General features: G+C 44.7%; 4 protein-coding genes across 4 annotated transcripts; 1 reads left to right on the plus strand and 3 right to left on the minus strand.

Moving 5' to 3' along the window:
* Nucleotides 1–6,690: 6,690 nt before the first annotated feature.
* LOC138082667 (pregnancy-associated glycoprotein 2-like) lies at nucleotides 6,691–17,140 on the plus strand. Its single transcript, XM_068975892.1, has 9 exons — nucleotides 6,691–6,779; nucleotides 9,137–9,278; nucleotides 10,247–10,364; nucleotides 10,496–10,614; nucleotides 12,004–12,197; nucleotides 13,116–13,232; nucleotides 14,952–15,093; nucleotides 15,179–15,277; nucleotides 16,994–17,140. Exons 1-9 carry the CDS (start codon nucleotides 6,727–6,729, stop codon nucleotides 17,138–17,140), a joined length of 1,131 nt encoding a protein of 376 aa, XP_068831993.1. The 5' UTR covers nucleotides 6,691–6,726.
* A 13,858-nt stretch (nucleotides 17,141–30,998) lies between these two features.
* LOC138082894 (pregnancy-associated glycoprotein 2-like) lies at nucleotides 30,999–39,721 on the minus strand. The gene is made up of 9 exons (XM_068976358.1): nucleotides 39,669–39,721; nucleotides 38,437–38,587; nucleotides 37,356–37,473; nucleotides 37,134–37,252; nucleotides 35,727–35,920; nucleotides 34,500–34,616; nucleotides 32,779–32,920; nucleotides 32,599–32,694; nucleotides 30,999–31,151 (listed from the first exon to the last, which is right to left on the minus strand). The coding sequence occupies exons 1-9, from the start codon at nucleotides 39,719–39,721 to the stop codon at nucleotides 30,999–31,001; spliced, it is 1,143 nt and encodes a 380-aa protein (XP_068832459.1).
* Nucleotides 39,722–58,067: 18,346 nt separating this feature from the next.
* On the minus strand, nucleotides 58,068–82,450 carry LOC138083451 (pregnancy-associated glycoprotein-like). Its single transcript, XM_068977323.1, has 7 exons — nucleotides 82,397–82,450; nucleotides 82,140–82,151; nucleotides 64,643–64,748; nucleotides 64,418–64,536; nucleotides 62,953–63,184; nucleotides 60,075–60,154; nucleotides 58,068–58,220 (listed from the first exon to the last, which is right to left on the minus strand). Exons 1-7 carry the CDS (start codon nucleotides 82,448–82,450, stop codon nucleotides 58,068–58,070), a joined length of 756 nt encoding a protein of 251 aa, XP_068833424.1.
* A 2,376-nt stretch (nucleotides 82,451–84,826) lies between these two features.
* Nucleotides 84,827–93,399, minus strand: LOC138083233 (pregnancy-associated glycoprotein 2-like). The gene is made up of 9 exons (XM_068976988.1): nucleotides 93,347–93,399; nucleotides 92,117–92,267; nucleotides 91,172–91,289; nucleotides 90,956–91,074; nucleotides 89,160–89,359; nucleotides 88,265–88,381; nucleotides 86,633–86,777; nucleotides 86,447–86,545; nucleotides 84,827–84,979 (listed from the first exon to the last, which is right to left on the minus strand). Exons 1-9 carry the CDS (start codon nucleotides 93,397–93,399, stop codon nucleotides 84,827–84,829), a joined length of 1,155 nt encoding a protein of 384 aa, XP_068833089.1.
* Between the last annotated feature and the right edge of the window lie 24,236 nt (nucleotides 93,400–117,635).

A 117,635-nucleotide genomic window follows, 5' to 3' on the forward strand; every position in this document is an offset into this window, starting at 1 on the left:
GGGAACAAGTCCCTTGATTATAGGCTTGTCTCAATCCAAACCTCGCTCAGGCAGGGGTTCCCTGAGGAAAGAGTAAGACACTGCGTCTAAGTTCTCAGAGGGCCGAACATGGAATGCTCCTCACTGTGAATGCAGGTCCATGTGACCCAGTGTCTCAAGGGTCTGTGTTGTGTAAATAAAGAGCAGAAGCTCTGGGCCTGCTGAGCTGGAAGTGAGTCAGGCACCATCTGCATGACTGCTTCCTGGGGACACTCCAGCTGGGGCTCCCCCACTGTGCCTGGAACCTCACAGAACCTGCTGCTACAAGAAAGCAGGTCTTCTGATGGAATCGCAGCCAGACTTGAGGGACAATGGGAAAGGAACTTCCAGTCTGGTGCCTGCAGACCTCTGAGAGCTGCCTAGCAGTAGATGCAATTGAGCTTTCTCTCATCTTTCCGTTTCTCTCATCTTTCCTTTTCTCTCATCGTTCCCTTTCTCTCATCTTTCCCTTCCTGAAGGTCTCCTAGCCTGGGAACCTCTGGTTCCCAGGTCTTCACTAACTTACCTGCAGCCTTAGAGTGAGTCATACACCCCAGGGTTCAGTTTCCCATCTCTTGGATGAGGGAGACTGGACTTGCCCCAGAACACGTGTTCCAGACTGAAGCTCAGCGTCAATCAGTGGACAAGTGGCTCAGAGGTACGTGTTGCCAAGGATGCTGAGGCTGCCTCTAGTGAGCAGGGGGCCATGCCTGGTGATATCCATGGATCCTGGGCTCAGAACTGGGAGTGGAAGACCATTTAGCATACAGCTGCTGTGAGATGGAGGACCTTAGAGGCCTTGCCCACTGGAACTTACCACCATTTGGGTTCTGCGGGATAGGATCAGGTAGCTAAAAGTCAGAAGTTACCAACTGGGAAGGTTGTAGTTTCCTCTGCAGAAACTCGATTTGTGATGATGAATTAACTCTCTAAAAGGAACTCTGGACACAAGACCCGCCAGGATGGTTAGAAAATTAGGAAGTATTTTAAATGCTTGGATGACCAGCTTGAGATGATGCCCATAGTTATAGTGGAATCAAAGGGCCCCTGGGGGAAGCTGTCCCTCTTGCCGTGACTCATTAATAGTGAATACAGCTCTATCCCCTTTATGTCCAGCCCAGGAATTGCAGCAAGAAGAACATGACCTCCAGCAAGGTTAACTAGAAGACTTGGGTGGATTTGGCCCTCTGGTTGGCACCATTCTTTTCCCAGTGCTTCTTCCTTCCTTCTTGGATCCTCAGCAATCTGTCCACGTCTTGGTTCCTGAGTTATGAACTCCTCCTCCCTTTCCTTCCAAATGTCCCCAGAGCCCCACTAGTGGCTCCTTCCATACCCAGGCCCTCTCCCTTACCTGCAGATGACACCATAGAAGAGAAAACCAGGGATGGGGCTGCCCAGTTCATTCTTTCTAAAAATGTCCCCATTCCTTCTACCTCCAGGCTCTGACCTGGCTCATTACAGTCTCCACTTGGATGAACAAGCAAGTTAGCAGGGGGGCTGCAAATGGGGGTGAGGGTGGGGTCCTTGGGTGTGGGGGGATGGTGATCAGATGACAGAAGAGCTGGACAGAGACCAAAAGGGTCTCCAACCACTCAGTCTTTGGGGTGCCTGCCTGAATCTGTTTTTCTTGGGCCTCACAGGGTACCACTAAGACAGAGCCTTCAAAATGCACCTTTTGGAAACTTATTACAAAATGATGTCAAACATAACACAAATAAGAAGGAATAGTATCATGAACCCTGTATTTCAACATTCGGCATCAATAACTACAAAACTACCCTCTTAGTCCCATAGGTTGTCATAAAGCAGAGACTAGAAGTACAAGTCAAGGTAGTGGACAATCGGGTTCCTGGTGAAGACAATCTTCTTGACTTGCCTCAGCTCTCTTTCTATGTCCTCATGTGTGGTCGGGGAGGAGATGGAGGAAGAGGCGAAATAAGAGAGAAAGAGAGGGGAAGAGTTTAATCTCATCATGAGGGCCCCACCATCAAAAACCCATATCAACTTAATTTCCTTCCAAAGACCCTACCTCTGAATACCATCACATCGGGAGTTAAGGATTCAACGTCTGAACTGCAGGGAACAAAATTCAATCTATGGCAGCTATGCAGATCTATTTTCAAATCAAGACAGAGCCTCATTTAATTTCTATTTTCTTTTACTGTTTATTCATCTCTGCTGAAGTATTTTAAGGAAAAGTTACCATCTCACAAAATATAGTAACCACAGTGTATTTTGTTCCAAATAAAATTAACATCTAATATCCAGTCCATGTTCAAATTTCCCTGATTCTCTAAAAACCGATGTCTTTTCACAGTTTATTGAAAGAATGTACTCATATGTTTCACTTTTAAGTTGTTCTCTTTTAAGACTAAATAACTGTCTCTCTCCCGATTTTAAAGCCATTTATTTGTTCAAAAACTGGGAGGAAGTGGCATGATTTGTCTTATAGAATGTCCCAAGTATTGGGTTAGAGCAGGGATCCACAGCACTGGCACCAGGACCAATACCATTCCTTGGTCTATTGAGAACCAGGTTGCAGAGCAGGAGGTGAGCAGCAGGCCAGTGAGTGAGGCTTCATCTGTATTTACAGCTGCTCCCCATCGCTCTCCCATCACCCAGAGATGGGACAGTCTCGTTTTAGGAAAACAAGATCTGGGCTCCCACAGATTCTGCATTATGATGATCTGTATAATTATTTCATTACATGTCCCAGTGTAATAATAAAAGAAATAAAGTGCACAATAAGCGAAATATCCTTCAATCATCCCGAAATCATCTCCCTACAAATTTTTCTAGCCCCTTGTGACAAAAGGTGGGGGAGTGTAGGTTTAGAGGATTGCTTCTCTGTAGCTTTATCTGTGTTTTTCCCTGGAGACTGGCAGGTAGATCTATACTTGAGTTCAAAATTTTTTATTGGAATATTTCATATGCAGATATATATTTCTTATGGTGCTACTTAGAGTCTCACTATTTCTAGTTGCCTCACTTTGAGAGATGCTGAAATGCAGTGCAGTCTGATGTTGCCAGCTTCATGCATCCATTATATATGCCCCTTTCTACCTTTCACTTATGGTTTCAGCATCCATTGATGACCTTTGCCCAGATCCATTGTTTCATGGGGATGCTGCAAAATAGTGCTTTCCTGTTTCTACCACTCCTTCTGTTTTAATTTCTGGAATTCTTCAATAAAAATAAGATTCTTTTAACTGTTTGTAGTTACATGGAATCTGCTACATACCAATAAAAAGGTGTAAATATTGATGACTATTTTCCTTTCTCAGCTCTCAGAATGGTGTTAGTGCCCTAGCAATCTGTCACAGTGACAAATGAGATGTTGTCTATTAGTGTTTTGAATTTCTGACTTTTTATAATTCAATTTGTTCTAGTTAATGGATGTAATGCTAAAATTATCCCAATTTTGGCTTCTTTATATGGATTCCTACACTTTCTGTCCAGCCCCCACTGGTCTTTGAAGTCCCTCAACTTTCTGGTTATTCAGGATTCCCAACATTATATTGTGCATTTCTTCATCCAGTCCTGAAATCAGCCATCTGTTTAAGAATCCATGGATCCTCTGGTGGGAAATGCATTTAGAGGCTACATGTTAGACTTCAAGATAGTCATTGTTATCAAGCTGTCGTTGCTTCTAAGCTTTTCAGTTGTCAGAGCAGGAAGTATAGACATTTTTTATTTAAAAAAAAAAAGGAATGCAATTGATGGTACAAACTTATTCTTTCAACTCAGGTTTTAAGATTGCAGGGTTTTGCTTATGCTTCTTTATTTTATGCAAGACTCTTTTTTCTAACCACTGAAATTTTTACCTCAGAACAACATCAGCATTAATTACTGACTCACTTTAACCTGTAACAAATATATGATACTTTCACAATGACAGAAGCAATATCACCAACAATACGTGGTTGAATATAGTTTAGATTTCTTTGCATTTTTGCTTCTGTTTTTCTTTTTGTTTTGTTTTATATGGGACAGTAGTTTTGTTTGTCTTTGTCCTTAGAAGATATTCCACTCTGAATGTAGAGTCATAATCCTGAATTTTATAGGAACTCAAGCAACGTTTTGATATGTGAAGCTAGTCACCAACTTGTTACAATTAGACTTATTAGTCTTTGTTCTCAATTTTGACACACGTGATTATTTTTTGATTCTCTCACACATTTTTCTGGCTGCAAGTCAAAGTATAAAACAAGAAAAATCTCACTTCCCTGCTCCTCATCAATAAATTACATTTTAGAAGTTTTTGGCTAATTCTTTTACTGTTTCTAAATGAAAATAGACATACATGTGTATCAGTTCAGTTCAGTTAAGTCACTCAGTCATGTCCGACTCTTTGCGTCCCCATGAATCGCAGCACGCCAGGCCTCTCTGTCCATCACCAACTCCTGGAGTTCACTCAGATTCACGTCCATCGAGTCAGTGAAGCCATCCAGCCATCTCATCCTCTGTCTTCCCCTTCTCCTCCTGCCCCTAATCCCTCCCAGCATCAAAGTCTTTTCCACTGAGTCAACTCTTCACATGAGGTGGCCAAAGTACTGGAGTTTCATTCCTTCCCAAGAAATCCCAGGGTTGATCTCCTTCAGAATGGACTGGTTGAATCTCCTTGCAGTCCAAGGGACCCTCAAGAGTCTTCTCCAACACCACAGTTCAAAAGCATCAATTCTTCGGCACTCAGCCTTCTTCACAGTCCAACTCTCACATCCATACATGACCACTGGAAAAACCATAGCCTTGACTAGACAGACCTTAGTCGGCAAAGTAATGTGTCTGCTTTTGAAAATGTGTATAAGAAGCAACAAACTCTAATAACTTTTTTGGACCCTCTTTGTTAAAAAAGCTAAATACACAGTTGACAATACCACCCATTCCACTACTCCTTCATCCACATTATACCCCGGTGTGGGGATGCCCTGCGCCTAACTGTAGATTCCCCCATGGATGGTCACTTCAGGTATGTTGCTGACATTTTAAAAACAATGTGCAGTAGATAGCTTGTGCATATGGCTTTTTATATTTTCACCAGTGTGTCATTGGGTAGATCCCTAGGTATAGAATTGCTGAGTTAAAGAGAAAATGTGTGTGTCATTGTTAGATGCTCTCATATTCCCTCTTTAGAGACTGAACCACCAAAACTGGATTTAAACAATTTGCAAAAATGAGGGTTAAGACATTGTGCCCCATCTATACACACCTGGTGTCCAGACCAGGCCCCTGTTGTTGTATCCAAGGGACAGGCCAGGATAGATCTCATGCAGGAATAGGCCCTGGGAGTCCTGGAAGAGCCAGGAAACACTATCATCTTTCCTTTGGCTGCAGTAACAGTTTAACAGATAGCCCTGTTCATGTCAGTCTGGCGTAGTTTTCTTTGCCTTCTTTGATTGATAAGACACTTCAAAATTATTTTTTCTGTGTTTTGTTCGGCAGTCAAAATTTTTCATGGCATGGACCCTACTGGAGACTTACATCAGACATATATCCATTTATCAGCAAATTGTCATTATTAAGGTCATTGATTGATATGTCCCTGGTGATCTTTCTTTGTAAATAGAAAACTAACATGTTTAATATACATTCAGTCTCATTTAAATCAACCAACTTGAATTAAATCCCTCTCTGTCCCCACTGCACTCCTACTTCTAGGCCAGAAATAAAACCTGCATAGACTGAAGGCTGAATCCAGCCCACTATGGTGGAGACTTGGCTCCCACTATGTTTGAGGGGGATAAAAATTAGTTGCTAACATTAAAATCATGAACTTGCACATAAATAACCAGACTTCTGACTTCTCTTGAAAACATGGTCAACTGACCCACTTTCCAGCATGGCTGAAGTGGAGGAGAGGCTGCTCCCAGTGGAAAGGCATGTGCTGCCCAATGTTGAGTATGGCTGCCTAGGCTTTGTATCATTCCTCTTGCCTCCTGAACCATGAGTTTGTGAAAACTAGACTGATAGCTCTATTAAGATAAAGACTAGTTGTGTCTTGATCAACTTTGACTTTCCACCATCTAACTTAGACACAAGCACATATGTCTTCCTTGTAGGTTTGTTGGATGATATAAAATATCTTGTGGATGCCTATGGCACTTCTTTCAATACTGAAATCATGCAACTGAAATACTGCTCTGCCCTAAATCTTTGATGCACACTGGCATCATAGGTGTCCCTGATCTCTGCCATTAGACCCACTACCTAAAACCACTCATATGTCCCTGGGCTGCCTCTCAAGTCTTCACTTCTCCATTTGACCACTTTTCCTCCTAGCAATCAGCTCTCCAAGGAGGACAGCAAACCATATCTCATGAAGTGGCTAGGCAGACCACATGAGATCATGAAAGTCTCGCATGGCCCCTAGTATTCATTTTTATGGTGTTCTTAGCAGTTATTTTCTCCAAGTTGGCAAGTTTCTCCATGCCTTAGATGTCCATGCACTTCACTTTGGTTTTCCAGCCAAGCCTCAAGGAAGAGATCACAGTAGAATTCTCTGAACTCTGAGAATTTTCTAAGACCATTCCCCAAGCTCAGGGATGGAGATAAAAATTTTATCGAGAGCTTTGTATTTTTATCAGATCCATTAGTGCCCTAAAGAGGACAATTAGGGCAAGTTAGAGCACATATAACTAGAAGCTCCTGGTCACCACTGCATGCTAAAGGACTAAAGCTTCCCTGAGTACTTGGAGCCAGGAAAGAAGCATGAAGTGGCTTGTGCTCCTCAGGCTGGTGGCCCTCTCAGAGTGCATAGTCATGTAAGTATGGGGACTGTAAGTGGCATCATCTTCCTTTCTGGGTTAGAAAGAAATGGAATATTTCCCTGATAATCTTAAAGTTCAACTCTTACTTATTGATAAGTACCTTGCTATAGGTACTCATCCTTGCTTCTTAGCCTTGGGCTTCCCAGGTGGTGCTAGTGGTAAAGGACCCACATGCAAATATAGGAGATGTAAGAGATGCGGGTTTGATCCCTGGGCTGGGAAGATCCCCTGGAGAAGGACATGGCAACCCACTCCAATATTTTTGCCTGGAGAATCCCACGGGCAGAGGAGCCTGGCAGGCTGTGGTCCATAGGGTCATATAGAGTTGGACATGACTGAAAGGGCTTAGCACGCATGCATGCACTTTGCTATAGAAACTGTGGGTCCCTGGGTCAAGGTGTAGGTTTGCATGGTTGCACAACTCTTGGGACCCCATCATGTGGTGACCTGCTGAAAATGGAACTCCTTGCAATTGTTTAGTGCACAACCTGTACAAATGTATGTGTGGCCCTGTGGAATAAAATTTTTCTACATTTTATTCTAGGTGGCCTCTCTGTTCTCCCTCTACTTCAGTGTGTATATGCTAGGTCTGCATCTCTGCATCTCTCTCATTTATCTCTCCATCTCTTTGGAAGTCTTTGTGAGTGCAGATCTGAGAGGATATAGCCAGGAAGGCCAGGGATCTCCAAACGGAGGAAATAGCCTGCAAGTGTCAGACATTTTTATCTCTCTTAAGCGGCTGCTGCTGCTAAGTCGCTTCAGTCGTGTCCGACTCTGTGCGACCCCACAGACAGCAGCCCACCAGGCTCCCCAGTCCCTGGGATTCTCCAGGCAAGAACACTGGAGTGGGTTGCCATTTCCTTCTCCAGTGCATGAAAGTGAAAAGTGAAAGTGAAGTCGCTCAGTCGTGTCTGACTGTTCGCGACCCCATGGACTGCAGCCAACCAGGCTCCCCCGTCCATGGGATTTTCCCGGCAAGAGTACTGGAGTGGGGTGCCATTGCCTTCTCTGCTCTTAAGCTGCAGGAGGAAACAAATTAATGATATGTTTTTCCTTCTCTATACAAATTTAAAAGGAGATTTCTCTTAAAATACCGTGTTGCCATAATGACACCTGGTTTCACCTGAAGTTAACTATTCTCAAACATTGAGATAACCAACGCATTTTTCTTATGGAAATGTTTGACGTAAGCTATGCTAATGTGCTATGCATTTACCCCAAACTCTGTCTTCAAGTTGGTTCCACCTCATGGCTCAGAACCTACTTGACAAACTAGCATGTTATACTCAGATATTGTTCTCCTAATCTATGTAAACAAAACTATTTGTATGGTAATCTGTCCTTCTACAAGATTCAAGTTAATCATTTTATGGCCCAGGATGAACATTTGATGCCAAGATTATCCCAAAATGCATCTTACGGGTGAGGGGCCTGGTGCCATTCCGAGTTTTAAGACATTCCTTTCTTTCATTAACAGACTGCTAGTGACTATATAACATCCAGCTGAAGACTAGCAGGGGCGTACTCTTTCTGCCCCCTTCTAATGCCTATGTCAGAAGCTTTCTCTATCTCGTTTATACTTTAATAAAACTTTGTTACACAAAGCTCTAAGTGATCAAGCCTCATATCTGGCTCCAGATTGAATACTTCTCCTTCGGAGGCCAAGAATCCCTGCCGTCTTTTCATTCAGCAACAACCTTTCAGATCTCTCCGTGTTGTTTTTTCTTCTTTTAATTTTTCAATTTTTACTCATCTTTGCTTCTTTAGCCTCTTAATTTCTCTAATTTGTTTCCTATCTCCCGGATTCTTCTCTCAATTCTCTGTTCCATTTCTATTGGAGGAAGATAGGGAGAGCTACTTCTTCGTTGTTTTACATCTCACAGGCAGTGCGACCACATCCAAGTGACAAACTACTTGAATTTCAGATTTCTTCCCTGTACAAATAAGATAATGGTTCTTTTCTAGAACCTTCCTCCCTGAGCTTTCTTGAGAAGGATATAGTGGGATGGCAATGGCAATACTAACGGCTGTCATTGTTGAGATTTAAGATATATCAGATACATTATATCCATCACTTCACTTATCTCCTGAATTTTCTATATGGGGGGGTGGGGATCATTAAATTCTACCTTTTTACCCAGGGGTAAGCTGAGAATCCAAACGATCCTACCCAATGTTACACAAAAGAACCTGTATTCAAACCCATGTTCTTGCCATGGTATTTGCATGGCATTCCAATAATGATAAAAATGCTTGGAAAAATACACAGTGCCATTACAATGACAGTTATATCTTAACAAGGATAGCTAATTGTATCTTCTCTGTTTCCTTTTCCTAATCCTCAGTGAAAGTTTGCCTCTAAGCAAAATGAAGACCTTGCAAGAAACCCTGAGGGAAAAAAACTTGCTGAACAATTTCCTGGAGGAACAAGCTTACAGACTGTCCAAGAGAGACTCCAAAATAGCTACTCATCCCTTGAGGAACTATCTGGATGTGAGTTTGTTGGGAGGATGGCTCTTCACAGGGCCCCCTGGTGCTCTGGCCTAGCACTGTGGTTCTTCTGGAAGTAGCAGGTGGGATGTTGGGGCTGAGGCTCCTGCAGGAGTCAGAAACACTGAGGCACAGGGACCCCGTTCCACAGGAGAAGGCATGCTCATCCTCAACTCTTGGTCTGTGGTGACTGGGCCCAGCAATGACCAGGGAACAGGTAAACGTCCATTTCTGTGTCAAAGATGTGTCATTAGGTTGAGCGAGATTGTTCCTTCTGAACTAAGTGAGCCACTCCATTACAGATGAAGGGTGAGCCATCTCCAGTCAAAAGATAAAGCCAACTGCAAAGCAAGTGTGAATCCCCAGGCAGAGGAATTCAGCTTCCACAGATGCAAGAATCACAGCAGTAAAAAGTTACTGAATCCCTATTCCGCATAAGGCCATAAGAATCTAACACTGTGGTTATTGTTATTAGATCAGAAAAAAAGGGCACGTTTTGTCTTCAAGATTGTGCAGGCTAGCCTGAGAGAAAGGCAAAGAGTAAATATATGTCAAATGAAAGGACCACCTGTGTGGTGTTGATTGGATGTGGTCTGAGTTTAGAGGGAGTGGTTGGGGTTGATCAAGAAGGAACTCTTGGAGAAGGGGGTGCTCAGACTGGGTTTGAAGAGACTAGAGAGCTTTTCAATTGAAGGCACCAGGACTTCCTTGGAGGTCCAGTGCTTATGACTCTGGGCTTCGAATGCAGGAGGTACTTTTTCAATCCCTGGTCATAGAGTGAATATCCCGCATATCATGTAGCGCAGGAAAAAGTATCAAATGCAGGCACCTCTGAGAACAAAGACTGTGAGAACAAAGGCATGGTGATCCGAAAGTGATTTTAGGAGACATGTGACACCCAGAGGGAGGCGGCAGTGTGGAAATCGAGTGGAGCCAGATCTGTACTAACCCACCCCTCCTGGTCCCCATAGATGGCCTACGTGGGTAACATCACCATTGGAACACCCCCTCAGGAGTTCCAGGTCATCTTTGACACAGGCTCAGCTGACTTGTGGGTGCCTTCCATCAGCTGTGTCAGTCCAGCCTGTTGTGAGTACAAACACCCCCCAATCCACCCATCTTTTACTTGCCCTCTCCACCCTTATCCACTCTTCTCTCCACCCTGACTCTCCCTTCTCCACCCTTGGCACCTGACTGACACTCATCTCCTGTGTCTGCAGATACACACAAAACCTTCAATCTTCACAATTCCTCCAGCTTCAGGCAAACACGCCAGCCTATTAACACCTTCTATGGACCTGGGACAATTCAGGGATTTCTTGGCTCTGACACCGTTCGGGTAATGTGGAAACAAAAGCTGAGTCAGGACTGACTATGGATTGACCACTGCTTACAAAACAGATACAGGACAAGCTGGCAGGACCATCCTACCCTACCTCCCATAGACATTGGCCTCTTATGCACAGGCCCTGTCCCTGGAGAGACAGTCTCCATAGTGACACACAAACAAATGGATTAGCTAACCCAGAGAGGGGCTTGGGCTGTGGACTTGCAGCTCCTCTGCCCATGAGCAGCTCAGGGTTCATTTTTCTGGGAGCCAGAAGAGGGGGAAAAAAGCACCAACTTTTATATTCTCAGACTGTGCCAGGCACTTTCATAGTAATAACTTGTTTAAACCTGCAACAACCCCACACAGCAGGTGCGTTGACTAGCTAATGATACAGATGAGGAAACTGAGATGCAGACAGCAAGGGTTTGTTGAGGTCACATGTGTGGTAAGCGGTGGAGCTGGGCTGGCTTGTCAGGACCGAAGCTGTTGGTGGGCATTTGGGGAAAGGATGAAACTCATCTGGGGACCCTGGGTGCAGTCAAGCACTTCAGTTATGCAGGGTGGATAAGCAGGAGGCCAGAGATGTAGGTGGGCCTAAGTGTGTTCTCAACGTATGAGGCTTTTGGGAGTCTAATAAAACCTATAGCCTCCCTCCCCCTAGGGCCTGAGTAGTTCGCCTCACTCTTTCTCTCTCTCTCACTCTCTCTCTCTCTCCTATACACACTCACACAAACACACACATACCCCCAAAAGGGTATTTCCCAGGCAGTAATTTCATAAGACTGCCAGAAACATTGTATAATGGACTTCTGTCTTTCTGGGCAGATGCAGAATCCAAAATACACTTCCATCAATTCACTCCATTTCTGTCATCAGTTCAGAGAGACGCCAGAAAAGGCTCTCCTGCTCTTTACTCATTTTGTCCACAAGGGGACACCGCTCAGTCCTGGCCTGACTCTTGGGTGCCCCACCCGTACAAGAAGGCATGAGGCCAATTTGACTCATGCAGGTGTTTTTCACAGGAGCAGATATTTTTTTTAATTGATTTATTTTAATTGGAGGCTAATTACTTTACAGTATTGTAGTGGTTTTTGCCATACCTTGACATCAGTCAGTCATGGGTGTTCCTGTGTTCCCCAACCTGAGACCCTCTCCCAGTTCCTTCCCCATCCCATCCCTCAGAATCGTGCCAGTGCACCAGCCCTGAGCACCCTGTCTAAATCCACAGACCACATAAATGGAACCCCAATTCCCCTCCAGGCTCGGTCTAAAAATCTGAGGTCTACCGAGGACACACAAAGACCTCAGATCTCTGCAATGCTAATGGCATCTCTTCCTCAACCCAATCCTAGACCCACTTAACAAAATTTTATGTGGGAACACTCTTCTTGCCCACAGATCGGGAAACTTGTTAGCCTTAAACAGTCGTTTGGCCTAAGCCTGGAGGAATATGGGTTTGATGGTGCACCCTTTGATGGCGTCCTGGGCTTGGCCTACCCCTCCATCGGCATTAAAGGTGCCATCCCCATCTTTGACAACTTGTGGTTGCAAGGTGCCTTTTCTGAGCCTGTCCTTGCCTTCTACTTGAACAAGTAAGTCTGAGCTAGACAGTCCCTCTCCAAATTAGTTGTAAGATGCTTTCAGTTGCATGAAAATTATGCAACAATTGATACAGAAGTATGCTGAGAGATGATCTAACCCAGGATAACTATGGCCCCAGGCCCCACCTGGCTTTACCACTGGCTTTTATAAACAAAGTTTTATTGGTACACAACCAGGCTCCTGGACGCAAGACCTAGGGCTTGGAGTAGGGGGTGAGCAAAAAGGAAAACTAATGCAAGGTGTCAGGATACGAGTTGTAAGAAAAGGCAACAGGATTTGCTGATAAAGTTGACATGGAAGGAAAGAGAGGAATGGTGGAAATCTTTCCTTCCTCACTAACATTTCACTGGGCACCCAGGACCAGCTAAACAATTTGCAGGAGCCAGTGCAAAATGAAAGAGTGGGACTCAAAACAAAAGTGTGGAATTTCTTTTTCAACAACTATTGGAAATTTCAAGACAGGGAGAGCAGAGGTGAGGCCCTGCTGAGTGTGGGGCCCAATGGACAGCATAGGTCACAGGCCAGTGAAGCCAACCCTGAATGACTTGAAGCAACACCCTAGTGCTTCAGGCCTTGGTTTTTCTGAAAAAATACAGACTGGACAAGGGGGAAGCCAAAAGCCTTCAGCACACTGTCCTCTGAGAGATCTGACCACTCAGGTCGCAGGAGGTCCAGGGCCTCTTCTGAAGACTGAGTGGATAGAGACCTGCCAGGTGGCCCAGGTTCTAACCTCCTCTGTGCCACTCATTAGCCAACGACCAAGCTCAGTCTGGTTCTCAATCGCTCCTAGACTCGATTTTTGCATCTGTACATGGGGACCTTATCAGGGCCTTGGTGGGTGGACAAGCACACCTCTCAGACAGTGCTGTTGTTACTGTCCTCCAAGGATCCCTGCCCCCTCTCTGTAGATGCAAGCCGGAGGGCAGTGTGGTGATGTTTGGTGGGGTGGACCACCGCTACTACAAGGGAGAGCTCAACTGGATACCACTGTCCCCAACTCGCTACTGGCAGATAAGCATGAACCGGTAAGCCTCTCCCTCTAAGGATCACCCCAAGTGATGCTCCCACATCTGTACGTGGACACAGACACACAAATGCACTACCAGACACAGTCAACAGACATACACACCAACCACAACGACACAGACAGACACACAGGCACACATACAAAGACACTAGTAGGCACATATAAACGTGCATGACCAGCCAGAGACACACAAGTACACACACAGAGCCACATATGAATACACAGAGAAACACAGAAACACACAGATACACAAATCACCCATGGGTTCATAATCACTCCCAGGCCTCCTGACCAGGGCTCTGAACAGGGTCCATCACACGGTCCAGAGAGGCCTGTGCAGCTGCGGGAGGACCGCACCCGAGTGTGAGGTGGGAAGCACGGTTATAGGACTTTACAGTGTGGTGAAAAGAGGATCAGGGAGAATTTGCTCAGCCTGAAAAGAGCTGTGATAACATGACCCACTGTGGAGGGCTACACGGGGCCAAGGAAGTTCTCAGTACAGATAAAGCGAAGTGAAGTTGCTCAGTCGTGTCCGACTCTCTGGGACCCCATGGACTGTAGCCTACCAGGCTCCTCTGTCCATGGGATTTTCCAGGCAATAGTACTGGAGTGGAGGCCATTTCCTTCCCCAGGAGATCTTCCCGACCCAGGGCTCGAACCCGGGTCTCCCACATTGTAGACAGACGCTTTACTGCCTGAGCCACCAGGGAAGTACAGATAAATGTCAGGTTAAAAACAGGGAAAGTCCTGAAGAAATGGGGAAAACTGGCCTCCTTAGGGAGAAGCTAGCCAGCAGTGGAGAGAGGTTGAGCACAGTCTTGGGACCCAAAAGCGACTCATAAAAAGAGATACCCCACGTCCCTGGGCTCACAGTGGGGCAGGGAATATGACAGAGAATCGGGAAGGTGGGAACCAGGAGTGGCTTGAGAAGGAGAGGCAATAATTGATGAGATTCTGTGTTCGACCCTCAGATAAAAGCTTACCTGTCCATTGAGGTTCTGTGTCTAATCAGGTATCACCTGGTCAGGGTCTCAGGGTCTGAGCCCATTGAGGAGGTGCTACTCAGAGACACCCCCTCCCAGGGCAGCCGGTCTCCTCCACCCCTATGAGAATCTGCTGCCACAGGGACCTCCATCTTCACAGTGTGTTTATCCCATTGTTGGTGAGACATCAGATATACCTCTCTGGACAGTCTTCATTATTTTCACAGCCTTCATTCACTCATTCAATAGACAAGCATTGTGCATCTACTGTGTGCCAAGCTATTTAGGGAGGCAATGAGAATAAAACTCGCCCTCACATCTAAGAAGGCAAATGTACAAGAAATGACACACACACAGAGTGAACTGTCACTTTGGTACATGCTAGACCTGAGGAAGGGTCTACAGAGAGTGACCAAGACAGGAGACTGATATACACCAGGGGAAAGATATCCCTGAAACCGTGACAGTTAAGCTGGGATCTGGAAGATGAGGAGAAATTAGCTAGTCAGAGGGGAGGGGGCTCTTCTAGGAAGGAAGACCAGCATGGTGCAAGGTATTAAGGAGCCTGGTGTATTCAAGTACTGCATTCACACATGTCAAGGAACGTGCTGTGATCAGAGCAAAGGAAAGGTCAGGGCAAGAGATGAAGCTCTGTCCAGGAGACAGCCAGGGAGGGGCAGCTGTGAGGGGGCCTTCCACATGACCCTGAGGCCCGCTTTGTCCTACTGTCTCAGCATCAGCATGAACGACAATGTTGCTGCTTATTCTCGTGGGTGTCAGGCCCTTTTAGACACTGGGACATCAGTGATCCATGGCCCAACAAGACTGGTCACCAACATCCACAAACTCATGAACGCCAGGCAGAAGGGTTCTGAGGTAAAGGGTCATGCCACAGGGTCACTCCCAGTCTCCCCACATAATAAGGATTATCTGGGCCAACCACTCTCCTTCTCTCTAACAGTATGCGGTTTCATGTGATGCTGTCAAGACCCTGCCTCCTGTCATCTTCAACATCAATGGCATCGACTATCCAGTGCCCCCTCAAGCCTACATCATCAAGGTGAGGGGCCATCCCTGAGGGTTGCATCTCTAAATTGGGGTGTGCAGGAACCCTTGGGCTACTGCTGGGAGGAGGGCACCCTCTGCAGGCCAAGCCACAACTTGCAGATGCTGCTGAACCCCTATGGCTGGGCCAGCACCTCCCACAAAATCAACCACTTGAGAGCAGAGGACAGTCTGGGACATCCATCCTCCTGAAATAAATGTGGAGACACCACTCCGCGATGACATGGTGGGAGTCACAAGGAGAGGGGAAACACTAAGGGCCTCTGCCCTCATAGGTCTTCAGTTCAACTGGAGCCCTCAGATGCAGGAACTCGGAAAATCAGTTCTAGGGATCCCTAAAATAGGACATGTGACAAGGGGGGTTGGCTGGTGGCAGTCCCTGTGTGTGCTCCCACCATAATGATTAACAGTCTCCCTTTCCTTCTTGAAACTGTCCCGGTTACAATAAATTACATGGCTACCATGGACCTTGACTGCAACTTCCCCTTGCTAAGTCCCAATTCCCGCTCTGTGAGTCAGGCTACCCGACCCCTCTGTGGGGAGGTTGGATGCTAAGGTGACTAAAGGCTGCACAGTCACTGCTCAGCCCTGACACAGGGTGGAGGCTTCACGTCAGGTCCCTGTGGGAGTTCAGAGCAGGCTGTTGGGCACAAAGAAGGCTTTGACAAAGAGAGGGAATTGCAGTAATTCTAAAACCCCTGACTCATGGTGCCATAGGGAGGCCTGCTTGGGTCTAGGCAAATCTGCCCTGGGTTCCATGCAAATGGCACCCCGAGGTGCTCTGCAAAGGAACCCTGGGGACTTATTAGGGGTGTTGAGGGCTATGGACTGACCGGTGGGGATGGAGACCAGAATAAGTCACCCAGCCAAGCCTGGAGTGGCCAAAGGCTGAGTGTGGGTCCAAATAGGCTTCTCAGAGGGCCTGAGCAAAGGCTTAAAGAACGTGTTGTGAGCACTGATTTGAATGTATTTAACATGCATAACCAACAGCGAGCTACTGTATAGCACAGGGAACACTGCTCGATCTAAGGTGGCAGCCTGGATGGGAGGGGTGTCTCTGGGACAAGGACATGTATATGTATGACTGAGTCCCTTTACTGTCCACCTGAAACTCAGAATATTGTTAATCAACTATACTCCAAAACAAAATTAAAAGTTAAAAAGAACCGGTTTGGGGGACGCAGGAGAAGAGCAGGCATTCTCTGCAGAGAAAACAAGGAGCAGGAGTCAGAAGGAGAGAAACAGAGAGGGTGAGGAGAACTAGGAGGCACTCTTGTTCTTTTCTTTAAACATGTATTGCAGTAGAGCTGATCTCCAGCCTTGCCTTAAGTTCTGCTGCACCGCGAAGTGACTTAGCTGTACATAGACAAATATATATATTCTTTTTCATTAGTCAATAAATACTGAATACAGTTCCTTGCTCTAGAAGTAGGACTTTGTTGCTTATCATTCCTCTGTATATTACTTTGCATCTGATCATTCCAAACTCCCAATCCTATCCTCCCCTCCCCACATTCCTGCCATATTGCAACCACATGTCATAGCCCTTTTTGGTTTTGGATGAACCCTCATATCCCCAACTGCTGAGAAAATCACCTGATGCTTACCAAAAGAGGGAAATAAAACCAAGAAGTATGCCAGGTCTGGATATTGAGGAGGGAGTCACAGGTAAGTACACAGGCTGACGGGTGTGTCTCTCTAACTCCCCAAGGCTCAAAACTTCTGCCTTAGCATCTTCCATGGCGGCACAGAAACTAGCTCTCCAGAGACCTGGATCCTGGGTGATGTCTTCCTGAGACAGTACTTCTCAGTTTTTGATCGAAGAAATGACAGAATTGGCCTGGCTCCGGCAGTGTAAATGCTTGGATTGGTTCAGGAATCAATCAGGCTGCTCCTAACACACACTCACTCACTCTAGGGCACTCCTGCCCAGCGATGCTGGTGAACTGTGTTTGGTGCCCTGCAAACTCTATTCTCAGTAAAGAATAAAATGTTTCACTCTTAATAGTGCTAAAACAAATGGGTGCCTCTTTTGGGGTCTGGCAGGTGTGTCATAATCAGGGAGGCTCTAGAACCAAGTCTGAACCACAAGTGAGAGGAACTCAACTCCAGCTGGTTTCAAGGAAAGGGGAGACTTTTCAGAAGAACACTGGAGATCCTGTACATAGGAACCAGAGCAGATAGAAAGATCTCAGTGACTGGACCCAAGAAATCAGAAGTCATCAGTTCTCTCTTTCTGACCCTCGCTCTTTCCCCTCTCTCTTCTTTGATGGTCTTAGCCTAATAACCTTCTTCCTTAAGGCTTCTACACCTAGTGAGGGAGTCCAAAGCTACCTGCCCCAGGGTTTTTATATTCCCAAGGCATCTTAACTCATAAGGAAAGAAGCTCAGAGACATCAGGGTCCAAGGGAGTGCTCTGAATGGCCCAACTAAGATCACATGTCCAACCCTGGATAAACCATCATGGCAGGGTCATAGGGTCCTATGAGTGGCTTTACATGGTCATCTGGCCCTGACCCAGCAGCAAACATGATTGACAGTTTCCTCCAGAACTTAATAACTGGAGCTGGCAGGAGGCAGCCCTGAGGATAGTGGTTGGGGGATGGTCTAGATCAGGGAAGAGTTTATGATGATGCCAACTCCACTGCCTCCTCATTCAGAGGGATTATGAGGGGTAATGAAAATATTCTATTCATCACATCTTAGATGAACATTGGCAGTGGGGTTCTGCTCCAGGGGGTTCTGGGTGAGGCCCCTCACACTGAGATGGCTCTCCTTTGTCCCGCCACCTCAGTTACCAGCTCACTGCCACCCATACCTGCTGTGACCTTTCCAGTCCCATTTCCCATGTGACAGCCCCTGTGGATCCCTGAGCCATCCCCCTCCTCCAGGGTCCAGCACATCCCTTCCTTGGCCTCCAGTGCTGTAGGGAAAAGGTGTCACTCATGTAACGGTGGACCAGGGTGCACAGAGTGTTCAGCCTCTCTGAGCTTCCTCCAGGGCCAGAGTTACAAACTATTTGGTTGTGAGCTGCCATGGACTGGCACCTTGGGAGTAGAAGTATCACTTCTTTCTACCTGGAGACCCTAGGTAGAGGACAGTAGGGGTGAGAGATGCGGGGAGACTCAGGTAATGGAAGAAAATGAAAAGAAGGGATAAAGTAGAAAACATACCTGCCGGGGGCCAGCGTGAGGAATTCCGCCCATGGCAAAGGTCATGAGGAAGGAGGCTTGGCATACGCAAAGGCGTGATCAAGCCTCAGGAAACCCCCTGTTCCCGAGCATCTAACCCCAAAGCCAGAGTCTGTTTTACGCTCTCACCTACACCTCTGACTTTACGGGGGGCTCTCCCCCATAACCGTTTCTCTCGGAGATGCACCTCCAAGGCAATAAAAATTCCTGGGCGTGACAAGAGTGTTTCAGCTTACGGACTCCTCTGAAGGTTATCTAGCCCACCTGTATAGGTTCGTCCGGCCACATGTGATTGTTTATAGCCTCCCAATCTGAGAGGCACGAGATGTTTTAGACTTACTAAAGGCAATTTCTCTTGTGGAGTTAGAAATTATTAGTATGATGGGTTGGTTAGGAATTATATTGGTGAAGGTTTTTTCATTTGTTGTGTCAATAATTGCTGCTAATTCCCTGCTCTGGGTGGGACAAGGATGTCTCAGGTCAAACCTCTCTGCTGACAGACTAGCTTGTGTGACAGGATTATCCATACTCCTGCCACATGATTGTTTACTACCTCTCAACCATAAACAGCACAGAGAGTTTTGGAGTATTTTGAGTCTTAATTAGCATAGGGCTTTTTCTTCTTGTTGAGTCAATGATTGCCGCCAGGCCTCTGTATCCTTAGGCACCTGGGAATATATTAATCAATGTATTTTGAATATAGCAAAAGAAATATAGTAGTTTTTGATGTTAGCAATACTAGACTTTTTGAGTTAATGGATTTTCTCTTTTGTAATAGATCACTGTACTTTGTTATATATCACTGTGTCCTTGCTATGGAAAAATGTAACTTTATCATATCTTAAGACTAAACAGATCTTAAGGGGAGCATTGGTGAAAGGATTTTCATTTGTTGAGCTGATGTTTGCTGCTAAATCTCCATGTCCCCTACCCTTATAATGAATATAACTAACATATATGAAAAATAAGTATTAACCTTTATGCATATAGAAGAAATAAGTATTAACCTTTAACATTAATCCTGTTAACCTTGGGTTAAATAAATTCCTTTCTTGATTGTAACTCACTACACCCTCACCCTATAGGAATGTAACTTTATTTGGAGGGTGGTGCCTGGTTTAAGAAAAAACACCCTTGGAAGAAACAAGTTTTTTGGCTATCAGAAAGAAAGGATCATAAAATGTCAGCAGGTCTCACTCATGGCCAGAAGATGATGTACCTTTTCTATACATTTATGTGAAGCACCTGATTTTGATAAAGGTCAGGACTGCTGACCCCCGCGTGACTCTGTATTCATCCCTATGTGTAACAAAAGGTATATAAGCAAACCCCAAAATAAAGAAATCGGATCAGTTTCTGGAAAGACTGATTCCCCCATGTCGCTTCTTTCTTGCTCCCGTTTTTCTGGCTGAATTCCCATCTGGAGCATGGATGCAATTCCACGTAATCTAAGTTATTCAGCCTCTTTTTCTCCACTGATCTTCCTACTACACTATCCATTTCTAATCTCTCTTTATCTGTGATTAAATATGTATTTTTCCAAAGACGCCGACTCCGTCCCCACCTTCGAATCACCCTGGATCCACCGGGGCTGGACCCCGGCACATACCCCAAGACAATGCATAGTAGGCGTCTTTACTCAGGCAAGAGAAACGTCAGTGAAAGAACTGTCCCCCTGCCTTTCTTCATTTTTTTATTCAGTACAAATAATTACAGAGGAGAGACTATGGGCTTTCCTGAGGGCTCAGCCGGTAAAGAATCTGCCTGCAATGCAGGAGACATAGGAGATGCAGGTTAGATCCCTGGGTCAGAAAGATCCCCTGGAGAAGGAAATGGCAACCTGTGCCAGTATTCTTGCCTAGAAAACCCCATGGACAGAGGAACCTGGTGGGCCACAGTCCAAGGGTCAGAAAGTCAGACACAAATAAGCACGCATGCATTTTGCACCAGGTGCTGTAGTTGACCCCAGGGATAGAGGGATGGGTGACAAACCCACCACAAAGTCGTGGAAACAGATAAAGAGACAACCTGCAATGGGGAGGGCCAGATGGAGAAAACAGCAGAGGTGTGGCTGGGAGGCCAAGAGGAGTGAGGGGCTTCCTCTTCAGGGAGGCAGGGAAAGGCTGGCATAGGTCGAGGTGAAAGGCATTGACTTCAAGTTTGTCACCCCACCCTGAATCACACCCCTAAACCTTGCAGTTTCCATCTGTGTGCAGAACGGCCACATGTTTATAGTTACCTGTGCCTCGTCCCTTTGGGATGGCACTGGATTATGATCACCTTGAGGGGAGTGAAAGAGGACCAACAGCAGAGCTTACAAAGGGGAGAAATGTGAGAACAGAATCAGTTATTTTGCTTTAACAGTAAATATCAGTAACTGGGCTTAAAGGTGATACAAGTGAACAGTTTGTGAAACTCATTGTCCAAGTGTTCTTTAGAGAACCATAAGGAATGATTCTCTAGATGAGAAATCAACAATAAAAGTAGGAATAACAGCTTGAGTTCATTACTTATGCTATCTATCTCACTGTCTCCCCAAGATCCCTTGCAAGGTGTGACTCCCACCCCCTGCACTGTACAAGTGAAAGAAGTCTCCTTGGATCTTCTGGCTCTAGCACTGGTGTCAGACATCTAGTAGGCCCTCAAGAAATATATGTTGACTAAAAAATAAATGAGTTAATAGATGCTTCCACTAGATGACACAACCGCATCCAGGTCAGAAGGCATGCATGGTGTCAGCACGACTACCGCCATGATGTTGGCGCTGTTCAGTCACTAAATTGTGTCCGATTCTTTGCCTTTCCATGACCTGCAACATGCTAGGGTTACTTGTCCTTCATTATCTCCTGAGTTTGCTCAAATTCTTGCCTGTTGAGATGGTGATGCTATCTAAACTTCTCATCCTCTGCCGCCCCTTTGGCCTTCAATCTTTCCAAGCATCGGGGTCTTTTCCAATGAGTCAGCTCTTCACATCAGGTGGCCTAAGTCTTGGAGCTTCAGTGTCAGCATCAGTCCTTCCAATGAATATACAGGTTTGATTTCCTTTAGGACTGACTGGTTTGATCTCCTTGCTGTCCAAAGGACTCTCTAGAGTCTTCTCCAGCACCACAGTTCAAAAGCATTAATTCTCTGGCACTCAGCCTTCTTTATGGTCCAATGCTCACATCTGAACATGACTACTGGAAAAATCATAGCTTTAACTATATGGATCTTTGTCAGCAAAGTGATGTCTTTGCCTTTTAATATTCTGTCTAGGTTTGTCATAGCTTTCCTTCCAAAGAGCAAGTGTCTTTTAATTTCATGGCTTCAATCAACATCTGCAGTGATTTTGGAGCCCAAGAAAATAAAATCTGTCAGTGCTTCCACTTTTTCTCCTTCTCTCTATTTGCCATGAAGTGATGGGACCATATGCCATGATCCTCAATTTTTTGAATGTTGAGATTTAAGTCAGCTTTTTCACTCTCTTTCATCTTCATCAAGAGGCTCTTCAGTTTCACTTTACTTTCTGCGATTAGAGTAGTATCATCTGCATATCTAAGGTTATTGATATTTCTCCTGGCAATCTTGATTCCAGTTTGTGATTCATCCAGCCCAGCAATTTCACATGATGTACTCTGCATATAAGTTAAATAAGCAGGATGTTAATACACAGCCTTTATGCACTGTTTTCCCAACTTTGAATCAGTCAGTTGTTCAATGTAAATTTCTAACTGTTGCTTCTTGACCTGCATACAGATTTCTCAGGAGATGGGTAAGGTCAACTGGTATTCCCATCACATTAAGAATTTTCTGAAGTTTGTTGTAATCCACACAGTTAAAGGCATTCACACAATCAATGAAGCAGATGTTTTTCTGGAATTCCCTTTCTCTATGATCTCTGGTTTCTCTGCCTTTTCTAAATCCAGCTTGTACATGTGTAAATTCTCAGTTCACATACTGCTGAAGCCTACCTTGAAGGACTTGAGCATAACCTTACTAGCATGCGAAATGAGCACAATTGTTAGGTAGTCTGAACATTCTTAGCATTGGCCTTTCTTTGGGATGGGAATGAAAAGTCACATTTTCCAGTGCTGTGGATACTGCTTTGTTGTTGTTCAGTCGTTCAGTCAAGTCTGACTCTTTGCAACCCCATAGACTGCAGCATGCCAGGCTTTCTGGCCTCTCACCATCTCCCATAGCTTGCTCAAACTCATGCCCATTGAGTTGGTGATGCCATCCAATCATCTCATCCTCATCATGTCATCCCCTTCTCCTCCTGCCTTCAATCTTTCCCAGCTGCAGGGTCTTTTCCAATGCATTGGCTCTTCGCATCAGGTAGCCAAAGTGTTAAAGCTTTAGCCTCAGCATCAGTCCCTCCAATGAATATTCAGGGTTGATCTCCTTTAGGATTGACTGGTTGGATCTCCTTGCAGTGCAAGGGACTCTCAAGAATCTTCTCCAACACCACAGTTCAAAAGCATCAATTCTTCGGTGCTCAGGCTTCTTTATGGTCCAACTCTCAGATTCATGCACAACTACTGGAAAAACTAGAGCTTTGACTAGATGGACCTTTGTTGGCAATGTCATGTCTTTGGTTTTTAATATGCTGTGTAGGTTTGTCATAGCTTTTCTTCCAAGGAGCAAGCGTCTTTTAATTTCATGGCTGAAGTCACCATCTGCAATGATTTTGGAGCCCAAAAAATTAAAATCTGTCTCTGTTTCCATTGCTTCCCCGTCTATTTGCCATGAAGTGATGGGACCAGATGCCATGATCTTGGTTTTTTGAATGTTGAGTTTTAAGTCAGCTTTTTCACTCTCCTGTTTCACTTTCATCAAGAGGCTCTTTAGTTCCTCTTCACTTTCTGCCATAAAGGTGGTGTCATTTGCATATCTGAGGTTATTGATATTTCTCCTGGCAATCTTGATTCCAGCTTGTGCTTCTTCAAACCTGGCATTTTTCATGATGTACTCTGCATATAAGTTAAATAAGCAGGGTGACATCATACAGCCTTGATGTACTCCTTTCCCAATTTTAAACCAGTCAGTTGTTTGATGTAAGTTTTTCCTTCCTGACCTGCATAGAGGTTTCTCAGAAGTCAGATAAGGTGGTCTGCTATTCCCATCTCTTGAAGAATTTTCCACAGTTTGTGGTAATCCACACAGTCAAAGAATTTAGCGTAGTCAATGTAGCAGATGTCTTTCGGGAATTCCCTTGCTTTTTTCTATTTGTAGTTGAGTTTGACAATCCCAGGGTAGATCCTCATTGAGCAGGATTTCATTGTTCCCCAACCCCGCCCCCCACTGACCTCAGATCTGAATGACTGTCCTGAGCCATCCACCAGTATCCCTTCCCACCAGGACACTTTGCAGCCTCCTGCATGGGGAGTGGTGACCAAGGGCGCCACTCTGACCTCCATCCCCTGGAGGTAGTTTAATTGCCTCTGGGCCTCACTATCTTCCACCAGATGGAATTCCCTGTGTTCAAGTTATGTGAGCTGGATTTCATCGAGATAGAAAGAAGTGGAAAGATGTTGAGGGTAAGAATGCAAGCAGCAGGGGCCAGTGCCCAGAGACTCTGCATCCCCGCCCCATGGTGTGGGCCTTAGCAAGGCCCAAGATCAAAACTAGGAAACTGCCTCCTTGTTTCCGACTGGTACTTCTCCAGGTTTGTCAGCCCCAATACAGGGCTCTGTGACAAAAGGTGGGCTCCAGGACACCTGAGAAATGTCGATCTCCCCACCCCCTCCCCCCTTCCTCCCGTAGACTCTGCCCTCCTTACACGTGTTTCTCATGGAGGGACGTCAGTTGTTGATGTCAGGTGACAAACCACAGCTCAGCCCGTGATTGCTACAACTTTGAACTGGTTACTGAAATTTAAAAATGGGGAGATGTCACAGCAATGTGGGTTTCTAGCCTCCTTTGGAGACCAGGCAGGTCTGGTCTCACTGTGCCTGCCCTCCTACCTGTACTAGGTGCCCGAATTGGGATGGAGCTTTCAGGGGACAGGGTCTCTGACACGTCTGCCTGGCCTGTGTTGGCATCTGGGTTTGAGAGTTCTGTGAGGGTGAAAGATCAGAGAAGACATCAAAGCAGTGGAGGGAAGGAAAGAATGAGTGAACGAGAAAAGAAAGAAGGAAAGAAAAGAAGTTTCTTCTAATCCAATTCTGAGAATATAAAGAAATATTATGTTGTTTAAAAAAGGCAGGAAATTAATGTGATGCAGTATTATTAACTGAAGCTTGGATTTTGTTCAAATCACAAAATTTTATGCTGCTACTGCTGCTGCTGCTAAGTCACTTCAGTCGTGTCCGACTCTGTGTGACCCCATAGACAGCAGCCCACCAGGCACCCCCCTTCCCTGGGATTCTCCAAGCAAGAACACTGAAGTGGGTTACCATTTCCTTCTCTAATGTATGAAAGTGAAAACTGAAAGGGAAGTCACTCAGTTGTGTCTGACTCTTTGAGACCCCATGGACTGCAGCTTACCAGGCTCCTCCGTCCATGGGATTTTCCAGGCAAGAGTACTGGAGTGGGGTGCCATCACTTTCTCCAAATTTTATGCTAGTGTCCATTATTTGTTCCCATCTCTTATTCAAGATTCCACATTATATTTAATTGCATTGAGTAGCTTCAGGTGCATGTAACAAATTCTGCTAAATTCTCTTTTCATTTTTATTCTATTACATATATTTTCTAATTTTCCTTGTTATGGCTCTGATTTAAAAGTGGATGTTTAATTTCCAAATATGTGGGATTTTAAAAGTATTTTTGATGTTAATTTCTCATTTAAATGTTTTCTTCTCTGCAATCACCCTCTGGGTTTATTCAATCTTCTAACTTTATTGAGGCTTTCAGTGGCTAAGTCAAAGATCTCTCTTGGTAAATGTCACACTGCACTTGAGAATATGTGGGTTATTCTCAAATATTTTTTGATATTGATCTCTAACATAATTCCACAGTAATAAGAGAACAGACTATATGTTTTTGGTACCTTTAGACCATTAAATTTCAGCAGCTGGTCTATTGTCTCTGGATATGTTCCAGTGTCTGCTAGTTAATACTCTATGGGAACTTGAATAGAATTTGTGTCTTACCATTTTGTGAAAATTGTATAAATCTTAATTATGTCAAACTGGCTCATGATGCTTCTCAGGTCTACTATATTCTCCTACTTCTCTGTATATTCATGCAATAAATTTCGAGAGTTTGATATTGAAACTCCAACTAAAAATCTTAATCTGTCTACTTCAGTTCAGTTCAGTCACTCAGCTGTGTCCAAATCTTTGCAACCCCATAGACTGCAGCACACCATTCCTCCCTGTCCATCACCAACTCCTGGAGTTTACTCAAACTCATTTCCATTGAGTCGGTGGTCGGTGATGCCATCCAACCATCTCATCCTCTTTTGTCCCCGTCTCCTGCCCTCAATCTTTCCCAACATCAGGGTCTTTTCAAATGAGTCAGTTCTTCACATCAGGTGGCCAAAGTGTTGGAGCTTCAGCTTCAACATCAGTCCTTCCAATGAATATTCAGGACTTATTTCCTTTAGGATTGACTGGTTGGATCTCCATGCAGTCCAACGGACTCTCAAAAGTCTTCTCCAACACCACAGTTCAAAAGCATCAATTCTTTGGTGCTCAGCTTTCTTTATAGTCTAACTCTCACATTCATACATGACTACTGGAAAAACCAAAGCCTTGACTAAATGAATCTTTCTTGCCAAAGTAATGTCTCTGCCTTTTAATATGCTGTCTAGGTTGGTCATAATTTGTCTTCCATGTAGCAAGTGTCTTTTAATTTCATGGCTGCAATCACCATCTGCAGTGATTTTGGAGCCCCCAAAATAAAGTCTGACACTGTTTCCACTGTTTCCCCATCTATTTCCCATGAAGTGATAGGACCAGATGCCATGATGTTAGTTTTCAGAATGTTGAGCTTTAAGCCAACTGTTTCACTCTCCTCTTTCACTTTCATCAAGAGGCTTTTTAGTTCCTCTTCACTTTCTGCCATAAGGGTGGTGTCATCTGCATATCTGAAGTTATTGACATTTCTGCCAGCAATCTTGATTCCAGCTTGTGCTGCTTCCAGCCCAGCGTTTCTCATGATGTACTCTGCATGTAAGTTAAATAAGCAGGATAACAATATACAGCCTTGACATACTCCTTTTCCTATTTGGAACCAGTCTGTTGTTCCATGTCCACTTCTAACCATTGCTTCCTGACCTGCATATAGGTTTCTCAAGAGGTAGGTCAGGTGGTCTGATATTCCCATCTCTTTCAGAATTTTCCAAAGTTTGTAGTGATCCCACAGTCAAAGGCTTTGGCGTAATCAATGAAGTAAAAATAGATGTTTTTCTGGAACTCTCTCGCTTTTTCGATGGTCCAACAGATGTTGGCAATTTGATCTCTGGTTCCTCTGCCTTTTCTAAATCCAGCTTGAACATCTGAAAGTTCATGGTTCACATACTGTTGGAGCCTGGCTTGGAGAATTTTGATCATTACTTTGCTAGTGTGTGAGATGAGTGCAATTGTGTGAGAGTTTGAGCATTCTTTGGCATTGCCTTTCTTTGGGATTGGAATGAAAACTGACCTTTTCCAGTCCTGTGGCCACTGCTGAGTTTTCCAAATTTGCTGGCATACTGAGTGCAGCACTTTCACAGCATCATCTTTTAGGGTTGGAAATAGCTCAACTGTAATGCCATCACCTCTACTAGCTTTGTTCATAGTGATGCTTCCTAAGGCCCACTTGACTTCACATTCCAAGATGTCTCTGGGTGAGTGATCATACCATCATGATTATCTGAGTCATGAAGATCTTTTTTGTATATTTCTTCTGTGTATTCTTGCTACCTCTTCTTAATATCCTCTGTTTCTGTTAGGTCCATACCATTTCTGTCCTTTATTGAGCCCATCTTTACATGAAATGTTTCCTTGGTATCTCTAATTTTCCTGAAGAGATCTCTAGTCTTTCCCATTCTATTGTTTTCCTCTATTTCTTTGCATTGATCACTGAGGGAGACTTTCTTATCTCTCCTTGCTGTTCCGTGAAACTCTGCATTCAAATGGGTATCTCTTTCTTTTTCTTCTTCGCTTTTGCTTCTCTTCTTTTCACAGCTATTTGTAAGGCCTATCTACTTAAAAGGAAAATTTGTGATGTATAGTAGAACGCTCTGTTTTTGCTCTGCACTTTCCAAATCTCCTGTAAATGTGTTATCATATTTTCATAACTTACAAGTTGCATTAATAAATAAATAAATCTCCATTAAGTCCAGTTCATGATATTTTCCATTAAAAGGATAAACAATGAGTTCTATTCTCTATTTTCCTCCCTTTATCAGCTCTGTAACCAGTCCCCTTTCACTCCTCTCAAGCCAATTATAGTCCAGTGCCATCCCAATGGAGACAGGCACATGAAAGGGTGGACATATGGCTGAACTGCACACAGATGGTAATTGCAGGGTTTAAGGGTGTGTTTCAGGCTGGGATGGCAAGATTGACATCCATGACCCCCTTACTACTGTTATCCAGCCTTTCCCTGTCTCTCTGCAAAGGAAGATCTTCACTCCTCTGGCCTCCTACCCACATCTCTGTTGTTTTCTCCATCTGCCCTCCCCTTCAAGAACTGTTTATCTGCCTCCATGACTTGGTGCTGGATTTCTAACCCAGCTCTCTATCCCTGGGATCCACCACAACATCTGGTCATAGCATGTACTTAGTAAATTTGTACTGAAGGAAATGATGAGGAAGAGAGGGAGACATTCCTTTTGCTGATGCTCCTCTTGCCCATACTAAACATTGTGTTTTCCACCTTATTTCTTCCTTCCATTTTCTTCTTTCATCTGGGTCTCTCTCCAGCTCTGACCCCTGCTATCCCCAGCCTGGGTCTCTGCCTAGAGTCTCCAGATGGAGAGAACTGATGCTTCCACTCCCAAAGTGCCAAACCATGGCAGCTCCAACCAAAGGATTTGTGGCTCTGCCCCTAGAGGCAGCTTAGAAAGGAAGAAGGTTTTGTGTACCCTAGGTCCCCGATTACATGCTTAGCATCCTCCCCAACAGTACTAGAGGTCAAGGGAAGGGGCAATGCTGAGCCCTGGAGGAGGCGGGTGGCTCTCAGGGATCCAAATGGGCCTGTCACCTGGGAAGTGGGACTGGAAAGGACACAACAGTGGGGGTGCCAGTGAGTTGGGGACTGGGGTTGGGGGGACAGAAGGGAAATATGTCGTCCTGAGGAGCCTCACCCACATGCCCCCTGGAGAAGAAGGCCACTGCCAGAGGTCTTCTGAGAAGGGAAGAATAGAATCTATTTTTGTTACCCCTTACCATCCTTCTGTGGCCACAGGACTGGAAGAGGTCACTTTTCATCCCAATTCCAAAGAAGGGCAGAAGGGCTAGAGAATGTTCAAACTACCTGATAATTGCACTCACTTCTCATGCTAGTAAAGTTATGCTCAAAATCCTTCAAGCGAGGCTTCAGCAGTGCTTGGATTGAGAACCTCCAGATGAACAAACTGGGTTTAGAAAAGTCAGAGGAACCAGAGATCAAATTGCCAACATCCGGTGGATCGTAGATAAAGCAAGGGAATTCCAGGAAAACATCTAGTTCTGGTACACTGACTACATGAAAGCCTTTGACTGTGTGGATCACAACAAACTGTGGAAAATTCTTAAAAGAGATAGGAATACCAGACCATCTTACCTGTCTCCTGAGAAACTTGTAAGCAGGTCAAGAAGCAATAGTTAGATCCTTACACGAACAACTGACTGGTTTAAAACTGGGAAAGGCATGTGACAAGGCTTTATATTGTCTCCTTGCTTATTTAACTTATATGCAGATCACATCATGTGAAATGCCAGGCTGGATGAGTTACAAGCTGGAATCAAGTTTGCCAGGAGAAATATCAACAACCTCAGATATGCAGATGATACCACTCTAATGGCAGAAAGCAGAGAGGAACCAAAGAGCTCTTGATGAGAGTGAAGGAAGAACATGAAAAAGCTGGTTTAAAACTCAACATTAAAAAAACTAAGATCATTGCTTCTCAGCCTTTTGGTTAAGATCAAGTGAAAAAAAACTAAGATCAACACATCCAGTTCCATTACTTCATGACAAACAGAAGGGGAAAAGTAGCAGCAGTATCAGACTTTATTTTCTTGGGCTCCAAAATCACTGTGACAGTGAGTACAGCCATGAAATTGAAAGATGCTTGCTCCTTGGAAGGAAGGCTATGAGAAACCTAGACAGCTTATTAAAAAGTAAAGACATCACTTTGCCAACAAAAGTCCATATAGTCAAAGATGTGGTCTTTCCAGTAGTCATGTATGGACCTGAGAGTTGGATCATAAAGAAGGCTGAGTGCTGAAGAATTGGCGTGTTTGAATTGTGGTACTGGAGAAGACTCTTGAGAGTTCTTTGGATAACGAGGAGATCAAACCAATCAATTCTAAGAGAAATCAGCTATGAATATTCACTGGAATAATGGATACTGAATCTGAAGCTCCCATACTTTGGCCACTTGATGTGAAGAGCCAACTCATTGGAAAAGACCCTGACACTGGGAAAGATTGAAAGCCAAAGGAGAAGAGGGCAGCAGAAGATGAGATGGTAGGAGGACATCATCGATTCAATGGACATTAACTTGGGCAAACTCGAGGAGACAAGGAGGGACCGGGAGGCCTGGCATGCTATACTCTGTGAGGTCACAAAGAGTCAGACACTACTTAGCAACTGAACAATAATAACAGACATTCTTCTAAATGAGGAGCAGATGGAGTTGTTTGGGCAGTCATAAACACTTTCATGGTTTAGAACATCCGCCTGACACTTCTTTGATGGTGCCTCACTCCAACTCCAGTCACCTGGTTCTGGGGGAAGCTGTCGATCATGTTTGCTGGGGAGCAGGGTCACTCGCTTAAGTAAAGCTAATCATAGTACCACCTGCTCCCATCAGGATGGTTGGTCCAGGGCTAAACTTATGATCTGAGGTAGACCAGTCCGTTATATCCCTTCCTGGTAAAGTGATGTTTTCTGAGCTTCTTTCCTTCTGGGCTATATACTTTAGGGATATAAAACCTTGAGACAGGCAACTTCAGAGTCCTTCACTAAGTGTAGAAGCCTGAGGGAAGAAGGCTTTCAGGCTTAAAGAATCAAAGATGTGTAAAGGGAAGGAGCAGAGGAGGCAAAGAGTGAGCCAATGGCTTCTAAATCAGTGCAGGCACAGAGATCTTTGGCTCTGCTCTGGTTCGTGTGTCCAGATCCCCAGTATCCTTCCAATAAGTCTCCCCTTTTCTTCAAGCCAGCTGGAGTTGGGCTCCTCTCACTTGTGCTTCAGGCTTGATTCTAGATGCTTCCCAAATGTGACGCAGCTCCCTGACCCAAAGAGAGGCACCCATTCATATGACCACCATGAGATGAAATCCTTCATTCTTTATAGAGACTAGGGCTTTGCAGAGCAACAAACACAGTTCACCAGCATCCCTGGCCCCACCCAGGTGCCCTCACATGAATGTGTGTGTGGAGTGGGCCTGATTGAGTCCTGTAGCCCAGCATTTACACTGCGGGAGCCAGGCCGATCCTGTTGTTTCCTCGATCGAAAACCGAGAAATACAGCCTCAGGAAGACCTCACCCAGGACCCAGGTCTCCGACTCGTTCACACGCGGTGGGCGCACGAGAAAGTTGCTGAAGCAGTAGCCCGACAAACTCTGGGGAAACAAAAATACATACTAGTCAGCCTGAGCCCTTACCTGCCTCCCTCATCAATATCCAGAGTTGGCAAATTTCCTGGTTTTACTTCCTCCCTTTGATAAGAATCAAGTGACTCTCTCAGCAGTGGTGGAATGAGGGGCTATTCCAACAACTAGAAGAGCCAAGACATGTGGTTGCCATTAGGGAGGAAAAGGGGCAGACAAGCAGGGATTATAAGATGCAAATATATAGGGGATGGATAAACAACAAAGTCATACTGTATAATACAGGGAACCATGTTCAACATCCCATGATAAATAGTAATGGAAAATAATATGAAAAAATATATACATATATACACATATATAATTGAGTCTCTTTGCTTTATGGCAGGAATAAATAGATCATTGTAAATCAATTATAATTAAATAAAATTTTTAAAAAGAGAACAAGAATGGCCCTTAATTCCTTGCTGTTCCTTGCTCCGTCTTTTCTCTGCAGAAAATGCTGTTTCTTCTTCTTCCCCACAACCCTTTTCCTTAAAACTGTGCTCAAGCCCTCTACAAAGCCTTCCTTGACCCACTCTCACTCTCCCTGGTCACTCCAGGCTGGGTTGGTGATTTTCCCTGGTGCCCCTAAGTCTGTAGCCCTCATCACCCCTAACCTGCCCCCAGAACCCCTTTGCCCAGCCCCCAGGGGTGCCATTTGCATGGAATCCAGTTTAGATTTGCATTGACCAAGAAGTGTTCCTCAGGTCTCCATGAGTCTAGGGTTTTAGAATTAATGAAATTCCCTGTCTTCCTCAAAAGCTTCTTTGAGCCCATTAGCCTGCTCTGAACTCCCATAGAGAACTGACATTAAACCTCAACCGTGTGCAAGAGTTGTGCAGTCTCTGTGCACCCTTTACTCATATGAGCACCCACCTGCGGAGTCAGGTAGCCCAACTCACAGATGGGGCACTGGGGCTTAGCAAGGGGAAGTTGCAGCCAAGAGCTAGGGAACCATGTAGTTTATGATCCCAACCTGGACACTTCCAAGAAGGGAACGAAGACTGTTAATCACTAGAGTGGGAGATAACACTGGGTCTGTCCCCAGCCAACCCTCCTTGTCACTTGGCTATTTCACAGATTGCTAGAGCTGACTTTCCATGTTCGTGCATCTGAGGGCTCTGGTTAAACTAAAGCTGTTTAAGGCAAAGGCCCTTAGTGTTCCCCTCTCCTTGTGACTCCCACCGTGCCGGCATAGGGTATTGACTCCACACTTCTTTCGGGAAGATGACTCTCCCAGACTGTCATTTACTCTCAAGTGGTTGGTTTTGTGGGAGGCACTGGCCCAGCCGCATGGGCTCAGCCACATCTGCAATGATGTGGCTGAGCCTGCAGAGGGCGCCCTCCTCCCAGCAGCAGCTTAAGGGTTCCTGCAAGTCCCAGATTTGAGAACCAGCCCCCAGGGTTATCCCCTCACTTGGGTGTAAGCTTCGGCGGGTACTGGATAGTCTATCCCATTGATAGTGAAGACAACAGGAGGCAGTGTCCCGACGGATTGGCAGGAAACTACGTGCTGTAACAGAAAGAGGGAGAGAGGTTGGCTCTGCTGATCTTTGTGTGGAGAGCCTGAGAGAGACCCCGTGGAGTGACACTTCACCTCACGACCGATGGGCCTGGCATGGATGAATTTCTGGATTTTGCTGACCGGTCCTCTTGGGCCACGCAGAAAGGCAGTCCCCGTATCCAAGAGAGCCTGGCAGCCACGTTTACAAGCAACCACTGTCCCGTTCATGGAGATGCTGAGAGAAAATGGGATAAAACAGGCACCAGCATCACTCTGGAATCTCCCCCACGACTGCCCCCTGAACATGACTGTGTGACCGTCTCCTGAACAGCCTTTCAGCCCTTGCCCTGACTCTGTTTTCCTTTGCTCTGGTCATTTCATCCTCTTTGACTTCCCTTCAGTTATTGAATGAACCAGCTCTTTCATCTCAGGGCCTTGGCATGTGCTGATCACCCTTCCTAGAAGACCACCTATCTCCTTCATCTAGATGATTTCTTCTCATCTTTTAGTTTCCAAATGTCACTTTGTCAATGAAGTCTCCCCCTAACCCAGATCAGGCTCCTGTCTTGCTCAGTCTCTGTAGACTCTTCCCCATGTCTAGCAGGTGCCGAGGTGGTAATTCACTGTGTGTAAGTCATTTCGGGTGCATCTGCCTCACTAGATGGGAGGGCAAGTTGTGTCCTCAATGCCTCCCCCAAGTCCCCAGCACACAAGGGATGCAAGTGTATGCTTGTGAATGAATGAATGAATCCATGAAAAAAAATGAATGAGGAACATCCAGATACCTTTATCTGGTGTCTGACCAATAATAAGCGTGAATATGGAGATTCCCTGAGGCAACAGGTGCTCAGAGAGTTAGTGGGAGGGAGACCCAGGCTGCCCTGGGAAAGGTTGTCTTCCTGCACCCTGCCCCTTCATCTGGCTCAGACACTGAGGCCCTCAGCCAAGCAATGCCTGAGCTAGCCCAGAGGGCCACTGAAACACAGGAAAACTTTTATCTGAGGGTATCACACAGATTCCCATCAATTATTGTCCCTTGTTTTCAGGCCACTCCTGAATCCCAGCTTCCTGATTCCTTCTGTCACAGCCCCTGCCCCACTGTGTGCCTTGGAAGAAAAGCAGGTAGTTATGGCTAGGAAGGCATCTCTCTGTTTGATTAGCTTTCAAATCTCAAGATTGCAGCCAACCTCTCTCCACTGCTGGGTAGCTTCTCCTTAAGAAGATCAATTTTACCAGTTTATTAAGGGCTTGCCCTGCTTTTAAACTGGCAGTACTGTGTACTGAGAACTTCCTCAGTCCCAGGTAGCCCTGGTCATTTGGTCATCTTATCACAACCATGTTCAGGCTGGTGAAATTCTCCCTGATCCTCTTTTCACTACACTTTAGGGTCCTCAGACATGTTCCAGACCTCACAGTGTGGTGGGTGCAGCCCTCCCCCAGCTGCACAGGCCTCTCTGGACCCCATTCTCCTGATCAGAGCCCTGATCAGGAGGCCTGGGGTGATCATCAATCCATGGGAGGTGTGTGTATCTGTGTGCTTGTATGTCTGCATGTGTCTATTTGTGTCTTGGGTGTGTGTGTGTCTATGTCTGCATATCACTGTTTCTCTATGTGTCTGTGTTTGTATTGGTATTTGTGTGCCTTTGTGTGTTTATAAGTCTGATGCTATGTGTGTTTCTATGTGCGTCTTTTGGGGTGGAGTCTGTGTCTGTGTATGTGACTGTGTAGCTGGGGTGCATTTGTGTGTGTCTGCATGAGTCCACGTGCACATGTGGGAGCCTCACTTGGGGTGGCTCTCAGAAGGAGAGGCTTACCTGTCCACATTTATATGCCAGTTGCCCACTTGGGACACTGGTACCCAGTTGAGTTCTCCCTTATAGTAGTCACGGTTCACCCCTCCAAACATCACCACGCTGCCATTCTCCTTCTGACTGTGGAGAGAAGGAAGAGAGGGTCTTGCTAGAAGAGAGTAACATCACACGCTATCTGAGGGTTGTGCTTATCCACCCATCAGAGGCACTACTACACAATCCATTTTAGAGACGCAGAAATCGAGGCTCAGAGGCATTGAGTAGTGGACCTGGGTTGGTCACAGCTAATGAGTGTCACAGAAGTCCAAAGGTAGGCAGCCAGGCTGTGCTTTGACCACAACTTTCTGAGGAGGACTTGGTCCTGTATGGCAACATAAGTGCTGAGAAATACCCTCAGAGGATACTGTGCTGGAGGAGTCTGGCTTCCTCCTTGTCTAGCCTGTCATTTTTCAAAAACATCCCAGGCTTAAGGACAATGAGGGTGAGGGTTCAGTCTCATCCAGGGATGGCTTCACGAGCCTGTGACCTGTGCTGTTCATGGGGCTCTCCCTGTCTTGAAATCCAAATACTTTTTAAACAAAGGGTCCCACATTTTTACTTTGCACTGGCTCCCACAGACTGTGTAGCTGGTCCTGGGCTCCTGGGGAAGTGTTAGTATGGAAGGAAACATTCATGCCACCCCTCTCCTTTTTTCCATATCAAATGTGTTTGTATGTGTCTGTCAGTCACACAGTCGTGGCTGACTCTGCAACCCCATGGACAATAGCCCACCAGGCTCCTCTGTCCTTGGAATTCTCCAGTCAAAAATCCTGGAGTAGATAGCCATTCCCTTCTCCAGGGGAGCTTCCTGATCTGGGGATCAAACCTGAGTCCCCTGCATTGCAGGCACATTCTTTAATATCTGAGTCACCAGGGAAGCCCTTCCATATCTAATCCATCAGCAAATCCTATTGCTTTTTCCTCCAACCTGTTTCCTGACACCTTCCATTGTTCTCCCTCTTCCCCCACCCACTGGACCAAGTCCCTGCCCATGAGCCCGTGATCATGGTTTTGATCAATAAAATTTTATTTACAAATACCAGTGGTGGGGCCAGGTAAGGCCCTGGGGCCATAGTTACCTGGGCTAGACTATCTCTCAGGAAACTTCCGGATCATATGGTCTATAATTTTTAATGCAACTGAAACCATCTTACCGCTGAATTAGAGAGGTCTGACCCACCTCAGACTTACCTGCTCAAGTAGAAGGCAAAGACAGGCTCAGAAAAGACTCCTTGTTTCATCAGGTTGTCGAAGATCGGGGAGGCCCCTGTGACAGTGGGTCGGGGGTAACCTAGTCCCAGGATGCCATCAAAGGGTACATCTTCAAACCCAAACTCCTTCAGGCTTAGGCCAAATGGCTGGGCCACACTAACAAGGTTCCCGATCTGTAGAGAGGAGAGTGTTCCCACATAAAGGATTGGGAAGTGGGGCTGGGACTGGGCTGGGGTGTAGATGTCATTAGCACTGCAGAGAAGAACTGAGGCTTGCCTATACTCTGGACTGATCTCAGTTGGTTAGACCAAGCTGGGACAGGAATTCGTGTTCCATTTTTGCGGGGCTGTGGGTTTTAACAACACCTGCTCCTCCTGCTCCATCTGAGTGAGTCAAATTGGCCATCATGCCTTCTGTACAGGTGGGGCAACCAAGAGTCAGGACAGGACCCAGTGGTGCCCCCTGAGGACAAAATGAGTAGAGAGCGGGATAGCCTGCTCTTTGGCATCACTATGATGTGATGACACAAATGAACTGAATTCAAGGCAATGCTTGTGAATTCTATGTCTGCCCAGAGAGACAGAAGCCCCGTTATTTAATGTCACTTGCAAGGACCTCCAGAAAATTCTGCCTGGGAAACATGCATTTGGGGATGTGTTTGTGTGTGCATGTGTTTGTTTGGGAAATACAGAGGAAAAGAGAGAGAAAGAGACAGGGTGGGGTGGATGCAGAAATATTCAAGCACTTTGGGGAAGTCAGGCCATTGTTTTTATTACACTGTCAAAATTCCCCTAGAGTGAGAACCTATTTATCAGTCCCCTCCCATGTGTTTGGCCCCCTGCTTTCCTTGTCTGGATACCTGAAGCTCTATGCTGCCACCAGGGACCCTGAATCAGTTTTATCCTCTTCCCAAATTCCCACACCTGCTTGAGTCCTGATTGGCTAGCCCAGCTCCACCACTTACTAGATGTGTGACCCTGGCAAGGCCCTTGCTCTCTGCACCTCAGTTCCTTCACCTGTGTCATGAAGCTAATCATAGTACCTGCTGCGTGTGATTGCTGCAGGGTCGCATGAGTTATTACCATGAAGGTGCCAGCATAGCCTGAGAATATAAATGTGGTGTTTTCTCCTCCCTCTCCCTGCTCCTAGTGAAACGAATCTTGAGCTGCTCACGGGCAAAGGAGCTGTAAGGTCCCTGCCCCGAGCCACTGTCTGGATTAGCTATTCTGGGAGTTTGTGTGTCAGCTGAGGTGCTATCTACCCAGGGACAGGGTCCTGAGGGGCAGACATCCAGTCACTAGGGGACTGCCAGCTGGTCTGGCATCTGTTTTGTAAGCAGTGGTTGCTCCCAGGGCAGCCCCAACTTAGCTTCTGTTTCCACATTACCCGAACGGTGTCATAGACAAGATATCCCTTTATCGACACAGAGCTGTAGTTGGTATTGAAGATCTTGTTGGTGGCCTTGAAGGTGGAGGAGTTACAAGGGACGAAGCTGTTATGTTTATCTGCAGACACAAGAGATGAGTGTCCCCCAGGTGCCAAGGATGGAGAAGGGAGTTGGAGGGGAAATACAAGATGGGCGAGGTGAGGAGGGGAGCAGGTACTCACAGCAGCTGGGACTCTGGCAGTATATGGAGGGCACCCACAAGCCAGATGAGCCAGTGTCAAAGAGGACCTGGAACTCCTGGGGGGGTGTTCCAATGTTGATGTTGCCGATGTAGGAAAACTACAGAGGCCAAGGTGGGGAGATTAGGGCAGACTTGGCTGCACTGGCCACCCTTGATTCGCAGACTGCTGCCACCCTTGAGGTGTCCCGTGTCTCCTGAAATCACTCTCCAACCACGCCACACAGCCTCTGCTCAGATGACTGCCTGATTTGATTCCTTTTCTTTCTGTTAGGGCTGCATGGCATGCTAGATCTTACTGTCTTGACTAAGGATGGAACCCGCCACTCCTTCAATAGAAGCACAGATTCTTAACCACTGGACCCAGAGGGAAGTCGTGGCCGCTTCATTTGAGAAGCACTCCAGTCTCCTCTTCCAGACTGAGCCCCTTCTCTTACAGATGGCCCTCCTCGATCACCCCAGGCCACTTCTTCTAAACTCAGACCATGACCTCTCAACAACAGGCAGGTGGCCAATTTATTTGACAGCTATTTACTCCCTGCCTGTCTCTCGGGATGGCCTGTGCATTCATGAAGAAGATATCAGACTTTTTTTCAAATCAAGCAACACTATAGTGTTAGATTCATATGGGCTCACATGCCATAGGGGCTCATTAACTTTTTCACTGGTATCCATGCATCTGTGGATGCTGACATACGTCTGCCGGGATTTCACAACTGATTTGCAGTTGCCTTTATCTTTTGATCGGCATGGTTTACCCTTCATCTGTAACTGAGTGGCTCACTTAGCTCAGAAAGAACAATCTCCCTCAAACTAATGATACACCTTTGGCACAGAAATGGATGTTTGTCTGCCCCCTAGTCATTGCTGGGCCCAATCACCACAGACCAAGAGTTGAAGATGAGACTGCCTTCTCCTCTGGGAATGGGTCCCTGTTCCCCCGTATTTCTGCCTCCTGCAGGAGCCCCAGCCCCAACCACCCCGCTGGCATCTCCACTTGAACCCCAGTGCAAAGCCAGAGCACCAGGGGGCGCTGTGGAGCACCATCCTTCCAACACACTCACATCCTTATGGTTCCTCAGAGGATGATAAATTATGTTTCGGTCATTAGTGGCATTCTGGGACAGGCTGTAAGGGTGTTCCTCAGAGAAATTTGTCAGCAAACTTCTTTCCCTTAGAGTTTCTCGCATGGTCTTCATTTTCATAATAGGGATTCTTTCACCAGCCATGAGGAAAAGAAAACAAAGAAGGGGCCGCCATCAGCTGTCTGTGTTATAGAGACTGTCATACCTGACGTTGGAATGGCACTGTGTATCTTCCAAGCATTTTTATGAGTGTCACCTTATTATGAGGATGCCATGCAATGACCATGGCAAAGACCTAGGTCTGAACATAGGTTCTGTTGCGTAATCTTGGGTAAGGCATATGACCATTGAAAACTCAATTTCCCCGTTGGTAAAAAGGTGCAATAAAAAAATCCCCACCAAAACCACCCCCCCACATAGAATGGCTTGGATATTAAGCGAGATGATGGATGTAGTGCACCTTATATACAGGAAGTCTCAGCAATGGCAGCCATTACCGTTGCCGTGGTCATCCCACTGTACCCTTCTCAAGGAAGCTCGGGGAGGGAGGTGGAAGGGATTCATCATCCTCTTTAAACAGGGGACGAATTTGAAATGAAGGGAGTTGGAGACTTGGCTGAGGTCACACTGCTTGTTAGAGCTAAAAGAGCACAGAAATAGTACTACTGATCTTTCTTCTGGGCTCAAGCAGAAGAGAGGAGGCCAGGAGATGGGGAATAAATTAAGGAGGTTAAGAGAAGCCAAGAAGAATGTTTTTAAAAAGGAAAAAAATCTAAGAGAGTTCTGCATGCACAGAGACATCCAAAGAGATAGATAAAATAGAGAGATAGAGTTGAAGACACAGACACATTCACACAGAAATGAAGAGAGACCAGAGAGGAGACCTAGAACCACATACAGCAGAAATGCTGTTTCTTCAGACCACACATACATTTGCACAGGTTGTGCACTGAACAACTTCAAGGAATGCAGTTTTACACAGGACATGATGTGGCTGGACCCCAAGAGCTGTGCGATCCTACAGGTTCGCCTGGAGAGCCTAGGGGCTCACAGAGTCTGTGGCAAGGTACTTATCAACAAGTGAGAGTTGACTTTAGACTGTCAGGGAGTGATTACATTCCCTTCTAACCCTGACAGGCGGAAGAATAAGAGGATGAGAATAAAAAAAACAAAAGAAAAAGGACAATGTCACTTATAGTCCCCACACTTACATGACCATGCACTCTGAGAGAGCTACCAGCCCGAGGAGTCCAAGCCACTTCATGCTTCTGTCCTCGACTGAAGTGCTCAGGACAGATTGAGTTCTGAGCATGCACTGGCAGTGAAGATTACCTAGCTATATATGCTCTAACCTGCTCTAATGTTCTCCTTTAAGCCACCTTGAGTCTGATGAGAAATATGAACCTCTAGATAAAATCTTTGCCTCCATTGGTGTCTGTGAGGAGTGGACTTGGAAAACTCTCATAATAAAGAAAATTCCACTGTAATCTCTTCCTTCGTTCTTGGGTGAAAAACTGAACTGCACAATCTAAGAGTGGGGAGACTTGTTCCAACTTGTTGGTAAAACACTGCTAATAGTGATAAAGGTAAATGTTAAGGGCCATGTTAGACATTTGTGATCTCATGGGGTCTTCCTGGCCACTTCATGAGATGTGCATTGCTGTCCTCAGTTGGAGAGGAGACTGCTAGGAGGAAAAGAGGTCAAATGGCAGAGTCGGACATGACTGAAATGACTTGCACAACACAACACAGTGTGGTGACATATGAGTGGCTTTAGGTAGTGGGACAGATGACACAGATCAGAGACACTATTGACACCAAACCGCATCGAAGTTCTATCAGTTCAGTTCAGTCACTCAGTCATGTCCGACTCTTTGCGACCCCATGAATCGCAGCACGCCAGGCCTCCCTGTCCATCACCAACTCCCAACTCCCGGAGTTCTCTTAAACCCATGTCCATCGAGTCAGTGATGCCATCCAGCCATCTCATCCTCTGTCGTCCCCTTCTCCTCCTGCCCCCAATCCCTCCCAGCATCAGACTCTTTTTCAATGAGTCAACTCTTCACATGAAGTGGCCAAAGTATTGGAGTTACAGCTTTAGCATCAGTCCTTCCAATGAACACCCAGGACTGATCTCCTTTAGGATGGACTGGTTGGATCTCCTTGCAGTCCAAGGGACTCTCAAGAGTCTTCTCCAACACCACAGTTCAAAAGCATCAATTCTTCAGTGCTCAGCTTTCTTCACAGTCCAACTCTCACATCCGTACATGACCACAGGAAAAACCATAGCCTTGACTAGACAGACCTTTGTTGGCAAAGTAATATCTCTGCTTTTCAATATGTTATCTAGGTTGATCATAACTTTCCTTCCAAGAAGTAAGTGTGTTTTAATTTCATGGCTGCAATCACCATCTGCAGTGATTTTGGAGCCCAGAAAAATAACGTCTGACACTGTTTCCACTGTTTCCCCATCTATTTCCCACGAAGTGATGGGACCAGATGCCGTGATGTTAGTTTTCTGAATGTTGAGCTTTAAGCCAACTGTTAACTCTCCTCTTTCACTTTCATCAAGAGGCTTTTGAGTTCCTCTTCACTTTCTGCCATAAGGGTGCTGTCATCTGCATATCTGAGGTTATTGATATTTCTTCTGGCAATCTTGATTCCAGCTTGTGCTTCTTCCAGCCCAGCGTTTCTCATGATGTACGCTGCATAGAAGTTAAATGAGCAGAGTGACAATATACAGCCTTGACGTACTCCTTTTCCTATTTGGAACCAGTCTGTTGTTCCATGTCCACTTCTAACCATTGCTTCCTGACCTGCATACAGGTTTCTCAAGAATACCAGGTGGTCTGGTATTCCCATCTCTTCCAGAATTTTCCACAGTTTATTGTGGTCCACACAGTCAAAGGCTTTGGCATAGTCAATAAAGCACAAATAGATGTTTTTCTGGAACTCTTTTCCTTTTTTGATGATCCAGCAGATGTTGGAAGTTCTATAGCAGTATTACAAAAGAGCAGTTTCAATACTGGAAGAAATGTGATGCTCTTTGTGTCTGACTCTTTGCGCTCCCATGGACCGTAGCCTGCCAGACTCCTCCGTCCATGGGATTCTCCAGGCAAGAACACTGGAGTGGGTTGCCATTATCTACTCCAGAGGACCTTCCCAACCCAGGCATCAAACCCATGGCTCCTGCAGTGGCAGGAGTTCTTTGCCACTAGCGCCACTTGGGAAGCTGTGATGCTATTAGGGAAATGAAAATTAAGGCAGTATTCTTCAGGCTTCAGAAGTAGGAGAGCAAGCCTCTGATCAAGTTCTGACCTTTCCTGGACTCGGCCTGGATTACATGCCTGCTGCAAGCACACCAACTGTTATCAGTGATGTCAACTAGCACCTTAGATAAGAAGAGGGAGTGAGTCTTGGAATTTCCTGAGCCCCTTGAGGTCTGGCTAGCCTCCAGGGTCTGGAGAATCTTGTAATTCACAAGGTGAAAGAAAAAAGCTTTGTAAAAAATTAAAGCCAAACTAGAGCTGCACTTTTACAGGGAAATTGATGATGATTTCAGCTTGCAGCCTGGGATTATAAGTGGAGGGCCCCAAAACTGCAATCTGTAGTCCCAGTCGTGATGTCCAAGGACCACCTAGGACTCTTTCCCAATTGGGATTCCAGATTGCCTTCTTCTGGAACTTTTCAGGGCTCTTCAGTTCTGGACAGGTTGTCTCCCAAGTTGGTGATGTACAAGCTGTTACTTCTCTCTATTGTTTCTATTTCTTTTCTTTAAGGACTGTATATTGAAATTAAGTTAAATAATTATTTTTAGAAATTGAAATTCTTTGTAAGGAGTTGTTTATTGTGTTATCAGATTCTTTGAACCTAAAATGAAATAAAACTGTCAACAAAACATCATTTGCCCCTATGAGCCAATTCATGAAAAATGTCACTCTTTAATCAAGCTTTTATCTGGATGGGAAGATTTGCCTTACTTCTTATTAGCTACTGAATGGGGCATATCCTGGATTGTGTGAGAACTGGGACTCTAAAAGCTGGCCAAAACTTTAGAAGTCACTGAGCTTTTGTAGGTCATTCCAATTGAGAAAGGATGAGAATAAGCAGTGCTGGTCCCATAAGGTTCATGAAGCCAAATTAAGATTCATTGAAGAGAGATCAAAACTGGAGAAAGAATTAAGCATTTTGCAAGAACTATTGTCTGTGTTACAATGTCAAAATCATATCTTAGCTGGCCAAGTCTCCACTTTCCAATCTGTAGCTGAAATAGCCATAGTAAAGTTTGCACAAGCTGAATATGTAAAGTGACTCTCTAAGGTAAAGTTCACCTGTCAATAGCTAAAGCAGAGGTACACTGTGACCATAATAATCCCTCCAAAATTCAGAGACCTGCCTAGAGTTTTAATTTGGGGACTATAATGGGCTAAAGGACAAAGAGAGATTTTACCTAAGGCTACACAAAAGATAATGGAGCTTAAAACTCCCCAATGAAGAGGGAGGATCAAAAATTTATAGGGCTATTTGGTCTCTGGTGACAGCATAATTTACATGTGAACCAAATATTGAGTTCCAGTCTACAAAATAGGAAACAAACTATAAAGTTCAATGCGCTGATGAGTGGTAACAGGATTCTGATGCCACTAAATGTACAATACAGCATGCTTTAGACTTATGGCCAGTACCACCCAATGACACTGAATTGCATTTATCTATAAGTGAACTGTATACTAATTGGAGCTAACAGCAAAAATAGAAAGGCAAAAGAATGGCTATGGGCTTCAAAAGTAGATTTCTAGAGGCCAGGATAAACTACACTATATTTGAAAAACAGTTATTGACTTGTCATTGGGGCTTTGATTGATATGGAAACAAATGACTGTAGATATTACTGTAATATTGAGACTCCAAGTGCCAATCATGCAGTAGGTACAAAGTTCACTGAAAACCCACAGGATTAAATATGTTGAGGAGTCCAGTCTAAGAAAATGAAAATGGTATATTAAGGACTGTTCCAAACCTGAGAAACATGGGGTTGCAGAATTAGGTGAAAAAAATTGAAATTCTCATTAAAGGCCTCCAGCAAGAGGAAAATTGGTCCATAGATAACTGAGTCACCTGTAATTTGGGAAATCTCTTTGCCTCTTTGTTGTTGTTCAGTTGCTAAGTGATGTCTAACTCTTTTTTGACCCCACGGTCTGCAGAACTCCAGGCTTTCCTGTCCTTCACTATCTCCCTTTGTTTGCTCAAACTCACATCCTGTGAGTCAGTGATGCCATCCAACCATCTCATCTTCTGTTGTCCCCTTCTCCTCCTGCCTTCAATCTTTCCCAGCATCAGGGTCTTTTCCAATGTGTTGGCACTTCACATCAGGTGGCCAAAATATTGGAGCTTCAGCTTCAGCATCAGTCCTTCCAATGAATATTCAGCTTTGATTTCCTTTAGGATTCACTGGCTTGATCTCCTTGGCAGTCCAAGGGACTCCCAAGAGCTTTCTCTAGCACCACAAAAAGTAAACATCAATTCTTGGCGCTCAGCCTTGTTTATGGTCCAACTCTCACATCTGTACACAACTACTAGATAAAAATCATAGCTTTGACTAACAGACCTTTGTTGGTAAAATGGTGTCTCTGCTTTTTAATACATCACCTATGTTTATCATAGCTTTTCTTCCAAGAAGCAAGCACCTTTTAATTTTGTGGCTGCAGTCATTGTCCACAGTGATTTTAGAGCACAAGAAAATAAAATCTGTCACTGCTTCCACTTTCCCCATCTATTTGCCATGAAGTAATGGGACTGGATGCCATGATCTTAGAGTTTTAAGTCAGCTTTTTCACACTCCTCTTTTACCCTCATTAAGAGGCTCTTTAGTTCCTCTTCACTTTCTGCCATAAAGATTGTATCATCATTATATCTGAGGTTGTTGATATTTCTCCCAGCAATGTGTCTCTATTTCTTTTTGGCATTGATGCACAGAGAGCCTAGATTTTGGTAACTTCAGTGGTTCCCTTCCAATACAAATGATCAACATGTGTTGTCATTATTGTTCAGTTGCCAAGTTGTGTTCAAGTCTTTGTGACTCCATGGACTACAGCACGCCAGGCTTCCCTGTCCTTCACCATCTCTTGGAGTTTGCCCAAGTTCATGTCCATCACATCAGTGATGCCATCCAGCCATCACATACTCTGTTGCCCTTTTCTCCTCCTGCCTTCAGTCTTTCCCAGCATCAGGGTCTTTTCCAATTAATCAGCTGTTCACACCAGATGGCCAAAGTATTGGAGCTTCAGCTCAGCATCAGTCCTTCCAATGAGCATTCAGGATTGATTTCCTTTAGGATTGACTGGTTTGATTTCCTTGATATCTAAGGGACATTCAAGAGTCTTCTCCTTTGAAAGCATCAATTCTTTGGCACTCTGCCTTATTTAAGGTCCAACTCTCACAAAAATATCTGACTAGTGGAAAGACGATAGCCTTGCTTATAGGGACCTTTGTCATTAAAGCGATGTCTGCTTTTTAATATGCTGCCTAAGTTTGTCAGGGCTTCCCAGGTGGTGCTAGTGGTAAAAAAAAAAAAAATCTGTCTGCCAATGCAGGAGAAATAAGAGATGCAGGTTCGATCCCTGGGTGGGAAATATCCCCTGGAGGAGGGATGGCAATCCATTCCAGTACCCAGTCTTGTCTGGAAAATCTCCATGGACAGAGGAGCCTGGCAGGTTACAATCCATAGGGTCACAAAGGGTCAAAAATGACTGAAGTTACTTAGCATGCAAACACAATTTTGTCACAGCTTTCCTTTCAAGGAACATGCATCTTTTAATTTCATGGCTACAGTCTTCTTCAGCGATCAATGTAAAGAAATAGAGGAAAAGAACAGAATGGGAAAGACTAGAGATTTCTTCAAGAAAATTAGAGATACCAAGGGAATATTTCATGAAAAGATGGGCTCAATAAAGGACAGAAATGGTATGGACCTAACAGAAGCAGAAGATATTAAGAAGAAGTGGCAAGAATATACAGAAGAACTGTACAAAAAAGATCTTCACGACCCAGATAATCATGATGATGTGATCACAAATCTAGAGCCAGACATCCTGGAATTTGAACTTGAGTAGGCCTTAGAAAGCATCACTACAACCAAAGCTAGTAGAGGTGATGGAATTCCAGTTGAGCTATTTCAAATCCTGAAAGATGATGCTGTGAAAGCGCTGCACTCAATATACCAGCAAACTTGGAAAACTCAGCAGTGGCCACAGGGCTGGAAAAGGTCAGTTTTCATTCCAATCCAAAAGAAAGGCAATGCCAAAGAATGCTCAAACTCTCACACAATTGCACTCATCTCACACATTAGCAAAGTAATGATCAAAATTCTCCAAGCCAGACTTCAGCAATACGTGAACCGTGAACTTCCAGATGGTCAAGCTGGTTTTAGAAAAGGCAGAGGAACCAGAGATCAAATTGCCAACATCTGCTGGATCATGGAAAAAGCAAGAGAGTTCCAGAAAGACATCTATTTGTGCTTTATTGACTATGCCAAAGCCTTTGACTGTGTGGATCACAATAAACTGTGGAAAATTCTGAGAGAGATGGGAATACCACACCACCTGACCTGCCTCTTGAGAAATCTGTATGCAGGTCAGGAAGCAACAGTTAGAACTGGACATGGAACAACAGACTGGTTCCAAATAGGAAAAGGAGTACGTCAAGGCTGTATATTGTCACCCTGCTTATTTAACTTATATGCAGAGTGCATCATGAGAAACACTGGGCTGGAAGAAGTACAAGCTGGAATCAAGATTGCTGGGAGAAATATCAATAACCTCAGATATGCAAATGACACCACCCTTATGGCAGAAAGTGAAGAGGAACTAAAAAGCCTCTTGATGAAAGTGAAAGAGGAGAGTGAAAAAGTTGGCTTGAAGCTCAACATTCAGAAAACGAAGATCATGACATCCGGTCCCATCACTTCATGGGAAATAGATGGGGAAACAGTGGAAACAGTGTCAGACTTTATTTTTCTGGGCTCCAAAATCACTGCAGATGGTGATTGCAGCCATGAAATTAAAAGATGTTTACTCCTTGGACGAAAAGTTATGACCAACCTAGGTTGTATATTCAAAAGCAGAGACATTACTTTGCCGACTAAGGTCCGTGTAGTCAAGGCTATGGTTTTTCCTGTAGTCATGTATGGATGTGAGAGTTGGACTGTGAAGAAGGCAGAGAGCCAAAGAATTGATGGTTTTGAACTGTGGTGTTGGAGAAGACTCTTGAGAGTCCCTTGGACTGCAAGGAGATCCAACCAGTCCATTCTGAAGGAGATCAACCCTGGGTGTTCTTTGGAAGGAATAACGCTAAAGCTGAAACTCCAGTACTTTGGCCACCTCACCTCATGCGAAGAGTTAACTCATTGGAAAAGACTCTGATGCTGGGAGGGATTGGGGGCAGGAGGAGAAGGGGACGACAGAGGATGAAATGGCTGGATGGCATCACTGACTTGATGGACGTGAGTCTGAGTGAACTCCGGGAGATGGTGATGGACAGGGAGGCCTGGCGTGCTGCGATTCATGGGGTCACAAAAAGTCGGACACGACTAAGCAACTGAACTGAACTGAACAGTCACAGTCCACAGCAATTTTGGAGCCCAAGAAAATAAAATCTGTCACTGCTTCCCCTTCATGGATCACAGCGTTGTCATGGGGACAGGGCTTGCTTAACTCAAAGACACTATGAGTCATGCTGGCCGAGGTCACCCATATGGGTCACAGTGAAGAGTTCTGACAAACTGTTGTCCACTGAAGGAAGAAATTACAAAACCATTCCAGTACTTTTTATGCAAGAACCCAGTGAACAGTATGAAAAGGCAAAAAGATATGATACCATAAGATGAGCCCTCCAAGTCGGAAAGTATCCAGTATGCTCCTGGGGAAGAGTGGAGAGCTCTGATTGGTCCACCTCAGATCAGAGGAGCCTGACAGGCTATAGTCCATGGAGATACCAAGAGCTGGACACAACTGAGCTATTAACACTTTTATTTTCAAAGAGTTAACAAAATTTCATTGATAAATGTAATCATATCTTGATAGAACATTCTACGGTTACTACTATTGCTGCCAATAAGTTAATGGATATATTTGATTTACAGAATCATAATTCTCATTCATGATGGGACTTTTTCTTTACTTAATCCTGTACTGCTCAAAAGTTATTTTTTCCATTGCTTAACCGTTACTTGTTTCTTTGATCACTTTATTTCTATTGACTATCTGGAATTGTTATTTGACTTATAGAATTCATAAAGCTGCTTGTGTTCTTTGTCCTTATTCTTATGCTCTTCAGTCTAAGCAAACCTAAAGTCAATTGTTAGGGAAAAAAAAATGGAGGTAGTTTTGCTCAGATTTCAGAAGTATGGGAGCAGGCCTCTGACTGCCTTCTGACCTTGCTTGGGCCTTGCCTGGAGACCATACCTGCCAAGGTTTGTATGTAGCCAACTTGCTGTACAGGTATTCAGCCTATGTATGTGGAGTGAATGTACATGTAAAGAGAGTAAGGAACTCTCTTCTCTTTCTCTCTCCATGCATGTAACAGGGGGCCACTCTGAATAGGAATGACGTTGGGTATAATTGAGGACTGTATTTCTGGGAACATAGGTGCAAGTGATATTTAAAAGAGTAGAACTGGAGCTAGGGGAAGCTGAAGAGTCAGGAGTAGAAATTATTAAGAAACAAAGTTTTACTGGTTTATGTTAAAGACTTAGCACTTAAAATGGACACTTAGCACTTACATGGTGGGCTGCCATCTATGGGGTCACACAGAGTCTGACACAGCGACTTAGCAGCAGCAGCACTTACACTTCTTGCTTGGAGTGATTTATCTGGGACTGATAAATGCAGACCTTTTGGCTAAGGATGGCCAGATAGGAGAAGTGAGGGGATGCTGAACCATGGAAATCAAACCAATAACCCAGGTCGGGTATGTCTAGCAATGAAGACACATAAGTACTGCTATTTTATCTGCTCCCTTTTAAGCAGAATTACAGGTAGTAAAAGACCAAAAATCAGCATTATGCTACTACTTTATTCCTTTCTGTCCAGTAAACATTGAATTGCAATTTAATTTCATTGTAAATAGAGAATGCACTTTGAATGACTTGAATTGTTCAAATTTACCGTTCCATATAACATTTCCAGGCGTTATGTTTTGATGAATTGACCTCTTTGTCATAAAGTGGGACTCCCCTGGTGCCTCAGTCAGGAAAGAATCCACCTGCAATGTGGGAGACCTGAGTGCAGCCCCAGGGTTGGGAAGATCCCCTGGAGAAGGGAATGGCTACCCACTCCAGTATTCTTGGCTGGAGAATCCCCAAGGACAGAGGAACCATAGAGTTGCAAAGAGTTGGACACGACTGAGCGACTAAGCACAGCACATCATAAAATGACCTTTTTAATCCCTAGTAAGATACTTTGCTCTGAAATCCATTCTGTCTTATATTTGTATAATCAATCCAACTTTTAAAAATTAGTGCTAATCAATTGATATACAGAATACTTGGAGAACTCCTATAACTCAACAGTGAAAAGATAACCCAATTAAAATGGGCAAAGGACTTGAGCAGACATCTCTTTAAAGAAGATACACCAATCACCAATAAGCACATAAGGACACTCAACATCAATAGTCATTAGGGAAATGTGAATCAAAACTAAATGAGATAGCACTTCCTATCCACTAGAATAACTATTGTTAAAAAAAAATGTGAATCATTGGCAAAGATGTGGAGGAATTTGAGCCCTTATTTATATTACTGGTACAAATGTGAAGCGTACAATTGCTATGGAAAACAGTATGACTATTCCTCAAAAAATTAAGCATAGAATTACCATTTTCCAAGTGTGTGTATGTGTTAGTGCGTGTGTGTGCTCAGTCATGCCCAACTCTTTGTTACCCCAAGTCCTCTAGCCCACCAGGCTCCTTTGTCCATAGACTTTTCCAGGAAAAAATACTGAAGTGGGTTGCCATTTCCTACTCCAGAGGATCTTCCTGACCCAGGGAATGGACATGTTGTGTCCCTTGAGTCTCCTACATTGGCAGATGGATTCTTTACCGCTACTCCACAGTCACAACTATTTTGAAATAAAAGTTTATTTATCAGTTTGCTTATTCCCATCATTACTAAAACAGATTTCAAATTATTTTTAAGCATTTCTCATAATTAAAATTCACTTTCAAAAAACAAATATGAAACACTTTTGAAGATATTGAAAAGTTTGTGGTATTGTCTTTCAATATCCAAAACAATATTTTGAATCATGATAGTAACATTTGTGTGATGAGCTAAAAAGACTGCTATCAAAAAGTCTACATTCAAGAAATGCTGAAGCTGGATTAAGAAAAAAAAGGACCGTCATTTGCTACTGGTGATATGTAACTGGTAACAGCCATTATAAGGACCAATATGGAAGTGACTTTTAAAGTTAAAAATAGAGCTGCCACATGATCTGGCAGTCCTCAGATCAGTTCAGTTCAGTCACTCAGTTGTGTCTGACTCTTTGCGACCCCATGGACTGCAGCACACCAGGCTGCCCTGTCTATCACCAACACCCGGAGTTTACTCAAGTTCATGTCAATCGAGTCAGTGATGCTATCCAACCAGTTCATCCTCTGTCAGCTCCTTCTCCTCCCACCTTCAATCTTTCCAGCATCAGGGTCTTTTCAAATGAGTCAGTTCTTCACATCAGGTGGCCAGAGTATTGGAGTTTCAGCTTCAGCATCAGTCCTTCCAATGAATATTCAGGACTGGTTTCCTTTAGGATGGACTGGTTGGATCTCCTTGCAATCCAAGGGACTCTCAAGAGTCTCCTCCAACATCACAGTTCAAAACCACCTATACGTGAGACAGCAAAAGAGACACAGATGTAAAGAACAGACTTTTGGACTCTGTGGGAGAGGGAGAGGGTGGGATGATTTGGGAGAATGGCATTGAAACATGTATACTATCATGTAAGAAATGAATCACTAGTCTAGGTTCGATACAGGATACAGGATGCTTGGGGCTGGTGCACTGGGATGACCCAGAGAGATGATATGGGGAGGGTGGTGGGAGGGGGGTTCAGGGTGGGAAACTCATGTACACCTGTGGTGGATTCAGGTCAATGTATGGCAAAACCAATACAGTATTGTAAAGTAAAAAAAATAAAATTAAATTAATAAAATTTTTAAAAAAAACCATCAAGTCTTCACCGCTCAGCTTTCTTTAGAGTCCAACTCTCACGTCCATACATGATTACTGGAAAAAACATAGCTTTGGCTAGATGGACCTTTGTTGGCAAAGTAATGTCTCTGTTTTTTAATATGCTGTCTAGTTTGCTCATAACTTTTCTTCCAAGAAGCAAGCGTCTTTTAATTTCATGGCTGCAGTCATCATCTGCCATGATTTTGGAGCACCTCCAAAGAAAGTCTGTCACTGTTTTCATTTTTTCCCCATCTATTTGTTATGAAGTGATGAAACTGGATGCCATGATCTTTGTTTTCTGAATGTTGAGTTTTAAGTCAACTTTTTCACTCTCCTCTTTCACTTTCATCAAAGGGATCTTTAGTTCTTCTTTGCTTTCTGCCATAAAGGTGGTGTCATCTGCATATCTGAGGTTATTGATATTTCTCCCAGCAATCTTGATTCCAGCTTGTGCTCCATCCATTCTGACATTTCACATAATATACTCTGCATGTAAATTAAATAAACAAGGTGACAATATACAGCCTTGATGTACTCCTTTCATGATTTGGAACCAGTCTGTTATTCCATGTCCAGTTCTAACTGTTGCTTCTTGACCTGCATGCAGATTTCTCAGGAGGCAGGTCAGGTGGTCTGGTATTCCCATCTCTTTAAGCCTGGCAGTCCTATCCCTAAGAATATATGCAGAGACATCAAAATTTTAATAACTTGTACTCCCAAAAGTGCACTGAACATCACATTTCTTTTTTTGTTTGTTTGTTTTAGTTTTATTTTGTATTAGAGTATAGTAGCTCAGCTGATAAAGAATTCACCTGCAATGCAGGAGACCCTGGTTCAATTCCTGGGTCAGGAAGTTTTCCTAGAGAAGGGATAAACTACCCACTCCAGTATTCTTGGGCTTCCCTGATGGCTTAGATCGTAAAGAATCTCCCTGCAATGTGGGAGACCTGGGTTCAGTCGCTGGGTTGGGAAGATCCCCTGGGGGAGGGTATGGCAACCCACTCCAGTGTTCTTGCTTAGTCAGAGGAGCCTGGTGGACTACAGTCCATGGACTCTCAAAGAGTCAGACTGGACTGAGCAACTTAGCACATAAGCGTAGCCAATTAACCATGTGTGATAGCCTCAGGCAGACAGCTAAGGGACTCTCATACATATACATGTATCCATTCTCCTCTAAACTCCCCTCCCAGTTTTCAGCAGGGTGTAAGAGCTCTGACTGACTATGTTCTCTGGAGATTACTGGGAATGTGGAAGAGAGCCCAAGAGAGTGAGTCAGTTAAAACCAGGTGGGCAGCTGCTGGAGAGCCTAGCTCCTGGTAGACATTCTTCACTATGAGGGAAAGAGTCCAGAGCTCACTGCAGCGCTAATACAGCTCTGCCCACTCTCACCTGTGTGATGATGGCTTCTGTAGATTCCTGCCTGAGTCATGGGTACATTTGAGTAGGCTCTTCCCTGGTTTCTCTTTAACTGTGGCCACATTGTTGCATAGGACCCTGCACCTGCAAGACCCAGAGGTTTGTAAGGTCAGACGTAGCTGGCAGAGGGTTATTACAGGGCCCAGCAAGAAGATGGGTGGCTAATATCTGAAACACTCCCAGCTCCCTGAAATCTATCAACAAACCCCTTTTCTGGGAAAAGTGAGGGAGGGGCATGGTTAGTTGTTACAAAAGTCTTGGTGTTAGATCCTTCGTTCTTGAGGTTAGGTCATGGTCAGGTAATGATGTTCCCATTGTTCCTGTAAATCCCCACCAAGCAAATGTTATTCTCTATTCTAACAAGAAAGGGCAAGGTCTCAAAGCACAATGATCCCGCTCTGAGATCAAGATCATGGCTGAAGAGGCAAATCTCAGTTGGCAGCCCCCTCTAGGTCAGCATCCCAGACCCACTTGGCCCTCAGGCTCTTCAGGTGGCCCAAATGACAGGGACCAGGTCCCACAGACTGCTCTCTGTACAGACTGCCACTGCCATTAATTCCCAGAGGCGGTGACGGGGGACAGGTTCTCCACTGCCTCAAGGCCTGGGCCAAGCCCTGTGGGTGTTCTTGGTGAGGGCTCTGGAGCCCTGCAAGACACAGCTTCCAGCCTGTTCTCTGCCCCCCCCAAATTACCTGCTGGCTTGAGGGCAGGTGACCTGGAGGTCCCCAGAGAGCAAGCCAGGATCCCCCTACTGCCTCACTGTCTGACTGAGAACCACCATTCCCTGGACCTTTTACTGAATGGGCTCACTGACAGTGGGGTGCTTGTGGAAAGGGCCCAGTGTGGCTTCGACCAATGGCTGAACAGGACCACTAATAGTCCCCTGGTAACCATTGCCTGGTTATGTGGTGAAGGGGATGGTGGTGGCAGCGGGTAATGTTTCACAGCTATGGCCAACATGCTAAGGACTGTGCTTTGGCTGTGCTCTGTTTAAAAATTACATCAGCTCAGCACACATATCCCCACTAAGTAGCAGGCTTAATGAAAAGGTTTCTAAGGCAACTGCGGGTGTTTTCGAAATGAGGGGCAGAATGGGGCCAGTTCCATATAACAAGCAGAGATTGAACTGTGCAAGTTGTCATGGTAACAGCTTCTTGCTACCTTAGGAAAATGTGGAAAACTGAGAAGAAACCAAAGGCCTTTACAACTCTCTTCATAGTGTGTTTTCAGGCTCAAAGGAGCTGGCAAGGAAAGGTTGGCTGGTAAAGCTGAGGAGGGGAGTAATTGGAGCCAGGAAAACAGAAGCATTGGCTCAGAGTTCTGCGTTATGGTTCAGAAAGAGCAGTCATTTTCTCCATTCAATATTGAGTGCTGGGCAAGTCAGAATTCACCTCTAATCAGATTGCCACCAGGAGGCAGAATAATTAAGATTTATTCTGGTTCAGAAGCTTGCAAATACCTCTCATGGCTGCTTGCTCATCCCAGTCACACACGTGATCCCCAAGGTGGGATTATCATCATGGTATCCATTTTCCAGATGAGGAAACTGAGGTTAAGGGGCATAATCAAGGTCACACAGCTAAAGACCTTAGGATCCACAGTGCAAACCCAGGACCTCAGTCCCGAAATTCTGTGTTTCTGCTCTGCTCCCAGCACAGAGAGCTGGCACTAATTGTTTATGCAGAAGCAAGGCAGGAGAGGCTCCACCAGCCAACTCTAGGGCTGCACACCCTACTCTGATCTGAGCAGCCTCATGCTTAGAACATACTGCCTTTTGCTTTCAGTCTTTACTTTTGCTTTTCCCCCTGGGTTCACTTTTTACAGGATCTGATATCAGTAGAAAGTATTTGTTTTTCGGCAGAACAGTCCCAGGATAGATCCTCGTTGAGCAAGAGCTGTCAATACCTTGCTTTTTCCACCATGGAGGTCAGATCTGGAGGGCTGCCCTGAGCTGAACCCTCACCAGCATCTCCTCCCCGCTGGAACATTCTGCAGCCTCCCCTTGGGGAATGGTGACCAAAGGCACTGGTCTGGCCTCCACCCACTGCGGGTAGTATAGTTGCCTGTGGGCCTCATTATCTTCCACTGAATCCCAAGTGAGGAAAGAGTGATACATTTTCTCCTCCGGGAGGAGGGAACACATATTAGCAGCTACCCCTTTCCTACTTTCCATGTAGTCTGATCTCCTTAGAGTGGGAGGTATCACCGACCCTCCTGAAAAGAGTTATTGTCTCCCTAGCTGTGTGTGGATGCTGTGCCACTGTCTCCCCCCGCCCTAGCCCTCCCCACCCTGTCTCTTATCTGCAGTGGCTCCCTTGGTGGCCTTGCTGTCACCTGCCCCCAACTTTCTGACTCCTGTCCTTTGACTGAACCCAGGCAGAACTGCTCCAGGGTGCACATGCCCGGCAAAGACACTGCACTGCCTTCCATGTGCTCTGCAGGCCTGGAATCATGCTGTTTTGTATTCTATTCTTTTCTCTCCATGTCCTCCTGGAAGGATTTCTGATAACATTAAATGCATTTTTAAGGCACTTGGTTGCATGTTGACCTGTCTATGGACACTTTAAGTTGAGTGGGCCTTGGGATGTCCCAGATTTTCCCTTTTGTAAGAGACTCTGAGGACTACGTCTTTGCTTATTCATGTTTGCATATCCTTCTGACAGCTTGTGTCTCCTGACATGGACGCAGCTGTGTATTCTAGTGGAATCATCTCCTCATTCATCTATTCATTTATTCACCATGTATTTCATGAGGACCTACTATGTACCTGTCATCAGTGCTGGAGCCAGAAGATCAGAAGAGACTTCTTTCACCACTACAGTGGGGGTCCTGCCTTGCCAGGGACCATGGGTAGGCAGTGAGATAGCATATGTAATTACCAAAGCTATTATTTTTACTCTTATTGGTGGTTTCTCACCAACAGGAACATTATTTATGGTTCCATGAAGACCACTTGGAAGATGAGTTTGATAAACTGTTCATTTGAGTCTCCATTTAGGTCACTTCATATTTGCTGTTAAAAAAAAAAGAGATTCTGTTCTCATCTTTCCCCACCTTATCAGCTCCACAGCCAGTACTCATTCACTCCTTTCAAGCTGATTATAATCAAGTGCCATCTCAAAGGGCCAAGCTCATGTCACCATGGACATATGGCCAATCTGCACACACGTGATCACTGTGGGGTTTAGGGATGTGTTTCAGGGTGGGGTGGCAAGACTTCCCACTATTCACCAGCCTTTCTCTGGCTCCCTGAAGAGGAAGCCCGCCACTCATCTGGACTGCCACTCACACCTCTGCTGTTTTCTCTCTCTGGCCCTCTCCTTTGTGGGTTGTTTCTTCATCTGTCTTCATGACTTGGTGGTGGGTTCCTAAACCAGCCCTCTATTCCTGGGGTCCATCATAGCACCTGGCACATAGTAGGTGCTCAGTAAATTTGCACTGAATGGAAAGTTGAGCAAGAAATGAAGGGAGACATGGCTTTCCCTGACGATTATCTTGCCTGAGCAAAGGCCCATAGTACGCATGGTGTTGGTTTGTGTTTTCCACCTTACTTATTCTTCCCTGTATTGGCTCTTGTCTGGGTCTCCCTCTGACTCTGACCCCTGATATCTCATCCTGCTGCTGCTGCTGCTAAGTCGCTTCAGTCGTGTCCGACTCTGTGCGACCCCATAGATGGCAGCCCACCAGGCTCCCCCATCCCTGGGATTCTCCAGGCAAGAACACTGGAGTGGGTTGCCATTTCCTTCTCCAATGCATGAAAGTGAAAAGTGAAAGTGAAGTGGCTCAGTCGTGCCCAACTCTCAGCGACCCCATGGATTGCAGCCTACCAGGCTCCTCCGTCCATGGGATTTTCCCGGCAAGAGTACTGGAGTGGGGTGCCATTGCCTTCTCCCGATATCTCATCCTAGGCCTCTGCATAGAGTCTGCAGTTGAGAAGAAGTGACGCTTCCACTCCCAAAGTGCCAAACCATGGCAGCTGGAACCAATTGGTTTGTAGCTCTGCCCCAGGAGGAAGCTCAGAAAGGCTGAAGGCTCTTTGCACCCTCGGTCCCCTGTTACATGCAGCATTGGATGCCAAGGGAAGGTCTGTAATGGGGCCTGTTGAAGGGGGAGAATCAGGGACCCGCAGGGGCCCAACAGTTGGGAAGTGGGACTGGAAACTACACTGCAGATGTTAGTGGCAGTATTGGTGACTGAGATGTGGGGACAAAACAGAACCAACATAGCTTCAGTGGCCTTACCCAGAAGCACCTGTAGCAGAAGGCCACTGCCAAAGATCCTCTAAGATAGGAAGTATAGAATATATTTTTTAATTAATTTATTTAATTGGAGGCTAATTCCTTTACAATATTGTGGTGGTATTTCCCATACATTGACATGAATCAGCCATGGGTGTATATGTGTCCCACATCCCAAACCCTGCTCCCACCTCCCTCCCCATCCCATCCTATCCCTCTGGGTTGTCCCAGTTTACCGGCTTTGAGTGTCCTGCTTCATGCATTGAACTTGGACTGGTCATCTATTTCACATATGGAAATATACATATTTCAATACTGTTCTCTCAAATCATTCCACACTCGCCTTCTCCCACAGAGTCCCGAAGTCTCTTCTTCATATCTGTGTCTCTTTTGCTGTCTCGCATATCGGGTAGGGTCATCATTACCACCTTTCTAAATTCCATATATATGCATTAATATACTGTATTTGGTGTTTTTCTTTCTGACTTACTTCACTCTCTATAATAGGCTCCAGTTTCATCCACTTCATTAGAATGGATTCAAATGTGTTCTTTTTAATAGCTGAGTAATATTCCATTGTGTATATGTACCACAACTTTCTTACCCATCTGTCTGCCAGTGGACATCTAGGTTGCTTCCATGTCCTAGCTATTGCAAACTGTGCTGCGTTAATGAGGAGATGGTGGAGTGGGCGGGCAGTCATAAACTTTTCATGGTCTAGAGCATCCTCCTGACACTTCCTTGGTGCTGCCTCTCCTTAGTTCCTGTTACGTGGTTCTGGAAGAAATTGTCAATCATGTTTGCTGTGGGGCCAGGGCCACATGACCAGTAAAGTCAATCATAGGAGCCCATGCCCCTGCCAGGATGATTGGTCCAGGGCTGGAAAGATATCTGAGTGGGACCAATCAGAGCCCTCCCTGGTAAACTGGTGTTTTCTTAGGTTTTTTCCTTGCTAGTTAGATGCCTTAGAGATATAAAACCCTGAGGCAGGCAGCTTCAGAATCCTTCAGTAGGGAAGAGAGAAGAAAACCATGAGACTAAGAGAATCCAAGATGACTGAAGGAAAAGGGGAAGGGAGAGAAATAATGAGCTGATAGCTTCTGATTTCTTGGGTCCAATCACTGAGATCTTTAAATCTGCTCTCGTTTCTGTGTGGAGAAGGCAATGGCACCCCACTCCAGTACTCTTGCCTGGAAAATCCAATGGATGGAGGAGCCTGGTGGGCTGCTGTCCATGGGGTCGCTGAGTCGGACACGACTGAGCGACTTCACTTTCACTTTTCACTTTCATGCGTTGGAGAAGGAAATGGCAACCCACTCCAGTATTCTTGCCTGGAGAGTCCCAGGGATGGGGGAGCCCTGTGGATGCTGTCTCTGGGACACAACTGAAGCGACTTAGCAGCAGCAGCAGCTCATTTCTGTGTACCAGATTCCCAGTATCCTTCCAATAAGTTTCCCCTTTCCTTGAGACCAGTTGGAGTTGGGCTTCTCTGAGTGTGGTTCAGATTGACTGATTCTAGATCCTTCCCAATTTTGTTGCATCTCCCAGACCCAAAGAGAGAAACTCATTTGTGCTAGTACCTTTGAGACTGAAATTGTTTATTCTTTATCTAGAATAGGGCTTTGCAGAGAACCAAACAGTTCACCAATATCCCTGGGTGGGCATTCCCTTGGTGTGAGTGAGTGTATATTTGGTGTGGGCCTGATTGATTCCTGAGGCAGACACAGCATTTACACTGTAAGAGCCAGGCCAATCCTGTCATTTTCTTGATCAAAAACTGAGAAATACAGCCTCAGGAAGACATCACCCTGGACCCAGGTCTCCAGCTCATCCATGACGTCTGTGTTCGCTTGAAATCTGCTATAGCAACAGTCCTGCCAACTCTGGGGAAAACAGAATACACTCCAGTCAGCCTGTACCTTACCTGCCTCTCCCTCCTGATTCAGAGTTAACAGGTTCTCAGTTTATTTTTTCTCAGTTTTTTTTTTTTTTTAATTTCCCTTCTTTGGTAAAAATCGGGTGCATCTCAGAACAGATGGGGAAGTGGAGGCCCATGCAAGAACAGGAAGGGCCAAGATGTGTGGTTCTTATGACGGATGGAGTTGGGGAAGAGAAGGATTGGGTATTTGGGATTATCAGATACAAACTAATATAGAGAGGATATATAAAGTCCTACTATATATACAGGAAATTATATTTAATATCCCATGATAAACTGTAATGGAAAAAATATGAAACACATACACGTGTGTGTGTGTGTGTGCATGTGTGTGTGTGTAACTGAGTCACTTTGCTGAACAGCAGAATTTAACACAACATTGTCTCCCTGATAGCTCAGTTGGTAAAAGAATCCACCTGTAATGCAGGAGACCCCGGTTCAATTCCTGGATTGGGAAGATCTGCTGGAGAAGGGATAGGCTACTCACTCCAATATTCTTGGGCTTCCCTTGTGGCTCAGGTGGTAAAGAATCCTGCTGCAATGCAGGAGACCTGGGTTCGATCCCTGAGTTGGGGAGATCCCCTGAAGAAGGGAACAGCTACCCACTCCAGTATTCTGGCCTAGAGAATTCCATGGACCGTATAGTCCATGGGTCACAAAGAATCAGACACAACTGAGTGAATTTCACTTTCACTTTGTAAATCAACTATACTTCAATGTATTTTTTAAAAGAAATGAACAATAATGGTCTATATTTCCCCACACTCTGCTCTATTTTGCCTTCTGATCTCAGCTCTCTCTTTTCTCTGCAGAGAATGCCTTCACTTCTTCCTGTTCCCTCTACACTTTTCTTTAAGACTTCCAGCCAAGCCCTCTAAGAATACTTCCTGACTTACCCTCACACTCTCTGGCCACTAGAGGCTAGGTTGCCTGACTTACCCTGGTGCCTGTCCCCACCCTCAGCCTAAAGCCCTCACCTCATCACCCCTAATCTACCCCAGGCACTTCTCCGCACAGTCCACGGGGGTGCCATTGCATGGAATCCAGTGTAGATTTGCCTGGACCCAAGCAGGCCTCCTCAGTGCCATGAGTCTGCAGGGTTAGAATTACGGCAATTCCCTCTCTTCCTCAAAGCCTTCTTTAGCCCATCAGCCTGCTCTGGGCTCCCATAGGGGGCTGACATGAAGCCTCCACCCTGTGCCAGGGCTGTGCAATCACTGTGCGCCCTTTATTAATCTTAGCGTCCAGCCTTCCCACGGAGGGGTCGGAACCCCAACTCACAGAGGGGGAACTGGGGCTTAGCAAAGGGAAGTTGCAGCCCTGGACTAAGGCAACCATTTAATTTATCATCACAACCCAGACGTTTTTGAGAAAGGATGGGAAACTACTCATTGTTATGGTGGCACAGCACACTGGGACTGTCCCCAGCCATCCTGCTTGTCACTTGATGTATTTCAGGGATTGAGAGAGCTGACTTTCCATGTTCATGCATCTGAGGGTTCTGGATGAACTGAAGCTTTTTGAGGGCTGAGGCCCTTAGAGCTCACATCTCCTTGTGCCCCTCACCAGGACAATATTGGGCTGGTGTCTTTATATTTATTTCAGGATGATGGGTATCCAGACTGTCCTTTACACTCAAGTGGTTGGTTTTGTGGGAGGCAGTGACCCAGACACAGGGGCTCAGCAGCATCTGCAACAGGGTGACCTGGCCTATCGGGGGACCCCTCCACCCAGCAGTAGCCCAAGGGTTCCCGCAAGTCCTAGATTTGAAAAACAGCCCTCAGGGTTGGCCCCTCACCTTCTGGATGTAGGCTTGAGTGGGTACAAGGTAGTCAATGCCATTGATGGTGAAGGTGAGAGGAAGCAGGGTCATGATGGCTTTACATGGAGCCAAAGACGTTAGAGAAAGAGGGGAAAAGGTTGGCCTAGGTGATCCTTGTGAGGAGAGCTCCGGAGTGACCCTGCACCTTGTCATCCTGCAAGAGACTGACTCCGATGAGACTATTGATGTTGGTGACCATACTTCTCAGGCCGCACATAGACAAGGTCCCGGTGTCCACAAGGGCCTGGCAGCTTACAAGCAGTAACTATCACATGCATGGAGATGCTGAGAGAAAATGGAAAGAACGGGCACGAGGATCACCCTGAAATCTCCCCATGACTATCCCCTCCCTGACTGCCTGTTGAACAGCCCTTCAGCTCTTTCTCTTGGCTCCATTCAAGTCACCTTCCTTGACTTCTTTTCAGTTCTTGAATGCACCAGGCTCTTTCGTGCCTCAGGGCCTGGGCACATGCTGGATGCCCTTCAAGGAAGACTCCCACCCTCTTTGTCTAGCTAATTTCCCCTCAACTTTCCGGTCTCAGTTTAATTGTTACATTTTCAGGGAATTCCACCCCCACCCCCCCCCCCACAAAGACTAGATCAGGCTCCTGTCTCGCTTGCTTACTGTAGAATCTTCCGCATGTCTAGCATGTACTAATGTGGTAATTCACTGGGTGTGTGAGTTGTCTCATGTATGTCTGCCTTACTAGATGTGAGGGCAAGTTGCATCCTCACTGTCTTCCTGAAGTGTCCAGCACACAGCAGATGCACAATGTATGTTTGTGAATGAATGAATCCATCAGTGAAAAAATGTACGGAGAACATCTAGATACCTGCATCTGGTGTCTGACCAATAATGGGTCAGCACACACAGTGAAGATGGAGGTTCCCTGGGGCAGTAGATGCTCAGAGTGGTGGGGGGGGGAGACACAGGCTGCCCCGGCAGAGGGTGTCTCCCAGCACTGCCCTCTCACGCAGCTCGGATCCTGAGGCCCCGGCCAGGGGATGCCCAAGCTAGCCCAGGGGACTCCTAAGGAGAGGTAGGCTTTTTTTTCTGAGGGTATCACACAGAATCCCATCAAATATTGCCCCTGTTCTCAGGCCACTCCTGGATTCCAGCTTCTTGATTCTCTCTGTCACAGCTCCTGATCCACTGTGTCCCCTTATAGGTAGGTGGCTGTGGGTAGGGCAAATATCTCTTTGTATGAGCTGTCTTCAGATCTCAAGACTGCAGCTACCCTCTCTCCATTGCTGGGTAGCTTCTCCTTAAGGAAACCAAGAGACCAGTTTTACCAGTTTGTTCAGGACTTTCTCTGTGTTTGAACGGGCTCTTCTATGTACCAAGAACGCCCTTCTTCCCCGGTAGCCCTGGACAGTTGGTCATCTTATCATAACTGTTCAGGCTGGTGAAATTCTCCCTGACCCTCTGTTCACCACACTGTAGGGTCCTCTAACCTTACACTAGAGGTTAGTGTGTGTGCTCCCACCTCACACTCACTGGGGCAGCCCTCCCCTAGCTGCACAGACCTCTCAGGACCCTGGTCAGAGGCCTCCTCAGGAAGCCCGGGGCGATTATGAACCCATGGGTGGTGTGTGTATCTGTGTGTTTATGGGTCTGACTGCTTGTGTTTGTATGTGTCTTTTTATGTGTGTCTGAGTGTCTTCCAGTCTCAATCTGTGTCTGTGTGTTTGTTTGCATGGGTATTTGTGTGAGTGTGTGTTTATGTCTTTTTACCTGTGTCTTGTGGGTAGAGTATGTGTCTGTGTGTGTGACTGGGTATCTAGGCATGCATTTGTGTATATCTGCATGTGTCCATATGCCCTGGTGGGAGAATCACTTGGGGTGGCCCTCAGAGGGAGTGGCTTACTGGCCCACGGCGATCTGCCAGTGGTGGGTTCAAAATACTGGTACCCAGTGAGGGTCCCCTTTGTGGTAGGTGTGGTTCACCCTGCCAAACATCACCAGGCTGCCATTCTCCCCCCAGCTGACAAGAGAAGGAAGAGGGGGTTTTTTGGAGGAGAATAATGCCAGGCAATATCTGAGAGCTATGCTTATTCACCCATCAAAGGCACTACTACTCTCCCCATTTTACAGATGTGGAAATTGAGGAACTGGAGGATTCAGTACATGACCCAGGTCACTCGCCAGCTAATTAGTGGCAGAGAAGAGGTTTGAAACCAGGCAGCCTGGCCAGACTCTGACCACCCAGCTGTGTGAGAGGATCTGGTTCTTTCCAGTGACCTGAGTACTTAGAGATACCCTCAGAGGTCACCATGCTGGAGGGGTCTGGCTTCCCCTTTGTCTAGACTATCATTTTTCCAAAAAGTCCTGGCCCAAGGGCATTATGGGCATGGATTCAAGCTCACCCAGGTTTGGCTTCATGGGCCTGTGCCTATGCTATCCATGGGGCCCATACTCAACAGGACCCCATGCCTCTACCATCCCTGTCTTGAAATTTTCAATGCTTGTGGAACAATATGTCCAGCAGTTTCATTTTTCACTGGCTCCTGCAAATTGTTTAGCTGGTCCTGGTCTCCTGGTGAAATGTCAGAGAGGAAGGAAATATTCCCGACATCCCTGTCCTTTCTTCCATATCAAATCTATCAGCAAATCCTGTTGCTTTTTCCTCCAACCTGTTACCTGACACCTTCTATTGCTTTCCATCTTCTTTCCTCCTTCCTGACCAAGCCGATCCCTTGGAGCCCATGAGCATGGTTCCAATAAAACTTTACTTATAAAAAACCAGTGGCAGTGTTGAGTGGGGCCCTGGTGCCACAGTTACCCTGGGCTAGAATAAAGGAAACTTCTGGATCAGGTGGTTTATAATTTTTCATGGAACTGAAAGCATCATACAGCTGATTTGGAGCGAGGGCTGGTCCAGCTCAGACTTTCCTGCTAAAGTAGAAGGCAAAAGCAGGCTGAGAAATGACTCCTGTTTCTTCAGATTGTCAAAGATGGGAGTAGTCCCTCCAACAGAGAGGTTTGGGTAGCCAAAGCCCAGGATGCCATCAAAGGGTACATTTTTGAACCTGTACTCTTCATAGCTTAGGCTGAGTGGCTCGGTCACACCAACAAGGTACTCGATCTGTGGGAGAATAGAGTGTTCCCCCATAAAGGTTTAGGAAGTGGGGCTGGGACTGGGCTGGGGTGCAGCTGTCATTAACACTGCAGAGAATAACTGAGGCCTAGCCGTGCCCTGCATTGACCTCAGATAGTTAGACCAAGCTGGGATTGGAATTTGGGTTCCATTTGTGTGGGACTATGTATTTTAACAACACCTGCTCTCTGACAAACACCATCTGAGTGAGTCAGATTGGCCTCATGCCTTCTGTATGGGTGCAGCAACCGAGAATCAGGACAGGACCAAATGGTTCCTACCTGAGGACAAAATGTACAATGAGCCGAGTAGTCTTCTCTTTGGCATCACTATCATCTATTGACAGAAGTGCACTGACATCAAGGCAACGCACTGTGAATTCTGCACCTGCCCAGGAAGACAGAATCCTACAATGTCACCAGCAGGGTTCTTAAGAAAGTTCTGTCTGAGAAACATGCTTTTGGGTGTGTGTGGTGCAGGGGTGGGGAGGTGTGTGTTTGAGAAAGAAAGAGAGAAGAAGAAAGAGTGAGGGGGATAGAAAATACTAAGGCACTTTGGGATGGCAGGCCATGGTTTGTATTAGATTCTTAAAGGTCCACTAGTGATAACACATTTATCAGGCCCCTCCCACATCTGTACCCCCTGCTTTCCCTGCCTGGATACCTTAAGCCCTTGGCTGCCCCCCAAGGACTCCAGATCAGTTTTATTCTCTCCCCAAATAACCTACACCTCCTTGGAGCCCTGATTGGCCAGCCTAGGTCCACCACTTACCAGATATGTGACCTTGGCAAGGCCCTTGCTCTCTGCACCTCAGTTTCATTGTCTGTGGAGCTATGATTAGCTATTATGGAGCTAATCATTGTACATACTGCATGGATTTTTCGCTGAATTAAACAAGTTATTGTCATGAAAGTGCCTGGAGCTTTCTGAAACTATAAAAGTGGGTGCCCTTTCCCCCATCCCTGTCCTAGCAAAATGAACCTGGAGCTGCTCACAGACAATGGAGCAGCAAGTCCACACTCCCAGCCACTCTCTAGATTAGCTGTTCTGGGGGTTCTTCTGTCAGCAGGGACTCTGTCTCCCCAGGGGGCCCTGACGGGCAGATGGCTGATCACTAGGAATTTTGAGAGCAATGGGCTCTGCCAACTGGTCCAGCATCTGTTTAGTAAGCAGTGGTCACTTCATGGCCAGCCCTGACTCATCCTCTGGTTTCTACATTACCTGAGCAATGCCATAGCCAAGAAATTTCTTGATCAACCAAGTACTATAGTTGACACTGAAGGGCTGACCCATGAGTATAAAGGTAGTGGACAAGTGAGGGTCAAAGCTACTGCGTTCATCTGCAGACAAAAAAGAACACTGTCAGCCAGGTGCCAAGGATGGAAAAGGGTATGGGAGGGGAAATAAAAGGTGGGCAAGGGGGCTGGCACTCTCAGCACTCAAGACTTAGGCAGTAGATGCAGGGTACCCACAAGTCAGATGAGCCTGTGTTGAATATGACCCGGAACTCCTGAAGGGGTGTCCCAATGTTGATGTTGCTGATGTAGGCCAACTACAGGGGCATGGGAGGGAGGTTAGGACAGATCTGACTACCATGTCGACCCCTGATTCCCAGAGTATTGCCTCCCTCTGTGTGTCCCATGTCCCCTGAAATCACTTTCCAACTGTCCCACCTCACAGTCACTGCTCAGACTGGTGCCTGATTTAATTTTTTTATTTTTTTCTGGGCTGCCTGGCATATGGGATTTTACTTTTCTGACTAAGAATGGAACCCTGCCTTCCTTTATTGGAAGTGTAGAATCTTCACCCCTGGGACACCAGGGAAGTCCTGGTGCCTTCATTTGAGTAGCTCTCCAGGCTCTTCTTCAAGGAGCAGCCTGAGCACCTCCTTCCCCAGGTGGCATGCCTAGATTACCCCACGCTACCTCCCCTAAACTCAAGACTCCTAACAAAACCACACAGGTGGCCCTTCCACTTGACAAGTATTTACTCTTTGACTATTGCTCTGGCTGACCTGTTCATTCTTGAAGAAGAGTCAAGATCTTCTTTCAAATCAATAAACAATAAATATAGTGTTAGACTTTTATGGCATCACACGCAACAGGGGCTCAGCAACTTTTACTGGTATCATTCTTGGATCTGCAGAGTCTGAACTTCATCTGCCTGGTTTTCAAACTCGATTTGTAGTTGGCTTTATTTTTTAATCAGGCATTCCTCACCCTTCATCTATAACTGAGGGGTTCTCTTAGTTCAGAAATTACAGTTTCTCTCAAACTAGTGATACATCTTTGGCACAGATATGGATGTTTACCTGCCACCTGGTCAGTGCTGGGCCCAGTCATCACAGACCAAGAGTTGAGGATGAGAGTGTCTTCTCCTCTGGGAGTGGAATCCTTGTTCCCCAGTGTTTCTGCCTCCTGAAGAAGCCCCAGCTCCAACAATCCACCCTAAAAGTCCAGAAGAATCGCAGTTCTAGGGAAGAACACCATCCTCTCAACACTCTCACATCCATGTAGTTCCTCGGGGGTTGAGAAGAGGGTTTCTGGTCATCAGCAGTATTCTGGGACAGGATGTAAGTGTGTTTGTTCCTCGGAGAAATTTTTCAGCAACTTTTCCCTGAGGGTTTCTCACATGGTCTTCATCTTTATTAGAAGGATTCTTTCACCAAGCATTGGGAAAATGAAACAAGGAAGCGGCAACAATCAGCTGTTCATGTTATGGTACGACTGTAATCCCTGGCATTGGAATGGCACTGTATTTTTTAAAGCATTTTTGTAAGTGTCATCTTATCATGAGACCATGTAAATACCATGGCAAAGACCTAGATTTAAATATAGGTTCTGTTGAGGTAACCTTGGATAAGCCATTTGCAATCTCAGTTTCTTTCATAGAAAAAAAGATGGAATGTAATAACCCCCACCCCCCATATAAAATATTTTGGATATTTAGTGAAGTGATGAATACAACATACTTGATACAAAAGAAGTCTCAAATATGGTAATGGTAATGGCTGTGGGCATCCCACCATATCGTTCTCAAAGAAACTCAGCAGGGGCGGTGCTAAGATGGTGGAGGAATAGGATGGGGAGACCACTTTCTCCCCCACAAATTCATCAAAAGAACAAATGCTGAATAAAGTCCACAAAACAACTTCTGAAAGCCTGCAGAGGACATCAGGCACCCAGAAAAGCAGCCCAGTGTCTTCTAAAGGAGGTAGGAAAAAATATAAAAGACCAAAAAAGGGACAAAAGAGGTAGGGATGGAGCTCCGTCCCGGGAAGGGAGTCTTAAAAAGAGAGAAGTTTCCAAACACCAGGAAACACTTTCACAGCCGAGTCTGTGGCGAGCCTTGGAAGCACAGAGGGCAACATAACAGGGAGGAAAAGTAAATAAATAATTAAAACCCACAGATTACATGCCCAACAGTAACTCCCCCAGCAGAGAAGCAGTGCAGATGCCTGCACCTGCCACTGGCAAGTGGGGGCGGGGCAGGGAGGCACGGGCTGCAATGCTTAGAGTAAGGACAGGGCCTGAATGCCCTGAGGGCAATCTGAGCGAACTAACTTGGGCTAGCAAACCAGACTGTGGGATAGCTACCACACGAAAAGTCCTAACCTAGGACACTGCCAGGCCCATGCACAGAACAAAGGACTGAACAGAACTAGCCGGCTGCAGACCATCCCCCTCTGTGACAGGCAGCTAGAGCTGGAAGGGGGCAATCACAGCCCCAGAGAGACATTATATACCAAACTGCAAGCAGGCTTCTTTGCTAACTAAGACTTCTTGGGGTTCTGGATGGTCAACATCCGCCTGAGAAGGTGTCCCGGCTGTATACCCAGAAAACCAAGTGGCAGGGATGGGGGAGGCGATCAGTCACAGCAACCATGCTCACCAAACACCTCATCACCTGAGCTGCTCAGATCTGGGAAGGGCACAAAATGCAGGCCCAACCAAGTCTGCGCCTCTGAGCCCTACCCGAGTGCCTGAAGCTGAGCAGCTTAGACCTGGGAGGTGCATGCAGCCCAGGGCCATCCTCAGACGGTTCCTGGCAGAGCAACCTACAGCCTGAGCAGTGTGGGCAGGGAAGGCACACCCACCATGAGCGGGGGCAGGCCCACTGTGGCTGAGACACTACGAGCACACACAAGTGTTATTTGTTTGCAGCGTCTCTCCCTCCCCACAGCACGACTGAACAAGTGAGCCTAAAAAAAAGTGTCCACTACCACCCCCCTTGTGTTAGGGTAGAAATCAGACACTGAAGAGACCAGCGAACAGAAGAAGCTAAAAACAGAGGGAACCACCTTGGAAGTGACAGGTGCAATAGATTAAAACCCTGTAGTTAGTACCAACTACATAGGAAGGGGCATTTAGATCTTGAGAAATATAAGCCAGACCAAGGAACTACCTGAAAGTGAACTGACCCCACACTGCCCACAACAACACCAGAGAAAGTCCTAGATATATTTTTACGATCATTCTTTTTTTTTAATTTTTAAATCCTCTATTACTCCTTTAATTTTCATTTTTATAACTTACTATTACTTTGCAAAAACAAAAAAAAGACCCTATTGTTTTAAAGCAAACTTCATATATATATTTTTTATATATAAAATTTTTGTGACTTTGTCTTGTTTTGTTTTTTCCTCCTTCTTTTCTTTAATATTGTATTTTTGAAAATCCAATCTCTACTCTAGATTTTTAATCTTTGCTTTTTGGTATTTGTTGTCAATTTTGTACCTTTAAGAACCCAATCTTCAGTACCCATTTTTACTTGGGAGCGAGATTACTGGCTCGACTGCCCTCTCCCTCTTTGGACTCTCCTTTTTCTCCACCAGGTCGCCTCTGTCTCCTCCCTCCCCCTTCTCTTTTCTACCCAACTCTGTGAATCACCAGTGTGTTCCGGATGGTGGAGAACACTTAGGGAACTGATTACTGGCTGGATCTGTCTCTCTCTTTTTGATTCCCCCTTTTTTATCCTCCTGGCCACCTCTGTCTCCTTCCTCCCTCTTCTCTTCTCTTCTCTTCTCTGTATAACTCCGTGAACATCTTTGAGCAGTCCAGACTGTGGAGCACACATAAGGAGGGGATTACTGGCTACCCTGCTCTCTCCTCTTTTGATCTCAGCTCATCTCATTTGGGTCACCTCTAACTCCCTCCTCCCTCTTTTCTTCTCCATGTAACTCTGTGAACCTCTCTGTGTGTCCCTCACTGTGGAGAAACTTTTCATCTTTAACCTAGATGTTTTATAAATGGTGCTGTATAGAAGGAGAAGCCTTGAGACTACTGTAAAAGTAAAACTGAAAACCAGAAGCAGGAGGCTTAAGTCCGAATCCTGAGAACACCAGAGAATTCCTGACTCCAGGGAACATTAATCGACAGGAGCTCATCAAACGCCTCCATACCTACACTGAAACCAAGCACCACCCAAGGGCCAACAAGTTCCAGAGCAAGACATACCATGCAAATTCTCCAGCAACACAGGAATACAGCCCTGAGCTTCAATATACAGGCTGCCCAAGGTTACTCCAAAACCGTTGACATCTCCTAACTCATTAGTGGACACTTCATTGCACTCCAGAGAGAAGAAATCCAGCTCCACCCACCAGAACACTGGCGCAAGCTTCCCTAACCAAGAAACCTTGACAAGCCACATGTACAACCCCACTCACAGTGAGGAAACTCCACAATAAAGAGAACTTCACAAACTGCCAGAATACAGAAAGGCCACCCCAAACTCAGGAATATAAACAAGTTGAAGAGACAGAGGAATACCCAGCAGGTAAAGGAACAGGGTAAATGCCCACCAAACCAAACAAAAGAGAAGAGATAGGGAATCTACATGATAAAGAATTCTGAATAGTGATAGTGAAAATGATCCAAAATCTTGAAAACAAAATGGAATCACAGATAAATAACCTGGAGACAAGGATTGAGAAGATGCAACCAAGGTTTAACAAGGATACAGAAGAAATAAAAAACAATGAATATATAATGAATAATGCAATAAATGAGATCAAAAACACTCTGGAGGCCACAAATAGTAGAATAACGGAGGCAGAAGATAGGACTGGTGAAGTAGAAGACAGAATGGTAGAAATAAATGAATCAGAGAGGAAAAAAGAAAAACGAATTAAAAGAAATGAGAACAATCTCAGAGACCTCCAGGACAATATTAAACGTTCCAACATTCAAATCATAGGAGTCCCAGAAGAAGAAGACAAAAAGAAAAACCATGAGAAAATACTTGAGGAGATAATAGTTGGAAAATTCCCTAAAATGGGGAAGGAAATAATCACCCAAGTCCAAGAAACCCAGAGAGTCCCAAACAGGGTAAACCCAAGGAGAAACACCCCAAGACACATATTAATCAAATTAACAAAGATCAAACACAAAGAACAAATATTAAAAGCAACAAGGGAAAAACAACAAATATCAACTGATCTTTCAATAGAAACTCTTCAGGCCCATGGCAAGACATACTTAAAGTGATGAAAGAAAATAACCTAAAGCCCAGATTACAGTACCCAGCAAGGATCTCATTCAAATGTGAATGAGAAATCAAAAGCTTTACAGACAAGCAACAGCTGAGATAATTCAGCACCACCAAACCAGCTCTCCAATAAATGTTAAAGGATATTCTCTAGACAGGAAACACAAAAAGGGTGTATAAACTCGAACCCAAAACAATAAAGTAAATAGCAACAGGATCATACTTATCAATAATTACCTTAAACATAAATGGGTTGAATGCCGCAACCAAAAGACAAAGACTGGGTGAATGGATACAAAAACAAGACCCCTATATATGTTGTCTTCAAGAGACCCACCTCAAAACAGGGAACACATACAGACTGAAAGGGAAGGGCTGAAAAAAGATATTCCATGCAAATAGAGACCAAAAAAAGCGGGAGTAGCAATACTCATATCAGATAAAATAGACTTTAAAACAAAGGCTGTGAAAAGAGACAAAGAAGGACACTACATGATGGTCAAAGGATCAGTCTAAGAAGAAGATATAACAATTATAAATATATATGCACCCAACATAGGAGCACCACAATATGTAAGACAAGTGCTAACAAGTATGAAAGGGGAAATTAACAATAATACAATAATAGTGGGAGACTTTAATACCACACTCACAGCTATGGGTAGATCAACAAAACAGAAAATTAACAAGGAAACACAAACTTTAAATGATACAATAGACCAGTTAGACCTAACTGATATCTATAGGACATTTCACCTCAAAACAATGAATTTCACCTTTTTCTCAAGCACACACAGAACTTTCTCCAGGATAGATCATATCCTGGCCCATAAATCTAGACTTGGTAAATTCAAAAAAACTGAAATCATTCCAAGCATCTTTTCTGACTACAATGCAGTAAGATTAGATCTCAATTACAGGAGAAAAAAAACTATTAAAAATTCCAACATATGGAGGCTGAACAACACGCTGCTGAATAACCAACAAATCACAGAAGAAATCAAGAGAAATCAAAATATGCATAGAAATAAATGAAAATGAAAACACAACGACCCAAATCCTGTGGGACACTGTAAAAGCAGTGCTAAGAGGAAAGTTCATAGCAATACAGGCATACCTCAAGAAACAAGAAAAAAGTCAAATAAATAACCTAACTCTACACCTAAAGCAACTAGAAAAGGAAGAAATGAAGAACCCCAGGGTTAGTAGAAGGAAAGAAGAGATAAGAAAGCCTTCCTCAGCGATCAATGCAAAGAAATAGAGGTAAAAAACAGAATGGGAAAGACTAGAGATCTCTTCAAGAAAATTAGAAACACCAAGGGAATATTTCATGCAAAGATGGGCTCAATAAAGGACAGAAATGGTATGGACCTAACAGAAGCAGAAGATATTAAGAAGAGGTGGCAACAATACACAGAAGAACTATACAAAAAAGATCTTCACGACCAAGATAATTACGATGGTGTGATCACTCACCTAGAACCAGACATCCTGGAATGTGAAGTCAAGTGGGCCTTATGAAGCATCACTATTAACAAAGCTAGTGGAGGTGATGGAATTACAGTTGAGCTATTTCAAATCCTGAAAGATGATGCTGTGAAAGTGCTGCACTCAATATGCCAGCAAATTTGGAAAATTCAGCAGTAGCCACAGGACTGGAAAAGGTCAGTTTTCATTCCAATCCCAAAGAAAGGCAATGCCAAAGAATGCTCAAATTACCGTACAATTGCATTAATCTCAAACGCTAGTAAATTAATGCTCAAAATTCTCCAAGCGAGGCTTCAGCAGTACATGAACCATGAACTTCTAGATGTTCAAGCTGGTTTAGAAAGAGCAGAGGAACCAGAGATCAAATTGCCACCATCTGTTGGATCATCGAAAAAGCAAGAGAGTTCCAGAAAGATCTATTTCTGCTTTATTGACTTTGCCAAAGACTTTGACTATGTGGATCACAATAAACTGTGGAAAATTCTGAAAGAGATGGGAATACCAGACCAGCTGACCTGCCTCTTGAGAAACCTATATGTAGGTCATGAAGAAACAGTTAGAACTGGACATGGAACAACAGACTGATTCCAAATAGGAAAAGGAGTACGTCAAGGCTGTATATTGTCACCCTGCTTATTTAACTTTTATGCAGAGTACATCATGAGAAACGCTGGACTGGAAGAAGCACAAGCTGGAATCAAGATTGCCGGGAGAAATATCAATAACCTCAGATATGCAGATGATACCACTCTTATGGCAGAAAGTGAAGAGGAACTAAAAAGCCTCTTGATGAAAGTGAAAGTGGAGAGTGAAAAAGTTGGCTTAAAGCTCAACATTCAGAAAACGAAGATCATGGCATCTTGTCCTATCACTTCATGGGAAATGGATGGGGAAACAGTGGAAACAGTATCAGACTTTATTTTGGGGGGCTCCAAAATCACTGCAGGTGGTGATTGCAGCCATGAAATTAAAAGATGCTTACTCCTTGGAAGAAAAGTTATGACCAACCTAGATAGCATATTGAAAGGCAGAGACATTACTTTGCCAACAAAGGTCTGTCTAGTCAAGGCTATGGTTTTTCCAGTGGTCATGTATGGATGTGAGAGTTGGACTGTGAAGAAAGCTGAGCACCGAAGAATTGATGCTTTCGAACTGTGGTGTTGGAGAAGACTCTTGAGAGTTCCTTGCACTGCAAGGAGATCCAACCAGTCCATTCTGAAGGAGATCAGCCCTGGGATTTCTTTGGAGGGAATGATGCTGAGACTGAAACTGCAGTACTTTGGCTACCTCATGCGAAGAATTGACTCACTGGAAAAGACTCTGATGCTGGGAGGGATTGGGGGCAGGAGGAGAAGGGGACGACAAAGGATGAGATGGCTGGATGGCATCACGGACTCGATGGACGTGAGTTTGAGTGAACTCCGGGAGTTGGTGATGGACAGGGAGGCCTGGTGTGCTGAAAAGAGCAAAGAGTTGGACACGACTGAGAGACTGAACTGAACTAAACTGAAGGGGAAAGTTCATAGCAATACAGGCATACCTCAAGAAACAAGAAAAAAGTCAAATAAATAACCTAACTCTACACCTAAAGCAACTAGAAAAGGAAGAAATGAAGAACCACAGGGTTAGTAGAAGGAAAGAAATCTTAAAAATTAGGGCAGAAATGAATGAAAAAGAAACAAAAGAGACCATAGCAAAAATCAACAAAGCCAAAAGCTGGTTCTTTGAAAGGATAAATAAAATTGACAAACCATTAGTCAGACTCATCAAGAAGCAAAGAGAGAAAAATCAAATCAATAAAATTAGAAATACAAATGGAAAAATCACAACAGACAACACAGAAATACTAAGGATCATAAGAGACTAGTACAGCAATTATATGCCAATAAAATGGACAACTTGGAAGAAATGGACAAGTTCTTAGAAAAGTACAACTTTCCAAAACTGAAACAGGAAGAAATAGAAAATCTTAACAGACCCATCACAAGCATGGAAATTGAAACTGTAATCAGAAATCTTCCAGCAAACAAAAGCCCAGGTCCAGATGGCTTCACAGCTGAATTCTACCAAAAATTTAGAGAAGAGCTAACACCTATCCTACTCAAACTCTTCCAGAAAATTGCAGAGGAAGGTAAACTTCCAAACGTCTATGAGGCCACCATCACCCTAATACCAACACCTGACAAAGATCCCACAAAAAAAGAAAACTACAGGCCAATATCACTGATGGACATAGATGCAAAAATTCTTAACAAAATTCTAGCAATCAGAATCCAACAACACATTAAAAAGACCATACACCATGACCAAGTGGGCTTTATCCCAGGGATGCAAGGATTCTTCAATATCTGCAAATAAATCGATGTAATACACCACATTAACAAATTGAAAAATAAAAGCCATATGATTATCTCAATAGGTGCAGAGAAAGCCTTTAAAAAAATTCAACATCCACTTATGATCAAAACTCTCCAGAAAGCAGGAATAGAAGGAATATACCTCAACATAATAAAAGCTATATATGACAAACCCACAGCAAACATTACCCTCAATGGTGAAAAATTGAAAGCATTTCCCCTAAAGTCAGGAACAAGACAAGGGTGCCCACTTTCACCACCACTATTCAACATAGTTTTGAAAGTTGTGGCCACAGCAATCAGAGCAGAAAAAGAAATAAAAGGAATCCAGATTGGAAAAGAAGAAGTGAAACTCTCACTGTTTGCAGATGACATGATCCTCTACATAGAAAACCCTAAAGACTCCATCAGAAAATTACTAGAGCTAATCAATGAATATAGTAAAGTTGCAGAATATAAAATCAACACACAGAAATCCCTTGCATTCCTATACACTAATAATGAGAAAATAGAAAGAGAAATTAAGGAAACAATTCCATTCACCATTGTAACAAAAATAATAAAATACTTAGGAATATATCTACCTAAAGAAACTAAAGACCTATACATAGAAAACTATGAAACACTGGTGAAAGAAATCAAAGAGGACACGAATATTTGGAGAAATATACCATGTTCATGGATCGGAAGAATCAATATAGTGAAAATGAGTATACTACCCAAAGCAAACTATACATTCAATGCAATCCCTATCAAGCTACCAATGGTATTTTTCACAGAGCTAGAACAAATAATTTCACAATTTGTATGGAAATACGAAAAACCTCGAATAGCCAACGCAATCTTGAGAAAGAAGAACGGAACTGGAGGAATCAACCTGCCTGACTTCAGGCTCCACTACAAAGCCACAGTCATTAAGACAGTATGGTACTGGCACAAAGACAGAAATATAGATCAATGGAACAAAATAGAAAGCCCAGAGATAAATCCACACACCTATGGACACCTTATCTTTGACAAAGGAGGCAAGAATATACAATGGATTAAAGGCAATCTCTTTAACAAGTGGTGCTGGGAAAAATGGTCAACCGCTTGTAAAAGAATGAAACTAGAACACTTTCTAACATCATTCACAAAAATAAACTCAAAATGATTAAAAATCTAAACATAAGACCAGAAACCATAAAACTTCTAGAGGAGAACATAGGCAAAACACTCTCTGACATAAATCACAGCAGAATCCTCTATAACCCACCTCCCAGAATACTGAAAATAAAAGCAAAAATAAACAAATGGGACCTAATTAAAATTAAAAGCTTCTGCACAATAAAGAAAATTATAAGCAAGGTGAAAAGACTGCCTTCGGCATGGGAGAAAATAATTGCAAAAGAAGCAACTGACAAACAACTAATCTCAAAAATATACAAGCAACTCCTGCAGCTCAATTCCAGAAAAATAAATGACCCAATCAAAAAATGGGCCAAAGAACTAAATAGACATTTCTCCAAAGAAGATAAACAGATGGCTAACAAACACATGAAAAGATGCTCAACATCACTCATGATCAGAGAAATGCAAATCAAAACCACAATGAGGTACCATTTCATGCCAGTCAGAATGGCTGCAATCCAACTGGAGCCGATTATACAGAGTGAAGTAAGCCAGAAAGAAAAACACCAATACAGTATACTAACACATATATATGGAATCTAGAAAGATGGTAATGATAACCCTGTATGCGAGACAGCAAAAGAGACACAGATGTATAGAACAGACTTTTGGACTCTGTGGGAGAGGGAGAGGGTGGGATGATTTGGGAGAATGGCACTGAAACATGTATACTATCACGTAAGAAACGATTCGCCAGTCTGGGTTCGATCCAGGATACAGGATGCTGGGGGCTTGTGCACTGGAATGACCCAGAAAGATGATATGGGGAGAGAGGTGGGAGGGGGGTTCAGGATTGGGAACTCATGTACACCCATGGCGGATTCATGTCAATGTATGGCAAAACCAATACAGTATTGTAAAGTAAAATAAAAAATTAATTAATTAATTTTAAACAAAAGTCTACAAGAATAAATGCTGGAGAGGGTGTGGAGAAAAGGGAACCCTCTTACACTGTTGGTGGGATTGCAAACTAGTACAGCCACTATGGAGAACAGTGTGGAGATTCCTTAAAAACCTGGAAATAGACCTGCCATATGACCCAGCAATCCCACTGCTGGGCATACACACCGAGGAAACCAGAATTGAAAGAGACACGTGTACCCCAGTGTTCATCACAGCACTGTTTATGATAGCCAGGACATGAAAGCAACCTAGATGCCCATTAGCAGATGAATGGATAAGAAAGTCGTGGTACATATACACAATGGAGTATTATTCAGCCATTAAAAAGAATACATTTGAATCAGTTCTAATGAGGTGGATGAAACTGCAGCCTATTATACAGAGTGAAGTAAGCCAGAAAGAAAAATACCAATACAGTATACTAACACATATATATGGAATCTAGAAAGATGGTAACGATAACCCTGTATGCAAGACAGCAAAAGAGACACAGAGGTATAGAACAGTCTTTTGGACTCTGTGGGAGAGGGAGAGGGTGGGGTGATTTGGGAGAAAGGCATTGAAACATGTATAATATCATATAAGAAACTAATCGCCAGTCCAGGTTCAATGCAGGATACAGGATGCTTGGGGCTGGTGCACTGGGATGACCCAGAGGGATGGTATGGGGAGGGAGGTGGGAGGTGGGTTCAGGATGGGGAACATGTGTACACCCATGGTGGATTCATGTTGATGTATGGCAAAACCAATACAATATTGTAATTAGCCTCAAATTAAAATAAATAAATTTAAATTAAAAAAAAAACAACAAAGAAAATGACTTGGATGAAAATATGTGGCTAAATATATCCATAGAATTTTCAAGAATCACAAATTATCTAAGCATTAATTTCTTCAGTTAAGAAATATTTTATCTCTGTCGTATCTAAATAAGCAACACCTGGCACGGTATCAAGATCCCTTAAAAACTGCACAGTATTATAAGTGATATGAAAACACAGAAGAGGGGAATGTAACCCACCCTAGATCTCAGGGTAACTCTTAAGAACAGTTTTAGCCAAGATTTCAAATAAATGGAGAAAAACAGAGTGAAACAAGAACCCTCTTCACTCAGTAACCAAATATCTCACAATTTTTAATAAAAAGTGAAGAAAGGTACCTGAAATTGAAATTCTAGACTATTGATTTACCACTGATTTGCTCTTTGAGAGAAAAATCTAAATAAATTAATGACCAAAAATACTTAAAAAAAGAAAGAAAGAAAGAAACTCAGGCAAGGAGGTAGAAGCAGAATCATTATCTTCTTTTTACGAGGGAGGAATCTCAAATGCAGGGAGTTTGTGACTTGGCTGTGGTCGCGATGCTTGTTAGATGTAAAACAGCCCAGAAGTAGTATTCCTAATCTTTCTCCCAGGGTCAAGCCGAAGAGAGTGCTCAGACAGGAAGCCAGGAGATGTGGAATGAATTAAGAAAGTTGAGACAGTAGAGAAGCAAGGAAGAACTTTTTAAAAAAGGAAAAAACCTCTGAGCATTCTGCATGCACAGAGACATCCAAAATGTGGAGGGATGAAAGAGAGATGCAGAAGTGAAAACACAGATACATACATACAGCTGTGAAGAGAGAGCAGAGAGAAGACCTAAAACCAAAAACAAAAGAAATGCTATTTCACTGGACACAACACACACTTGCACATGTTGTGCACTGAACAATTCCAAGAAGTTCCATTTTCACAGAAGTCATGATGTAACTGGAACCCCAAGAGATATGCAAACCTTCAGGCCTACCCCAAGACCCTTGGGCCCCACAGTGCCCATGAGAAAGGACTTATCGATAAGGGAGAGTTGAACTTTAAGACTATCAAGAAATGATTACATTTCCTTCTAACCCTGCTGGGTGAAAGAATAAAAGGATAACAAGAAAAGTCCCAGAAGGAGAGGTGATGCCAATTGACAGCCCCTTACTTACATGACTGTGCAGTCTGAGAGGGCCACCACCATTTCATGGTTCTTTCCTGGGTCCAAGCACTCAGGGAAGATCAAATTCTGAGTTTGCAGAAGATTACCTAGTTATATATGCTCTAATCTGCTCTAATATTCTCTTTTAAGCCACTATGGTCTGATAAGAAATACGTCCTCTTGATAAAATCTTTGCCTCCATCAGCATCTGTAGGGAGTAGACTTGGAAAATTCTCATAATACAGATAATTCTACTGTAATCATTTCTTTGGGGCTTGGCTGAAAGCCAAACTGAACCATACAACCTATCTAAGCATGGGGAGACTCTTTCCAACTTGGAGAGAAAACACAGCTAATAATATGATGAAAGTAGATGGTGGGGGCCATGGTAGACATTCCTTATCTCATGTGGTCTCCCTAGACACGTCACAAGATGTGCATTGCTGTCCTCCATTGGAGAGGAGAGGACTAGGAGGAAAAGACTCAAAAATTAAAGTGAAGACTTCAAGAGCAGTCTACCGACATTTGAGTGGCTTTAGGTAGTGGGACAGATGGTACAGATCAGAGGCCTCTATGATGTCAACCTGCATCAAAGATCTAGGCTAGAGCACTACTATAATTGCACACTTTCAGTACTGGAAGAAATGTGATGCTGTTAGGGAAGTTAAATTGGGGAGGTAGTCTTGTTTAGGTTTCAGAAGTAGAGGAGCTGCCTCTGACAGATCTAACTTTGCCTGAATCAGGCCTGGATTACATGCCTACTTGCAGGTACACAAATTACTACCAGTATGTCAAGTAGCACCTTAGATAAGAGAAGCAATTTCCTGGAATTTCCTGAGCCCCTGGAGGCCTGGCCAGCCTCCTAGGGTCTGGAAAACCTTGACTCACAAGGTGAAACAGCATTGTAAAAGTTGAAGGAAAACCAGAGTTGCATTATTCCACACCACCTGATGATAATATCAGTTTGCGGGCTGAAATTATAAGCTGAAACCCCAAAAACTGCAATTTGAAATCTCACTCATGGGGCGGACACATTGCTCGGACCCTTTACCAACTGGGACCCCAGATTGCTGTCATTTGGGCCTTCCAAGTGCTATTCAGGTCTGGATCATGTTTTTGGCCCAGTTTGGTGAAGGGCATGCTATTACTTCTCTTTATTGTTTCTATTTCTTTTCTTTTGAAAATTGTATATCAAAACAAGTCAAATAATTTATAACAAGTTAAAACTGTTTATTTGTGTGCAACAATTGATTTCTTTTGTTACTAGATTCTATCAACCTAAAATGGAAGAAAACTTTCGGGAAATCAGCAATTAGTGCTGTGATCAGGATTCATGAAACCAAATGCCACTCTTTAAACAGAAAGAGGTTAAGACTAATTAAGTTGTTATTTCCAGATGGGAAGTCTTGCTTTAATGCTTGTTAACTACTGAATGGGGTAGACCCACTGAATTGTCTGAGAACTGGGACCTCAAATTAATGCAGGCTGAACCTTTAGAATTTATTGAATATTTGTTAGATCCTGCCAACTGAGAAAGAACAAGAGTGTACCTCATTGGTTTGCAGAGGCTGGATTCTCCACTCTGCCTCCCATACGATGCATGAATCCAAATCATAATCGCTTGAAGAGAAGTGAAAACTGGAAAAAGAATTAAGCAAGTTGCAAAGATGATTTTTTGTGTTACAATAGCGAAATTATATTTTAGCTAACCAAGTCTTCACTTTCCAGCTGATACCTGAAAAAGCCACTGCAAAGTTTGCACAAGCTAAATATCACAATTGCCTCAGTAAGGTAAACAAAAAGAAAGTCCATCTGTCAATAGCCAAGGTGGACGTTGAGGGGAGATACTGGGATGATTGTGATGGGAGATTAATACCTCCAAAAATCAGGGACCTGTCCAAATTGTAAAGTATTTGGGTATACAATGGGCTAAAGGACATGGAAAGATTCTACCTAAGGTTAAACAGAAGATAATGGAAGGAAAAGGGAGGCTCAAAATATTTTAGGGCTATTTGGTTTCTGGCAAGAACATATTACACACTTGAGCCAAATATTAAGTCCATTGTGCAAAGTAATTAGAAAAAAAGTATGAATTTTACTGGGCTGACAATCAAGAATAGACTTTCAATGTTGCTAATAGTGCAATACAGCTTGCTTTAGATTTATGGCCACTACCACCTGGTGACACTGAATTACATTTGTCTGTAAGTGAATTGTATGCTAATTGGAGCTTACAGCAATAACTGCAAGGGAAAGAGTGCCTTTGGGCTTCCTTTCCAGAGGATGGGAGAATTTACTATTATGGTGACTCAGTGGCACACATCCTAAAAGATGATGCTGTTAAAGTGCTGCACTCAATATGCCAGCAACTTTGGAAAACTCAACAGTGGCCACGGGACCAGAAAAGGTCAGTTTTCATTTCAATCCCAAAGAAGGGCAATGCCAAAGAATGTTCAATCAACCACACAGTTGTAGTCTTCACAGGCTTATCAAGGTAATGCTTAAAATCCTTCAAGCTAGCCTTCAGAAGTATGTGAACAGAGAACTTCCAGATGTACAAGCTGGATTTAGAAAGGCAGAGGAACCAGAGATCAAATTGCCAACATCCACTAAATTCTTGAGAAATCAAGGGAATTCCAGAAAAACATCTACTTTTGCTTCATTGATTATGCTAAAGCCTTTGCCTGTGAGGAACACAACTGTGGAAAATTCTTAAAGTGATGGGAATATCAGACCACCTTACCTGCCTCCTGAAAAATCTGTATGCAGGTCAAGAAAAAACAGTTAGAACTGGACATGGAAAAGCAGACTGGTTCCAAACTGAGAAAGGAGTACATTAAGGCTGTATACTGTCACCCTGCTTATTTCACTTATATGCAGAATACATCATGTGGAAAGCTAGCTGGATGAAGTTCAAGCTGGAATCAAGATTGCTGGGAGAAATATCAATAAGTGTCATCAGATATCCAGATGACACCCTTATGGCAGAAAGTGAAGAGGAACTAAAATGTCTCCTGATGAGGGAGAAAGAAGAGAGTGAAAAACCTGGCTTAAACTCAACTTTCAAAAAACTAAAATGATAGCATCCAGTCCCATCATTTCATGGCAAATAGATGGGGGGAAAAAATGGAAGCAGTGAAAGACTTTATTTTCTTGGGCTCCAAAATCACTGCAGATGGTGACTGTAGTCATGAAATTAAAAGACGTTTGCTCCTTGGGAAAAAAAGCTATAACGGACCTAGACAACATGTTAAAAAACAGAGACATCACTTAGCTGACAAAGGTTCATATAGTCAAAGCTACAGTTTTTCTGGGAGTCATGTATGGATGTGAGTTTAACCATACAGAAGGCTGAGCACTGAACAACTGATACTCTTGAACTGTGGTGTTGGAGAAGGCTCTTGAGAGTCCTCAGACAGCAAGGAGATCAAACCAGTCAATCCTAAAGGAAATTGACCCTGAATACTCATTGGAAGGACTGATGCTGAGGCTAAAGCTCCAATACAATGTCCCCCTGATGCAAAGAGCTGACTCATTGGGAAAACCCTGATGCTGGGAAAGATTGAAGGCAGGAGGAGAAGGGGATGACAGAGGATGCGATTGTTGGGTGGCATCAATGACGCGATAGACATGAGTTTAAGCAAACTTCGGGAGATGGTGAAGGACAGGGAAGCCTGGCATGCTGCAGTCTATAGAGTCGCCAAAAGTTGAACATGACTGACTGACTGAACTACAACCAGCAGTAAAAAAAGTCTGCCTTCAACATAGAAGATATATGAGACGTGAGTTCCGATTCCTGGGTAGGGAAGATTCCCTCGAGGAGAAAATGGCAACCCACTCCCATATTCTTGCCTGAAAAAATCCCATGCACAGAGCCTAGAAGGCTACAATCCAAAGGGTAGCAAAGAGTTAGGCACAACTGAGCACAGTCACACAGAGAAGAATTCACGCTGCCTTTGGGAAACAGTTATTGGCTTGTTACTGGACTTTGATATGAAACAATTGACTATAGATCACATTGTAATACTGAGACAGGTAACAATCATGAGATGCATACAAAGTTTCCCCTAAAGCCACAGGACTGAACAAGCCCAGGAGTCCAGCATAATAAAATGGAAATCATATGATATATTCAGGATCTAGCCAAACCTGGGACACATGGGTTTGCTGCCTTACATGAAGAAAATTTTAAATTCCTACTAAAGGCCTTGAGAAAGAGGATAATTGCCCTGAGATAACTGAGTCACCTGTAATTGGGGAAAGCCCTTTGTCTCTTTAACAGCACAAGAAAAACAGTGTGCATGGTGATACTGATGGATCACTTAAATATATAGAATTCATTTGCTGTTGAAAAGCAGTGGCATATAATATGGTCACTATTAAATTGATGAAAAATACTGGGGAAGTTTAAAGTAGCCAATTTGCTGAGTTATATGCTGTTTTATCAGGTCATAAAGCAAGAAAATTTCACAAAATGCCATATACACAGTTGGTAGGTAGCCAATGGACTGGCCACTTGACTTTCCCTATGGGTAAAGAATAACTGTGACTTTGTCCCAGTCGTCCTCAGACATGTGTACCAGAAATTCATCCTGCACAAGACACAATGACAGATGGCGGAAAGAGCAGGCCTATGGAAGGGGGAGGTTACATACCAAAAAAACCATGTAGAGCTGAGGGCAGTGGAGGCAACATTAGGGCTTTAAAGGGGCAAGGTCATCTCACTTTCACCTGCACTTGCTCCAGCAGCCTCTGCCTGAGACACGTAAGCCTGGAAGGCAGCATGGGTTCTGTGATGCCCCTTTCTCAACCTCCCTTGCCCTCCCAGCAGCTGCACCATCTCCTGGGCCCCTGTCCCATCCAGGTCATCCAGGTAGGAAACAGCTACCATCGCCGCCACCCGCACCTGAGGCTGGAGAGAACATGAGGGAAGGGGGAAGGAGGAGTGGGCAGGGGTCAGAAGTCAGCCAGAGCTGAGACGCCAAGATGGGCAGCAATGGTGTGATTACTCACCTAGAGCCAGACACCCTGGAGTATAAAGTCAAATGGGCCTTAGGAAGCATCAAAACAAACAAAGCTAGTGGAGATGATGGAATTCCAGCTGAGCTTTTCAAATCCTAAAAGATGTTGCTGTGAAAGTGTTGCACTCAATACACCAGCAACTTTGGAAAACTCAGTAGTGGCCACAAGACTGGAAAAGGTCAGTTTTCACTCCGATCCCAGAGAAAGGCAATGCCAAAGAATGTTCAGACTACCACACAATCACACTCATCTCACACGCTAGCAAAGTAATGCTCAAAATTCTCCAAGCTAGGCTTCAATAGTGCATGAAACAAGAACCTCCAGATGTTCAAGCTGGATTTAGAAAAGGCAGAGGAACCAGAAATCCGCTAGATCACTGAAAGCGGTGGCACTAGATCGTCAAGTGCCAACATCCACTAGATCAATGAAAAAGCAACAGAATTCCAGAAAATCTTCTGCTTCATTAACTACACTAAAGCCTTTGACTGTGTGGACCACAACAAACTGTGGGAAATTCTTAAAAAGAAATAGGAATACCAGACCACCTTACCTGCCTCCTAAAAAGCCTGTATTCAGGTCAAGAAGGAAAAGTTAGAACTGAACATGGAACAATGGACTGGTTCAAAATCAAGAAAGGAGTATGTCAAGGCTGTACATTGTCACCCTGCTTATTTAACTTATGTGCAGAGTACATCATGAGAAATGCTGGGCTGGAAGAAGCACAAGCTGAAACCAAGATTACTGGAAGAAATATGAATTACCTCAGATATGCAGATGACACCACCTTATGGCAGAAAGTGAAGAGGAACAAAAGCGCCTCTTAATGAAAGTGAAAGAGGAAAGTGAAAAATCTGGCTTAAAACTCAACATTCAGAAAGCAAAGATCATGGCATCTGGTCCCATCACTTCATGGCAAATAGATGGGGAAACAATGGAGGCAGTGACAGACTTTATTTTCTTGGGCTCCAAAATCACTGCAGATGTTGACTGCAGCCATGAAATTAAAAGACATTGCTCTTAGGAAGGATAGCCATGACAAACCTAGACAGTATATTAAAAAGCAGAGACATCACTTTACTGAGAAAGTCTGTATAGTCAAAAGTATGGTTTTTCCAGTAGTCATGTATGCATGTGAGAGCTGGCCCATAAAGAAGGCTGAGTGCCTAACAATTAACACTTTTAAACTGTGGTGTTGGAGCAGACTCTTGAGAGTCCCTTGGACTGTAAGGAGTTCCAACCAGTCCATCCTAAGGACTGACTATTCATTGGAAGGACTGATGCTGAAGCTGAAGCTCCAATACTTTGACCACCTGATGTGAAGAGCTAACTCAATAGAAAAGACCCTGATGCTGGGAAAGACTAAAGGCAGGAGGAGAAAGGGATGACAGAGAATGAGATGGTTGGATGGCATCACTGACTTGATGGACATAAGTTTGAGCAAACTCCGGGAGTGGGTGGTGGACAGGGAAGCCTGGCATGCTGCAGTTCATAGGATCGCACAGAGTGGGACATGACTTCATGACTGAACAGTAATTACAGATCTTTGGATCTGCTCTGGATCCTGCATCCTGGATCCCCAGTGTCCTTCCAATAAATCTCCCCTTGCTTGAAGTCCATCTGGAGTCGGGCTCCTCTCACTTGTGGTTCAGACTTGATTTTAGGCCCTGTCTGGGTATGATGCACTGCCACCCCTTGACCCAAAGAGAGGCCCCCATTCATATCAGCACCATTGAGATGAAATCTTTATTCTTTCTTTTTTAGTAATTTTATTTGTTTACTTAGTTTATTTTTGACTGTGCTGGGTATTCTTTGCTGTTCAGGCTTCTGTTTTCTCTAACTGTGGCTAGTAGGAGCTGCTTTCTAGTTGCAGGGTGTGGACTTCTCCCTGTGATGGCTTCTCTTGTTGCAGGGCAGGCATTAGAGCACCTTTGGGCCTCAGTAGCTGTGGCATGTGGGCGCAGTGATTGTGGCTCCCAGACTCAATGGTTGTGGCGCAGGGGCATAGTTGCTCCACAGCACGTGGGAAATTCTCACATCAGGGATTGAACCCCTGTCTTCCACATTGGCAAGTGGATTCCCTACCACTGAGTCATCAAGGAAATCCCAAAATCCTTTATTCTTTCCTGAGATGAGGGCCTTGCAGAGCACCAAGCACAGTTCACCAGCATCCCTGAGCCAGAGTGCCCTACATGTGAGTGAGTGTATGTTTGATGCGAGCCTGATTGATTCCTGTAGCAGCCTGGATTTACACTGCAGGAGCCAGGCCAATCCTGTACTTTTCCCGATCATAAACTGAGAAGTACAGCCTCAGGAAGACATTCCCCAGGACCCAGGTCTCTGCCTCGTTCTTAGGCTGTTTGACATTCCAAAAGGTGCTGTAGCAGAGGCCCTGAGAACTCTGGGGGAGACGGAAATACACACCAGTCAGTCTGAGCCCCTACCTGCCTCCCCCAATCAAGATCGAGAGCTGGAAGCTTCTCAGATTCATATCCCTCCTTTGATAAGAATCAAGTGGGTCTCTTAGCAGCTGCAGGAGTCGGGGTTCACCCAAGAACAAGAAAGGCCAAGACCTGTGGTTTCTATGAAGCCTGAGGGTGAGGGAGGGGAAAATTGGGCATCTGGGATTATCAAATGCAAACTAATATGGGGAGGATGGATAAACAATCGGGTCCTGCTGTATAGCACAGGGAACTATATTCAATATCCCATGATAAACTATAACAGAAAAAATATGAAAAATACATACATGTATATGTGTAACCGCCACTTTGCTGTACAGCAGAATTTAACACATTTTAGATGAACAATGCTTCAATGAATTTTTTAAAAAAGGAAGAATGGCCCAAAGTTCCCTCACACTCTGCTGTTCCTTTCCTTCTGACCTCACCTCACTCTTTTCTCGGCGGAGAATGCCTTTTTCTCCTTGATCCTCACAACCCTTGTCTTTAAGACTTCACTCAGGCCCTCTAAGTCTTCTTGGACACACCCTCACCCTCCCTGGCCACTCCAGGCTGGGTTGGGTGACTTACCATGATGCTCCCCGAATCTGTAGCCCTCATCACCCCTAATCTTTCCCCGGTGCCCCTTTGCCCAGGCCCCAGGGGTGCCATTTGCATGGAATTTGGTATAGATTTGCCTCAACCCAAGCAGGTTTCGTCATTCCTCCATGAGGCTGAGGGTTTAGAATTACTGAAGATTTCTTTCTTCCTCAAAGCCTTCTTTGAGCCCATCAGCCTGCTCTGAACTCCCACAGGGAGATGACATGAAGCCTCCACCCTGTGCTGGGGCTGAGCAGCCACTGTGTAGCCTTTATTCATCTTAATAACCCACCTCCCCACAAAGGGGTCGGTACCCCACCTCACCAAGGGGATTCTGGAGCTTGGCAAGGGGAAGTTGCACCTAAGGAATAGGGTTACCATGTAAAATATCATCCCAACCTGGACACTTTCAAGATTGGAAGGGAAACTCTTAACCCCTATGGTGGCACAGCACACTGGGACTGTCCTCAGCCATCCTTCTTGTCACTTGGTATATTTCAGGGATTGCTAGAGCTGACTTTCCGTGTTCACGCATCTGAGGTCTCTGGTTGAACTGAAACTGAGGCCTTTCGTGTTCCCCTCTCCTTGTGACTCCCACCAGTCCAGCACGGAGTGGTGTCTCCACATTTATTTCAGGAGGATGGATGTCCCAGACTGCCCTTCACTCTCAAGTGGTTGGTTTTGTGGGAGGCACTGGCCCAGCCACAGGGGCACAGCATCTGCAATGGTTTGACTTGGCCTGCAGAGGGCGCCCTCTTCCCACCAGCAGCCCAAGGGTTCCTGCAAGTCCCAGATTTGAGAACTAGCCCTCAGGATTGGCCCCTCACCTCATAAATGTAGGCTTGAGCGGGCACTGGGTAGTCGATGCCCTTGATGGTGAAGATGAGAGGAGGCAGGGTGCTGGTGATGTTACATGGAACTGTGTGCTGTTAGAGAAAGAGGGAGAGAGGTCAGCTCAGCTGATCCTTGTTGTTTGGGGAGCCTGGGAGCGACCCTGTGGCACGACCCTTCACCTGCAGACTTCCAAAGGGCCTGACGTGGATGAGCCTCTGGATTTTGGCGATGTGTCCTCTTGGGCCAAGCAGGGATGTAGTCCCAGTATCCATAATAGCCTGGCAGCCGCGTTTACAAGCAATTACCTTCCCGTTCATGGAGATGCTGAGAGAAAGTGGGATAAAGCGGACACCACGGTCACTCTGAAGTCTCCCCCACGACTGCCCCTCCCTGACCGTCTCCTGAACAGCCCTTCAGCTCTTGCCCTTCTCTGTTTTCCTTTGCTCTGGTCATGCCCCGTACTTTGACTTGCTTTCAGTTCTTGAATGCTCCTGTCTCTTTCAGGCCTCAGGGCCTTGGCACCTGTTGGTTGCCCTTCCTAGAAGAGCCCCAACCCCTTTGTCTAGCTAATTTATCCGCATCTTCCAGGTTCCTGATTAACTGTCGCTTTGTCAGGGAAGTCTTCACCCCAGACTAGATCAGGCTCCTGTCTTGCTCGGTCTCTGTAGACTCTTCCTCGTGTCTAGCAGGCACCAAGGTGGTAATTCACTGTGTGTGTGCCTCGTTTCACGTGCATCTGCCTCACGAGATGTGAGGGCAAGCTGCATCCTCAGTGCCTCCCCCAAGTGCCCAGCACACAGGCGATGCAAGTGTACGTTTGTTGAGTGAGTGAATGAAGAACACTCAGAGACTTATATCTGGTGTCTGACCAATCAACGACGGGGTCAACCCACACGGTGAAGATGGAGGTTCCCTGGGGCCCCAGATTCTTGGAGTGGTGGTGGGGGGGACACAAGCTGCCTTGGGAGAGGTTGTCTCCCAGCACCAGCCCCTCATCTGGCTCAGACACTGAAGGCCCCAGCCAGGGAATGCTCAAGCTAACCCAGAGGGCTCCAAAGGACAGGAAAGCTTTTGTCTGAGGGTATCACACAGAATGCCATCAATTACTGCCCCTTGTTCTCAGGCCACTCCTGGATCCCAGCTCCCTGATTCTCTCTGAAACAAGCCCTGCCCCACTGTGTACCCCAGAAAGTAGGTAATAGAGGGAGTGTCTCTTTGTAAGAGATGCCCTCAGGTCTCAAGACTGCAGCCAACCTCTCTCCACTGCTAGGTAGCTTCTCTCTATGGAGACGAGTTTTCCTTGTTTGTCCAGGACGTTCCCTATTTGTAAACTAGCAGTTCTGTGCTCTAAGAACCTTCTCAGTCCCAGGCAACCCCGGACAGTTGGTCATCTGAACACAACCCTGTTCAGGCTGGTGAAATTCTTCCTGATCCTCTTTTCACCGCACAGCCAGGTCCTCTAACCATGCTGCCTGCCTCACAGTGCAGTGGGTCCAGCCTTTCCCAAGCTGCACAGGCCTCTCTGGCCCCTTTCAGGACCCTGGCCAGAGGGCTGGTCAGAAGGCCTAGGGTGTTATGGCCCCTTGGGTGGTGTGTGTGTGTCTTTTTGTGCGTGTGCCTGTGTGTCTCTGTGCTTGTGTCTGGCCACGTGTGTGTATGCTTATATGTGTGCCTGTGCGGGTGTTTCTATGTTTGTCTTTGTGGGTGGACATGTCTGTGTGTGAGACTGTGTTAAATCTGGGTGTGTCTACACGTGTCAGTGCACACATGTGGGAACACTGCTGGACTGGCCCTTGGAGGGTGAGGCTTACCGGCCCATGGTTATCTGCCAGTAGTGGGTTCGGGACACTGGTACCCAGTTGAGCTTTCCTGTATGGTAGGAGTGGTCCACCCCACCAAACATAAGCACACTGCCATTCTCCCTCCGGCTGTTGAGAGAAGTGAGAGAGGGGCTCTTTGGAGGAAAGTAACGCCAGCACTGTCTGAGGGCTGTGCTTCTCCACCATCAGAGACACTACCATGGTCCCCATTTTACAGATGTGGAGACTGAGGAACTGAGGGGTTAAGTACCTGACCCAGGTCTGTCACCATCTAATCAGAGCCACAGAAGTTTGAAGCCTGGACTGGCTCTGACCACCCAACCTTCTGAAAAGGGCCTGGTCCCCTCCCACAACCTGAGTGCTCAGAGATCCACTCAGAGGACTCCGTGCTAGAGGAGTCTGGCATCCCCCTTGCCTTGCCTTTCATTTTTCAAAACTTCCAGGCCCAAAGGCACTAACGGCATGGGATCAGGGTCACCCAGGGCTGGCATCACTGGCCTATGACCTACACTGACCATGAGGCCCCACACTCAGCAAGCCCCAAGCTCTATTACCCTCTCTTGAAATTCCTAACACTTGTTGAACAAGGGGTCATGCATTTCCATTTTCAATTGGCTCCAGCAAACTGTGTAGCTGGTCCTGGGCTCCTGGTACAATGTTAGTGAGAAAGGAAATATTCCCACCATTCCTCTCCTTCTTTCCATATCAAATTCACAGCAAATCCGGATGCCCTTCCTCCAACCTGTACCCTGACACCTTCCATTGCTCTCCCTCTTCCCCCTACCCCCTAAACCAAGCCACTGCCCTCAAGTGGTCTATAATTTTCCATGCAAGTAAAAGCATGTTTCAGCTGATTTGGAGAGGGTGTTTGTCATCTCAGACTTACCTGCTCAAGTAGAAGGCAAAGAGAGGGTAAGGAATAAGTCCAAGGTTCTTCAGGTTGTCAAAGAGTGGGGTGGTTCCTTGGATGGCGAGGCTGGGGAAGCCCAGGCCCAGGATGCCATCAAAAGGTACATTTTGAAAAAAATCTTTGGATAGCCTCTGGCTCAGGGTAAAGGTCTGGTTGAAGTGGAGAAGGTTCCCAATCTGTGGGAGCAGAGAGTAACTTTGATGCTCAGTCGTGTCTCTTTGTGACCCCAAGGACTATATGGTCCATGGAATTCTCCAGGCCAGAATCCTGGAGTGGGTAGCCTTTCCCTTCTCTAGGGGATCTTCCCAACCCAGGGATCGAACCCAGGTCTCCCACATTGCAGGCAGATTCTTTACCAGCTGAGTCATAAGGGAAGCCCAGGAGAGGAGAGTGTTCCCGCATAAAGGACCTGAGGCCTGGCTCTGCCCTGCATTGGCCTCAAACAGTTAGATCAAGCTGGGAGAGGAATTTGGGTTCCATTTGTGTGGGGCTGTGGATTTTAACAACACCTGCTTCTCCCGCAAACACCATCTGAGTGAATCAGATTGGTCTCATGCCTTTTGTACAGTTCAGGCAACCAAGACTCAGGACAGGATTGAATAGTTCCCCCTTGTGGACAAAATGAGTAGAAAGCAGGGTAGTCTTCTCTTCAATATTACTATGATCTGAGGACAGAACCAGACTGAATTCATTGCAGTGCATTGTGGATTCTGCATCTGCCCAGAAGACAGAAGCCCATTATACAATGTCACTGGCAGGGTTCTTATGAAAATTCTGCCTGGGAAACTAACTTTTGGAGATATACGTGCACACGTGTGTGGCAGGATCAGGGAGTGTGGAATACTCAGACATTTTGTGGAAGGCACGCTATAGTTTTTATTAGACTCTCAAAGACCCTCGAGAGTGAGAACCCATTTATCAGGCCCCTCTCACATCTGTGGCCTCCTGCTTTTCCTGTCTGGATACCTGAAGCCCTGGGCTGCCCCCAGAATCCCAAGCAGTTTTATCCTCTCCCCAAATACCTCACACCTGCCTGAGTCTTGACTAGCCAGCCCAGCTCACCTGCTTAGCACATGTGTGACCTTGGCAAGGACTTTGTTCTCTGAACCTCAGTTCCTTCATCTATATCATGAGTTAATTATAGTACCTGCTGTGTGGGTTTGTTTTCGGATAAAACAAGTTTCTTATTGTTCAGTGGCTAAGTCGTGTCTGACTGTTTGCGACCCCAGGAACTGCAGCACACAAGGCTTCCATGTCCTTCACTATTGCCCAGAGTTTGCTCAAACTCATGTCCATTGAGTCAGAGGTGCCATCCAACCTCTTATTCTCTGTCACCCCCTTCTCTTGCCCTCAATCTTTCCCAGCATCAGGGTCTTTTCCAATAAGTTGGCTCTTTGCAGCAGGTGACCAGAGTATGGGACTTTCATTAACACTTTCACTTTGAACAAGTTATTACCACGAAAATTCCTACTACAGTCTGAGAATATAAAAGTGGGTGTTTTTCCCCCATCTCTCTCAGCTCACACCATGATGAACCTTCGGCTCTTCACAGGCAAAGAAGCTGCAAATCCACACCCCAAGCCACGCTCTGGGTTAGCCAGGAAGAGTTTCTGTGTAGGCAGGGGCGTTGTCTCCCCAAGGATAGAGTCCTTCCAGGCAGACCTACAGCCATTAGGGGATGTTCGGAAGGATAAACACCTCCAGCTGGTCCTGCATCTGTTTTGTGAGCAGCAGTTGCTCCCAGGGCCAGCAGCTTCTGGTTTCCACATTACCTGAATGACGTCTTGGCCAAGGACTCCTTCTATCCTCCCGGAGGCATAGATGAGGTCGCTGCGGTTGTCCAGGAACTTGAAGGTGGTGGACTTGTGAGGGTTGAAGAGATTGTGTGTCACTGCAGATACAGAGATGATTGTGCTTCAGGTGCCAAAGACGGAGAGCAGGGTGGGAGGGCAAGCACAGGATGCGGGGGATGGGGAGGGGGTACTCACAGCAGCTCGGACTGTGGCAGTGGATGGAGGGCACCCACAGGTCAGAGGAGCCAGTGTCAAATATGACCGCGAACTCCTGAGGGGGCGTTCCAATGGTGATGGTGCCAATGTAGATGAACTACAGGGGCCGGGAAGGAATGGTTAGTGCAGACCTGGATGCCTGTCCACCCCCTTTCAATCCCCAATTCCTCCAGTACGGCCTCCTGCTGGATTTCCCAGGTCTCCTGAAATCACTTTCCAAGAGCCCAACCTCACAGCCTCTACTCGGACTGGTGTCTTCGTTTGAGAAGCTCTCCAGTCTCCCCTCTATGTCCAGCGTGAGCCCCTCCTTTCCTAGGACACCCCAGGCTACTGATATAATCTCAGACCATGTCTGATCAACAGCACTCAGGTGGCCCCTTACTTAGACACGTATTTACCCTCTCCCCGTCTCTCAGGATGGCCTGTGCATTCTTGAAGAAGAGACTAGACCTTTGCCAATAACCACACTATTAGATTTGCGGGGAGGGCCTCACATGCCATAGGAACTCTGTAACTTTTTACCAGTACCACTCTTGGATCTGCTGAGACTGAACTTGCTCTGCCTGGGGATTCATACTTGATTTCCGGCTGTTTTTATCTTTTGATTGGCATGGTTTACCCTTCATCTGTAACTGAGTGGCTCACTTAGCTCAGAAAGAACAATCTCCCTCAAACTAATGATACACCTTTGGCACAGAAATAGATGTTGTCTGCCCCTTGGTCATTGCTTGGCCCAGTCACCACAGACCAAGAGTTGAGGATGAGACTGCCTTCTCCTCTGGGAATGGGTCCCTGTTCCCCCGTGTTTCTGCCTCCTGCAGGAGCCCCAGCCCCAACAACCCCACTGGCATCTCCACTTGAACCCCAGTGCAAAGCCAGAGCACCAGGGGGCGCTGTGGAGCACCATCCTTCCAACACACTCACATCATGGTAGTTCCTCAGGGGATGATAAATTATGTTTTGGTCATTAGTGGCATTCTGGGACAGGCTGTAAGGGTGTTCCTCAGAGAAATTTGTCAGCAAATTTCTTTCCCTTAGGGTTTCTCGCATGCTCTTCATTTGCGTAATAGGGGTTCTTCCACCAGCCATGAGGAAAAGAAAACAAAGAAGGGGCCGCCATCAGCTGTCTGTGTTATAGAGACTGTCATACCTGACGTTGGAATGGCACTGTGTATCTTCGAAGCATTTTTATGAGTGTCACCTTATTATGAGGATGCCATGCAATGACCATGGCAAAGACCTAGGTCTGAACATAGGTTCTGTTGCGTAATCTTGGGTAAGGCATATGACCATTGAAAACTCAATTTCCCCGTTGGTAAAAAGGTGCAATAAAAAAATCCCCACCAAAACCACCCCCCCGCACATAGAATGGCTTGGATATTAAGCGAGATGATGGATGTAGTGCACCTGATATACAGGAAGTCTCAGCAGTGGCAGCCATTACCATTGCTGTGGTCATCCCACTGTACCCTTCTCAAGGAAGCTCGGGGAGGGAGGTAGAAGGGATTCATCATCCTCTTTAAACAGGGGACGAATTTGAAATGCAGGGAGTTGGAGACTTGGCTGAGGTCACACTACTTGTTAGAGCTAAAAGAGCACAGAAATAGTACTACTGATCTTTCTTCTGGGCTCAAGCAGAAGAGAGGAGGCCAGGAGATGGGGAATAAATTAAGGAGGTTAAGAGAAGCCAAGAAGAATGTTTTTAAAAAGGAAAAAATCTAACAGTTCTGCATGCACAGAGACATCCAAAGAGATAGATAAAATAGAGAGATACAGAGTTGAAGACACAGACATATTCACACAGAAATGAAGAGAGACCAGAGAGGAGACCTAGAACCACATACAGCAGAAATGTTCTTTCTTCAGACCACACATACATTTGCAAAGGTTGTGCACTGAACAGCTTCAAGGAATGCAATTTTACACAGGACATGATGTGGCTGGACCCCAAGAGTTGTACGATCCTACAGGTTTGCCTGGAGAGCCTAGGGGCTCACAGAGTCTGTGGCAAAGTTCTTATCAACAAGTGAGAGTTGACTTTAGACTGTCAGGGAGTGATTACATTCCCTTCTAACCCTGACAGGCGGAAGAATAAGAGGAAGAGAATGAAAAAAACAAAAAAAGGGATGATGTCACTTATAGTCCCGCACTTACATGACCATGCACTCTGAGAGAGCTACCAGCCCGAGGAGTCCAAGCCACTTCATGCTTCTGTCCTCACCTGAAGTGCTCAGGACAGATTGAGTTCTGAGCATGCACTGGCAGTGAAGATTACCTAGCTATATATGTTCTCCTTTAAGCCACCATGAGTCTGATGAGAAATATGAACCTCTAGATAAAATCTTTGCCTCCATTGGTGTCTGTGAGGAGTGGACTTGGAAAACTCTCATAATACAGAAAGTTCCACTGTAATCTCTTCCTTCATTCTTGGGTGAAAAACCTAACAACTTGTAGGTAAAACATTGTTAATAAAGTGATAAAGGTAAATGTTAAGGGCCATGTTAGACATTTGTGATCTCGTGGGATCTTCCTGGCCACTTCATGAGATGTGCATTGCTGTCCTCAGTTGGAGAGGAGACTGCTAGGAGGAAAAGAGGTCAAATGGCAGAGTCGGACACGATTGAAATGACTTGCACAACACAACACAGTGCAGTGACATATGAGTGGCTTTAGGTAGTGGGACAGATGGCACAGATCAGAGACACCATTGACACCAAACTGCTTCGAAGTCCTAGGCAGTTTCAATATTGGAAGAAATGTGATGCTCTTTGTGTCTGACTCTTTGAGATCCCATGGACAGTAGCCTGCCAGACTCCTCCGTCCACGGGATTCTCCAGGCACGAACACTGGGGTGGGTTGCCATTATCTACTCCAGAGGACCTTCCCAACCCAGGGATCAAACCCGTGGCTCCTGCACTGGCAGGAGTTCTTTACCACTAGCGCCACTTGGGAAGCTATGATGCTATTAGGGAAATGAAAATTGAGGCAGTATTCTTCAGGCTTCAGAAGTAGGAGAGCAGGCCTCTGATCAAATTCTGGCTCTTCCTGGACTCGGCCTGGACTACATGCCTGCTGCAAGCACACCAACTGTTATCAGTGATGTCAACTAGCACCTTAGATAAGAAGAGGGAATGAGTCTTGGAATATCCTGAGCCCTTTGAGGCCTGGCTAGCCCCCAGGGTCTAGAAAATCTTGTAATTCACAAGGTGAAAGAAAAAGCATTGTAAAAAATTAAAGTCAACCTAGAGCTGCACTTTTACAGGGAAACTGATGATGATATCAGTTTGCAGCCTGGGATTATAAGCAGAGGGCCCCAAAATCGCAATCTGTAGTCCCACGTGATGTCCAAGGACCACCTAGGACTCTTTCCCAATTGGGATTCCAGATTGCCTTCTGGAACTTTCCAGGGCTCTTCAATTCTGGACAAGTTGTCAGCCCAAGTTGGTGATGTACAAGCTGTTACTTCTCTCTGTTGATTCTATTTCTTTTCTTTAAGAACTGTATATTGAAATTAAGTCAAATAATTATTTTTAGAAATTGAAATTCTTTGTAAGGAGTTGTTTATTGTATTATCAGATTCTTTGAACCTAAAATGAAATAAAACTGTCAGCAAAACATCATTTGCCCCTATGAGCCAATTCATGAAAAATGCCACTCTTTAATCAAGCTTTTATTTCTGGATGAGAAGATTTGCCTTACTTCTTATTAGCTACTGAATGGTGCATATCCTTTGGATTGTGTGAGAACTGGGACTCTAAATTAAAGCTGGCCAAAACTTTAGAAGTCACTGAGCTTTTGTAGGTCATTCCAGTTGAGAAAGGGCAAGAATAAGTGGTGCTGGTCCCATAAGGTTCATGAAGCCAAATTAAGATTCACTGAAGAGAAATCAAAGTTGGAGAAAGAATTAAGCAATTTGCAAGAATTATTGTCTGTGTTACAATGTCAAAATTACATTTTAGCTGGCCAAGTCTCCACTTTCGGATTTGTAGCTGAAATAGCTACAAATCTGCATCTGTTTTGTGAGCAGCATTGCTCCCAGGGCCAGCAGCTTCTGGTTTCCACATTACCTGAATGACGTCTTGGCCAAGGACTCCTTCTATCCTCCCGGAGACATAGATGAGGTCGATGTGGTTGTCCAGGAGCTTGAAGGTGGTGGACTTGTGAGGGTTGAAGAGATTGTGTGTCACTGCAGATACAGAGATGATTGTGCTTCAGGTGCCAAAGACGGAGAGCAGGGTGGGAGGGCAAGCACAGGATGCGGGGGATGGGGAGGGGGTACTCACAGCAGCTCGGACTGTGGCAGTGGATGGAGGGCACCCACAGGTCAGAGGAGCCGGTGTCAAATATGACCGCGAACTCCTGAGGGGGCGTTCCAATGGCGATGGTGCCGATGTAGATGAACTACAGGGGCCGGGAAGGAATGGTTAGTGCAGACCTGGATGCCTGTCCACCCCCTTTCAATCCCCAATTCCTCCAGTACGGCCTCCTGCTGGATTTCCCAGGTCTCCTGAAATCACTTTCCAAGAGCCCAACCTCACAGCCTCTACTCAGACTGGTGTCTTTGTTTGAGAAGCTCTCCAGTCTCCCCTCTATGTCCAACGTGAGTCCCTCCCTCTCCTAGGTCACCCCAGGCTACTGACTCTAATCTCAGACCATGTCTGATCAACAGCACTCACGTGGCCCTTTATTTAGACATGTATTTACCCTCTCCCCGTCTCTCAGGATGGCCTGTGCATTCTTGAAGAAGAGCCTAGACCTTTGGCAATAACCACACTATTAGATTTGGTGGAGGGGCGTCTCACATGCCATAGAGACTCAGTAACTTTTTACCAGTACCACTCTTGGATCTGCTGAGACTGAACTTGCTCTGCCTAGGGATTCATACTTTATCTTTTGATGAGATATGGCTCACCCTTCATCTGTAACTGAGTGGCTCACTTAGCTCAGAAAGAACAATCGCCCTCAAACTAATGACATCTTTGGCACAGAAAAGGATGTTTATCTGCCACCTGGTCATTGCTTGGCCCAGTCACCACAGACCAAGAGTTGAGGATGAGACTGCCTTCTCCTCTGAGAATGGGGTCCCTGTTCCCCAGCCGCAACATCCCACCTGGCACCTCCAAATGAACTCCAGTGCAAAGCCAGAGCACCAGGGTGCGCTGTGGAGCACCATCCTCCCAACACACTCACATCTAGTTTCTCAGGGGATGAAAAGTTGCACTTGGGTCATGAGCAAAATTCTTAGACAGGCTGTAAGCTTCTTCCTCCGGGAAATTTTTCACCAAGTTTTTCCTTTTCCCCCCGAGGGTTACTTGCGTAGTCTTCATCTTTGTTAGAGGGATTCTTTCCACAAGCATGGGGTAAAGGAAGCAATGCAAGGGCAGCAATCAGCCATATGTGTTATAGTAGGACTGCCATGGCAGAAAGTGAAGAGGAGCTAAAAAGCCTCTTGATGAAAGTGAAAGAGGAGAGTGAAAAAGTTGGCTTAAAGCTCAACATTCAGAAGACGAAGATCATGGCATCCGATCCCATCACTTCATGGGAAATGGATGGGGAAACAGTGGAAACAGTGTCAGACTTTATTTTGGGGGGCTCCAAAATCACTGCAGATGGTGACTGCAGCCATGAAATTAAAAGACGCTTACTCCTTTGGAAGAAAAGTTATGACCAACCTAGATAGTATAGTCAAAAGCAGAGACATTACTTTGCCGACTAAGGTCCATCTAGTCAAGGCTATGGTTTTTCCTGTAGTCATGTATGGATGTGAGAGTTGGACTGTGAAGAAGGCTGAGTGCCGAAGAATTGATGCTTTTGAACTGTGGTGTTGGAGAAGACTCTTGAGAGTTCTTTGGACTGCAAGGAGATCCAACCAGTCCATTCTGAAGGAGATCAACACTGAGATTTCTTTGGAAGGAATGATGCTAAAGCTGAAACTCCAGTACTTTGGCCACCTCATGCAAAGAGTTGACTCATTGGAAAAGACTCTGATGATGGGAGGGATTGGGGGCAGGAGGAGAAGGGGACGACAGAGGATGAAATGGCTGGATGGCATCACTGACTCGATGGATGTGAGTCTGAGTGAACTCTGGGAGTTGGTGATGGACAGAGAGGCCTGGTGTGCTGTGATTCATGGAGTCGCAAAGAGTCAGACACGACTGAGCAACTGAACTGAACTGAACTGAGGACTGCCATAGCTGGTGTTGTTATGGCACTGTGTATTTTTTTAAGCATTTTAATGAGGGTCATCTTATTATTAGAATGCTGTGCAAAGACCATAGCAAAGACCTAGGCCTGAATACTGGTTCTGTTGTGTAATCTTGGATAAACCATAAGACCATTTGGAGTCTCCATCTTCCTGTCAGTAAAAAGGTGGAATGTAATAATCAATATCCCTCATATAGAATGTCTTGAGTATCAAGGAAGATGATGGATATACTGCACCTGATATACAGGAAGTCTCAGCAGTGGCAGCCATTACCAGTGCTGTGGTCATCCCACTGTACCCTTCTCAAGAAAGCTCGGGGAAGGAGGTGGCAGGGATTCATCATCCTCTTTAAACAGGGGACGAATTTGAAATGCAGGGAGTTGGAGACTTGGCTGAGGTCACACTGCTTGTTAGAGCTAAAAGAACAGAGAAATAGTACTACTGATCTTTCTTCTGGGCTCAAGCAGAAGAGAGGGTGAGAGAGGATGCCAGGAGACAGGGAATAAACTGGGGAAATTAAGAGGCTAGAGAAGCAGGAGAGAGTTCAAATTGAAAAAGAAAAAAAAAAGAAACTGGGAGACTTCCACATGCACGGAGATAGCCAAAGAGATGGAGAGATAAAAGACAGTGATACAGTGCTGAAGACACAGCCCATACACGCAGAAGTGGAAAGAGAGCTGAGAGAAGATCTAGAAGCAAACGCAGGAGAAATGCAACAGGACCACACCAACAGTTGCACAAGTTGTGCACTGAACAATTCCAAGGAGTGTCATTTTCATTTAGGTCATGATGTGATTGGCACCCCTAGAGATGTGCAACCCTGCAAGCCTATCCCAAAACTTTGGGCCCCAAGGTGCCCATGGCAAGGTACTTATCAATAAGTGAAAGTTGAAGTTTAAGCCTGCCAGGGAATGATTACCTTCTCTTCTAACCCTCACAGATGGAATAAGAGAGGACAACAAGAAAATTCCCAGAAAGACAGATGATGCCACTTACAGTCCCTGTACTTACATGACTATGCACTCTGAGAGGGCTACCAGACAAGGAGTCCAAGCCACTTCATGCTTTTTTCCTGGGTTCAAGTATTCACAGAACAGAACTTGCCATGGTGACAAGAGTTCCCAGATATATATGCTCTTATCTGGCCCAATTGTCCCCTTGAGGCCACTAATCTGGTAAGATCTGGTAAGATCTGGTATGATCTGATAAGAAATACATACTTCTTGATTAAATGTTTACCTCCATCAATGTCTCTGGGGAGTGGATTTAGAAAATTCTCAAAATAAAGAGAATTTTACAGATTGTAGTCTCTTCCTTGCTGCTCCTAAGTCTCTTCAGTAGTGTCCAACTCTGTGCAACCTCACCAGGCTCCACCGTCCCTGGGATTCTCCAGACAAGAACACTGGAGTGGGTTGCCATTTCCTTCTCCAATGCATGAAAGTGAAAAGTGAAAGTGAAGTCACTCAGTCATGTCCGACTCTTCCCGACCCCATGGACTGCAGCCTACCAGGCTCCTCCAGCCATGGGATTCTCCAGGCAAGAGTACTGGAGTGGGTTGCCATTGCCTTCTCTGATCTCTTCCTTGGGGGTTGGCTCAAAAAACAAACTGAAGTGCACAGACTATCGAAGGGTGGGGAGGTTCTTTCCAACTTGAAGAAAAAATACCGCTATTAACATGCTAAAAGTAAAAGATGGGGGCCATGCCAGACATTCATGACCTCATGAGGTCACAAGATGTGCAGGGCCTTCCAAGCAACTTCACAAGATGTGCATGGCTCTCGTAGTTGTTGAAGAGATTGCTAGAAGAAAAAGTGTTCAAATGGCAAAGTGAAGACTTTAGGGGCAGCCCAGTGACATATGAGTGACTTCAGGTATTGGGACAGATGGCATAGATCAGGGGCACCTTTGATGCTACTCTGTGTCATAGGTCTAGACTAAAACAGTATTACAGTTACAGAGTTTCAGTACTGTAAGAAATATGACCCAGGCATACACAAGATGCTTTATATCAGCCAACAAACATACAAAGAGAAACGTGTGTACTGGAGTCTGGGTTCACTTCAGTTCAGTTCACTCATTCAGTCATGTCGGACTCTTTGCGACCCCATGAACCACAGCACGCCACGCCTCCCTGTCCATCACCAACTCCCAGAGTCCACCCAAACCCATGTCCATCGAGTAGGTGATGTCATCCAACCATCTCATCCTCCATCGTCCCCTTCTCCGCCTACCCTCAATCTTTCCCAGCATCAAGGTCTTTTCCAATGAGTTACCTCTTTCCATCAGGTGGCCAAGGTATTGGAGTTTCAGTTTCAACATCAGTCCTTCTAATGAACACCCAGGACAGATCTCCTTTAGGATGGACTGGTTGGATCTCCTTGAGGTCCAAGGGACTCTCAAGAGTCTTCTCCAACACCACAGTTCGAAAGCATCAGGTCTTCGCCACTCAGCTTTCTTTAGAGTCCAACTCTCACATCCATACATGACCAATGGAAAAAACCATAGACTTGACGAGACAGACCTTTGTTGGCAAAGTAATGTCTCTGCTTTTCAATATGCTGCCTAGGTTGCTCATAACTTTCCTTCCAGGGTGTAAACATCTTTTAATTTCTTGGCTGCAATCACCATCTGCAGTGATTTTGGAGCCCAGAAAAATAAAGTCAGCCAATGTTTCCACTGTTTCCCGATCTGTTTCCAATGAAGTGATGAGACCGGATGCCATGATCTTCATTTTCTGAATGTTGAGCTTTAAGCCAACTTTTTACTCTTTCACTTTCATTAAGAGGCTTTTTAGTTCCTCTTCACTTTCTGCCGTAAGGGTGGTGTCATCTGCATATCAGAGGTTATTGATATTTCTCCTGGCAATCTTGATTCCAGCTTGTGTTCCTCCAGCCCAGCGTTTCTCATGATGTACTCTGCATATAAGTTAAATAAGCAGGGTGACAATATACAGCCCTGACATACTCCTTTTCCTATTTGGAACCAGTCTGTTGTTCCATGTCCAGTTCTAACTGTTGCTTTCTGACCTGCATACATGTTTCTCAAGAGGCATGTCAGGTGGTCTGATATTCCCATCTCTTTCAGAATTTTCCACAGTTTATTGTGTTCCACATAGTCAAAGGCTTTGGCATAGTCAATAAAGCAGAAATAGATGTTTTTCTGGAACTTTCTTGCTTTTTCCATGATCCAGTGGATGTTGACAATTTGATCTCTGGTTCCTCTGCTTTTTCTAAAACCAGCTTGAACATTTGGAAGATCACGGTTCATGTATTGCTGAAGTCTGGCTTGGAGAATTTTGAGCATTACTTTACTAGCATGTGAGATGAGTGCAATTGTGCGGTAGTTTGAGCATTCTTTGGCATTGTCTTTCTTTGGTATTGCAATGAAAACTGACCTTTTCCAGTCCTTTGGCCACTGCTGAGTTTTCCAAATTTGCTGGCATATTGAGTGCAGCACTATCATAGCATCATCTTTCAGGATTTGAAACAGCTCAACTGGAATTCCATCACCTCCACTAGCTTTGTTCATAGTGATGCTTCCTAAGACCCACTTGACTTCGCATTCCAGGATGTTTGGCTCTAGGTCAGTGATCACACCATCATGATTATCTTGGTCATGAAGTTCTTTTTTGTACAGTTCTTCTGTGTATTCTTGCCACCTCTTCTTAATATCTTCTGCTTCTGTTAGGTTCATACCATTTCTGTTCTTTATCGAGCCCATCTTTGCATGAAATTTTCCCTTGGTACCTCTAATTTTCTGAAGAGATCGCAAGCCCATTCTATTGTTTCCCTCTATTTCTTTGCATTGATCACTAAGGAAGGCTTTCTTATCTCTCTTTGCTATTCTTTGGAATGCTGCATTCAAATGGATATATCTTTCCTTTTCTCCTTTGCTTTTCTCTTCCCTTCTTTTCACAGCTATCTGTAAGGCCTCCTCAGACAGCTATTTTGCTTTTTTGCATTTCTTTTTCTTGGGGATGGTCTTGATTCCTGTCTCCTGTACAATGGCATGAACCTCCATCCATAGTTGATCAGGCACTCTGTCTATCAGACCTAGTCCCTTAAATCTATTTCTCATTTCCACTGTATAGTCATAAGGGGTTTGATTTAGGTCATACCTGAATGGTCTAGTGGTTTTCTCCACTTTCTTAAATTTCAGTCTGAATTTGGCAATAAGGAGTTCATGATCTGAGCCACAGTCAGCTCCCGGTCTTGTTTTTGCTGACTGTATAGAGCTTCTCCATCCTTGGCTGCAAAGAATATAATCAATCCGATTTTGGTGTTGACCATCTGGTGATGTCCATGTGTAGAGTCTTCTCTTGTGTTGTTGGAAGAAGGTGTTTGCTATGACCAGTGCGTTCTCTTGGCAGAGCTCTTTTAGTCTTTGCCCTGCTTCATTCCGCATTCCAAGGCCAAATTTGCCTGTTACTCCAGGTGTTTCTTGACTTCCTACTTTTGCATTCCAGTCCCCTATGATGAAAAGGACATCTTTTTCGGGTGTTAGTTCTAGAAGGTCTTGTAGGTCTTCATAGAACTGTTCAACTTCAGCTTCTTCAGCGTTACTGGTTGGGGCATAGAGTTGGATTACTGTGATATTGAATGGTTTGCCTTGGAAACAAACAGAGATCATTCTGTCATTTTTGAGATTGCATCCAAGTACTGCATTTTCGACTCTTTTGTTGACTATGATGGCTACTCCATTTCTTCTAAGGGATTCCTGCCCACAGTAGTAGATATAATAGTCATCTGAGTTAAATTCACCAATTCCAGTCCATCTTAGTTCACGGATTCCTAGAATGTCAATTTTCAACTCGTCATCTCCTGTTTGACCACTTTCAATTTGACTTGATTCATGTATGCCCAACCAGTAATGCTGAAGAAGCTGAAGTTGAATGGTTTTATGAAGACCTACAAGAACTTTTAGAACTAACACCCAAAAAAGATGTCCTTTTCATTATAGGGGACTGGAATGCAAAAGTAGGAAGTCAAAAAACACCTGGAGTAACAGGCAAATTTGGCCTTGGAATGCGGAATGAAGCAGGGCAAAGACTAATAGAGTTTTGCCAAGAAAATGCGCTGGTCATAGCAAACACCTTCTTCCAACAACACAAGAGAAGACTCTACACATGGACATCACCAGATGGTCAACACCAAAATCGGATTGATTATATTCTTTGCAGCCAAAGATGGAGAAGCTCTATACAGTTAACAAAAACAAGACCAGGAGCTGACTGTGGCTCCGATCATAAACTCCTTATTACCAAATTCAGACTGAAATTGAAGAAAGTAGGGAAAACCGCTAGATCATTCAGGTATGACCTAAATCAAATCCCTTATGATTATACTGTGGAAATGAGAATTCGATTTAAGGGCCTAGATCTCATAGATAGAGTGCCTGATGAACTATGGAATGAGGTTCATGACATTGTACAGAAAGCAGGGATCAAGATCATCCCCATGGAAAATAAATGCAAAAAAGCAAAATGGCTGTCTGGGGAGGCCTTACAAATAGCTGTGAAAAAAAGAGAGGCGAAAAGCAAAGGAGAAAAGGAAAGATATAAGCATCTGAATGCAGAGTTCCAGATAATAGCAAGAAGAGATAAGAAAGCCTTCTTCAGTTATCAATGCAAAGAAATAGAGGAAAAGTACAGAATGGGAAAGACTAGAGATCTCTTCAAGAAAATTAGAGATACCAGGGGAATATTTCATGCAAAGGTGGGCTCGATAAAGGACAGAAATTGTATGGACCTAACAGAAGCAGAAGATATTAAGAAGAGGTGGCAAGAATACACAGAAATGTACAAAAAAGATCTTCACGACCCAGATAATCATGATGGTGTGATCACTAATCTAGAGCCAGACATCCTGGAATGTGAAGTCAAGTGGGTCTTAGAAAGCATCACTATGAACAAAGCTAGTGGAGGTGATGGAATTCCAGTTGAGCTGTTTTAAATCCTGAAAGATGATGCTATGATAGTGCTGCACTCAATATGCCAGCAAATTTGGAAAACTCAGCAGTGGCCACAGGACTGGAAAAGATCAGTTTTCATTCCAATCCAAAAGAAAGGCAATGCCAAAGAATGCTCAAACTACCACACAATTGCACTCATCTCACATGCTTGTAAAGTAATGCTCAAAATTCTCCAAGCGAGGCTTCAGCAATACGTGAAGCATGAACTTCCTGATGTTCAAGCTGGTTTTAGAAAAAGCAGAGGAACCAGAGATCAAATTGCCAACATCCGCTGGATCATGGAAAAAGCAAGAGAGTTCCAGAAAAACATCTATTTCTGCTTTATTGACTATGCCAAAGACTTTGACTGTGCGGAACACAATAAACTGTGGAAAATTCTGAAGGAGATGGGAATATCAGACCACCTGACCTACTTCTTGAGAAATCTGTATGCATATCAGGAAGCAACAGTTAGAACTGGACATGGAACAACAGACTGGTTCCAAATAGGAAAAGGAGTATGTCAGGGCTGTATATTGTCACCCTGCTTATTTAACTTACATGCAGAATACATCATGAGAAACACTGGACTGGAAGAAACACAAGCTAGAATCAAGATTGCTGGGAGAAATATCAATAACCTCTGATATGCAGATGACACCACCCTTATGGCAGAAAATGAAGAGGAACTCAAAGCCTCTTGATGAAAGTGAAAGAGGAGAGTGAAAAACATTGGCTTAAAGCTCAACATTCAGAAACGAAAATCATGGCATCCGGTCCCATCACTTCATGGGAAATAGATGGGGAAACAGTGGAAAATGTCAGAGTGTATTTTTTTGGGCTCCAAAATCACTGCAAATGGTGATTGCAGCCATGAAATTAAAAGACACTTACTCCTTGGAAGAAAAGTTATGACCAACCTAGATAGCATATTCAAAAGCTGAGACATTATTTTGCCAACTAAGGTCCGTCTAGTCAAGGCTATGGTTTTTCCTGTGGTCATGTATGGATGTGAGAGTTGGACTGTGAAGAAGGCTGAGCACCGAAGAATTGATGGTTTTGAACTGTGGTGTTGGAGAAGACTCTTGAGAGTCCCTTGGACTGCAAGGAGATCCAACCAGTCCATTCTGAAGGAGATCAACCCTGGGTGTTCTTTGGAAGGAATGATGCTAAAGCTGAGACGCCAGTACTTTGGCCACCTCATGCAAGGAGTTGACTCATTGGAAAAGACTCTGATGCTGGGAGGGATTGGGGGCAGGCGGAGAAGGGGACGACAGAAGATGAGATGGTTGAATGGCATCACTGACTCGATGCACGTGAGTCTGAGTGAAGTCCGGGAGTTGGTGATGGACAGGGAGGCCTGGCGTGCTGCAATTCATGGGGTCGCAAAGAGTCGGACATGACTGAGCGACTGAACTGAACTGAACTGAACTGAACATTCCAGGTTCCTATGCAATATTGCTCTTTATAGCATCAAACCTTGCTTCTATCACCAGTCCCACTCACAATGGGTGTTGTCTTTGCTTTGGCTCCATCCCTTCACTCTTTCTGGAGTTATTTCTCCATTGGTCTCCAGTAGCATATTGGGCACCTACCAATCTGGGGAGTTCGTCTTTCAGTGTCCTATCTTTTTGCCTTTTCATATTGTTCACGGGGTTCTCAAGGCAAGAATACTGAAGTGGTTTGCCATTCCCTTCTCCAGTGGACCACATTCTGACAGACCTCTCCACCACGACCCATCCGTCTTGGGTGGCCCCATACAGCATGGCTTAGTTTCATTGAGTTAGACAAGGCTGTGGCCCATGTGATCAGATTGGCTAGTTGTCTGTGACTGTAGTTTCAGTTGGTCTGCCCTCTGATCCCCTCTCTCAGTGCCTACAGTCTCACTTGGGTTTCACTTACCTTGGACATGGGCTCTCTCTTCATGGCTGCTCCAGCAAAGTGCAGCCTCTGCTCCTTACCTTGGATGCAGGGTAACTCCTCTCAGCAGCCGCCCCTGAAGTCAAGTAAGATACAGGTGGTCCTTATTTTCAGGGAGTTAGCTGTGGAGGGCACTTCTCACAAACTCCTGGTCCAGGAGGCAAGAGAAATGAATGGAAGGGCTGGACAGACCTCCTGGACACTGGGCAGCACATGCCCTACCACTGGGGGCAGCCTCTCAGCTCCAAGCAGAGGCTGCCATGCTTGAAAGTGGGCTGATTGGCCCAGTTTTCAGGAGAAATCAGAATCTCAATATTTTCAAAAAATCTCTGATTTTAAATGTTAGCAACTAAGTTTCTTTTTTCAAAAAACATAGTGAAAGCTAAACTTCCATCAACTGTGTGCTTGATTCAGCCTGCAGAATGTGTGGGGTTTTATGTGTAGACTAGTGAGGGAGTCATTTCCCTGGTGGTTCAGTGGTGAAGAATCCACCTGCCAATGCAGGAGACATGGGTTCAATTCCTGGGTCAGGAAGATCCCCTGGAGGAAAAAACAGCAACCCACTCCAGTAATCTTGCCTGGGAATTCCCATGGAGAGAGGAGCCGGCAACTACAGTCCATGGGGTCTCAAAGAGACAGATATGACTTAGAACTAAACAACAATAACAACAAAGAGGTGGGTGTAGAGACAAGACAGAGAGGGGATTCAATTCATGTTGATCAACTAAATAAGAGGCTCAATGCCTATTAACCATGTTAATTTTTCTTCCATTTGTAAAAAAAAAAATAATTTACAAGGGTCATATAAACCAACAAGTTTATTAATGTCCACTTGCTGAGCAGCTGATGTAATTCCCCAATAGTGGGGTCATGCCTTGAAACATTTTGTCTGCCAAACCAAATATACAATGAACTAATTTTGAAGCATCTTATCTATCAAAGAAGACAAAAGAGACCAATCAAATCTCCATCTCAGCCTGAGATGAATAGGGCTACCTGTTAAAACTGTTATTTCAGCCAAAATAAGCACCTGGAATTTTATGGCTCCTTCGCAGACTCCCTGGTCCTGGGTGTTCCTGCCTGGTATCTATCCAAGCCTGTCCCTTTCATAAAACAACAGGAGGGTGTTAGTCACCAGGTCAGTGATAGTTGGGGCAATTTGTCTTAACCCTCATTTTTTACAAATTGTTAAAATTCAGTTTTTGTGATTTAATAGCTACAGAAGGAATTTGACAGCACCTAGCAAATGACACACACAAATACCATTTACCTCAGCAATTCTGCTACCAGGAAATTATCCCAAAGATTCATTGACAAGAATACAAAAATCCAGATGCACAAGCCACTCACTGCAACATTGTTTGTAAAAGCAACAGATCAGAAACATACCTGAAGTGACCATCCACCGGGGAGTGTGGATTAAGGCACAGGGTATCCCAACAGCTGGTTATAATGTGGATGGAGAGAGGCGTGGAGTGGGTGAGGTCTTCAGGGTACACTGCTTAGTTTTTAAAACAGAGGGGCCAGAAAAGTACCTATAGTTTGTTGCTTTTACACACACATGAATGGCTATTTTCAGTAAGAAAGAGTGGAAAAATAAACCAAAACCATAAAAATCATAATTTATGGAGGCAGGACAGAGACAGAAGTGAGATTGTTTCTTGTTTTATAGTTTGACTTTGCAACCATATAGCATCAAAAATAGATATATATATATATCTGTCAAAACTGAGAACAAACTAAGACAAATGAACCTAATTGTATCAAGCTGGTGACACAGCTGCAAATTTAAATGCAGGATTTTGACTCTGTGTTCAGAGTAGAGTATGTTCTAAGGGCAAAGAGAAACAAAGAAAAGCGCCCTCCCTCCAAAACAAATCCAAAAATCCAAAGAAATGTGAGACTATATCCAATAACTTATGGCTGTTGATAGTTCTACTGTTATTTTGAAAGTATCATGTTTATGTTACAGGTTAGAGCAAATAAGTAATTAATGTTAATGTTGCTCTGAAGCAAGACTTTCAGTGGATAGGGAAAAGATGTTTAAGTATAAAACAAAAAAAATGTAAGTGAAAGCCTATAGTCTTTAAACTTGGAAAAATAAGTTTGTACCCGTTAATTCTTTTCCTTTTTTTTTTTCTTTACAGAATGTCTGTACTTCGGGCTGACCACTAAAAAGCCTCAAAGCAATGGCAATGTGCTAACAGTGACTATCCTGAGGCATAGCTTGTGGCCTCTAACTACCATTTCTCACTAAAACATGCAGAAATTTTTGAAGAAATGGTTGACTTCAGGACTGGACCAAGAAATGCACAAGGTAAGCCTGGGAGTCTTGAAGGACCAGAAAGTTGAGGACCTTCAAAGACCAGAAGAGGCCAGACAAAGTTTACGAATCCATATGAAAAGATCAAAGGTGGGACAATTTTAGCATCACATCAAATATATAAAAATCCAGTAGTTCCAAATGGTAATAGACAACATCTAATTTGTCACTGTGCCAGATCACAGTGGTACCAACTCATTATTTTGACCACTGAGAAAGGGAAATAATCATCAATATTTATGCTATTTTTGTTGCTGTGAAGCATATTTCATGTAACCACACATAGTCGAAGGAATACTCTTTTTAATTGAAGTTCTAGGAATAATTCAGAAGGAGTTGTAGAAATAGCAAATCATTGTTTTGCAACATCCTCATGAAACAATAGATCGAGGCAAAGGTCATCAATGGACAATAAGACCATAGGATGAAAAGTCAAAGGGGAAGTTTATAAATGGATGTATGAGTTTGACAACATCAGGACCCACATCTCAGTTCAATTCAGTTCCTCAGTCGTGTCCAACTCTTTGCGACCTCATGAATCGCAGTACACCAGGCTTCCCTGTCCATCACCATCTCCTGGAGTTCACTCAAACTCACGTCCATTGAGTCAGTGATGCCATCCAGCCATCTCATCCTCTGTCATCCCCTTCTCTTCCTGCCCTCAACCCTCCCAGCATCAGAGTCTTTTCCAATGAGTCAACTCCTTGCATGAGGTGGCCAAAGTACTGGAGTCTCAGCTTTAACATCATGCCTTCTAAAGAACACCCAGCACTGATCTCCTTCAGAATGGACTGGTTGGATCTCCTTGCAGTCCAAGGGACTCTCAAGAGTCTTCTCCAACACCACAGTTCAAAAGCATCAATTCTTCAGCGCTCAACTTTCTTCACAGTCCAACTCTCACATCCATACATGACTACTGGAAAAATCATAGCCTTAACTAGACAGACCTTTCTTGGCAAAGCAATGTCTCTGCTTTTGAATATGCTATTTAGGTTGGTCATAACTTTCCTTCCAAGGAGTAAGCGTCTTTTAATTTCATGGCTACAATCACCATCTGCAGTGATTTTGGAACCCCCCAAAAATAAAGTCTGACACTGTTTCCACTGTTTTCCCATCTATTTCCCATCAGCATCTATCAAAGTGGATCAACTAGAAATTATAAGCCTCTTGAAGTGGTGCCACAAGAAATATACGGAGCTATGTATGAAATATTCCAATGAAAAATTTTCAACTCATGACTAGATCTAAATACCAGTTTGGGGGGAAATACACAGATACAGGAACAGAGAGGCAATCCTCTAAACCAGCAGTCCCTAACCTTTTTGGCAACAGGGTCTGGTTTCCTGGAAGACAGTTTTTCCAAGGACTGGTTGGGGCTGGGGTGGGGGGGCACGGGGTGGCAGAAGGAGGAGGAGGAGATGTGGGGATGGTTTCGTGATGATTCAACGGCATTACATTTATTGTGCATCTTATTTCTATTATTATTACATGTGATATATAATGAAATAATTATACAACTCACTATAATGCAAAATCAGTGGGAGCCCTGAGCTTGTTTTCCTGGAACAAGACTGTCCCATCTGGGGGTGATGAGAAAGCGATGGGAGCAGCTGTAAATACAGATGAAGCCTCACTCACTGGCCTGCTGTTCACCTCCTGCTGTGCGGCCTGGTTCCTCACAGACCAAGGGCTGAAGGACCGGTACTGGTCTACAGCCAGGGGGTTGTGGGCCCCTGCTCTAAACCCAATAGTTGGGACATTCTATAAGGCAAGTAACCTCACCTCCTCAAATATTTTAAACAAATAAATGACATAAAAGGAGGGGAGACTCTTACTTAAAGTCTTTAAAGACAACAACCAAATGTAGTACATGTACATTCTCTAGATTCTGATTTGAATCAACAAACCATGAAAAGGCTTTTTTTTTTTTTTTTGGAGGATTGGACATGCACAGGATACTAGATGTTACTTTTGTTTGGAACAAAATAGCACTGTGGTTGTTTATACTTTGTGAAACGGTAATCTCTTCCTCAAAATACTTCAGCAAAAATGTGTGCGTGTGCACTGAGTAGCTCAGGTATGTCTGACTCTTTGCCAACCCGTGGACTGTAGCCTGCCAGGCGCCTCTGTCCATGGGATTTTTCAGGCAAGAATACAGAAGTGGGTTGATATTTCCTTCTCCCGGGATCGTCAGACTCAGGGATCAAACGCACATCTTCTGTGTCTCCTGCATTTCGGGCACATTCTCTACATGCCAAGCCATCAGGAAAAGTCGCTGCAGACCAAGGGAATTTAGTGACAAACTAGGGACTGGAACTCGGGCGGTTGGAGCCATGAGTCAGCCTCTGGAGAGCTGTGTGAGTGCTGTGCAGAGGCGTCCAGCTGTGGGATGAATGGGCTACACTGTGGGCCTCCAGGCCTGAGCAAGGCGAGCAGAGGCTGTCTAACCTGCAGCTGCTCTAGGGGCTGCCTTGGGACTGCTGTCTGGAAGAGAGCTGTTTTTTTCCTTCTTGCATCCATCTGGCCTGAGTGGCTGGGGAATTTTGTTTGTCCTTCTGGAGCCTTATCATAGCCAATGCCAAGGGCAATAGAGATGGAAATAGGGAAGGCTGCAGTGTGACACCAAAGGGTACCCAAACTAGACACCGAGCCTCGAATGTCTTGGCTGAGCACTTTATTAATACTTACACCAGTTCATACATCATGCTGTTAAAAAACGTTTAATTGTGTGTGTGTGTGTATGCAAGCTTTCAGTCCAGTTCAGTTCAGTCGCTCAGTTGTGTCCGACTCTTTGCGACCCCATTAATCACAGCACGCCAGGCCTCCCTGTTCATCACCATCTCCCAGAGTTCACTCAGACTCACGTCCATCGAGTCCGTGATGCCATCCAGCCATCTCATCCTCGGTCGTCCCTTTCTCCTCCTGCCCCCAATCCCTCCCAGCATCAGAGTCTTTTCCAATGAGTCAACTCTTCATGTGAGGTGGCCAAAGTACTGGAGTTTCAGCTTCAGCATCATTCCCTCCAAAGAACACCCAGGGTTGATCTCCTTCAGAATGGACTGGTTGGATCTCCTTGCAGTCCAAGGGACTCTCAAGAGTCTTCTCCAACACCACAGTTTAAAAGCATCAGTTCTTCGGTGTTTAGGGGGAACTTAAATGCTAGGGTGAAATGCTTTCCACTGGGGTGCTGGTAGTTCATCCTGGTTCATCAGGAATGATTTCTTCAAAATAGAAATAGTCTTCAAATACAAATTTATGGCAACCAAAGAGGAAAAGTGGAAGGGGTGAGGGATAAATTAAGAGTTTGGGACTAATATATACAAAGTAATATATATAATATTTATATAATATGTTTATATATTATTATATATATTATATATTTTTATATAATATATATGTATAAAGTAATATATATAATATTTATATAATATGTTTATATATTATTATATGTAATATATATATTTATATATTATAAAGTAATATATATAAAGCAGTAATATATATAAACTATGAAATCTAAAAAGAGCTACTCTATAGCACAGGAAAGTCTAGTCTACTCAATATTCTGTAGTAACTTGTATGGGAAAAGAATCTTAAAAAGAATGGGTATATATAAATAACCGAATCGCTTTGCTGTATACCTGAAGCTAACATAATATTGTAACTCACATATACCCCAATATAAAATAAAAATTAAATTTAAGAAAGATAAGGTTTCTTCTAAGGACTAGAAGGGGCTCTTTTCCCTCGTGGGATTCCTGATGTGATGCTGGAGCCAGCAGAGCAAATGTAGAACAACTCAACATTATCTGAAGTTGCCTTTTCCCAGGCTTTGGTGTTCTTCAGCTTCTAGTGGGCACCTCTGACTTTGGAGAATCTCATACAAGAGCCCATAGACACTGGGTGGTCATTAGTTGAAGGCTGACAGATAGGAGCTGGTGGGAGTGTGAAAGCCCAGCTCCCAAGCCTTGGATTGGGGTATGTTAGAGACACAACTTATGTTCCAGAGCTGCCTGTGGGAGCAGGCTACAGCTCCCCTCTCCAAGACATCCATGATATCACATCCATGATATCACACAAGACTCAGTTTCATCCATTTTCCTGTCCTGCTTCCCCTGTGCCCTCACTGGTTTCTCAGGAAGAGTTCTGAAATAAATCACTTGTGCAGGAAACCTGGCATCATGGGCTACTCTGGGACAAATGACCTAAGATGATCCCCTTCTTTAGGCAACCCCCCTGAAAGCCCAAGTGATATAGGTTCCCCTTCCAAGTCTTCCTACAACATCTTGAAGCTGTCTGGGCTATGTGGCTTTGTCCTTGCTTGAGTTTCTGAAGCCCATGCTAGATCACAGGTTCCAGAATGCAGGGATCTTAACCTTACTCACTTGTAAGTCCATGTGAGAAGATCTTGTCTCTATCCATCAGACTCTAATTGTCAAAGCAAAGTTAACACAGATTTGTTAATAGATTATGAGTGCTAGGTTACAGGCTCAACTGCTGTAATCAAAGCCTAAATAACATTGCCTTCAATAGAATACACTTTCACTTCTCTTTCATGCAATAATAGTCCAGGTCACTCCACAGTGATGGGGACCCAGTTTTTTCTTACTGCTTTGCTATCTTCCACATGTGATACTCACCTCTGGTCTAACATGGCTCCTCCAGCTCCTGTTATTACATCTGCATTCCAGCTCAAGCTGGAATCAAGATTGCCGGGAGAAATATCAATAACCTCAGATATACAGATGACACCATCTTTATGGCAGAAAGTGAAGAGGAACTAAAAAGCCTCTTAATGAGAGTGAAAGAGGAGAGTGAAAAAGTTGGCTTAAAGCTCAACATTCAGAAAACGAAGATCATGGCATCTGGTCCCATCACTTCATGGGAAATAGATGGGGAAACAGTGGAAACAGTGTCAGACTTTATTTTTCTGGGTTCCAAAATCACTGCAGATGGTGACTGCAGCCATGAAATTAAAAGACGCTTACTCCTTGGAAGAAAAGTTATGACCAACCTAGATAGCGTATTCGAAAGCAGAGATATTACTTTGCCAACAAAGGTCCATCTAGTCAAGGCTATGGTTTTTCTAGTGGTCATGTATGGATGCGAGAGTTGGGCTGTGAAGAAGGCTGAGCACTGAAGAATTGATGCGTCTGAACTCTGATGTTGGAGAAGACTCTTGAGAGTCCCTTGGACTGCAAGGAGATCCAACCAGTCCATCATTCCTTCCAAGAATCCTGGGAAGTTCCTGGGTGTTCCTTGGAAGGAATGATCCTAAAGCTGAAACTCCAGTATTTTGCCCACCTCATGCAAAGAGTTGACTCCTTGGAAAAGAGTCTGATGCTGGGAGGGATTGAGGGAAGGAGGAGAAGGGGATGACAGAGGATGAGATGGCTGGATGGTATCACCGACTCGATGGACATGAGTTTGAGTGAACTCCGGGAGTTGGTGATGGACAGGGAGGCCTTGCATGCTGTGATTCATGGGGTCACAAAGAGTTGGACACAACTGAGTGACTGAACTGAACTGAACTGATTCCAGCTAGAAGGACAGAAGGGAAAGCAGGATATGCCCCTTTCATTAAAGGCCACAACCAAAAGTTATAAACTCACTTCCACTCATTTGTCATTGGCTACGATGAAGTTACAGAGGCTAGGAAATGAACTTTTTAGCTGGGTGGCCCTAGACTTGGGGTTTAGTTACCAAATGAAGAAGGAGACAATTAGGAGTGCCTGTTATACCCTCTTGTTTAAGTGAAGAGAAACTGAGTTACACTATGAAGACATAAAACCCCCAAACCTCAAAGTCTCGACATAACTGAGGTTTATTCCTCACTCACACCTGATTTTGTGAACAGGGAGCCCTGCTCATCACACTCTCTCAGGGAGGAAAGTGGTTGGAGGTTCCCTCTGGATGCAGGGGAAGGGAATGTGTGGCAAATTGGGCTCTGTTTCTTAAAGGGCTCCACTTGGAAGTGACATATCACTTCTACTCAAACTCCATGGGCTGAAGTAACTTCCATGGTCATGGCTAACCTGAGGGTGGTGAGTACGCAGAAGGGCTGGGGAATGTGATCCTACTGCAGAACATTCATGATGAGCAACAAGGGCCACCACCCTTCATTCATGGCCCTGTGCTTTGTTTTTCTTTGGTTCTCCCCACCCTGCTCTCAGCCTGTTTTGACCTGTAGATTCAGATTTAGATGAGAGGGATTTATATGGGAGGGCATATGTTAATAAGCGGGGAAACCAAGCCAAAAAAAGAAATAAAGAAGTCCAAAATCTATTTGAAAGCATGCTTGTAATTGCAACTCTGCATTTATATAAGATTAGGTATATATGCAGTTTATAAATAAATTTAACAAAAAACATAAAGGCAAATAATTTTAATATAAATTCATTGACCAAATTAGGAAAGGAATACATCAAGGCTGTACATTGTCAGCTTGCTTATTTAACTTATATGCAGAGGGCATCATGAGAAATGCCAGGCTGGATGAAGCACAAACTGGAATCAAGATTGGCAGGAGTAATATCAATAACCTCAGATATACAGATGACACTACCCTTATGGCAGAAAGTGAAGAAGAGCTAAAGAGCCTCTTGATAAAAGTGCAAGAAGAAAGCGAAAAAGTTGGCTCAAAACTCAACATTCAAAAAACTAAGATCATGGCACCCAGTCCCATCACTTCATGGCAAAAATGGGGAAACAATGGAAACAGTGAGGGACTTTATTTCTTTGCGCTCCAAAATCACCACAGATGGTGACTGCAGCCATGAAATTAGAAGATGCTTTCTCCTTAGAAGAAAAGCTATGACAAACCTACACAGCAAATTAAAAAACAGAGACCTAAGTTTGCTGACAAAGATCTAGTCAAAGCTATGGTTTTTCTAGAAGTTGTGTATGGATGTGAGTTGAACTATAGAGAAAGCTGAGCACCAAAGAATTGATGCTTTTGAACTGTGGTGTTGGAGAAAACTCTTGAGAGTCCCTTGGACTGCAAGGAGATCAAATTAGTCAATCCTAAAGGAAGCCAGTCCTAACTATTCATTGGAAGGACTGATGCTGAAGCTGAAGCTCCAATACTTTGGCCACCTGATGAGAAGAACTGATTCCTTGGAAAAGCCCCTGATTCTGGGAAAGACTGAAGGCAGGAGGATAAGGGTATGACAGAGAATGAGATGGTTGGATGGCATCACCAATTCAACGGATATGAGTTTAAGCAAGCTCCAGGAGTTGGTGATGGACAGAGAAGCCTGATGTGCTGCAGTCCATGGGATTGCAAAGAGTCGGACGAGACTGAGCAACTGAACTGAACTTATTGATCAAATCCAACTAATAAATAATAATAATAAAGCATTACAATATTAAGCACATAGTAGTGTCAGGTTTAAGTCTGGACACACATTACCAAAAACCTAAAACATCAATCTCTTTAAGAAGATAAAATTTGATTTTTTTTCTCCCACAAAAAGGAATCTGGATGTGGGCCATCCAGAGCTTGCCTAGTTTCCATCTCCAAGGTCACATGATGGGTCAATACAACTGCAGGAGTTCCAGCCATCATATCTGAAGTCCAGACAACAGTTAAGAAGAAGGTGGGGAAAGAAAGAGACTCATTTCCCAGCTGAATCAGCTCTTTGAAGGCAGTCTTCCAAGAAATCCTTCTTACAGATCTGCTTCTATCACAGTCACCAGTCATGACTAAGAGCAAAGGAGGGTGGGAAACGCAATCTTGTGGCTACTGGGCACATGGCTATATAACAGAAGGCATTCTGTTTTTAAAGATAACCTGAGAATGGCAATTTCGTAGGTAGCTATCACTCCCTGCCTCAAGAGACACAGAAGATCCACCCAAAAAAAGATGGATCAGGCCGAAACGCAAGGCACAGTGTGGGAGTCACTAGGGAGGAGCAAGAATGAGAAACAGCTACATGGATCTGACCTGAGATTTCACGGGACCAAAAGGAAAGACAAAGTCTTCACTGGAGATCTCCTGAGCACTGAATTGGGGATTAAACCTACCACACGGTCAAACTTCTTTTGGAAAATGGCTTTTCCAATTCAGGTTCCAAGCTTTGTCAATATCTCAGCTTCTTGAGTATCTTGTCTTTGTTACCGCACATTCTGACCTGCCTGTCTCACCTCCCTTGCTTCTGTTCACATCATATCTTCATCCAGTCCACCAGCATTTGTTGTTTTTCACTCAGTCATGACCAACTCTTTGCAACCCCATGGACTGCAGCATGCCAGGCTGCCCTGTCCTTCACCATCTCCTGGAGCTTGCTCAAACTCATGTCCATTGAGATGCCATCCAACCATCTTGTCCTCTGTCATCCCCCTCTCCTCCTGCCTTCAGTCTTTCCCAGTGTCAGGGTCCACCAGCATAACAAGATTCAGTATTAAGGAGATTCAGTATTGAGAAGCAGATAGAAACAGGATGACTACTTTAATATGTATTCTGTTCCTGATCAAGGTCATCTGAAGGGCTGAGATGGCTAGGATAGGGAGATCTCGTTTCCTCTAAAATCTCAACAAAAAAGGTGACTTCCTTGAAACTGGGGATAGTGTGTTCACTTTTGCATCCACTAGTCTAACAGTACAGGTATTCACTGTATGTATGTGGAGTGAATGAACAACAGAAGATAGCAAGGAACTGTCTTTGCTTTCTCTTTCTCACTTTTTGCCTGTTCAGGGTCAGTCTGAATAGGAAAATGAGAAATATTTGAGGACTGGTGTATGGGGACATGGGTACAAGTGATAGAGGACCAGGGTCATAGTGTCTGGGGAAGTTAAAAAGAGCCAGAAATGGGAAATAAGAGGAAACAAGCGAGGAAGAGCAGGCTTTTCTAATGTCATCTGTTTCAGATGACCTGAATTTTGTGCCAAGTTTGCCCCCTCCCTCCTTTGCCCTAATTCTCTATCTTTGCTTATTCAGCACAGCCAGCATTACTCTCCCCACCCCACCCTAAGATGACTTCACAGTGACCCAGCTGATTCAGAGAGCAGCCCATGTCATTTCCTCTCAACACCCTCAGTGGAATCATTGTGTCTGTCACATTCACAGGATAGTGCTGTCAGTCTTTCCGGAGTTTCTAGGATCTCTGTGAAAAGATGTAGAGAATAGTGTCTTCCTACATTAGAAAAGTTTCCATCTAGACAAAGTGAATGTTCAATTACAGGAAAATGTGGCAAATACTAAAAAAGGGAAAAAAGGGGGGGGATGTGAGGAGATTGAAGAACATACAAGGTGGGCACTTACCCAGTCTTGGGGGTACCAAAGGGGTTTCCAAAAGTGGAGTATATGAATGACATTCTAAAGAATGTCAGTGATAGGAAAACCCAAAACAACAGTGGCTTACAAAGGCGGTGTTCTTCCTTTTGTATAAAAATCCAGATGTGGGCATCCAGCAGTGTCATGGGGCATGGAGCTCCATGGCGTCAGGGCTCAGGCTCCCCCTCTTTTGTTGAGTGGTCAGGCATGGCCTCTAGTCTCACGGTTACCTCATGGTTCAAGTTCACTGCTCTAGCTCAGGCTACTGCGTCCATATTCATGTCTACCATTGTACCAGTAAGTGAAAGGATTGCAAGAATATAAACTCAAGCCATCAGTAGTATTTTCTAAAACATATACCAAATAAAAAACTATGCCACAAAAATGTTTATAACAAAAGGTTAAGATTCACTGTCTTGACCCTCCCTGCCCCAGAAACAGTTTCAACCCAGTTTTCTGATAGCTGCTGTCAATTGGGAGCCATGCTGACATTATGTTCAAAATGAAACGTTTTCAAAACCAGCCACAGCATCCCTCAAAAGTGCTACCTGTGTCCCAGAAGGGGCAGTAGCTGAGATGGCCTTCCTCATGGATTCCATCCCTGGTAGCCTATGAGGGACTCTTCATGAAAGTGAAAGTGTAGTCACTCAGTCATGTCTGACTCTTTGTGATCCTATCGATTGTATGTAGCTGCCAGGCTCCTCTGCCCATGGGATTTCCCAGGCAAGCATACTGGAGTGGGTTGCCATTTCCTTCTCCAAGGGATCTTCTG

This window comes from Capricornis sumatraensis, chromosome 8, assembly GCF_032405125.1.
Source record: "Capricornis sumatraensis isolate serow.1 chromosome 8, serow.2, whole genome shotgun sequence".
NCBI classification, from domain to species: Eukaryota; Metazoa; Chordata; class Mammalia; order Artiodactyla; family Bovidae; genus Capricornis; species Capricornis sumatraensis.

Excerpts from the sequence above, each read along its gene's own strand:
- LOC138083451 (XM_068977323.1), bottom strand. The coding sequence starts at position 82,450 with ATGGTAGCTGTTTCCTACCTGGATGACCTGGATGGGACAGGGGCCCAG. Across the intron at positions 64,537-64,642 it reads ACCCTGCATCTACTGCCTAA|ATGAACGCAGTAGCTTTGAC; the intron begins GTCTTGAGTGCT and ends TTTTGTCTGCAG. Across the intron at positions 63,185-64,417 it reads TTGGCTATGGCATTGCTCAG|ATCGAGTACCTTGTTGGTGT; the intron begins GTAATGTAGAAA and ends ATTCTCCCACAG.
- LOC138082667 (XM_068975892.1), top strand. The coding sequence starts at position 6,727 with ATGAAGTGGCTTGTGCTCCTCAGGCTGGTGGCCCTCTCAGAGTGCATA. Across the intron at positions 10,615-12,003 it reads TTGGCTCTGACACCGTTCGG|ATCGGGAAACTTGTTAGCCT; the intron begins GTAATGTGGAAA and ends TCTTGCCCACAG. Across the intron at positions 15,094-15,178 it reads CCAGGCAGAAGGGTTCTGAG|TATGCGGTTTCATGTGATGC; the intron begins GTAAAGGGTCAT and ends TCTCTCTAACAG.
- LOC138082894 (XM_068976358.1), bottom strand. The coding sequence starts at position 39,721 with ATGAAGTGGCTTGGACTCCTCGGGCTGGTAGCTCTCTCAGAGTGCATG. Across the intron at positions 37,253-37,355 it reads CTGCCAGAGTCCCAGCTGCT|ATAAACATAACAGCTTCGTC; the intron begins GTGAGTACCTGC and ends TTGTGTCTGCAG. Across the intron at positions 35,921-37,133 it reads TTGTCTATGACACCGTTCGG|ATCGGGAACCTTGTTAGTGT; the intron begins GTAATGTGGAAA and ends TCCTCTCTACAG.
- LOC138083233 (XM_068976988.1), bottom strand. The coding sequence starts at position 93,399 with ATGAAGTGGCTTGGACTCCTCGGGCTGGTAGCTCTCTCAGAGTGCATG. Across the intron at positions 91,075-91,171 it reads CTGCCACAGTCCGAGCTGCT|TGACACACAATCTCTTCAAC; the intron begins GTGAGTACCCCC and ends CTGTATCTGCAG. Across the intron at positions 88,382-89,159 it reads TTTGCCTTCTACTTGAGCAG|CCGGAGGGAGAATGGCAGTG; the intron begins GTAAGTCTGAGA and ends TTCTCTCAACAG.